A 118,280-nucleotide genomic window follows, 5' to 3' on the forward strand; every position below is an offset into this window, starting at 1 on the left:
CATAAATAAAGAGTAAAAGTGGAATCGGGGCTGCCGTTATTTTCCTAATATTAAAATCATATTTTACTGTTCAGTCAGCACAACTCAGATTAGAGTTCAGCCAGAGCTCCTCTGAAAACGGTGCTTGTCGTATGACAGACTCTTATTGACTACCAATTATGTCCTCTTTCATTCTGAGGAAGAGTCCTGGTGCAGTATTTCCTCTCTGACGTCTCTGACATTCAGCAAACTGTGACAGAACTAAAGTTGACCTCTGCTGTCAGCTTGACTGCTGTCTTATCATTCCAGTCCTGCTAAGAACCTGAGATTTGATAAGCAGGTGTTTATCAGCCCACACTGATCCAATACCATTGTCTGTCAAAAACCGAGACACAATCTGTTATGCACAGTGCACAGAAGGTGTGGAGGAGGAAACTGTTTCTTCTTTGCTTGGACCCCTGCTTCCCACTATTTTGAGATCCCCCAACAGATTCCTATATCTACTTCCAAAGTGTGCAACAAAACTGAATCTTCTCCATTTTATTTTGCTCCTTCCTATACATAGACTGTATCTGGACAATTCCCAAAGGCAGAGTCTGATGAACTCAGCATCCAAGTAACAAAGTTACATTTCTAGATTTGCTTCCTTGATGTTAACATTGCACAATAGCTTGCAACAGTTTAAAGGCAGCCTGCAGCAGGTTTAAAAGCTGAAAACAGTTCATGAAGTTTGTGGTTTGCAGGCCCCGGGGAGCTGGATTGTGAAGCCCTCATCTAGAGCACTGAGGGAACATTCTCCTTTAATCTTGTGCAAACAAAACAAAAGTTTCAAAATTCTTCCCAGAAAAACTCAATTTCATTACATTTCATTTCAAGAGTAACACTTCTCTGTATATAAGTAACAGAAGAAGATCACACAGTGATTTACTGAAGCATTTGAGCCAGAGTCACATTCAATCGATCTCTGTGATGGCTTTAGGACTAAGATCAATGGTAGATAAGGATGTGTCAGCCCTGGCCTCTTATCTCATATACTTCATCTTAGTTAACTTTAAAGCTAAGAACACATTGAAATATTGCAGCATTAACTCATACGTGACTATATACCACATTTATTTTTATTGTGATATCTACTTTTTAATGCATTGTAAAAGATTGCTTTTAAACAAGCTACATTAAATAGTTTATTTTTCTTCTGAAAGCCAGATGCAGGAGAAATGGCCGTGTCAATCGCCCACAGAAACCTACTCAATCTTCTGTAAAGCCAGGAGAACCAGACCACATAGACCACCTGCACCTGGCATTAAAATCCGGACTGGGACAGGAAAAGAGGAAAACAAGAACAAAGCAAAGCAGGCTAAAGACAAGCTGTGGTTTGGAATATGCTGTACATTGCAGTGTTTTACTACATCTGGAATAATGCTGAATTGATTAATAAAGGGAGCTGGTGCTCAGTGCACACTGGAGCCCTGACCAGCCAGCTATGAGTTAAAGTCCACTCCAGCACCTTGTCCTTCAGCCTTCTGTGCTAATCGAGAACCACATATCAATACAGTATCTATAAAGATCTATATATCAAAACAGTATGAATAAAGATCTATATATCTATACCATATCTATAAAGATCTATATATAAAATACAGTGTCAATAAAGATCTATGTATACAGTATCTATAAAGATCTATGTGTACAGTATCTATAAAGATCTATATATCTATACAGTATCCATAAAGAGGTCATGCTGGACCTCTGTAAACGCCCCCTGATTGTTACAGTCAGACCCACCGTTTGAACACAAACCTGCTCTGAAGACCATGGCAGGATCAGGGTCTTGTACTATGAGCGTCCCTCAGGGGAAGTCATTATGGGCTTCGTCCCCAGGGCTGTCCCCAGCCTGTGAGGGACTTACAGCACTACAGAACGTCCAGTGCTCCTTCCTCAGGAAAGCTGTTTCTCGGAACTGATTAATTTCACATTCTGTAGATTGCCGTGCTTTTCAGCGCCTCAGTGCAGCTATTATATGTCAGGGCTACAGCAAGTGGAAACAGTTATTCTCCCCCAATCTCTAAATCTAGAAACACAGCTATGGATTTCATACACACAAAAACAGCCTTGATGTGCGTGAAAGCACCGTGGCGACGCTTTTCCACTGCAATTTAAACACAGCACCAGACGGGTATTACAGTCAAAATCAATGGCTGTGTCAGTCATGTAAATGGAAACTGCTTTTACAGAGAAGTATCGCTTCTCATTACTCTCATTCCGTTCCGCGGTTACCTTTGTCCGGTAGGACTGCCAGAGGCTTACTGTCCACTAGAATAGAACCCTCTCTCCCATGACAGAGGACCAAAGGTATTTTTAATAAAGATTTTGTTAAAGATCAACTGGCTGCCTTATAAGAAATATTACATTTCTTACTGTTCCTGGGCAAGCTATGAGGGCTATGACTGCAAAGTATTAAGTGTTCTGTGCTGCAGTTCTAAAAGACTTAAAAAGAAGCAAGTGCAACACATTTAGGAGCCTAAGATCAGGAACTTTTGCATGACATCGGCTTCTGTCTATTGTACCCGGTGTCACGATATTAGTTCCCCCTCCTTAAGGGTGCTCCAGCCCTATCACTCAAGACTTTATTCCATGCACCTGCGCCCTATTCCCTGCCCACCTTAAAAGCCAGGCGCTGACGCTCTTCCGGGCTCTGCTCTGATTTCCATATCGTGCGAGTCCGGGACCAGGAAGCGCCTGGTCCCGTTAAGGTTTTAACCCCCCTGTTCCTGTTCCTTGTCCCTGTCTGCCGGTTCCGACCCGGCCTTCGTGGTTTTTAATTCCTTCGTCGGATGGATCTCCTGGTTTTGGACTTACCCTTGCGTTTTGGATACTCTATGGATTACTCTTGGATCGTTCGCCTCGGCCACACCTCCCCCGTGCACCAGCGCACCTTGGACACGCCCCCCTGTCTTCTGCCCCGTTTTCCTGCATGACATTTCCCTAGTGTTTCCCCACTCCGTCGGACTGTGTCGTCCGCATAGGGTCCGGAAAGAACTGTTCGTTACACCCGGAGCTCCTCTATAAATGCTTCACTGACCGACTTCAGTAGCAAGCCATTGTTGAGCAACAGACACAGCACTCGTTTCAGAAGAAGGAACAGCTCAATGTTCAAACACGTCTGGAGGAAGGCCTCACTGCATCATGCTCTCAGAGAGAAAAAAAAAACGATTTTCTTGGTTGATAAAAATAAAAGACAAGGTTTCTCTTTGTTTTTTTCCCTCCTATTGGGAAGACAGTTAAGAAACCCCTGCATTATTTAACATCCAACAGAACAGATGTCATTACTCAAAATAAAGCATTCCCTGTTTATTTTGCTTATTGCTGTTGTTGGTCCTGCTGTTATCTAAGGTTCTTCAATCACCCGTTCTTAGATTCTGCACATGAAGCGTACAGCAGACAACAGATTGCAGTCTCTCTGCAGCCAAGCTAACTGGCTCCTAAATTCTCTCTCCACTGGGAGTATTTCTAGTGAGTAGAAAACTAAGTTCCTCCATACAGATTATTTCACACAGTGGCAGAGTCATTTGTACTCCTCCCAAGAGGAAACCGACTCTTTCTGTGAGTCTGTGGGGCAGCCCCAACACAGAGATGGGTTGCTTATTATCCCAGTGTGAAGCCTCACTTTCTGAAGCAGTTACAGTGCACACAGATCACACAGGTGAGAAGTAAAAAAAAAAGTCCTTGAAAAATGGTTCTAAAGGCACAACTGGTGTAACTTTGAATTGTGTTTGTTGTCTTTTGAGAACATACAGCAGGGATCTCCAGCCCTGGTCCTGGAGAACCCCAATCCAGAGGGTTTCAATCATCCATTTCCAAAGACTCGGGACAGTTGAAGTCTAAACAATTCGGCAGGTAACTTTGTAAATTAATAAATTCAGACACCATCCATCTACAGTATTTTCAATAAGTACCAATAGAGGGTAGCAGTGAGACAGATCCTGACCCATCAGACACTGGGAACACTGGCTTGGGGTGTTCCGTGGGCAGGACACCAGTCCATTGCAAGGTACACACACACATAAGCACACACACGCACACACACGCACATGCACAAACATATGCACACACACAAACACATGCACACACACACATGCACACACATGCATGCACACACACACATGCAAACACATGTGCACACACACACACGCACACACATACTGTACATGCATGCATGCACACATACACACATGCATGTGCACACAGGGAACAATTTACAGATGCCAGTTCATCTAAACAGCATGTTCTTGCCTGTGGGAGCACAACAGAGAGAACCCGTATGGACAGTGTGAGCCCTGAGAGCCCTGTGACAGCAGTGCTAAAGTCTCTAGCCCTGTGCTGCCATTGACAGGTAAGCTAGAACACAAATGAGAATAGCCTTAACCCTCATTTTCTAGAGTTGCCTTAACTAAACAAATCATTTGCTGAATTTATCAGTATCTGGTGCGTGTTCTAATGTGTCTTATAAGGCGATTTAGGTGATCTACAGGTATAAAACAACCTGGACTGCGGTGCTCTGGGGCTGAGCTTGGGCCCCCCTGGACTATAGCAGCTGCTTGAGAATAATTCTTTCTCGTGTTAGCTAATGTTTCTGTCTTTAAGAACCAAAAATACACAAAAATGTGAAACTGCTTTCATTAACTCCTCCAAGAGAAATGGATAGATTAACTTGGCCTCTAGCTGTGATAAATTAGAAGAAAATGCAGATGAATATTCCAATGACAGCTTGAGAGGTTTCTCACCACCATCCCTGCAATGCAGAAGTCACACGTTTCACTCACAGTGGGATTACTTTAATGTCATTTTAATAAAAGAAATTGCTGAAATTACCATTGTTACATCATTATTTATTTTGCATAATAGGAGTTCTGTTAAACCTGCAGTATAAATACCACGTTAGTGAGCACAATCCACCTCTTTATTAGTGTGTATAGAATAAAAATTAAGGTGTTCGTTTCAGCAACACTCAGACAAAATTGAAAACTGATTTAATGAATTAGTGATAAATCACCTGTACAAAACACCTACAGGCTAATGACACTGGAACTGCAGCTGCTTTTATAATTATTTTATACGTGAAAATGATTTGAATGTTAATAAAATGAGCGAACAGAGCAAGGCTGGTGCAGGCAGCATGTTTGGGATGTGAGCCCGACTCTCAGTCTGTAGGTCTAATGACACAAAGGGACCGTCTGAAATTCAGATCCGTCTGAAGAGTTACAGCAGCTGATGTCCTTTAATGTAATAGCAAAGCCTGAAATGTGGCAAATTCCAAAACAATCGGGCAAAACAAGTATGTGTTACCTGTGCTGCACACCTTTAAGCTGTTCATGAGTAACCGTAGATGAAACACCAAAGTCTCCCGGAGGGAGGGGATTAAATTAGTACAGAGGGTCACACAATACTAGACCACAGAGGCAAAATGGTCCCTACAAAAATAATTCTGTTTGTCAAAGGGAAAATCCACAATCCGAGGGTAACCCAGACACAGGATTGCAAGTTTCTTGAGCGTAGATGTCGCTCGTCAATTGCCTGACATTTCACACAGCTTTCCACACTTTTCACATTTGGTGTAAGGAAACCTAAGCTAATAACAGACGTAAACGTTTGTGGTACTGTATACACACCTTCAGTTACGTGAAATTCATATTCATTACCTGAACAATCTTACGCGTGAAGCATAGCTTCTATATGGAGTAGCTTAGTAAGAGGGCCTGTACTGCTTCACTGATCTCACAGATGGAATGTCACATCAGAGTGAGTTTTCACATTAAATCTCATTCCACAGTTTTCTTTTCCACCCCTTCACTACTTCACAGACCACTTACACTAGGGCTTGGAAATCACTGCTGTAGACCAAAGAATACTGAGTCCCTTCCAAACACAGCAGGTGGGCTTTCAACTCCAGGCAGCAGTATCTAGAGTCTAATGTGTTAAAGCTCACTGAAGGTAATTACTGAGTCAAAGTGGCCATGACTTGTACCCCGTGTTTCACAAAAAGTGCTCACATCATCAGAATTCTGCTGCCACAGCTGGGAAGGTGCAAGGCACGGGGTGCTGTAAGATCGGGGTACACCACATCCGGGCCTCAGGACCCCGCATGTCTCCTGCTTTTGTTTCAGGTGAGCTCTTGGCTTCTTAGTTAATCTACCAATGTCCTTAACAGGACTCTGCATTGCATCTGGTTGCTCGGGATTGTTTATACTGTCGGCGCCTCTAAATTCCCAACAGTTTCAGACATAGAAGCAATCAGAAAAGTCCATTTAGCTAATGAACAGTTTGATTAAGGGTTGACTTCCGCCTTTCTGAGCTCTGCCAGGAGGGCCTGTGTCACATGGAGGACCTCCTCCTGGGTTCTGACTGAGTGAGTGGATCAGGGGAGCGACTGGGCACATGAGCCCAGGGGCAGGGGACTTCTGGAGCCTGTGCAGCCGTGGACACACAGAGTACCACTCCCTTCAGGGGCACCACTGGACTGCAGCTTCTCACAACACTGCAAAAGGTTCCTGATGCATTTCCACTGCGGATGCACCCTTGAGCAGCCTGTAAGTGCGTGCAGCTGCACAAGCCTCCCTTTCCTGGGTTTCCCTGAGTGCCGTTCCCCCGCCGCCCCCCCCCCCTGGGGAGCGCTCTCGGAGCCCCACCGTCGCGCTGCTCCCCTGAAGAGGCGCTGAGCCTGGCAGAGCCACCTGCCTGGGGCTCGCAGGCGTTGAGCGTGAGCCGCACACGTCTTCACCCCCCTTCACATTGGTCTGTTTCCTTCCTTGCTCTGTGCCTCGCTCTTCCACTATGGCCTCCCCACTCACTGCGCGCCTGGGCTCCGCGGGGCCCCCTCCCCCTCAGCACAACGAGGGAAGAAGAGCCGGTGAGTCTCTTGTCCAGTTCACCGCGTCTTCACTTGACAGACGTGTCGGCACTGATTTCCTGACAGAACATTTCTCATTTCCAGTTTGTCCGCTCAAGCTTTTAAACCTTTTTATAGGTTGGACTCACGAAATGCCATTGGTAACAGCTGTCAGTGTAATTTTATCTCTCGCCACAGACAGCATTGATCTGGGTTCATATCTCTAGATTGGAGTTTAAGATTTATCCGGGCTTAGCGATTAAGGGATCATCTGTGTGTGCCCCCGGGAAAGGTCATGTCCATAACACCTTGCATTTATGCTTTGTGCTATCCACACTGCCTGAATTAAACACTGGGCTTAACAAACTAATTGAGATGGAAGTGGAGCAGCTTGCTTGTTCCGCTTTAAGAGATCTTGTAACTAGGTAAATAAAATCCTTCAGAAGAGAGAAAATTAATTTGAGATTAATCCGCACACAGCTAACTTCTCTCTTAGAGACCACTTGGAACAACAACAGTAAGAGAAGTATTCTTCATAAATAAGAGGCTCAAAGTCACTCTGGCATTTAATAAACAGAATTCAAAATTCCATCAGTAATAAATGTTTGCTTCCAAAATCTTGAGATAAAGTTAAATAGAGATAAGCAGTATGCATCTCCCCTTTACAATAGATTTAAAATTGCTACAATGATTTAAAACATTGAGTGCCAAACAAATCTATCGAATATGTTTTTCTCTCCTTAACATGGTGGATGCTGCACATTGGTAGTGGTGGAGGGGAGTCCCCACTACCTGTAAAGCACTTTGAGTGGAGTGTCCAGAAAAGCACTATATATAAGTGTCAGCAATTATTATTATTATTATTATTATTATTATTATTATTATTATTATTATTATTATTATTATTAACATGGAAATATGAGATTATGTCCATTTCTACACCCCATCTGCCAACACACTGCAATGTTTATGATCTCACATAACCTTACATTTATTAATATAAATGAATACTTTATTAATTAAATGCATCATTTTCAGACACACTATACAATGCACATTTGTAAGAATTTAAAAACAGTTTTTCCAACTGAAGATAACATGCAGCTAATTTTGTTAGGAGAGTCTTCAGCCTTCTGAGGATGAACCAGTTACTGAAAATGGATGCATTAGAAAATGGTATTAGTTTTAGTACAGAGCCCTGACATATTAAAAACATTCGAAAATGTCCTAGCAGTGTCAATAAAGAACATACTATACCAATGTGCAACACGGCTGTCTGCACTAGACCCTGTAGTCTAGTGCAAGACCAAGCTACCAGATGCTACTTTGTTAGCTTCCACTCTATTTTGTGCCCAGTATTGTGCAGAAAATGAATTATCTCTGTGTCAAGCCTGCATATTCTTCTATCACCAGGCGGAAGAGTGAGCCACGCACTGCTTCTCCTACAGCTGCTCCCAGCCACACTTCAGGGATGCAGACACAATGAAAAAGTCTGGTTTTACTGAACTCCTTCAGGCATCCAGCAGTGGGAATGAGGCAGTGCCCCTGCCCGTGTTTTCCTTGTTAGAACTGGGGACAGTTCTTCATCACCACACCTTCAATTAACTTATGTCTACAACTAGGCACAATGTCAAGGGCTAATTAATCATGTGTGAGATTTTGCACATGGCTACTGACATTCTGTGAAATCATGACTAGATTAAAGAACAAATTTGGAGCTGCAAATTAGGGAATATGTCTCACCTGTTAGACATATTTGCCTTCCTGTTAGACATATTAAGGTGCTATTTTAATAGAACAGGACAGGAGACTTAAACCCCCCCCCCAGAGCTTGGAATCTCGTTTTTTTTAGCACTCCAAACTTGAGAAGCATGTTCTCAACATTTATGAGTTTTCATTATTTCTGCATTATAATGAAACGTGTGTTCAATTTCATATTTGATATTGCATCTGCATAATTAAATTTGCAGTGTGCTGTATATGTTCACATTTCTGTGATCCCTGAATCACCCTTTAAAGTTATTCGTGCTATTTTTATCTTTATGTGAACCTCTTTCAGATGGTTTGGGTAATGATTTTCTGAGAATTCTACGTCACTGATGTGTGAATGAAGTACAGATCTGTCCTTTTGGAGTGCTCTACTATTTGAATGTACTGTCTGTAGTCAGGCATTAATCCATTGTGTGTTCCTGGAATCGCAGGGCTCAAGAGAGGACTACCCTCTGGACGTGAGGTCAGGCCACCAGCGGGCATGCTCACAATCCCAATTCGGAGACGTCAGTTAACCTGCTCAGCACGTCCTTGGAAATCCGGAGGAAGAACAGAATCACCTGGGAAAAAACCCAGGTGGACATGAGGGGAACATGCACAGTCCTGGGACCTGAAGGCTATGCAACACTGACCACAACACCACCTGATGCACCTGTTGGTATGCAATAAGCCGAGACTTGATCCATAATGTATTTTTTCATCCTACCTGTTGTTAACACCTCCACTGAGCAAACACTAGATAAAAAATTCCATCACCGGTCACCTTCTTCTGCCACCATATAGCAATCCCTTTTTTTATCTTTTTCATCCATTTTAGATTTTCTTTTCCGGACTATCACCTGCGTATCTCCGCAGGAGCCCAGCAGAATCCTATCTATCCAACATATTATTTCATGAATTATGGATGAATTAATGAACCAGTGAACATATGGGATTTACATTTATACAGCTACTGTACTTCATGAGCACTTTATAAACCATTCAAAGGGAGACACTGGAATAAAGGCAATTTACAGCACATCAAAGCCTGGAAACTGTTCGCACCATTATCTCCAACCTCTAAGCTGACTTTAATATACGTATGATTGTGCGATGCTTTCTGAGAGCCATTACCTCTGTTGATCTCACATACTCCGTGGGTATGAAGCTTTCCTCCAGAACAGCAATTAGATAGTTTCACCATTCTACAGTAATACTGCCTGAGCTATGTCAGAAAGCGAGTTAAAGGTGAAATGTATAAAATACACTGTTAAGCAATACATCAACTTCTATGCATCAAAGTCAACTGAGTAATAGTAATTGCTTACACTTCTATAGTGCTTTTCTGGACACTCCACTCAAAGCTCTTTACAGGTAATGGGGATCCCCTCCACCCCCACCAGTGTGTAGCCCCACCTGGATGATGTGACAGCAGTCAGAGTGCACCAGCACACTCCCCACACACCAGCTATTAGTGGGTAGGAAAGCAGAGTGATGAAGCCAGTTCAGAGATGGTGATTATTGGGAGGCCAGGATTGGTAAAGGCCAATGGGAAATTTGGCCAGGATGCTGGGGTAACACCCCTACTCTTGTAAAGAAACGACCTGGGATTTTTAATGACTTCAGAGAGTCAGGACCTCAGTTTTTATGTCTCTGTTTTAGGTCTTATGTCTCTTACAATTGACAATTGCCATTATGCAACACTTCACTTTGATTTAGTCGGGGCTCAGGTTGATTTTGCATCAATTTAATTTCTTGATTTTATTTTTGGTGAGAGCCCAGCACACATTCTCTTACTTCAGTCCCCTTAATGTCTAGAACCCTGAGAAAGCCATAAAGCCAGAGTGGGAAGAACAAAAACTGGTGTTATACCAAGCAAATCCTTTTTTACCTGTTTGTTCTTATTTTCAATTATTTTTCCTGGTGGTATCAGATCCTTTTCTGCATTTTGTCATGTACAGATTTTCCCAGAAAAAAAGTTTCCACATTTACTGTAAAACTGGGACAGAAAACCAGGATCAGAGGTAGGATTGTAAATCAGAAAATAGCTCTAGTTGATAAGGGCTGACATCTCATAACACTGTACAATTGACACCAGTGACAAATGAGCTGTAGCTGAGACACCTGAGGCTGCGATATGATTCACATTGTTACACTTCATTCACAACACGCTGTCTATATGCCGATAGCAGGAAAACAGTGCCATGAATTTCAAAAATAAAAAAGAGAAAGGTGTTAAAATGCTGTGCTTAGAATGGAAAAATGGTGTTGCGTTATCACACACAAATGCACACACTGAGGCTCCAATGTCTAAGACCTTTCTGCTGATTTCAGTGTACAGAAATCACTAGCTGTTACCTACTGTAACAGGTGATCAGCGCTGCGATGCTGAGGAATGAAGAAAGCTGGGCTCTAGTGCCCCTCGTTTACAAGCACGGGGACTGAGGTCACCTTGCCAGGACTCAGAACCTCAACGGATTTTCAAGAAGAGTCCAGCTAAGCTGCTGCACCACAGAGCTTTCACAGAGCACGCGAGTCACATCACCGTCGTCTCCTTTTCTGAGAGACGGCAAATGAACCACTGCTCAACACACATTTATTCCGCCCATCATTTAAAAATATAACCCCTCTCCCAAAAAAGCATTGCTTAATTTTATCAGAGTATTCTAACGCTTGTAGCATGAACATCAGCCTTCTCCAAAGCCTTCTACAAAATCATCTTGCTGCTTGTCAGGGACAAATCACCTGATAGCATGTTAATGTGTGCCAGTCTACACCATTGTTAAGACCGCTCTTTATATGACAGCATGAATACATATGCAGTATATCTACAGAGCCCAGGATGAAAGGAAACACAGCTAAAATGAAACTAGAAAAATGTTCATTTCTTCATTCAGCCCTTCTGTTGTGAGCAAATAGGTTACGTTCCGAGGGTGAGCATTCATTCAACCAACGAAGAAATGGTGTTCAAGTTATCTTTAATGAAAGCATCTGATGAAACACTGCAGGATTTTGAAATTGTTTTCTTGGCTGCAGATGGGATCCTGCACATTTCATTTGCTGGCCAGGTGGCAGAAAGCCTCCGTGCGGGAACACCAGGATAAACCTGCACAAGGAGAGCCACTCAGGGAAGAACAGCTGTAGTCGGAGTCTGTTCCTCCATCGTCCTCCACAGGAAACCTGCGGCATGTGAAAGCAATCTTTTTAGTGCTCTCTGTTTTTCTAAAAGCTTGGACCAAATAGATAAGCCCAAAACCAATATCTCTATACTGTATATTTCAGATGTCAACCCCTCAGGAGACCAGCTGGTAGATAAAACTCCAATAAAGTTACTGACCTGATAAGATGATTTTTTTTTACTAAATCCTTTGATGTATTTCACAGTTTCAGAGATGTTGAATGCTGTTGTGAATTGAAGAATTGTACTTTCCTGTTGTGCGGAGGCTGTGCCAACTGATTGGAAAAGCTGAATGAAATACTCATTCATCAAAGAAGGAAATAAACAAGCCAGCAAATTACACCATGTTATCTGTAGAGTTATGGAAAAAAATATAAAAAAAACAAATAAGAATCGCATCTAAATTAAAAACATGATTTAGGGGATATTTGTACATATGGGAAACAACACCAGTAGAGAATTTTCAGGCATATGACTTAATAGATCTGGATTTTCATGTTCCACTTGAAGAGCAGATCGTCACACTGAATGCTCCAGGAATCAGATGTATCACATGGCACGTGCACAATGACTTAGTTAATGTGAATGAAAGAGATAACAGGAGTTTCCTCCGGCTGGAATGAGATCATTAGTTCCACAGTGTGAGCCCTGCTTTCCCTAATTTAGATCAATCATTTAGACTCTGGTATACCTTGTAAACGTATCAACTTTGCAGTTGATTCAGAAGTTGGAAGAGCTGCAAGTACTGTCTCAGGAGTTAAGCAATTCAGGAGGGCTTAGATGACATGAGAGCTGGGAAGAGTGCCATCTGAGTGCAGACCAGTGTCAGGCATTAAAAAAGCTTTGAAGAACATACTAAGTCAGAACCTAATACTGGTCACAAACAAGACGTGGCCATTCAGCCTGTTTGATCCCAAGATCTCCTCCAGCTGTTTCTTGAAAGAAACCTGGATATCATCTTGAACACTATGGCTGGGTAGCTTGTTCTACACCCCCAAATCAAGAAAATCATTCCAAACCCCCATTCATCATCTAGGCAGCGCCAGGAAGCGAGAAACCCCGGTTTCACCTCATGTGTGCTGCTGTGCTTTAGTTTTGGAGCAGCTTTGGAGTCAGTGCAAACACACGCAGCAGGAGTGGCTCCTGGCCAGGAGGGAAACCATACTCACACAGCTTCATGGAAGCAAGAGGGGTCTTGAAGGTTCAGGAGGGGGAGGACCCCAGCCTCAGCCACCTCCACTCACCTGTGGACAGGTACAGTAGACTCTCAGCGTCATGAACTAGTGGGGGGTTAAGGGATATCTGTGGTGCTGAATGTGTGTTAAATCATGAACAACTGGCTTTTTTTTTCAGTCCAAAAACATACTAGTATATGAGAAAAATGTACATCTATGTATACGCTTGCTGAACGTTTTGACTTTTCTCTTATAACTTCTGTTGTAATCTATTATAATGGACACAGTCTATGAACATTCACTCTGTGTCATCTGAACTGCAACAGGGAATGTACATATATTTGGATTTGATTCGGATTTTAACACCACAAGTTTACAATTAGAAATCTGCACATAAAGTTCGCACGGAGTTCAGAGTCTGTAATTGGGTAATAGTTCTTGATGCAAAACATCTTCAAGCGCCGCTTTGAAATCTCGAAATCGGATAAAAAAGAGTGTGTTTCAGCACACAAAGATGCACACAAGAGCAGAGAATATTAAAGCTATCAACTTCTTTCAAAGAACTGGATTAGATGCCAGTAGTTTTTTTGAGCACGTTTAGTTCCAGAATGTAGCGTGTTGACGCACATTCTCCAAAGAGCCCCATCTCACGACGCCAAGCTGTTTGTATTTGCAATGTATATTCATGAATGCATGTGTATAAATAATACAGGAAGCACGTACCCTATTTCTCCGATATCTAGTTCGCACTCTGCCACATCAAATCCCAGACATCATTTTACTGCCGAGGATGGGCTGGGAATTGGAGAAACACTTACACTATGTTCATTGCCGGAAGCGTTAATTTGGATTTACATGACAATGTGAGAACTCTAACAACTTTATCTCCGTTTGTTCAAAATATAATTGTGACAAAAGACGCATAACGCACCAGATGTCCGCTTTGTTTTTCGTGTTTATTCTGTTGAGCTGATGGCTAGCTCTCTCGTGTTTTTCACTCTCGTTCGGAAAACAGAATTAATCTGACGGTCTCGTTTCCCTCCTTTGTCGCTGCAGCTGCAAATGGAATAATTCAGATGGCGGAGGCTAATTCCTTTCCAAAATAAAATACGGAATGGGCTCCCAAAGACGAGGGGTAGCAGAGCTGTCTGCCAAACGGCTTTGCCTTCCCGTGTTTAGCACCACCAGGCGCGTCTCTTTCATCACTTTCTCAGCCTGCACTTGAGTTAAAAAGCAGCTCTTTACCACCTGGCCGTCTGGCCGTCGTAGATATGTTGTTAAACCGGTATTCATGTCTACAGCTGTAATTTGAGATTGTATACTAATTCTAACGTGCGCTTTGGCGGGTGATAATACTGTAGGTGACTACAAGCCGTGTTTCCTGAAACGGTTCCACGTAAAAATCGCTGGGCTTTTTTACCCTTCATTGTTTGAATCCACCACTACTATATGCGGATTCCGCTACAGCTGTAGCGATTTTTACGTGGAACCGTTTCAGGTATCTTAAAGTCTTCTGACACCTGAAGCGATTTCACAGCCTAAATGTTGTGTTTTTCTTTCTCATTTTCAGCGAGGAAATTACTTCTACTCATCCCTGTCCTGCTCAGTCACTTCTTCTTAGAGTTCAGGAGTACAGTACACGCGTTCCATGGGTAAGACCAATTTAAATGTCAGATGCCTGGAGAAGATGCTTACGGGACACTTCTACATTTCAAAACGACTCCCCCTCTCTCTATATCCACAGAGCACAAGCATCTGATCTGCAGCCTGTGTCAAATAACAATGACAACAGTGAAAACAGCTTGGAAAACCCAGCTGCCTTCAAAGTTACTGACAGCACTTTCCTAACTGCATCTGGTAAAAAATGCAGAACAGGTATGTTCAAACGGAAAAGACTGTCAGACGGGAGTTGGGTGGTTGTGCTATGGTGGAGAGCTCTAATTTCCCAATAAGCACCAGTGTAAAAAAAAAAGGTGAGGGATCACTTGTGAAAAATTGAAAATGAACTTGAAATATTATGAGCATCTACAGTAAATCAAGGTTCTGTCAAAACAAGCACAGCAAAAGTACCCAGAGACTGATTCATAACCTCGACATAGTCGTGGTCAAAACTCTGGATAACTACAGGGTGGTGGTGGAAATCGTGGGGGCAGAGTTCTGCTGTTTCTCCCCAGATCCAGGCCCTTCACTCAGGCTGCTCCAGTAAAATACCAGCCCCAGAAACGGGCACCAATGTCAGTCACGTTGGATACAAGTCTCAGCCCCCCAAAAAAGTTCATCAGAAGAGATCTGTATCAGGTCCTCCTGGGGAAAACTCCAGGGGCATGGCCACAGACCTGGGCTCACTAAGCTATGGTCGCTTTTTGGCAGATTGTTCTGGAGGCAACTGTGAGAGCTAAACAGTGAAAGGCTTGCTTGGGACATGAAGCTGATGTAGACAATAGTGCAGCACCTTGCTCACTTGAGATGTGGCCAACAAGGTAGACAAGACAGATTCTATGTAAGAAAACAAAAAGCGTAGTCAGACACAGCAGCACAGCAACCATGAAAACAGAGACAATGTACTGTAGCAAACAAAGGATTGAGAAAGGGAATGCACAACTAGGGCATTATGACTTAATCACTATTCTGACACCTCGGTCCAAGGCAGTTGGCACTCAAGTTAGTGAACCGTGGAACTGCAGGCAGGCTAAGTGCTATACAAAGCTGACATGTCTAATGGAAATTTTAGGACTCATTGTAATGCATATCCATTACAAAACAATACACAGGCATTCTTACAGTGAGCTGACAGATTGCAGTACAAGAATAAACGTGAAAGGGGATTGAAGAGCAAAAAGAAAAGATGTCAGATTCTTTTTTGGTCCACAGTGGGTACCGTCAAATGGTGTTCAACTAGAGAGAAATGAGGGATGACTATCGGAGTAGCAGAGTCAACCCAATGGGCTTCTTTACAGTCAGCAGTGAAACACCAGCCAGAGGACACGTGCGAAAGCTGCAGGTTGTGCATTTACAACTCGGAACAGAGGGCACTGCTTTACACAAAGGGTTGTGAGGTTCTGGAACAAGTTGACCATTCCTGTTGGATTCTTTCGTTGTTGTTTCTTTGAAAGGATCCCTGTATCAATTACGTGCTAGCAACCTAACGAGCTAGATGGGCCACGCAGCCCCCACTCTCATTTGTCAGCTGTCTCATCTTCTTGTGCTCATGGCCGTGAAACACTTCCAAGAGCCCACAGGAAAGGAGGTGGGCAAACTCTTCAGAGCTCTGCCTGAGCCACTGTTTCAGCAATTCAGTAAAGGGATACGAAGTAGAAGAACTGCCTGTGTAAATAATCGAATTCATGATCACATTAAACTCACTGTTTTGTCCGTGTGCACTGGGGTATTAAACTGAGACTCGGAGTCGGCGGTGTTTTATGAAGGGAATGCCTGTTAGCTGTAACTGAAGGATCTGTGAGGTCACGAGGCCTCGGGTGCAGGGTTTAAACACAAAGTGTGCCAGACAGAAGTCACTGGGTATTACAGCGAAGCCCCTCTGGAGAATTGAAGCCAGGCTGATCTCCGCAAGAAATGGAGCAGTTAATTGTAGGCGTGCAGAAGCCGAGCATGGCAGAATAATTTGATACCATTAAGATATCATTTGTTTCAAGACGTTTTAAAAGGATTTCTGGTTATCTCGTTTCTTGTTGTAGCTTTGGCAGGATACAGAAATGCTGCATAAATGGTGTTCGCCTGTGCTGAGATTTGCAGCCAGTGCTTCAGCTGGCACTTTGTTCAATGGAGGGGTGTGAATGTCTGAGTGATAGGTACAGTACAAAACACACAGGCACTGCCATTATCAAACAAGGCTTGCAGGGACGCGTGGGGTCATAATCCGCGCCACTAACCAACAGTGCCACCCTGCAAGTACATTGGAGAACGTGTAAGTATAGGAATCCCAGCCTAGCCCGACCTTAAAACTGCACTAATATTTATACTTCAGTACACCCAGTGCACAGAGTCCATCTACATCACAAGCTTTACTGAAAGCACAGCTAGAATCCTGGGCATGACAAAGGAATGAGGGATGAAAGCTATTATTGTGCAGGTAGAAAAAAATTAACAGGGATCAGGCGTTTTTTTTTTCAAGTACTTTGCAGTACTTTATAAATACAAATCCCCAGCACAGTGAAACAGCCAGGGCTAATTAACATTCATGGCCAGCGTTCATAGCAACTACATGGTCTTAAAAATGACACCACAGCCCTGCAGTGTATTTCTTGTGAAGTGCATATACAGTATATAAACGCTGTAACAGCTGCTGTGTATACTTGTATACTTCTGTGCAAAACCATGCACACTGGCCAAAATATTAGGAACCCCACTCCATAACTTGCTCGATCCCTGTGAGTCCCAGAAGCATGCTGGCCTTCCTCTGAGGCGAGGATGAGGGTGATGTACAGTGGGATTGAGCTGCCCTGCTTCTACCAGCATCCAGTCGGATTGAGATCCGGGAATTTTCTTGACTGGGGAGAGGAGAGATGCCCGTCTCGTGCTCCTGAAACTCAGTATTCATTTGACTGAAGTTCTCATATTTAATCCAGTGAGTGTACACCTGTGTACACACACAACTACTCCGTATTATAAACACCCACAGCCGAAACGTTGTTTCTTTTCTTCTCTTTTCAGCAGGGAATAAACCTGTACTTGTTACTCTTTTACATTGCAAAATAGTTACTGGGACAGGAAGAAATATGTAAACATTTTTACATTGATAATATCTTCTAGATTTATTTTATATGTATTCTACTGCGCATGTATCTAAATCGATGGCCGTCGAGTAACGTTACATTGAGGAGCTATTTAAAAAAAACACAATTTAATAGGAATATTACAATTGTTTTACATTTATTCGATAACAAAAAGTATTTTTAAAATATGAAATTGTGCATCCCCAAGCACTGAACAAGCGACACCTTGTGGGGCAGCGCAGGAAATGTTCTTGAACTCTGCCGCTGAGCTGTAGTCAGGAAACCCAGGACGCGAAAACCAACTTGTGTAAGAATGTAATCGTGCTGTGGACAGATTGAACTCTCCAGGAGGCCACATTAACCAACACCGTGAAATGTATGTGACCTACACTTTGAACCCCTCTGTCCCCAGTCAGAGGTCAGTTGTTATTTCAGCTGAAGGTTGTTGGGGTTTTTTTTCCCCCGGCAGGGGAGGTCTTCACTCGGAGGACCTAAAAAGTACAGGAAAGGTTTATTTCATTCGTTTTACTGGCCATACGTTACATAATAATAATAATAATAATAATAATAATACAAGTTTAGTCGGGAAGATTCACCATGTATTCATACTTAAGTGTTTTTCGTAACACAGTACATCTTTATCCTTGAACCTTGCGTCAATCGCTAGGTTTTTCCCCCCTTTCTATCATACGAATGCATGTCAAACCCGGTGTAGAACAGCAGGAAGTACAGGGTGTTTTAGCAAAGAAGAGCCCCGGACACGGCGTGTGAACACGCCACGCGTGCGCCGAGCTCCACGCCGGTGTCGGACACGGGCGCCCGGCGGTAACCTGTAACCGCGAGCGAGCAACTTTGTCAAAGGCGACCGGTTCCATTCGGCGGCTCGTCTGCAGGGGGCTTTTCCAGGAGCGCGGCGTCGCCCTGCCGCGGGTCACGGCGGCAACGCGGCCCCAGCCCGTCGCGCTGTGGCACTGCGACGCACGACCGACAAGAGGAGCCCCCGTGGTGGGAGAGGGGGGGGGTGGGTTAAAATCAGCAATGTGCGTTTCGCCGTCCCTGCCGGGGAGGCAGGGTTACCCTGGAACTCCCCCGGCGCGGACAGTGGTTCGCTCCCCCTAGCGGAAGTGCCCGCAGATAGATCAGCTGTGCCTCGGAGAGAAAGTTGTCTGTACCTGGACCGAGTCCGCAGGAGCGCCGTCGGAGCCCGTCGCCCTCCCCCCTTTACCCAGCAGCTGGAAGAGAAGATGAGACGGAAGGAGAAGAGGTTGCTCAAGTTCGCCGGGCTGCTGTTGGCGGCTCTGCTGTTCCTGCCGAACGTGGGCTTGTGGTCCCTGTACCGGGACCGGGTGTTGGAGAGCTCGCCGGAGATCGCGGAGAGAGCGGCGGGTCTGCCCGCTGTCCAGGTGAGAAGCCGTGCTTGTCTCACTCCCTGGCCGTGTTGCCCTGCCGCGCTGAGCTCCTTGCGGGCTCCGAGCCGGAGCCGGAGCCGGCGGAGGCTGGCTGCTCCCCCTCGCCTTGTGAGTGCGGGCTTCTCGGAGGCTGCCCGCCGCTCGGAAGGCGCTTCTTGCGACTTTTGTTCCACCGACTCGACCCCACCACCCGCACCCCGGTTGCCCCGTGTGGCTGTGCGGGTGGTGTCCGGGCGCAGGCTGCGCTCAGATGCGCGGCGAGGCTGTGCAGGGCTGTGCGGGGCTCAAGACGTGTCTTTTTTGTCGGCGAAGGACAGGCCACGTATTCGAACGAGGAAACGGTTCGAATGCAGTGCGATACAAGTTTCAGGAAATCCGGGAAGAAAACTTTCCAGAACCAAGTGAAAGGTTCAAACATCATCATCATCATCATCACTATCATCATGCGGTTGTGCACCGTGGCATTGAAACAGGACTCAAGAGCACCGTGTAAGCAGGCGATGCAGGTTTGTTTCTCAACGGGCAAGCAAACGTGTGGAAGACGACGTGCTGCTGACTTTGTGAGCGCAGTCTTTTTTTTTTGTTGTTGTTTTGCAAGTAGTCCGACTCGAGCTTAACATCTACGTTTGACTGAATCGCAGTCCGGTTTAAAAACGTGCAGTTCTGAGAGCTAGTGAAGTTACGAAAGCGCTGTCTAGATTTTCGAGGTGTGCCTTTTTGTTGTTGTTTTACTTCGTCAGCCGGTTTGAAATTGATATTAAAATGCAAAATCAAGCACGGTGCCTTAATGGTGAAATACTTTTTTTTTTCCGCGTAGCTACAGAATATGTGACGCTAGCTGTCCGTAGAAACGTGCGCTTCCCTGTCTGTGAGGGCAGGAGAAGTGGGCGAAAGCTGTGTCGGGGGCAAAACTTCACACCTCTGACCTGTTGTAGGTCAGAGCCAGGAGCGCCGCTCCCCTGAGCTACAGCCGCTGCGAGTTCGAACCACAAGGAGCTGCAGTTCGTTTAGGACGTCTGGAAGGAAAGACCCCGTGTTGTGTGTGTGACAATATACGACAGCGTAGCAGTGCCGACAACAAGAACGCAATCTACCTGTAAAACGCGCTAGGCAAATATACAAAATCTCGGTCTTCGCCTCTCCGCCGCTGCGCCTCGGGGGAGCCCAGCCCGACCGGAGCTGCCGGTGAAGGTTCAGCTGTGTGGATGCGCTCGCTGTGATCAAGATCCGAGTCGTCGCCCAGTCGAGTCTGCAGCCGGCTGAGCTGTTCAACACGGTCAGCATGAAGGTCTTCGTTGGTTGTGGGTTGAAAACGCAGCAGCATACCAGTTGTATACATTTTAAATCCCGTAGTGTCGGGGGTATGTATTGCTAAGTAGGGTGACACCTTTATACTTGATTTCGATGTGTTAAGCGTTTGAGAACCAGTGTTTTTATGGATTTCCGAAATGTCTGGATGAGGCAAGGCCAGTGTCTTTTTTTCCTCGTAGCAAAGGTTCCTGAAACTAGCATCGTTTCTAAACATTCATTTTCAGGAGAATGTGAAAGCGTGTCCTTGGCTGTCCTTGCCTAAACACCCCTTACAGTTGCCCTGATACCCTCCGAGCTCCCAGTCTGTCCAGTGATCGGCTGCCGCGTACCTCACTTTTCCCTACTTGCAGCATAGAACGTGAATCTCTGATTTCCCCCTGCATGTTGGGGGACCTGACGCAGATCTCTCCAGTCCTCAAAACCGAGAAAGGGAGTCGCTTCTTTACCCAGAGGGTGGTGGGAGCGTGGAACAAGCTTCCCAGACACATTATGGGATGTGTCGATACCCTGGCTACCGCGTAGAAGCCTGGGATCAATTAACACCCGAATGAGATGCGGGGATCAATTAACTGTTAATTACTGAACGGGCACGATGGGCCGTAGAGCGCTTCTCCTTTGTCACCTCTCTCTTGTGCCTCTGTGTTTTCCGAAACAAGAGGACGACAGACCATTGAGCTTTCGGCTGGCTCAGTGTCTTGGCAGCATTGCAGCTAAAGCTGGGATTTCCTGAACTGTGAAGTGAGGGAGAGAGCTGTTAACAAAACACCTGATTTACAAATCAGTTTATTGTTCAAGAAGCCTTGGTAATTATGTGATCTGCTCATACAGTACCAGGGTTGAGAAACCCAGGCTCACCCCATTGTGTCATGTGATGCAATGTCATATTTTGAGCTGCCTTTTTTTTCCCTAAGCAAATGATCTGCTGATTATGACACCCGGCAGCCTCAGAACACTGTAGCCTTCACAGCTGCTATATTATGATGAAGCAAGGACAGGCTATCTGCAAAGAAAGGAATGGGACCTCGTGCTGGTGCAGGTTCATGCAGGGGGAATTGCAGGGAGGCCCAGCAGCTCTGTGTGTGCTGAGCTGTGATTATTGGCACCACAGGCTCTTCCCGCTGTCCGTCCCTTCGGATCACGGGGGGCCCGAGCCGGTGTGTTCTCCGTGCCCGCGGAGCGTGGCCGTGTTTGCGTCTGTCCGAGGCCCCCCCACTCCTCCCTCCATCCGGAAATGCAGCCTGAGCAGACGTCAGCGCAGGAGTTCACGTGGGTCATGACATCGACCTGCTGTTCGCAAGACTCCGTTTTTTGGATTTCTAGCCCATACGTCTGTAACACTCTTATAACATCAGAAATACAGGTCCAGTGAGTCTAGACTGGAGTGGCTGTGTAATTTGTTTTCACTTATCGACAGCTTTTGTTCATAAATTCAGAGAGTTCCGGATTATTTCAATGAATGTTTTATCGGAAACGGGAGGCTTTAAAGCAAGCAAGCAAGCAAGCAAGCAAGAAAGGAAGGAAAAGTGCGACTCGGCCTTGTCACCATTAAGGAACCAAGCGTAGGTGTGCACATTGGGTGTCACTTGGCTTTCTGTGCCTCTTGTTAATCTGTCACTCGGGCTACGGTCTGTCGTGGCGAAGGACCTCGGAGTGTTGAAAAGGACACAACAGGGGTGTTGTTGTTGTGGCCCGTGCTGTGATTTTCCCATCTGGACTCTGCGCCTGGTGTTGGAGTGCAGGCTGCTCTGTATGCTGGTCAGGCCGACGCTCTGTGCTGCAGGGGACCGTGTTGTTCAGCTGGAAGCAGGTGCTCTGACCCCCTCGTGCTGAGTGTTTCATCACGCATCCCTTTACTAGTGGTACTAGTGGAACAGTACCTATAGAGTACGCATAGCGCTTAATACTGCACATCAAACATCTGGAACTGAAGTGGATGTTCGTAGATGCATGTGTGTCTGCAGTTTCTAGCAGTGTTTGCCTCCGGCATGGTGTCTATTAGTCGAGGGCAGTTTCTGACAATAAGCGCCACGTGTGACGGATCATGGCTTTCCCACGTTTTGCAAGGCTGCTCTTCGGTTTTCCCTGTCAAGTTTTATCGAGGCCAGCAGAATGTTCTGTGCTTCTTGGAGTGTGCACATCTTGCCCTCCGAGCCAAAGAAAGGGATTTAAGGGGCTCAGAGCCACCGTTGCAGTAAGTGTGCTGTTTTTTTTTTTCCCCCAAGCTGGTGTTTGTTGAGCGGTACAGCGCGGCGTCCTGATGGATTGAAGGTCTGGCCGTGACCGAGCATCTGAAATCTTGCTTAAAACGTTCGGAGTGTGGGGAAAAATTGTGTGACCGCTGTGGCGAGGAAAGAAAACCGCTGAGCTTCAAATTAAGTAGTAAGAGAGGTCTAAAATGTATTGCAGCAGGGTTGGGTCCTTGGCTGAAAAGGATGCCAATACGTCCCAAGCAGTTCCTGATACATGCAGTCAAAGGCGTTTTCATTAAGGCTGTTGATACTGCATTCATCATCGGTAAGATGTGTGTGAGCATACAACCACAACTGAGAGCTGCTTACGTCAGCACGTTCTCAGACCTGCTCTGCTGGAAAGGGTGGAGTACGCACACACTTTGTTGTACTTGGCATTAAAAAGCACCTGTTTCACGAATTACAAAGTCTCAATATTGACTGATTCAGAGCAGGACAGTCAAGTTTAAAGTAGACAATAGCCTGAGAAATAGGTGAGGGTGAGTCCTTCGTTGTTGCTCTTAGATTATTGACAAGCTGCCTGAATATTTCTCCCATATGCTACAAGCCTGTGTACCACAGGTGCTGATTGGGTTAATTGGATTCCCAGGGTAATTGCAAGATCTGTGGATTGGAAACACACCTAGGACTGTCCTTAACAATTCTTTGTCCAGTACAGGCCTGACATCCCTTCAGATCATGAGCTGTCAGTAATCAGCTCAAACATCTGGCATCAACAGAGAGTCAGAAGTTCACTTATATGCTGCTATACAGTATATCCAGGTGTACCAGATGTCCACTGTTCAACCCAATGAACTTTGGGTGGAGCAGTATTATTCTGTTAATTGAAGGGGATCATTCCTTTGGGTGGGGTGTAAATCCTGGAGGACAATCTGTCTTGGTTTTCCATGTCTGCAGAAATGGTTGACTGTACTTGATAGGATCTGAAGTACAGCTGATTCCAGTGAGAGTCACAAAGCCATACTTTACTGTGGGCCACTTAGTTTGTAGACATGTCTGAATCCAGAAAATCAGAGGTGTACAGTCCTGCTTTACAGGCCAAGAGACATTATGAAAATCACTTTGATTGTCATTGTTGAGTTGGGAGTGTCACCGTTTTGGTTTTGTCAAAATCACAGATGTACAGACTGTGCACTTTAAGGGGCACTTGTTTATTTCCCCATGCTTGTATTAAAGAGAAGGGTGTTTAAAACCGAGAATATAAGGCACTTTCTTACAATAACGGTTGTTTGGACTGGAAGAAGATGACCAGCCTTGTGACCGAAACTGATACCCTGGCTTTTTTCCAGAAACAGCTGGATGAGCTCCTTGGATCCTTTACCTGCTGACATTACTAATGGCCAAGTGATTCGCCAAGTAGCCCCCTCTCGTTTGTTACCTTCCTTCTGTTCTTATCTACAACTGCAGCAGTGGACCAAAATGATTGACGATTGGTTCCAGATGGAGATGAAAATCGAAAAATCACTGGATATTCTGTAGGTCATGTAAAAAGTTTCCTTTGTGTGAAAGCAATACAGAAGAAGGAAAAATAAATATTTAAGGGTTTGTCTTGAAATCAGGCCATTGCATCTACAGAGACCCAGGTTAAATAATTTAGGCATCATAAGTTATTATTATATCTGTATTCCTTTGTCATCACTAATAAGCTGCGTTTTGAAGCTGAACTGCTAAACTTGACTGTTAATAATATCATTTTTTTTAATGTATATTTCCACAAACAAAATTGGATGGAGCTGTAGTTGTGACATGCAGCTTAACTGTCCTTTGATATTGGAGCAGGTGTGACGGGGAATCGAACTCTCGTCACCGGGGTCTAAGGAAAGTGCTGCCTCTTTTGCCACAAGTTCCAGTTCTGCTGGCAAGGTGAGATGACAACCTCCCCCAGCCTTAGGACTGCACCCATCCGCATCTTCAGCTCCGTAACGGAGCGACTGGTGTGTGAACAGTCTGGGCCTGTGCCGCTGTCTGGAGGAGAGGGCAGTCTGCTGGAGGGTTGTGGACTCCTGCAGTCAACACCTTGCTGTATAAAAGGGTTAGCTTCCAGGTCAGTGTTGTAAATGGGCATTTGTTCTTAGTTCACCTTTGTGGTTAAGTAAAGGATTAAATGAACGCTGGTCATAACGTTTTCCTCTTATCTGAGCATGCACACCTCGCCCGATGCAATTCTTTAACTTGCGCAAAAGGTGTGAGACCTGGCTTCCGCTACGTTGATGGTCCTGTCGTTCACATATGCTTCATCGCGGTCTCTGTTTTTCTAATTGGGTTTTGTCATTTCCTTCACCTGTGGCACAGGGTGCTCTTGCAGAGCCCCAGTGGGTGAGGTGGAGATCGGCTGCAGTGTGCTGCAGGGCCCTGTTGTCCTGTTGGTGAGGTGCTTCCTGCAGACCTCTGCCAGGGCCTTGTGTGTTCTTGCTGTCCACATTTATTTCACCTGAGGGGACGGCAGGACTGAACAGAGTGAGCTGGAGGATGGGCAGAAGGATAAACGTCATCTGGATTTTTATTTATTTATTGATCCCAGCTGGACCTGCATAATCCCTCCTCAACAGTACAGTGAGGTTGGAATCTCTCACTGGTTTTTCTGTTTCTTTTCCATTTCCAAGTCTATTATCAGCTCCTATTTCCATTCCCTTTAAGGCAGATCCAGCCTCTCTCTATCACTGTCTGAAGGCCCTTGTTGGACTCGGAATGGAAGTTTATCACCAAGAAGTGAATCCACTTTGAGATTTTAAATGATCCTGACTTGGACAGCAATATCTTTTTAAAGGATTGTAAAACGATCATTTTAAGTTCTTCAGAACTGTTCCCATGGAGAAAAAAAAGAATCGAATCATGATAAGATCATTAATTACCCACACAAAATTCTGTATTTTCTCTAACATCTATTATGCATGTCCTGTAACCATGCAAAATTCTTTTTCTCAATATAAATAAAACCAAAATGAGAACTTTTATCCTGGTACCCTATGCTCTGTTGGAATAATTGTGTGTGGATTCCAAGAACATTTTATCTACTTGTTTTGCTTGGAATTTTTCTACTCGTTTGGTTTAGTTTGGACTGTGTTTTTCATCATAACCTAGTTTGAACAGAGCATTTGTTGCAAAAGTGCCCTCAAGTGCTGTAGCCAAGAGTTAGCTGCTCTGCTGTGTGCTTTGAACAGTGTTCCTTCTTGTTCAGAGTGCATGACAAGCAAACCACCCTCAGCCTTTAACAACTGATCCATCACAGAGCAATTCTGCCTTGGTGATGATGAGTCAGGCTGGAATTACATCAAGAAAATGTTGGGAAACTTGATTGTTCAACTGATTTCAGCCAGAGTTCTTTTTGCAGCACCATTGTAAACATACAGTGTTAAAATACTCAAATACTGAATTTAAAATGTTAGTGCAAGGTTGAAATTGTTAGAGTAAAAACTTGCCAATACAGGTTTGCAGGCAGCAAAAAAGAAAGAACCTGTAAATATTGCACTTGGAGGCTCTGAATTCACATGGATCCAAAATGAGGATCGCTTACAAGTCAACATGCTCCTGAGGAATTTTATTAGGCCAGGATTGTGCTCTGCTGAAGGACATGTGATTGCACAGTTAACATCAGCCGTTTTGCGAAGGGCTTCATTGCTGCAGATCCCTCTCTTCTCTCAGACCTGACGAGGGCTGTGAAAGGTTGAGGATTGAAATAGTGCCTGCCTTTCTTCACTTCGGATGAGAGTGGCAGAGCGCCCAACAATGTGTGAATCTGGCTGGCAGGATGTGGCTTTCTGCATTGTAGGAGCGGGCTGACAATTCAGCGATCTACAGTCTGATCTGTGTTTTACTTTAGAGCTGCACAAGAACTGAGGGGAAAAAATCTGAAGCACAGTCCTTAGCCGTCAAAAGCGTTTCCATCCTCTTTCTTTGAGCCTCGTTGTGATTTTGTCACAGGCCTGCGTACGTCGTCGTAGCGTTCATCTTGCACGCTCAGCCAGTCTAGAACATGTCCTGTAGTGCTGGTCCTTACGTTGATATAAAAAGAAAACCTTTGTTTATATGGTGCCACGAATTATAAGCACTTTGTGAATATATCTGAGATTTCATTGTGTTTGTCTTTGTTGTATCTGACGCTGCTGAGTCTGAAAGCCTGCTCCCTGCACGCTCTCCAGCATATCGTTTATAAATGGAGCAGGTGGAGAGCCCTGCTGCTGTTTCAGACTGGGTTGACTGGGACAGAACATCTGGACTGTGGCACTGGTAGGGAATGACCGCAGAACATGTTTAACGGTTACCTTGGTTCAGCTTGGTTAATCTGGATTTAAACCTGTTCCCCCACCCCCTGTGTATGACTTCTAAAAGGGCGGCTTGTTCAAGCTACTGTGCATGAAATAATTCAGCGGTTGAATTGTACTGTATTCATATAGCTTTCTCTTCTCATTTCAATGAAGAACTTGCATTGTCTCAAAATGTGCGAAAAGGCCGACTGAAAAATAAAAAGCGCACACTGAGGATGAAGAGCTCTGAACAGAGAGAGGTCTGGCCTTCACTGCTTTAAAACTGGAGTTACCAGCCACGGTCTCAGAGGACCACACACCTGCAGTCCCAGTCGAGCTCTGTTACCTTATTGAGCATTGAATTGACTCAATAATGTGCTATTTGACGGTTATCTGCCACTAAACGTGTTGGGGGTCACCTTTTAACTGTTGCGTTTCGTAAGTCAAATAAAATCCCAAACTTTTGAGTAGGGAAAAAAAAAAACTTGCAAATGTTGCAGTCAAGCAACTTATGAGTTCAATTAAGTAATTAACCTGTGCTGGTTAAACGAGCAGGTGTGTGGACCTCCAGGGTCAGAAGTGGCCTGCTGCCGTCTGTGGGCTGTGTGATGGAGCATGTGGGAGACTGGGTAATCGTTACTGGGCCTGCAGGTTCTCTTTCCCACCATGTTATTACGGTCCCAGTAGAGTCAGTGGTTAAGCTGCAGGAGAGGTCAGTTCCATACTGTGAAGAGTTAACTATAGATGTTGTTAAGAGTGCACAGCGGTATAACAGCTAGTGCAAATATCTCAGAAGAGTCAGCCCAGCAGGAAGGTGATTGTATCGATTAAAGCAGATCTATGTGGACCCTTCAGTCGACCTCACTCTTCTCATTTCTGTTTCTTTTGCCTCCGCCTGTAGAAAATCAGGAGCATGATGTCTGCGGTGCGCTGAGTTTTGCCGGCAGGTTACGTTGTGTCTCGCAGGTTGCGGGAAGTGAGAGAGGCAGCTGCAGCACCGTCTATGCGGTATGGTTGGCCTTCGTGAGGCAAGGCGTTGGGCCACTGGAAGCTCTTTACTTCCTGAGCACACCTAGGCCCTGTGTCGCCTGTCAGCTACAAAATGAATGTGCCAGGATTCTCCACCCGCATTCCCTTCCTTTCTCGTTAGAGCGAAAAGGATTGACGTCCTCAGGTATGTACACGTTTGTGTGCTTCACACTGTCGACAGGCGGTGGATTTCCACTCAAAGCCTTCGTGAGCTTTTCTAAGCTTGAGGTGCTGTCAAATGCAAGTGCAGGGAGCCACACCTGCCACCGTGATTGAAACGTCCTCCGCAAACAGGACTGGCACAGCGGCGGGCAGCTCTGGGGTCCTGGGTTCGATCTCAAGCTGGAGGTGCCTTCTGTACGGAGTCTGCTCAGCCCTCCGGAGTCTGTGTAGATTTCCTCCGGGTGCTCTGCATTCCTCCCGCCTCCTAACAGGCCCACAGAGCTTGCCTCTGGAACTGGCGCCCCCTCCAGGGCGAGAGCAGTCGTGTGCTTCCAGGTTGGGCTCCAGGCTGCCACGAACCTCACCGGGACACCTCTGATACTAGATGGGTCCTTTGCAAGCTTGAACTTCCAGTTCAAGTTCATTTGTTTTGCTGGATTAATGCGCTTTAAGAACTGTTATTACTTCCCATAAAAGAAGGCTTTATTCTCTGCAGAGCAGCTGCAGATATACAGTATGCACTTGAATGAGAGCACTGTGCGCAGACACTTGTATGCAATCCAATTATTTTCAATCCCCGAGCTGCTCCGCAAGTGCTGTCAATGGAAGTCTTCCTGGACATTCACATGGCTGTGCAGGATGCACTAATTATTTATGATTTTCCTCTTCTCCCATGCCTTTTGTAAGCGATTCGGCAGCCAGCGAATCTCACCCTTACCAGGCATTCACAGAGCTCTTATTCTGCTCTTGGAACAGCTGTTCAATAAAACGCCAGGCAAGTGAAGCAGGCAGTGGAAAAAGGAATACAAGCAGAGCTGAAAGAAAGATATTATATTTGTAAATATTAAATATTTGTAAATTCTAGCTTTAAATAAAGCTTTTTTAGCTTTATTTTCAAATCCAGCTTTCCAGAGCATTTTCTTTGCTTTTGTGTTTTGTCCTCGTCGTGCTATGAGTAAGGTAGGAGGAACCACGTGTCTCTCGTTAGGGAGTTAAATTATACATAACAAATAAAGCATTTTAGGTTCACTTATGTAACTGCTAGTTGAGCATGCACAACGCATTACAGAACCCTTCACATGGCAATAAATGATCTAAATGGCAACATAGAATTCCTTGATGCATGCCACATTTAGCAAGAATAAAGACGGTCGATGTCTTTGCGAGAGAAATGCGTTTGTGATTAAGAAAGTGTATTGTGAGGAAGCCGCAGTGCAGGCTCCAGCTGTCGTGCTTCAGGGCCATAATCCCCCGTGAGCAGTGCAGGTAGGGCCAAGGGGAGGAGGATGAGGAGGAAATGGAAGAAGGGGAGAACACGAACGACACCTTCGGCACTGCGTTTGACTTCCTGTTTAGATGGACATTCACCTTTCTCCTTATGAATGGTTTTAGCAGTAGTAAAGGCACTGTCAATGTAAATTCAGATTTTAAAGACCTTCAATCCCTTGGTCTTTTATGAGCTAAATGCTTCCTCTCTTCGGCATCATTAACTCAGGGCAAGGCCTGCGTTGGACTTTCCCATTGCTTTGGGATGTAGTCCTGCAGTTCTCCAGCTTCTCCAGGAACCAGTGGTCTTCAGATCACTTTAATTGCCATATACAATTTCTTGTGTTAGGAATTTCTTTCATATACAAGCAGTTGGGGTTAAGGGGCCCAACGGAGTAGGATTCCTCTGCCGGCTGCGGGATACGAACCGGCAGCCTTCCAGCCACTGGCGCAGAGCCTGAGCCACAGAGTCACCACACCGCCCCCTACAGAATCCCTTACCAGTACTTGATTAACCCAGTACTGCCCAGTGCAAGGGCCCTCTGTCATAGAGGTCAGACTCTGTTCGGAAGCTCATCATGCTGGTCGAGCTGGTTTGTATGTTTTGGATTGCCGGTTCTGTAAGAGAGGGACTGCAGGTGGAATTCAGTAAATTCTCAAGCTCTCGTTCCTGCTTCCCCCGAAAATGCTTGGAGAACAGCGACCCAGAAGACGCCGCTCTGCTGAACTATGTTTTCTGCCTGGAAGGGGTTGAGACGGGGCACAGCAGGAGCCTTTTCATAATGACTACAACTGGGAGCTGGTGGGGCTGTATAATATGCATGGAAGGATGAAAGAGGAAGGAAAGTTCCCGAGCTGAGGGCTCACTAACGCTGTGTTCAGTGACTGTTCTGCTCTGCCTGTGCAACACGGTACTTTGCTGATGACTGCAGCAGTGCTCTCTGATACTATCTACTGGGTCAGCTCTGGCCATAGTTTAATTCTGTTTGATGTGCATGAACTTTTCTCACAGTATTGCAATTGGCTCTATATAGCTGTGTTCTGTACCTTCAGGCAGAAGGCAGAAAAGAGCACTGTTTACCCAATTCCAGACCAGATTTGAAGCTCTTCTGATGGCCTTTTTCACCCTTTCGTACTTGTGAATGGAATGGGTCATTAATTCATTCATTCCTTCCCTGTCGACAAACCCTTTCTGGTTAAAGGCCTGATATTCAATACTAAAACATTTGATTCTCATTCAGCGTGAAATGAACAGGTCAACAGCTTTGTGGAAAGTGTTGAGTAAATTACTGTGCAGCGATGGCAGAGTGCACATTCTTCCTGCTGATAATTTCATGTTATTCCAAGATTTAGCTATGGGTATCGGTGTCAATGACAGTAAATGTTCATGCTGGAGCAGTTCCCTTTCTGAACCAAGTGAATTCACTGTTTCACTGCTACAGTTCCAGCAGTTTAAGCAACAGCCCTTGTTTTGTCATTTTATTGAAAAGTACCTTGTGTTGTCCTGAATGGTTCTGGGTGCAATTAAGAGTATTTAAAAAATTAGCCAGAAAAGTTGCGTCTTCTGCACTTTGTGTACATTGTACCGCAGATTGTAGGCTGACAGAATGCAGCAGAGTACCGTGAATACGTTATGACAAGCGCATTAGTCCATTAATGCTGTAACCGGCTCTTTGTATGTTATACATTCAATCTGATCTCTGTGGATCCATTGTAAATATGAGGCTTAGGTCTATTCTTGGTGTTGCATGTTAGTTTGATGACATCTGGGCAGATTTCTAAAGGCTGCTACTACTCTTTCCATGCTTGGTCTGAGTTCTTTAAAGTAGCTTTATGGAGCGCCAAGCTCGGTAGCATGTATTGACATCCCAACATGAGAGCAGTGATGTGCTTAATTCCGTAAGTAAGCTCTGGTGATTATGTGGAATGACACCGTTCACATGCAAAGTGGCTGTACACGCAACATTTATAATGATCTTGAACCCTTCAGGTTCAGGTTTTCAGGCCGTTGAAATAAAAGGGGAGTGCAGTTAATCTCCACTATTTGCGAGATTAAATGTCAACGAGAAAGCATATCTGATAGAAGATTTCAAAATCAAATGTACTAGGAGCCTGATTGTAATCTGTTTTCAACAGCTGTCACACCCTCCTGTTTAGAAACAGCTGGGCTCATAGGGATCTGCTTTGCATCATTCATACAGATATGCATTTCACATCATTTTCTGTATTGTCTCACTAGACATTAAGCAGAGCTGTTAAAAGCTGTGTCGCAGGCACGAACTGTTCTATAATAGGCCCTTTCAGCATAACAGTTTTGCTACCAGCAGGCGTTAAAAGAACAGACCATTACAGGGGCACATTAGTGTTGATTAAAAATTGCTCAGCCAGGTAAAATGTGATATTTTTGTTGTTTTTTTTTGTTTTGCTTCCTGCTGTCGGTCGAACTCAAGCTTGAATGCTGATGCTGTGCAGAAACACATTTAAAACTTCAAAGTGCCCGAAAGCAGGCGACTGTTCCTGTTTGGGACTACTCTATTAGGATGTTTGTACCGTGGCCTGAATACTGATGAAATCATCTGCCTGCCAGCAGAACATCAAACCTGCGCCATTATAGGAGAGGTTAATATGTGCGTTCGCTGTTACAGCTCTGGCTTTTCATCTCGCACCCTGGAGTTCATTCCTGGCGGATCGAGGGTTGTCAGCCCAGAAGGGCCGCGTTCCTGCATCCCTGCATCCCTGCTGTGTCGCTGGCTTCCACCGGTTGTGAATGTTTTTCCCCCAAGTCTTTGATTGGGGTTGTTCAGCATTAATGGCGCGACTCTCCTCACCCAGCTTGGCAGCTGGTGTGTATAAAGACCGGTTAGCTCGTCCCTCGCCCGTCTCTTTTCCCAGACGTTGTCATCAAGGAGGTACAGCTGTTTATAAAGAAAAGCTGGGATCAGGGGTCACCAGTCAAAAAAGACCTACAGCTAGCTGAGCAGTGGCCAGGTGCAGTTCTGAGGTGCCACCCCAAAATGCAAAGGTCCTGGATCTCCGCTAGTGCCTGCAGCTCAGGGGACAGGGCTGCTTCGACAGAACTAGGGGAAAAAAATCTTTTTCTGACTTTTGGGATACGTAGTTCGAAGTGTCGTTGCCCATTGCAGGTCCTGTGTGGGTCACCTTGTTATAACCAATAGCTCTTCTCGCGTAAAATCTTTACAGTTCCTACAAATCTTGGAGACCATCAGGGGACCCACAGTGATTCGTTTCTTGTGTTTTGCATCGGCGTCTTGTCTGTCCTTCAGGATCCTGGTGCTTCTCGGGTTACAGCCGAGAGGAGGCCATTCATCTCGGAAGAAGCCAGGGTAATGGGTTCACCGACATGGCTGAGTGGCTAGTTCTAGACTCCCACAACCCTCTGTGTAAAGAAGTGTCTCCTGTTCTCCATTTTAAATATGCTTTCCCTCTGTTTTCATCCGTGTTCTCGAGTTCTCATATGGAAAAAGCAATAAGGTGCCAGTTCAGGAATTCCAAGGAGAAATGAGCTGGTCTCCATTGCTCTACTCTTTTAATTGAAGGATGTAGAACAGCATTGCTTCAGTGTGATTTATTTTTCTTACTGTGCAAACCTGAAGCAAATTACTCATAATCCACTTTCTTGTTCTCACTTTAGTACAGTGAAAGCTATAGAAATGTTTTTTTCAATGAAGGGAAGTATTCCCTTTTTATTTAGAATGATTAGGGTACATGTTATAAAATGTTACACTAGGGCTGTATGTCTGATGGTGGGGGGGAGTTGGAGAGACTTTATGATGCCCTGACTCAGTAAAAGGATTTGTGAGCTCCTGTTAACCACAAACCCCAGTGGAATACCACCACGTTCTGTGTTGAAATTTTAATCAAAGGGAAATGGGACAGTCGCATCTCTGCGCCTCTTAACAGTCTTCAAGTGAATCTTTGGTGCTGGACTTTTTTTTTAGCTTTCTGCTTTAGGGAAGCTGTCTTTCATAGTGGCATTTTGAGAACAGCTCTCCTGAACTCAGTTTTGATCTTTGCGCTTCAGACAGGATCTGCAATATAAAGAGTTTTCCTGAATAATAAGGTTACCTGTCAGTCAGCTCTTCTCCTTGTGGCACGGATAAGAATAAATTAAATACTGTCCTAAACAGCATATGTAATGTTGTTCAAGGAGTGGAGGAGTGGCATGGAATGCCGAATTAATACAGTACAGTGTTACTAAACGTAACTGTGAAGCAACATCTTTCAAATCCTGCTGTGTCCATTTTATGTGGATGCATTTCTGTGTTTCTTAATGACTATGTAGTTATGTTTAGTGCTTTAGGGTCCATTAAGCAAAGTGTTAGCAGCGTATAGGTCTCGAGAGAATTCCCATGTGATGCAGATTGGAGACCCGTGGTAGGTGTGACCTGTAGAGCTTGCTGGGTGCAGGATCACTACAGAGCAAAAGGCTTCTTCTGCGAGCCCAGTGCCTTTCTGAACATGTGCAGAATGCTGTGCAGTCCATCCAGGTCCAAGATGGCCTCACAAGCCATAGAATACAGAACCACGTTGGAGAGAAAGGAAAGTGTTGTGGAACCAATGCTTCCTGCAAATAAAAGCACTGAAAATTGATCTTGAAGGGACTTCGGAACGTCTTGGGCTTTTCTATCCCGGCATCATGTGCTGCACTGTGGCTGCCTTTCTTTCTAACCAGCTGGAGGGCGTTTGTTCCCTGAAATGTCCTGAAACATTTTTTTAACATCCTTCCATCCATATTCCAGCTGCTTTTTTTTTTGTACCGGCACTGGGGCCTGTAGAATGAGGACCTGTGCACAGAGACTTGGACACGCCCGCCTGTCAGGGTCTACCCAGGGGGCTTCTGCACAATCCACAGTGAAACGCGAGCCGGAGTGGAAACTATGTTGAATTTAAATGCAAAATTTGTGGAATTAAAGCCAAGAACCAGGAGGCACTCCTTATGCTAAGAAGTACTTGATGTTATGGACACAGATGGTGGTCATGGAGTGCCCTCTGGTGTGTACAGCCATTGCCCGTGGCAGGGCGTGTCCCATGGTCCCATTCCTGTCTTCCCAGTGTCACTGCTCCGCGATACAGCTATAGGAATCGGCCGCGAAGTCCCCTCCAGGCTGTGTCCCGCCTGGTACCTGTTGCTTGCTGGGATAGGCTTTGGCCTGCGACCCAGTACTGGATAGAGTACTGCTCTCCCCCACGAGTCCCAGGGGTTCGTGAGTCCTGCTGGGACGATCGATCCAAGAGCTGAGGCTTAAAGAAAAGTCAGGGCGCTCCTTCATTACAATCCTAACCTCGGCTTCGTCCTGCGCGCTCGGCACGGAAATCTCGAGCTGCATGCGAACCTCCCAGGTAGGAAAGCAGCCGCCTGTGAGGCATGAAGACGTGTGTTTGGAATAGAAGGGATGAATATGAATAGATGCATAAAGCATGGGGGTTGTGCCGTGTCTTAGGCCAGGATATTCAGATTCTTCCGATTTAAATTAATGAGGATACAGTAAACCTAATCACCTAAAGTCGGTTCCAGGCCACGGTGAGTCTGTTTCAGCCAGTGCTTAGTTATCAAAGGGATCTGTATCAGTTGGACAGTTATAGGTTCACAACCATTGTTCTAGAGCTCTAACATACAGGGAGCATTCAGAGATAGAAGTTAATCTGAGACGGATTCCTACAGTACATCTCTGCGTGATTCACGCCATTTATACGTGAACCAGTCATTTTAATTTTTCCTGATTCTTTAAAGCCCGCTTTTTTTTTTTGTATCCGATTAGTACCTCCAGAACCTGAAAAATTCTTGCTGGTAACAAGCAAGAACATTACATTCCTTTTTTTTCTTCCTTTAATGAAAATAGACTGTGTACAGAGTGATCTGTTGCTCCCGGGGAGCGCCAGTGATTCGGTACTAGCGGGGCGTGATCCTGATTTACGGGAGAGATGCCCCTCATTGTGCAACAGGCTGGAGGTGCAGCAGCTGGTGGAGCTGTGTGAATAAAAGGGGCTGTCAGAATATTTTTGCCCCTCGGGAATTGGTGTTACAGTCGGCAGTGGCGGACAGAATTAAACTGCTAATCCCGGAGATTTATTCTGTACAGCTGCTGTTTTCACACCCTGCCTTTACTTGTCACCCCAGGATGTTCATCCTTGCCGTCGTCGCACAGTGAGAGTGGGCGGGCGAAGGTGTGAGGTGAAGGTGTACTGCCCCAGAAACGGAACTGTGATTCTTCTTAGGTTCGGAGTCTTATTCTTCACAGTCAAAATTGGCTGGGGAAATTGATGCGGAGGCGGTTTTTTGCAGTGTATGGATTATGTAAGAGTACTTCAGGAAGACCTGGGATTTCAGCCTTGTAACGGCGAAACATGCTTCACGGTAATTTTGTTTTCCTTGCCAATTACATATGTTAATAGTTTTAATAATGGCAATTAATTCTGTGTAAGCAAGCCCGCTCATTTGCATAATAAGGTTTACTAATTTATCTATAATCAACTCATTATGCATTATTTTGTGTTGTAATAAAAATGTGATTTTCTTTACTGACGATGTTGATATGGCTGGTTTGGAAATGATGAATGTATTCCTTCCTGGCTCTATGGATTCATTTGGCAACATTTTATTTCTGTTTATTCCTGGTGTTGGGGGCAGAGTTGATGTTGAGTCAGCAGGAGAGCTCTTAAATCTGAGTGGGTAACTTAATATGGGTGAGGGCAAGTCTGCTGCACTGTGCTGCCGCATGCTTTTTCAAGTGTTTTCTTCCAACCTTCAGTGGACATGGCTGCACCTCGTCTGTCGTGTAGGTTTAGTGCCCGAGGCCGTCCCACAGTGTAGAGGCTTCAGCAGAGGGAGGTCCTGCAGCTCTCCTCCCTGCCTCGGGGATCAGAGCGCGATCATGGTGGAGCCCAGCCAGCGGCCGCCGGCTCAGCCCTGCTGGTGACACCGCCGTTTTGCCAGGATTGTTTTCCCCACCCGCTGCATGCCCCTTGTTTTCTTTCTTCCCTTTAAAATGTTTTTCAAGCATGTCCCGTGCGTCCTGCAGCGCCCGGGTGGAAGTGTGGTCTGTGGCCTTTAGGGCCGGGGGCGCTGTCTGCGGGCTGTTTATTCCCGGCGAGCGCAGCTGTAGGAGACCCACGGCTCCGGCTGTGAGGCGCCCCCGCCGCGAGACGGCACCCCGGGGTGAGCTCAGCGGAGGAGGAGAGAGCGTCCGTTTCCTCAAAGGAAAGACGAGCACAAGAGCTGAACAGGGGATCAATGAGAGGGTGGTCACGCTGCAGCTCGTGTTCGGGACCTTCATTTAATATGCTGGAGTGGAGGGGAAACGCCCTCCGGTTCATCTGGGTTGAATGGTCGGCCATTTTGCTGCCTTTGTTATCCAAGACCTTTTATGTCGGCTCTACGCACTTGAGAGCTGGCCACCTCTTCTCCAGGTGGAAGCAGGTAGTCTCTCGGGGGTGGTACGGTCTGACACTTCTGCACCCAGCCTCCTCCGAGCCTCTGCATCTGACCTGACATGAACGCCATGGTGTTTCCGACCCAGGCCACTGCATTTTATGGACCCTTCTGTTGTCCTGCAGCTCTCAAAGCTTTACTCCTGCTTTAAGTGTGCAGCCTGTTTCTTCATCTGAAACACTCCAGATGTGCAGTGCTCGGCTTCGACAGCGGCGGCTTGCTTGCAACAGTTTGTTGCAGTAGTTCCAGTCGGGAGCTGCGTCAGCATGCGTAGGCTGCAAAGGAACAAGTAAAGGTTTATTCCTGCAGAAAAGAGAAGGGAAGCACCTTTACATGTTCCTTTGCGACTTTTATGTTGGTCTTTACTTGCTCCACCTTCCACCTGTGGCAAAAATAATCTAAATTACTGCACACAGAGCCTTTATTCACTTATTTCCACCAGTTACCATCAGTACACAACTTTATTAAATTACTCTTCTGAAAGTGTGATTTGACACTTCTGAAAGTGTACGAGGGACACCTCCGCTTCTGTGAAACTGTGAAGCTGGTGTCTGCTTGTCACGGGCAGGTTGAACTTGCTCATCGACAGGCGTCATCATCCTGACACCTTTCCACACTGCAGGCTCGTTTCGGAAAGCAAAGTGTGAAAGAGACGCTTTCCAGGGAAATCCTCCTGTGAAAGCAGCACCTCAAATCTGCAGAAATATTGTATAATTACAATATGCAAGTTGAAAAATCAGTCTCTAACTGTTCCGCAAGGAAAGCTCTCTTTATAAAATGAGCATGAAACTTACATTTTCCATTTGCTTCCCTAGACATCTGGACAGAAAATTACGTGACATAAATATGTTGGAGTACATTTTTTCTGATGAGCTGCTCCACTGCAAGGTGTTAAAGACCTTTCACATTAGTCTCAAGAAAATCAATAAACTAAGTGTTTTCCCTTTTCATTTCTGTCCTACAAAATAGAGGGATTTTAAACAAAATTACTGCGATAATCCTATAGTTTGTGTTACTGATTTATGTGACATGCCCCATACAGACTTAAGTGCACATTAAAGGTCCCCTTTTTTATCCCTGCCTTTTTATCGGCTGGCATGTTTTTTTAGGTGTTTTGTATCCACACCTGATGGGCCTGGGCAGGGGCAGATTCTGCTCTGAAGCGCCTGAGTTTGAACAGTTTTCTTCTTGAGCGAGGGACTTGTCCTTCCGTCTACTGTTAGTGCCGTCTGAAGCTGAGGGTCCGAAGGTCTGTTCTGCAGTTCTCCTCAAGTGCCAGTGGTAGCAAGTCACGTGTCGACGTTTTTTCCCCCGGTAATAGTTTCCTGGTTGTAGGAGCTCGTTAATCTGTGCATCTTGTCCAAACGCTTCTTAAAAGTACCTGGAGCATCAACAGCACGACAGTGCAGCCCGTTCTCTACCGCCGAAGCTCTCCGCGTGAGAGTGCCTCCTGTTCCGAGCTTCAAATCCGCTTCTCGTTCGTTTCCTCTCGTGTCCTTTGATTATTCCTCTGGGCTTCTTCGGGATCGAGCCGGATGGTTCCCCCCCATCTCTAGTGACACAGCAGTGAGTTGGCTCCTGTCAAAGTACGCCCCGCATCTTGAGAGAGCGTGCTCCAGCGCGGCGGGCGAGCCGGTGTTGTTCGCGGGGCAGCTCCGCGGTTCAGAGCCGCCAGCCACAGCCGGTTCCCGAGGCGGCCTGGCTCTCCTCCCGCCGGCTGCAGGCTTTTCCGGCGTCTCACCGGCCCCCTTCCTGGTGTCCCCAGGGCGCGAACGTCCGGCCCAAGAGGGATGGCGAGCCGGGCCAGGGCGGGGCGAAGAGGCGAGACTGGCACGACTACGAGGCGATCCGCCGAGACGCGGCCAGGGCAGGTGAGTGCGGGCGGGATGGCGCTCCGCGGGGGGGTTGTCCCGGGTGACGGGCGCGGTGGGGGGTGGGGAGGGGTGCTCCTCTGTCTGCCACCCCGGCTCGCACTCCGCCTGCCGACCCATCTGTGGTGTTGTGGTCTTGAAGGGAACGGCGAGCAGGGCAAGGCCTTCCCGCTGACGGACGCCGACCGCGTGGATCAGGCCTACAGAGAGAATGGGTTCAACATCTACGTGAGCGACCGGATCTCGCTGAACCGCTCGCTGACGGACATCAGGCATCCCAAGTAGGTGGTTCTGCTTTTCTTTCTTCTGAGGCGTTTCTAGCGATGCTGTGGCTTTTGGTTATTTTTTAACAGCCCATGACTGTAGCCTCGTACCACGCTCTTCTGAGCACGGCTTTGAATAGCAATTGCCCGGTGTCAATTCTGTGGATGCTAACGCTGCTCATATCATAAAGCTGCCATCTGTAAGTGAAGTAGAAGATTAATTGAGTAAAGTTGTGCAATCACACACTAATAATTTTATTCATGTTTTTTCAGGATGTATGTAATCTTTTATCATCATCAGCTGGAGGAGAACTATTCCATTAGGCATTTTATCACAGATTACCACGGAGTAGTATTAAACGACTGCCATAGATTACCATAATCGTAAATCACTGCTGTATTTTGAATATTTTATTAGAGGTGATTTAAAATGCAAATCCAGCCCTTGTGTTTCGTGTGCTATAACTCCTACAGTACAGATGTTCATTTAACTCCTGGTTCATATATTCAAAGATGTTCTTGAGAATGTTAAGCATTTCATCTGCTCTATCTGAAATCTAATTATTTTCAAAATCTGTGTTGTATTCGGGCTGGTTGCTTTTTCCTTAAAGTAAACACCAGGCAGCTTGTTCAATCACATTGAAAGCCGTGGTACACCGGCTGGCTGATGCGATTCAAAAGCCTTCCCATTGTGTAGCATCTTTCCCTAGATAACCTAAAGAGAATGAATTAAGACTGCTTTCAAACGCAAAACCTTTATCTGAGTAACTTAAATCATTCTCAATTGATTTCGATCTGATTTAACCTATTTTACTGGGAGGGGTAAACCAGTGTCAGGTGGAATCGGTTGATGTTAAATAACTCCAGTAGATATCTTCTGAAATGTAATTTGAACTATGATTGAACATCGATTAGTTTTGTTTTGAACCTGCATGTTTTTTTGAGTGGGCAACAATGAAAGAGCGCTGTGGCAGAGGGTATCTGCTGCTGACGGCGATCGCCAAGTTTTAAAAGTGATTCACTGCTGCAAAGAGGGCTTCTTCACCTGTGAAGTGTTTGCCGTTCTGTAATGGTGTCCTTGACTTAATGCTTGACAAATAGAGATGGTTTGCGAGCTATATGGCTTGTAGCTCTTTCTTTTAAATTTCTAAGGAAAGGCAAGATTATTTTTTCAATACTGTTGCAGCAGAAGGTAAAAAAAAAAACTGCTTTCAGCCTTGCGAGATTTGTTTTGTGCCAAGAGCTGTCTCGCTAAAGGTTTTTCAAAGAGTGTCCCAAAGGGCCGGACATTATACAAGTATCCTGCTGCTTCTTAGCAATTAATTGATGTTCAGGCTTGCAAGGAAATCACAGGTCTAAAATGCAAAGCCTTTAGGGTGCTTGTAATCTTGCCATTTGTGCAGTATTTAATTACGTGTAATGAAGCTCTAGGCCAAATCTGTGTCGCTTTGCGATATCTTGCCTCTGCTGTTCTTTCAAGTCTCTGAAGCCTGAGAATGATATCAAATGCAGCATGTTGTCACTGCTGGGAGTATCTTCTGTTCAGAAATTAAGAATTAAAATCTTTCATTTCGCGTGTAAATTGGTAAGTTTCCATAAACTGGAAACTTTTTTTGTTATCCTGCTGCAAACAAGTGTGCCTGTGTGAAGGCAGCTGACGCGTGCATGGTCCGTTTGGACCCATTCCCACTGGCAGGACGGAGGGGGAGGATTCCTCTGAACCTCGAGCTGAAATGAAGGGAATGCTGAGAATCCAGGGGTTGCAAATCAGGCTTTATTTCAGGAGATCAGGCTTTATTTCTTTTAAAGGAAACTTAACATGCTAGAATCAAGACAATATACTGTGCTTTCTGGAATTTACCGCAGTATTACTAGTTGGCTGGGGAGTGTTGTGGGCTTAACTGCCCTGGAGGTTCAGAGATCTGTAAAGCAGTGACTGGGATAGCTGTCAGTGCTGCTGTCGCATGTATAGTGTCCCAGACTTTAATGCACTTTAAGGGCCTGTCTGTATGCTTCAGATACAGCATAGAGAAACAACAAAATGCCGATGACAAGTCTGCTGCATTTTATTAGGAGAAGGGCTAAGAAACGTGCGGCGCTATGCAAACGTCCATCACTGGAGCTACTGCTCACTCTTGCACCCACCTGAATTTCTTCTCCCACAGGGCACTGGTGAGGCCCCAGTCAAAGGAACTGTGTCTAGTCACTGATTGGCATTGCTTTGAGCTTTGATGCGTCACGGGGCTCAGTGCTCTGAGTTTGTTGCAAAAGGGCCATCACGTCCCTGAAACCCAGACGGAGCAGGATTCTGCCGCGGCAGAGAACGTCACCTTTTGCCGAAGCGGCTTCCGCTGTATCCACTCTGCGGCCCGGAGGGGCCGGAATCCAACCCCAGCAGGGCCAGAGCAGAGCCAGATGTGTGACATATATGGCATACGGTAGAAGCTGCATCAAGCACACATTTGTGCGTTTATCTGCATGAAGAAAAACATCTGGAAGATGAGGTCTGGCCCTCTAACAGGTGCATATCTATACTGTATATATGTGGCAGGATATACAGTAGATGATTAACATACAACCATAAATCCACTTGAGAGAAATTTCATGTACCTTTGTACTTAGTTCAAGGTGTGATCAGCCAGCTGAAGTACAGGCTCTGTTTAAATATGGTAATTGGTAAACGCAGAAGTCACCCGATCAGATTTTCTTTTTGTTGCACGTTCCCTGGAGATCGCGGTCACCCAGCAGAGCTTTCATCCAGGACTGTCTCGGTAGTAACCGCCAAAGAATAAAAGATGTTACCTGAGTAGCACCTTGGTCTGCTGTTGCTGTGCTCCAAGCATGAGAGGGAAGGGTCTCTAAGTCTGTGACGGTGAAGGAGCAGCAAACGTGCAGTTGCACCCAGCCCTGTCAGTTCTGACACGGTCTTAAATGAGTTAAAAACACTGGAGCAGCTTGACTGTCCCCTGGAGAGGGCCAGGTCTCCAATAACTATTCAGTAAACTTGTAAGTACTATCATTGACACACGAGCAATTGAACAAACAATGTGCACTTCACAATAAATGAGTAAATAATGGCAGTACTGGCATGGAGCACCAATGTTTCAATGCACAACACAAATGGCATAAAGCCAAAATAAGTCATAAGGGTGGTCATTTTTTTTTTTTTAGTTTGATTCATTACCATGTTTCAGGGGTGATCTCTTTCTGTTTTTGTGGTTCTAACCTCCCAAATACAGAAAGCCATCCCTGGTGCTGTGCAGAGTTTCTTTCTTTTGAAACATGAAGCCGTACATGTGCGGTATTTAGCTATTCATGGAAAATGTGTCCAGACTGATTGAGGTACACCTGCCTCAGGGTCACCCTCATGGAGTGCTTTGCCCTGAGGCCTAAATGCTTTCATCGGTGAATGTTCCTGGTGATAATCTGTGCTTTGCACGTGAAACTGTGCATTTCTGTATAGTGGGAAGGCTTTTGGAGAGACTGCCATACACCCTTAGGTGTCTAAAAATAGTCTGAGCAGACAACTACGACTGGAGCAGAACAGCATTCATTTAGAAAGGAGAGTGAGGAACGGAATGGATTTAATGGTATTGACAGGAGGCGACAGCTATTCAAAACGAGACATTTCCAGACCGCCACGATAATGAAGGCCGCCGCATTGCATCTGTAATGCCTCCCAGCGGAAAACGACACGGTTAATTCTGTGAATATCGGCTTCTCATTATCTTGCCCCTCCGGTGCATTTCACGGTTGGGCTTTGCAAAAATCAGCTTTTTAATTGTTCAGTGAAAATGCAGTAACGGCCAGCTGAATCATTACCTGAATCAAGAGCCTCCTGCGTTGCCACACCCCGTGTGGTCGTCTGAATCCATCTGGAAAGAGTGAGATCAGGTGACGCGCGTTGAACACGAGCCGGCCTTTGAAGACGGGCTTCTCTAGACGAGTGTTTCTGTGTTCTAGCTGCAAGCAGAAGCTGTACTTGGAGAAGCTGCCAAACACCAGCATTATCATCCCCTTCCACAACGAGGGCTGGTCGTCCCTGCTGCGCACTGTGCACAGCGTGCTGAACCGCTCCCCCCCGCAGCTGGTGGCCGAGGTCATACTGGTGGACGACTTCAGCGACAAAGGTAAGAGCGGGCAGAGCCGGGCAGGGAGAGCAGGCTCCAGGCTCCACGCTTTGGCGCTCTCAGAATCGGTCAGGAAGTAACAACAACAACAACAAGGTGTTCTCTTCATCTAACTTTGCTCCTCTCTTCTTAATAAGCACAAATACGCATCCAGGGTTCTACAATATAGCTGTTTCACTGCTGAGTGTGTAGACTTTGCAGGCTGGGGGTACTTGTCTTCTCGAGCTCCAGGCTGCGGCTGACTGATTGCCAGACTTGGCTCTCGGTAGCTGGAGTCCGTAGACCTGGCGCGAGGGGAGAGGCGCGGCCGGGGTGAGGCGAGGGTGGCGCGGAAGCCGCAGCAGCAGGCCGCCCATTGCGAACCAACGGAGAAGAGGAAATACGTTGGAGACGTTCCTGCAGAGGGGCCGATACTGCCATTACTTCAGGACCCGGGTTCACACCCCTGGGCCTGGACACCCGCTGGCCCGCTGCTGTCCGTCCCGGCTGGGCTGTCGGTTCCGTGATTGGGCCCATAATTGACCCCGTAACTGGTCTACAGACTGTAAACGTTCTGGAGCGCTGCCATTTCATCGCCGCTTCGCAGGTCAACAAAGGTCTGCAGTCCGGCAGCTTTGTGAATGGAAGAACAGTGCTTGCAAAGTTGCCACTTCAGCACCTTCTTGGCTGTGTTGGATCTTTAACAAAGCAAAGAGTTGACTGGAACAAGACCCAGCAGGCCTGGGGGTCCCCAAAGCGAGGTGTGGGGGTGGGACCCCTAATTCAGGACAGGGGTGTCCACATCTTGTGCTGGAGAGCTCAGGGGATCCTCTAGGCCCGTGTTAAATTCAGTTAACTTGCTTCCTTGCCTTGTGATTTGATCAGTCTGTGTGATCTCCCCCTCTTCCCATGGGTTTCCTCTGGGTGCTCTGGTTTCCTCCCACAGTTCAAGGACATACAGCCAGTTTGTGTGGCTTCTAGGAAAACTGGACCTGGTGTGTGTGTGTGTGTGTGTGTGTGTGTGCCCGCCCGCCCGCCCGCCCTGCGGTGGACTTGCATTGCTGCTCCCCCACAGTCTTAACAGATGAGTGCAGGAAACCCAAGAGCCAGATCTCCGCAAACACAACAGTGAGTGCTGTTGGGGCAGTTCCTTCAGCTGAGGCTCCCAGGGCCGAGCACGGAGGTCTCTTTTTAACGACGCTGAAGCACGAGCCGTCCAGAGCCCGAGAGCGTCGTGTTTCTAGCTCCCACCTGATTCTGCTGCAGTGAACCTTGAAGATACAGCCCAGCCTTGATGTTCCAGCTAATCAAAGCATCTAGCTGTTGGGCTGTTAATAAAGACCCCACTAGGCAGCGGCACAAAAGTTTGCAGCCTGTATGCTGAATGAACAGAAACTGTTTAATTGGGATAGAGCTGGGTTGTGCTCATTACTTCTGTTAACAGGGAAGTCTTAACATAGTGGTATATTGTCTGTGAAGCCAAAATGTTATGCATTCAGTTTGTCTAGTGTGCCCAACCTGTTTATTTTGCTTTCCTTGGGGACATTTACACAGGCGCTTCAATCATAGAATTCTGCAGCGTCTCACAGGTCCTTCAGTATTTACGGTTTTCGAGGAAAACAGCAGGTTTTCTCCATTTGAATATTGTCGTTTAGTGCTGGTACTATCCCTGCTGTGTTATTCCTGTATCGCCAGCATAAAAACTCTGTCTCCGGATTCGGCTAGAACTGCTCCAGGAGACCAGCAGAATGTGGAACTATCAGCTCAAAGGAGAGGTTCAGGATGTAACAACTGGCCTGTCCTGTTCTGTGTTGACACCTCTTCTGCTAGTGTGGCGTATCTGCCTGGCTCCCCCGTCTCTCACTCAGGGCAGTGGGCTTTGTGCAGCGTGCTATTAGAATGGGGTGGGTGGAAGCTTAGATTAGACTTACTGCTAAAATTTAGCTGATGGGCAGTTAGCCCACAGTGCAGATGCTGTCATCTTTGTTGACTGAGGCTGGGTGACTGTTTGTTCTAATAATTAAGACAAGGATTTACATACTAGGAAATCCTGGCATTAAGACCTCCTCTGTTGACTCCAACGAGTTGCACAATATCCTAAGAACCAGGATAGACGAGGTGTCATTTCCTGTTTGTGAGGCCCTCCTTAATCGACACATCCTGGCGTCAATGAAAAAGAGAGCCCTTGCAAATGAAAGCACAAGAGTTTAATGTTGGCAAAGAGCAGTAGGCCATGATCTAGCTCAGGGTCCCCAGTTCTGGTCCTGGAGGTCAGTGTGTCTGCAGCAATGTGTCCAGTCCTGCTCCTGGAGGGGTCAGTGTGTCTGCAGCAGGGCTGTGTAGTCCTGGTCCTGGAGGGGTCAGTGTGTCTGCAGCAGGGCTGTCCAGTCCTGGTCCTGGAGGGGTCAGTCAGTGTGTCTGCAGCAGGGCTGTCCAGTCCTGGTCCTGGAGGGGTCAGTCAGTGTGTCTGCATCAAGTGTCCCCAGTCCTGGTCCAGGGGAGGTCAGTGTGACTGCAGCAGTGTGTCCAGTCTTGGTCCTACAGGGGTTAGTCAGTGTGTCTGCAGCAGGGCTGTCCAGTCCTGGTCCTGGATGGGGCGCTGCAACTGATGATTTTCAAGGTCTTTAAAGCTGCAGCACCTGTGAGCTGGCAGGAGCTGTTTGACCGGTCTGATTAAATCCATATAGAGGTGATTCAGGTTATTAAGAGTCTAGCTGGGTGGAAACCCGTAGAGACGTAAGGAACTGGGGACATTAGAGGATACAAAGTTACCAGTTAGGTTTCATTATCTGAGATGATGCTGAATTCCTTTCAAGCTGTTGTAGAATGTGTGTTTGCTTCTTTCTTCCAAGCTGTTTCAATTACAGATGAGGACAGTGCCTTATCTACTGTGAGACATGAAGTCAAACAAAATTTTTTATGAAGGGCAAAACCTTGTTTTTTTTTACCATTAAACTGTCAGTCTTCGTTATATCAAAGATACCTGTGGCTTTGCCATCCTGCCTCTTTCTTTGCGATCTAATTAGGCCATTGAGTCAGAAAGGCCACTTGCACCGTTACCTTATTTACGAGAGAACATGCATGCCTGGTTAAATACTTGGCAGATGTTTTTTTTCAGATGGCTGCGTCTATCACCTCAGCTGACCATCGTACAACAGATGCTTGAACTGGTTGAGTTGGAATAAAAATACTCACTATTTCTGAATAATAAATGATAATGGGCTCGATTGATTATAGATAATCCTGACTGTTCTGCTTCAGGGACCAGACATCAATTTCACCCTGCTTGCTTGTATAATATATTCAGCCTGTTATCACGGGCTTTTTCCTCAATGTGCTTTTCACTATTATTAAGGTTTTTGTAACTTTACAGTGTCCTGTGAATCTTTTAAAATTTGAGGGTGAAGTTGCCAAATAAAAGATAAAAACAGTGCAGTGTAAATACAATAATTACTCATTTTCATCTTGGTCTAGAAGATATAATCTTCTTCTTTCACTTCATTCCCCCAGAACAAGCTTCATTAGCCTGCCATGATTGCATTAATGGATCATAATGCTCCAGATACTGCACAGACTTCATGCTAATCGGATGGGACTAAAACTTACAAATCACTCTTTTTTTCCACATTTCTAGCGCCTGTCATAATGGACACAGAGCAGTTGCTGCCAGAACAATAGGACTGATTTTCACGCCGAACAATCTAACAGCATCCAGAAGGGAAACTAATTGTCCTGTGCTCTAAGTATCCCAACAGACAAGAAAGACAGTTTCCAAGATGCGGCGCACTCACTGTTGCTGTCAAGAATCATGAATTTCATCCATAATGAATTTAGGACAAATATCTTGTGTTAAAGGAACACACTCCCCTCCTCTCTCTGGTCTTCTTCACTTCTACTCTGTTTCCTTGCTCCTAAACTTTTCGATCAAAGATACTTGCTAGGGAATCAGACGGGTCACATTGGAATCAGGGAATTCAAACATGACATGACGCAAGTCCCTCTTCTGACCTTTAAAATCGGGGTCTGTATGGAGCCAGGCAGGAGCGGCCGTGCCCCATGGCGTGGCGTCTCGTGGGGAGCGCAGCAGCAGCAGCGCCAGTGGCAGCGAGAGCCCTGCTGACGTGAACGGGGAGCAGACTAGCAGAAACACCGAGCACGAAGCAGAGCAGCCACAAACACATCCGTGGGCGGTCAGGCCGAGACCACCGGCATGGAGACGCAGTTGGGCAGCTGGGGGTCAGCACTCATTTTTAGTCGTGGCAGGGTGGAAAGGAGCGTGCAGCTTCCTCTTTCTTTTTCTTCTCGGCGTCTGGTCTGCTCAGGCAGCGTGGCTGTGTTTGAAATCGCTGTCGTCGGCGCCTGAGCGACTGATGTAGTGGGGCTCCGCAGCGCGCCTGCTGACCCGGCCCACGTCGGGGGGCCCCCAGGAGCAGAGTTCAGCCCCACGATGCTCCACGATCAGTGCGATGTGCAACGACCCCCCCCCTCGCCTCCGAACAGACCTGAATAACCTTTAAATACCCTCCGCCTCACCTTTGCAACGTGACAGGAGCTGGTTTACCGGTTCGTATTTTTGTGTGCTTACGGAAAACAGCGCCAGTCTTTACATACAGTCTATCCAGAAGTACTGATAGCTCCTCGCACAGAAAACCCCCGCTCATAACTTGCAGTGGGGAAAAAAAAAAGATTTTTAAAGCTTTGATTACTCACGGGGTGAGGCCCCCGGGGGGGTGGTGTAGTGGTGATCTGTTTAATAGGCGGGTCGAGGCAAAACGCACACAGTCTCAGCCGTAAGGTACTCAACTAGTGCTCTTTATTCACAGTGCAAGAAAATAATCAAAATCCCATCACAAAACGGAAACCTAAGCTCTTTGGGTTTCTAACTAGACCGGTGCAGTTCCTCCCTGAACACTGAGCAGTTAAGCCGATTACTGGGATCTGAACACAGTCTCTCCACAAGACCAAAGTTTCAAAATAATCCAAAATAATTTCCAAAACCAACCAACTCTACAGAACTGTGGTGCATGCCTGGGCACTACCTTCTCCCTCCTTGCTCTGATGGGATCGCACAACAGAGGGTCTGCCCTCTGTCTCCGAATGACACAGGTTGACCAGCCTGGCTGCCTCAGTTTCCTGGTTATTGTCACCATTATCTGACCAGTTGTCTTCTCCCAGTTGGCCAGGTGACTGAGGGTGGCAGCTCGTTCCCCACAGCATTCTTGGGAATGTAGTTCAGACAAGGATCTTGAATGAGATTGAACTGGTCCACAAGGGAGCCTACAGGATGTTTCTTTAAGGAGACTCTATAGCACAGTGGAAATTGTTGGAAAAATGTACCAAAAAGATCCAAACACATGTGGAATGGAAAGTTGGGTGCATCTAATATCTTTTAAGTATCTATCATAATTTTGACAGTTCCCTGCATTGATGAGTTGATGGGTTGATGGATCAGTGTCAGAAATGGTTAACAATGCTCTTACAGGAATTTCTCTTTGGTTTCATCTTGCAGAGAGGAATGCACTCACCGTGACGCATTTCATTGGATCACGTGTCTTTTAAAATATTTCTTGGTTGAAAGTCCTGGAATTGTGTGTGATTTGCAGCTTTGTGCTGAGTGCGTGTTGTCTGCTGTTCAGTTCACACATCACACAGGTGCAGTTCCCAGAGCGATCCAAGTTAAAGCTCTCTTTTCTTGTTTGATGTGCAGTGCATTCTTTCCTCGACAGAAGTAGAGGACTCGTGGTTATTTCATGAGAGTGCTGGCTTTTTCCATTCTGTAACCTAATCAAAGGCTTTTGAAGACTGAGCAGAGGGAGGCTTTGCAGAGACTCATTGAATTAGTTTTTTCTCATGTGGTGTGATACCTATGAGATAGAGTGTGATGTACTGTACATGCTCAATAAAAGGTGCACGACTGAATAACACTACTAAACACAGGTGAGGATTTCGGATTATAATCACCTTCTTTCTGGAAGCTGTTGTTGTACCTTTATTTGGAAAGCCGAGGGGCTGAGTGGGTATTGCATAAGGAAATCTGAGGATGAAGTGTTCAGTCTTTAATCAGCTGCTCACTAAAGTCAGCATCTTTCATCACACCCGGCTCAATCCACTTCCTACATGCCAAGCAAGCTTTATTCCACATCCAAAGCCCTACCTGCAAATAACAGCAGGAGAACAAATCTGTTTGTATAACCTATTAAGGAGTGCAGAGTGGAAAAGGCTTCTTACTGGCAAAATAGATACTATAATGTAGAGACTTCACTTAAAATATCATTAACTGACATAATTATGCCTTGCGAGATAAAGTAAGCACATTTAAAAAGGTGCAAGATCATAATTATGTAAACTTAGGAAGGGTTTTCACAGTAGGTCTTCAGTAGCCTTCATGTTCCTGTGCTGCCTGACTTACAGTACTTTCCTCTCCTCTCGTGCGAACAGACTGTGCAGGGAGGTGTGGACACTGCCTGTTGTGCAGGGAGGCTGGTCTCTTATTGCCTTCATTAGAGAAGATGGCAATTCTCTGAAACATCTTGGCACACATGCACATACATGTACACCGTGCATATGCATCATCGTGTACCTGCTTTTAATAAAAATAACAGTGTGACTTAATCTTTTTAAAAATACCATAAATTTACTTTGTTTGGTATCTTCCTCCTATGTCCCAACATTTGTATCTTCCGGTTTCATTTTGAGAAGCATTTACATGCTTGATTTCGATCACGTGTGTATCATTGACCATACGCATGGTTGTGAAATTCTTCAGCACCACAGGCGTCCTGGTATCCATAGTCATCTCAACCACTCAGCCCCTCCCCTTAAATCACGTCGGGTATCGGCGTCGCCAGTGGAAACCGGAAGGAGATGCCTGAGCGCAAAGCTAGGTGTGTGTGCGGGGGAACGGCGTCATTCCAGCTGCTCTCCTCGGACGAGGCCTGCTTCAGGGCAGGTTTAACCTGGAGGTGTGGGAACAGACAGCAGCCCTCTGAGTTCCGTGTGAAGGCCTGTCCTTGTCATTAGCATATTTTCGAAGTGCATCGGGACAGACCCTGTGGATGTGTGTGGCGATGGAGGAGAGATGCCCTGGTGCCTGCCGGGCTTGGAGTGATTTTACCGCAACACCGTGCGTGAGGATCACAGACGTCGGCAGCAGGCGGCGTATTGAGCTGAGTGGTGCAGGATGGGTCGCCTCGCTCTGCCGCTGCGACGGGCTGTGCAGCAACACGCTTGCTTGACTTGAACTCAGCCCTGGCTTTTATGGCCACCTGATCAACCCTGTGCATCTGAGCTGTAGTAATACACGCAAACACACTCCCGCACTCACACACACACACAAACACACCCCCGCACTCACACACACACACAAACACACCCCCGCACTCACACACACACAAACACACCCCCGCACTCTCACACACACACAAACACACCCCCGCACTCTCACACACACACAAACACACCCCTGCACTCTCACACACGCAAACACACCCCCGCACTCACACACACACACAAACACACCCCCGCACTCTCACACACACGCAAACACACCCCCGCACTCTCACACACACGCAAACACACCCCCGCACTCTCACACACACGCAAACACACCCCCGCACTCTTACACACACGCAAACACACCCCCACACTCACACACACACACACACACACCCCCGCACTCTCACACACACAAACACACCCCCACACTCACACACACACGCAAACACACCCCCACACTCACACACACACGCAAACACACCCCCGCACTCTCACACACACGCAAACACACCCCCGCACTCTCACACACACGCAAACACACCCCCGCACTCTCACACACACGCAAACACACCCCTGCACTCTCACACACACAAACACACCCCCGCACTCTCACACACACACAAACACACCCCCGCACTCTCACACACACGCAAACACACCCCCGCACTCTCAAACACACACAAACACACCCCCGCACTCTCACACACACACAAACACACCCCCGCACTCACACACACACAAACACACCCCCGCACTCTCACACACACACAAACACACCCCCGCACTCACACACACACAAACACACCCCCACACTCTCACACACACACACAAACACACCCCCGCACTCTCACACACACACAAACACACCCCCGCACTCACACACACACACAAACACACCCCCGCACTCACACACACACACAAACACACCCCCGCACTCACACACACACACACAAACACACCCCCGCACTCTCACACACACACACAAACACACCCCCGCACTCTCACACACACGCAAACACACCCCCGCACTCACACACACACACACAAACACACCCCCGCACTCACACACACACACAAACACACCCCCGCACTCTCACACACACGCAAACACACCCCCACACTCACACACACACACACAAACACACCCCCGCACTCACACACACACACAAACACACCCCCACACTCACACACACACACGCAAACACACCCCCACACTCACACACACACACAAACACACCCCCGCACTCTCACACACACAAACACACCCCCGCACTCACACACACACACACAAACACACCCCCGCACTCTCACACACACACACAAACACACCCCCGCACTCTCACACACACGCAAACACACCCCCACACTCACACACACACACACAAACACACCCCCGCACTCACACACACACACAAACACACCCCCGCACTCTCACACACACAAACACACCCCCGCACTCTCACACACACGCAAACACACCCCCGCACTCTCACACACACAAACACACCCCCACACTCTCACACACACGCAAACACACCCCCGCACTCTTACACACACACACAAACACACCCCCGCACTCACACACACACACAAACACACCCCCGCACTCTCACACACACACACAAACACACCCCCGCACTCTCACACACACACACAAACACACCCCCGCACTCTCACACACACGCAAACACACCCCCGCACTCACACACACACACACAAACACACCCCCGCACTCTCACACACACAAACACACCCCCGCACTCTCACACACACAAACACACCCCCGCACTCTCACACACACGCAAACACACCCCCGCACTCACACACACACAAACACACCCCCACACTCTCACACACACGCAAACACACCCCCACACTCTCACACACACAAACACACCCCCACACTCTCACACACACAAACACACCCCCGCACTCTCACACACACAAACACACCCCCGCACTCTCACACACACGCAAACACACCCCCGCATTCTCACACACACGCAAACACACCCCCGCACTCTCACACACACACAAACACACCCCCGCACTCTCACACACACACAAACACACCCCCGCACTCTCACACACACAAACACACCCCCGCACTCACACACACACACAAACACACCCCCGCACTCTCACACACACAAACACACCCCCGCACTCTCACACACACGCAAACACACCCCCGCACTCTCACACACACACAAACACACCCCCACACTCTCACACACACGCAAACACACCCCCACACTCTCACACACACGCAAACACACCCCCGCACTCACACACACGCAAACACACCCCCGCACTCACACACACACGCAAACACACCCCCGCACTCACACACACACAAACACACCCCCACACTCTCACACACACAAACACACCCCCGCACTCTCACACACACGCAAACACACCCCCACACTCACACACACACAAACACACCCCCGCACTCACACACACACGCAAACACACCCCCGCACTCTCACACACACAAACACACCCCCGCACTCTCACACACACAAACACACCCCCGCACTCTCACACACACGCAAACACACCCCCACACTCACACACACACAAACACACCCCCGCACTCACACACACACGCAAACACACCCCCGCACTCTCACACACACGCAAACACACCCCCGCACTCTCACACACACGCAAACACACCCCCACACTCACACACACACAAACACACCCCCGCACTCTCACACACACACACAAACACACCCCCGCACTCTCACACACACGCAAACACACCCCCACACTCACACACACGCAAACACACCCCCGCACTCACACACACACGCAAACACACCCCCGCACTCACACACACACAAACACACCCCCGCACTCTCACACACACAAACACACCCCCGCACTCTCACACACACAAACACACCCCCGCACTCTCACACACACGCAAACACACCCCCACACTCACACACACGCAAACACACCCCCGCACTCACACACACACGCAAACACACCCCCGCACTCACACACACGCAAACACACCCCCGCACTCACACACACGCAAACACACCCCCGCACTCTCACACACACAAACACACCCCCACACTCTCACACACACAAACACACCCCCGCACTCACACACACACAAACACACCCCCGCACTCTCACACACACACAAACACACCCCCGCACTCACACACACACAAACACACCCCCGCACTCTCACACACACACAAACACACCCCCGCACTCACACACACACAAACACACCCCCGCACTCTCACACACACACAAACACACCCCCGCACTCTCACACACACACAAACACACCCCCGCACTCTCACACACACGCAAACACACCCCCGCACTCTCACACACACGCAAACACACCCCCGCACTCTCACACACACAAACACACCCCCGCACTCTCACACACACAAACACACCCCCACACTCTCACACACACGCAAACACACCCCCACACTCTCACACACACGCAAACACACCCCCGCACTCTCACACACACGCAAACACACCCCCGCACTCTCACACACACACAAACACACCCCCGCACTCTCACACACACAAACACACCCCCGCACTCACACACACAAACACACCCCCGCACTCTCACACACACAAACACACCCCCGCACTCTCACACACACGCAAACACACCCCCGCACTCTTACACACACAAACACACCCCCGCACTCTCACACACGCAAACACACCCCCACACTCAAGAAGCCAAGAAGATGAAAAGTCTCGGGCAACTACGTAAGAACGCTAATCCGAGTCCCTAAAATTAATTTACGTATATCCTTTCCTTTTTTAACTTTTTTTTTTTCCTTTTGCAAAAGTGAGGTGGGAAGATCAATGCAATAAAACGCATTTCTCAACACTGCCTACTGTCTCTCTCACATGTTCTCTGGCATCATGCACACACCTGCGAGCTCCTAGCTTCCCGATAGTAGCGTTGCCTCTAATGCCAGGTATGGAGATGATGCACAGCACTGACAAGGAAGGATACTTTCATCTTACATGGAGATAGAAGTATTTCACCGGATGTCATTAAAACTGCAAGAAAGGTTAAAAAACTCAATCCCCTCTAGTTCATTTGGAAGTTACTGTAGTTAATCCAAGCACCTTAGGGTTCCTAGGATCATCAGTGTTGAATATCTGTATTTATATCATTACTAAGAACAGTAATCCATGTTGTTTTCTGGTCGGTTGTGTACACTTTGGAGGCAGTAATCCCCCCGTTGTGTATCAGCACATTTATAATGGTGGGCTATGAGAGTTGTAATGGTTTGCTGTTATCCGTGCAGCATCGTTTCCGCGTGCAGGGAAGGCACGTGGCGAAGTGGAGGTACCCCGAGGATGGAGGGACTTGCGGAATTGGCTGACTAATTCTGGCCCCAGGCCCCAGGTGACTGCGCAGCTCTAGAAATGATGCAGTTTCCATTATAAATCTTAGTTAAGGAAGTCTCTTGGTTAAGGAAGGTTTTTTTTTTTGCCTTTCATAAAGGGAAGTATATTTTTAGCAATAAATTATAACTGTAGAATTCTAGCCTTGAAAGTTGCAAACATTTAATTATAGTAGCTTGCAGATAAACACCGACACGTTCACTCAGAATTATCACCTAGCACTCAGAAGTTCCTAGCAAAGCCTTAAAACATACTGCACCTGAGTGTGTGTGAAACAGAAACATACTGTTAAGTTTTCACACACGTTTTAGGATTTCTGACACCTTGATGTTTTCGACATTACCATTTTTCTGTAGCCTTGCTTACAGTCAGTACAAAATTGCTTTAATTTGACACTTCGGGAATACTCATGAATCCACAAAAAGTCCCTTTTTAGAGGTGCCGTGAGCTGGGATAAGACTTCGTTTTGCCCTGCTGCTCCGTACGAGAGGAGCCGCAGGTCAGACGTGGTGACCGGTCTGTGCTTGTCCGAGGAGCCAGTGGTGCGCGGCTTTTTTTTTTAGCTCATCCTGCCTTAGGAGCTTTTTCTTGTATGACTGGGTTTTTGCTGTTGGCTGGGGTCTGCTTCCTGCGATGGGGAGCTTTGACATTTATAGTCTCATCTCAGAAAACCTTTCCTGGCAAAGTGACTCTCCATCATCTTGTTGTCTCCTTTCTTTGAGCTCTGATATCCTCTTCAGCTGTGTCTTCTCCCAGAGTTTTCACACAGATGTGACAACTGTAGAGATTCGGTCGGAATATGCAAGCCGTTGCTTGGAAGTTAGATACACAAGAAAAGATACACAGATAAAAATGATTTCTTTTTCCTTATAAAACAGTAATCACTGCAATGGATAGGCATCCTGTCCTGAACTGAATTGAAGGAAGCAGGTAGAAAATAAATGGATAAAACAGTATTCGTTAACGTTGTACATACAGTAGGAAAAAAGTAATTTAGGATCGTCGCGTGCTACAGCTATGATAACGCTTGGGAACATTTCGGGTTAAAGACCTTCTTCATTTTTCAAGAGGAAGCCCTTGTCAATGCAGACCATGTCACTCAAATTGTTGCTTAAACTTAATCTTTCGACAGATCTTGACAGCAGAGCTCAGAGCTACAGTGGAGTTTTTCTGTGGACTGCATTGTGCTTCACTGTCCCTGGGAAGTTAATGCCTTTAGCTTCATCTGGAGAAGATCTTAAGAATTATTTTGTACTGTAAAATATACTTCAGCATTCTGCTTCTGCTGCTATCTCTGCTCTCCTATCCTTAATAAAGAGTAATGGGTTTGCATAAGAAAGCAGAGAACTGTTCATTTCTGTGATTAATTGCTTCCAGTTCCAGTAAACTGGATTACTGGTAGAATTGATTGAAGTGAAATTAACAGTGTAGAGGGATCCATTAACCTCAGTGAAAGTCTTTTTGTACATTTGCATGAGCGAAGAGAAATGCAGGAGGTGATATTAAATTTCTGTCAAAGTATGTCTATTCTGCAGGATTAATCTACTTGTTAATCCTTTGCCAGCATAATTCATTGCCTGCACTTGGTAATCTTTCTTTTTCTCCATCTTGACATGAAAAACACAGCTCACACAGTTGTTTTTGATTGGCGAGCTGAGCGTGTCTCTGCATTCAGGCTAATTACATACCCTTGAGGAAGCCTGGTCAGACTTAGTTACTGATGCAGCCCAGATTCCAACCCGAGTCTCCAAGCAGGAGCCTGCACAGGCAGAGCCACGTCAGAGCCTGGTTTTGCGATTTTCAAACAGTTCTTGTGTGCAATTGAAGATTATTGTAATGAAGGCTACAGTAATCACTGCAGCAACTTTCCATTGTATTTGCTGTCTTGGAGAATTTTTTCCACTTCCCCTTTTAAGACAGTTAAAAGACGTTTTTATTTCATGCGCATGGGAGCAAAACACACAGAGATGCTCGGTGTATTTTTCTCAAAGTGAAGTTAACTCAGAATAGCTCTTAAATATTTTTCTGTTGTCTATCTTGCTTCCCTGTGCTTATCTGATGGGCAGCATTCCAGGATCACACTCATCTTCCTATATTTCTATATTTGCCAAAGATAACATCTTTTAACACACTTGGTTACATACTGTATATGTTATTACAGAACACAGGAAGCCCTTGTGTCCAGCATTCTTCCGTTCAAGGCAGTTCTGTGTGTCCACCTTATAAAATGCTGCAGTGTCAGCAAGAAAAGAATGTACAAGGTTCACCGAGAGCCTCTCAACAGCTGGTTTGTATGAGTGTAATTCTTCTGATGATGGGTTAGTAACAGATCTAACCTAGTTATGTCACTGCTTTCAGAAGGCTAGATTTGTATGTCCTCGAGCGGAGTGTTAAGAGCAAGTTAACCTCTCCTCTCTGCACCGTGTCCGTCACAAGCAGCGCCCCTCCGAGAAGCACTCAGATGCCTGCTTCAGCACTCAGCTAAGACACGGCTGCAGTTTGTATGAAAAAGGGCCACACGTTTTCCAGCAGCTTTGCAAGAAATGTTTCTGACAGGCTTGAGTCTGCCAGTCATACCCTAAAATAAGATTATCCTCTCCCTGGCTCAAAGAAATATTCTATTCTCACAGGATAAAAGAATGAATCTTTTCACTCTTGCACAAAGAAGGCTATGGGGGGACCCAAGTCAAGTATTCAGAATCATCAAAGACATCGATAGATTGAACCTAAGGTCTTTGTATTTCAGATATTTTGGTTTCCTCTTCATGCCTGATGCCACTTAGCTCATTTGCGACAGAATAAGACATTTATTTATGCAAGTTTATGTAGTTTGCACAATCATAATTGCAATTCTTCTCAGTCAGTGCAAACACAATTAGGTCGTCGGCATGCCAGAGAAAACTTCATTAGGCTCACTTGACCTTATTTTTTTTTAGTTTATTGAACAGGGACAGAGCACAGCTCTTAAGCTGCATCAGACTTAGCTAAAAACTCAATGTACATCTGTATTCCCTGGGCAGGAGACAGCCAACAAAATACAAGACACAGACACAACATAAAAAATACAAAAACAGCACAGCTGCAGGTGTAACTGCCCTTGTACAGTATTCACACAGCACTTCCTGCTTGGGCATCTAACAGTCTGGGAATACAGCTGCAGCTGCTACACTAGAGAGTAGAGAGGTACTGTATGTGTTACAACCGGTTTGAAGGTTATATGATGCTGGTATTCAGAAGTTTAGAAATTAAAGCTAAACCTATTGGATATTTGTGAAATAGGATTTGGTAGCGAATAGACACCACTCCAATTATTCCATGTAGCGCTGGTGGTGACTGCAGAATTTGAAAGCATTCGAGCGTTGCCCTTGGAGCAGTATAGATAATACCTCTATAGGTTTTCTCTGGGGGGAAAATATTCTAATTTGTGGGAGCATTTGGCAATTAAGTCAGAAATAAAGTCCTAAAACTCACAAAGGAGTGTGGCTAGAATTCTTTAAGAGCGGAGGTGATTGTGGATGTTCTGAGCGCAGGGTCCAGAGCCATTAGTTATCCATTGTGATGCCTAAGACTCAGCTTTTTTCGGCCATGGGCTTAGAATTTCAAATATATTATTTACATTATAGCTCTTCTGTCTCTTCAGGTCTCTTCCGTTTTAACGATCACTAGATGTACATATGGAAGTGCAGACATCAAAAGCTATTTAAGTCTGTTTCAATCCTTCGATGTAATGTTTGCACACCACAGAGGCCCCACCAGAGACTCCTCCCGTTACCCTTCAGAATAAGAGTGTCTAGTCTGCAGTAAATAACTCCATGGACTTCAGGTTGTTTCTGTCAGAAGCAATAGTTCTTTCATTTGCAGATCTCTTGCATAATGAACGTGAAGAAGGTACCGCACATCACACAATTGCCTGGAAGCATCAGTAATTGGCTTGATGGAAGTCATATGAAAATCAGATAGATTGCATTTAAAGAAGGCTGGAAATATTTTATGTGCAATTTTGTTGGGAGCCTCTGAACAATTGTGTTTGGGGAGCAGCTGTTTATAGTCAGAATCCATTCTCTTAAAGGGACAGACTTCATACTAAGTAATTTGAAGGGACTGTGCTTGCCTATGGTTTTAAAGTCATTGGATAAATCTAATACTGCATTTATGTATTCCATGCCGCAAACTGTCGTGAAATTCACATATAACCACTTCCTCCCCTCCACTGTACCATCATATCATGTTCTACAGTATATAGTATGTATGGTTAAAAGACCTAAGTAACCCACTCTTATATGATAAAGTACTAATGCATTGGCTGCAAGTTTAAATAACCATAGGGTAAAATAAAACTTAGTTATTGGCAAAAATAAGCAACGTGAATCCCTCCTGTGTGTCCATTGGATACCTGCACTTTCTCTCTCTGCCCCACTGTAATCAAAACTGTACAGTCCTCTCCAGCCTGTCACTCCCCACCCTGCTGACACAGAACCTGGAGCTTTTGTTACGATACACAAACTCGAGACCACGTTGAGATGCGGGGTCTGGGTAGTGAGCACTTCTGCAGGGGGCAGGGAGAGACTTGCTCATTAGCTTGATTCATCTCACAGTCCTAGTCTGCTGTGCTCGGTTTCATCCCAATCTGTTTGTCTTACATACAAAACCCAGTCTGCCAGGCGGAAGTGCAAATAAGCGAATGTTAAATTCGCAGATGTCAAGACCCTACTGTTCTTGTTACCTGCTGGCAGTTTAACAAACAGGTGAAGCATGTGGCCTGTAGGTCTGAAGTCGAAGGGGGCTTCCTGCAGATCTTCATTTGTTGATCTCTTTTGCTTTACCTCATAAGCCAGGGCAGTAAGGTGGATTGGATGCTTTTGCACTTGAGTTTGCAGCTTTTAAATCAACAGGAGGCTCCAGACGCAGCAGAGCACTTTTCTCACAAATACACTCACCTAGTGTACCCTAGCAACCGTGGTATGTGAACACAAAGGAAGTGGAGTTAGTGGAGCTGTGGAAGGAATGCTGATGGAGAGCTGACACTCTGAGGGTGTCGGCTCCAGCAGGGCGTCCATCATTCTCACACTGCTGCGAATCGGGAGAAAAGATCTTGCATGTCCCTGACTTTAATGGTGTTTGTAAATTGGCTTGTCAGGAAACGGCCGAGACTGGCCAAGAAAATTTATCAGCTCGATGAAGGCAAATTGATTTCTTTTTTTCCTGGAGAAGAATGACCTTCCCGATGGGTTGTGTTGAAAATGTGTTGGTGTGGCACAGTGTGCCGTTTTTTCCTCTCCTGGTCCTGCAGTGTGCCCAGCCTCAGTGCTCACCCACAGCTCCCACTGAGCAAATCTGAGGGGCATTTACAGTGCTGGAGCAGACAGCTCGTGAGTGATACATGACAGTGGCCGTGTGTTGTTTATATGTAAATGAAATGTTACTACAGGACTTGTTGACTAGTGATTTGGACTGGATTCAGGAGTGTTTTCAAAGTGCTGTTTTTTTTTTCCAAATGGCTGTTTTTTTCTGAACTAAAGCGGGTTTGTTCATTTGCACAAATCACCTTTTCTCTTTTCTTTAAACTTTTCCCTGAACAGTTTTGTATATGAGGAGTTTTGTATTAGACAAGGTGTCTTAATAGCATTTAGAAATCCTCTGTGATATCCTTTGCCATATTTTGTTTAAAATGGTATCAAAAATGGGAGTGGTATTCATTGTCAGTTTCAATTTGCCTTAGGTCTGTGCTAATTGGCAAATATATGCACAGCTTCACAGGTAAAGCCTTAATCTCCACACGCCTTGAGGCTGTTTCCTGGTGAGCGGTGTCTTTTCCAAGGTGGGATCAGATTTCCGAAGTGCCTGCTGACTCATGGTAAACTCATGTGCCTCAGCTTGTCTCTGAGGCAGTGCAAGCCAGTTACGGGGAGCTCTCCCGAGTCTGAGCGACTCCAGACGGGTGTTCAAATGAAAAAGGGGAAGGGTGCCCTTTGGTAATGTCGTGCTGTTGCTGAGAAAAAGGGTGCTGATGGGCCGGGGGGAGACAAGAGGGGCGCAGCGATGGAGAAATTCTTATTTCAGCGCATCAAGTCCCAGGTGCTTTGCTCTGCGGCTGAGCCTTTTCCTCCCCCTTCCTTTTTTAATCAGAGCACCTGAAGGCCTCTCTGGAGGAGTACATGGTGCGTTTGCCGAAGGTGAGAATCCTGCGGACGAAGAAGAGGGAGGGTCTGATACGGACGCGGCTCCTGGGAGCGACAGCGGCCAAAGGAGAGGTCATCACCTTCCTGGACTCGCACTGCGAGGCCAACGTGAACTGGCTGCCCCCTCTGCTCGGTCAGTGGAGCGCCCGCCCTGTGCTGAACACACACTGAACAGTGTTTTTATATCCCCCCTTGCCTTTCACCAGTTAGCGCCGAGGTCATGGTGAGACACACGGCGCATCTGTTCTTCTGCAGTTAGACATCAGACGCTTCCAACACGCAACGACGATGAGAGAGATCAGTCTGGATTATGACACGAGTAGGAGAGTAGCACTGCGGTTAAGAAATAAAGTGATATACATACTCCAAAAGTAGTGGGAACGCAAGTTCAGAACTGTTGTTTTTGCTTCACAGTCATTCCATTTGTATTTGTGTCCGCTACAAACATGCAAGTGCACACCTTTCCCCTCTGTCACCGTGGTGACCGACTCCGCCTTTCCCCTCCGCTGCCACGGTGACCAACTCCGCTTTTCCCCTCAGTCACCGCGGTGACCGACTCCGCCTTTCCCTTCTGTCGCCGCAGTGACTGACTCCGCCTTTCCCCTCCATTGCCGTGGTGACCGACTCCGCCTTTCCCCTCTGTCGCCATCGTGACTGACTCCGCCTTCCCCCTCTGTCGCCACGGTGACCGACTCTGCCTTTCCCCTCCGCTGCCGCGGTGACCGACTGCATGGCCGTCCTCAGCAGATGTGGACACGTGTAAAGGAGGGAGACCTGTCTCTCGGGGACATTGGGCAGCTTAGGAATGTAACATCTGGCAAGGCCCTGCGGTCACGGCCATGCCCCCCCCAGGTTCCTCCAGTGTTTTTTATCACAAGACCAATGAGCACACAATGATGTACAAGTGTGTGTCCTAGTACTTTCATGCATGCATCTGAGTTGCATGCATTGGGTTGTGTATCCCCTTTCAGGCAGTAACTGCACAAAGTCTGCATCCCACTGAGCTCACCACTCTGTGTAGCTAAGGGATGCTTTGCCAACCCTTTGCGTGACACTTGCAGTTCTTGCCTGTTCTTGGCATGTTCTAATTTCCTTTATTTCTTCAGCAAGTAGAATGCATATTCAGTTGGATGTAATGTAAGGTTTCATTGACCGTATTTTTAGGTCATTGTTATGCTGCCCGGTGAAACACCGCACAATAACTCAGCCTGCAGAAGATGACAAATTGTTTCTGTAAAATTCGGAATTGGTTCTGCTGCTGCCATCACATTTTTACATTACATACGTCCGTGACATTGTTAGTTTCAGTAGACAGCAAGATTTATCGTGGTCTCATCTGTCCGTAAAGCCTTGTTCAAAGCTCTCCTGGCTCATGCTGGCATTTCGAGCAAATTCTGAAACTTTGGGGAGGCACCCCCATGCCGAGAGCTGCCCACAGATCGGATGTATATTATATTGCATTTGTCATTCGTATGAATCTCGAGGTCATTAATACTAATTGCTTAACTGTGAAGTGAAAATATCAGTTTTGACTTTGCTGTCCCAGTACTTCTGGAGGCTGTTATCTTTAGTGATTCATTTTTTAAATCGGAGTAAAGTTCGGATTTCTATTAAGGTTTAGTTGTGTGTGTGTGTGTGAATACGTTACGTACTGGATATTTTCTCTTCTGCAAATCTGTTGTGAAATGTTTATTACTCACTTAAAAGGAGGTGTGACAGATATAAATATGGAAGAATTTAAGGAGGGCAAAATTGAGTTCACATGTGAGGTATGTTGATACCTTTTGTTGATTATAATTCTTGGAACTTATAGCTCGAAGGTGATGTGTGTGTGTATGATATAGGTTCTGTTTCATCTCTATAGATGCTATTTTTGCTCCCAGCATGTTAACTAGTTAACATGGACAGAAAATGTTTTGTTACCATTATAGGAAAAAATTATACTACATGTGGGGAGATAATTACTTTGGTTTTGAAGGCTTATGTGGAGGTATATTCCATGAGTCTCACTTCTGGAGTCTGATATATTACTGATCTCACTATTTAAACCAAACATTTATTCTTGTAATGTTTGACAATGAAATATCAGTTTTACCTGTTTGCTGAATTTAAATAGGTAACAATCGATAAGACTCTTTGAAAAGTAATTGTTCTGAGGACAGAGGAAAGGTTCCAAGTGAGAGGAGACCATTAGGTCTGTCTGGCTTGTCTTGATTTCTACTAGCTAATGGATCTGCAAGCCCACAAGGGCTTTCGTTACAAGATAATTACAGTAAGCAGCGTTTAAAAAAAACGCTCATTGAGAGAGGCACAAGCAGGACGCGCAGTAACTTGCTAAGGACCCACTCAGCTTGAAGTTAACACCAGAAGCCCTGGGCGTGCGGTGTGGAGGAGTGACTGGAACGTTGTGGGTTCGAGTCATTTCACTCACATTGCTCTCGTATGATGCCCAGCTGTATAGGTGGGAGCAAGTATGAGTCACTGTGATATTAATTAGTGATAACAGAGGTCCTAAACACTCCAGAACAGCACTCCTCTCTCTTGACCCCATAGAGCCACAAGGTCTTCTGGTTGTCATTCAGCCTGAGCTCAGCTAATGGTTATTGACTTAATCACGGTCTCGTCATCGCTAGGCTGGAGCTGCAGTAGGATGGCCTGCTGTGCTCCGGCCTGCCCCCACACAGTTTTCCCAGCTTTCAGTTCCAGAGGAGAGTTTTCTGTTGCATTAACATGGAAAGGAGGGATCTTCTCCCGCTCAGACATCCTTTGGAAATGCTCGGTACTGCCGGGGAGCTGAGCTTCCAGAGACGCTCCCCCTGCTAGGGTTTCGAATGGGGTAGAGACGTTTCAACCAGCGTGACGTTATCTTTCGCCACCGCCTCGCCGGTGCGGTCCGGTGCCGGCCCTAACCCCGCTGTGTCTCCGGCCCTCGGTTCCAGACCGGATCGCTCAGAACCGCAAGACCATCGTGTGCCCCATGATCGACGTGATCGACCACGACAACTTCGGCTACGAGACACAGGCGGGCGACGCCATGCGGGGGGCCTTCGACTGGGAGATGTACTACAAGCGCATCCCCATCCCCCCGGAGCTGCAGAGAGCGGACCCCAGCGAGCCCTTTGAGTGAGTGGCGTCTGGGGCGGGGGGCGGGGGGGTTGGGTTTTATGTGCTCGGGGCTCCATCAGCGCTCGCTCGCTTCAGAGGTCAGTACAGTCGACTCGCGGAGGCGATTTGCAACTCTAGGTTGAAAACTAGATTGCGAGTCCGAATATTCATGGACGATTAAACTAGGCTCTGATTCCGGTGGAGCCGTCTGGGGCTGCAGAATGTAAATCAGACAAAAGGGAGCTGCCTGAAGTCAGAGCAGACGTTGCGGGGAATCTCCGCCCCACCTGTAGCTGCCCTCGTCCTCTGCGGGCCCAGCACTTCGGCCCGTGTGCTCAAGCATCTCCCTGCACCGCCTGCCCTGTAGCTGCTCGCACTTCTGCGTTTGACCCAGGTTTCTTTCGGGCCTGTTAGCGCGGCAGCATTTATCCTTTCCAAAGCCCTGATTGTTGTGACGGGCTCGCTGCCGGCTGACAGGGTGCGCGACCGCTCGCTCGGCGGGCGGGTGTCAAGGAGAAGAGAGCGTGTCACCGTCCAGAGCGTGTCACCGTCCAGAGCGTGTCACATTGTCCAGAGCGTGTCACCGTCCAGAGCGTGTCACCGTCCAGAGCGTGTCACATTGTCCAGAGCGTGCCACCGTCCAGAGCGTGCCACCGTCCAGAGCGTGTCACATTATCCAGAGCGTGTCACCGTCCAGAGCGTGCCACATTGTCCAGAGCGTGTCACCGTCCAGAGCGCGTCACATTGTCCAGAGCGTGTCACCGTCCAGAGCGTGCCACATTATCCAGAGCGTGTCACCGTCCAGAGCGTGTCACCGTCCAGAGCGTGTCACATTGTCCAGAGCGCGTCACATTGTCCAGAGCTTGTCACCATCCAGAGCGTGTCACATTGTCCAGAGCGTGTCACCGTCCAGAGCGTGTCACATTGTCCAGAGCGTGTCACCGTCCAGAGTGCGTCACATTGTCCAGAGCGTGTCACCGTCCAGAGCGTGTCACATTGTCCAGAGCGTGTCACCGTCCAGAGCGCGTCACATTGTCCAGAGCGCGTCACATTGTCCAGAGCGCGTCACCGTCCAGAGCGTGTCACATTGTCCAGAGCGCGTCACATTGTCCAGAGCGTGCCACCAGCCAGAGTGCCAGCACTTCTGCCGGCTTTTTTCTTCCCGCTCTCCCACACCCTGAGCTCGCTGGTGCCGTTACCGTGACGACGGAGGTGGAACTGTGATGCTGGCTCGCTCAGCAGCCCATTAAAACCAGGTGGTGGCACACTGGTGACGACCTCATTAGAGTTCTCAGCCCGGCTAATTGTTTTTCATTGTTCTTCGGACGGCAAATCCTGTCAGAGGGGGGTCTGCGATGAGATGAAAATGGCTTTAGTGCCGTATACTGTGCATCTTCTCTTAGTCGTCCCTGGACTAAACAGATCCAGATCTAACCTGTGGCATACAGTATACAAGGGACCTCCGCCAGTGTCCAATTAAAATGACTACTTTCTATATCATTGCTTTTATTCACTTTTTTATTTGAATACAGCTTGTTGAGTAGATTTCAGTCCACTGTAGAGTGTAATTTGTATTCCTCTGATCATAAAAAATAAATGCTCTGTTAATGACTCATAATTAACAGTTCTACTTAATACCTGCTTAGTTTGCGTTTACTCATGAAAGTCCTAGAGCTTCAGATTTTATAGTGAAAGCGTGTGACCTTATTGATGTGGATGAGGCCCTCGCAAACCGGTTCTTAGTTGAAGAGGGGAAAAGAATTTGAGGTAGGTAGGTTTATAAATATAAATATGGGTTTATTAATCCCATGAGGGAAACTCAAGTGCTACAGCAGCCAGGCACAATAAACACAGTACAGTTCAAATGTAGTAATACAATATAATAAATACATTTTTTTAAACAGAATAAAGAATTACAAACAAAACAGAAAAGGCACACACAAAAAAAGATGCAATACACAGTATAGATATTGCACACTCCCAAGCATGTTGCACAGAGTAGGTAACTGTTGCACAGTTGTGGATAATAAATAAATTGCCCATTACACTTCCACGTATTGGAAGTGGAACAAATAAAAGGTTGTATCTGAGAGAAGATGAGCAGGTCGCATCAGTACCTTCTTAAAAAGGAGGTTTAGCAAGTTACTTAAGCTTGCTGAGCTATCTAACGTGCCAAAATAATTTGCTTAATGTGTCTAATTTTCAGCATCTTACATGATTCATTTACTGAAGAACGGTTCTCAGGAACTCACAGACAACTTCTCACTACAAATGTGGCTCCAGAATTCATTTACTGTATTAAAATGTTTGCTTCTTACAAATGGCCCATAAATATAACAATAAAATTTGAACTGTGCATAAACAATAAAGTACTTTGAAGTTTATAGGCTTTGATATACGTGGGACTCTAAATTAGTTTTATTTCACGTGTTGGCAGCAATCTAGTGCAATTTGCTTTGCTTGGCACTTTAATTACTAATAAAGTTATTTATTAGTGCTCTTGTGTTTTGTTTATATAGCAGCTTTCATACAAAGGTACCCAGGATCATTACAAACTAAGGAAGAAAATCAGGATAAAATAAAAATGTAATAAAAAGCTGTAAATATAAATTTTTTTTACTTGAAAAAAAATGTGAAATTAAAAAAAAACATGAAAGAGACTGCAGCAGCTGAGACTCGTGGGACACAGATATATGTATCCATCCATAATCAGGTTGTTCCTGGTCAGGAGCACACTGGGCCAGGGCAGGGTACATCCCAGACAGGACACCAGTCCATCACAGGGCAGACACACAGTCAAACACACACACTCTCACACCTAGGGTGTCATGGCAGTTTATGTGGGTAGAAGGTCCTTTCTGCATCCTGGTGCCGTGCCATGCCATTCCAAACTTCATCAGTGATGAGTGTCTTTTAAAAGTCTCTGGCAGCTGGTGCAGCGGGGCCAGCACAGAGGTTGCTGTTTTCCTAGCTCAGCTGAGAAGCTCTGCAGGCTTGCATGAGCTGGAGGCGCTGTCCCTTCCTGTCTCCCCGAGCCAGCCTGAGCTTTGTGGTGTCTCCTAGGTCTCCTGTCATGGCTGGGGGGCTCTTCGCCGTGGAGAGAAAGTGGTTCTGGGAGCTTGGAGGCTACGACACCGGCCTGGAAATCTGGGGAGGAGAACAGTATGAAATTTCCTTCAAGGTAGGATATTTCACAGCTCAGTAGCAAAGGCATGATGAGGGCCATATCTTTCCCTGAGAGTCAGCAGGAGACGGCAGGCGCTGCAGGCGTTTGGGACTGAGTTTGAAGACCTCGCTCCACAGGGGAGCTGGCAGCAGGATTTGTGAAGAGGAAGAAAGCCCTTTTAAATGAGCTCGATGTCGTACAGAACACACACACGCTTCGCAATAACACAGACGCGCACACTCATACACACCCAAAAACCAGTGCTTACTGTGAATCTGTGTGCTTGTATTTTTTTTTTTACAGCTTATTATTTTCAAAGGGAAAACCTGCCATGTTAAAGTCTACCAATTGGTGTAAAGGAAATAAGCAGTATTACACTATTGGGGAATCACTATTTTATCATTGGGTATTCAAATTCAAAACACTTTCCAATAAACAGAATTGTTCTAAATCCAGTTTCCTGTGAAGATACTGAGTGCACACCCTGGAAAATAACAGATATTTGACATCAGTGCATCAGTGGGCAGTAAACAGTCCCTTGTTGTTCTTGAGCTGGTGTGAGAATAAACCATGTTAATCAGCAACTAGTCATCAAAACAAACAATTTTAAATAAATTGGAACACTTCCCTTTTTAAATAGCTTTTACTGTTTTCAACATGCTTTCTTTTTTCGCTGGGTTGAAGATTGAACTCTTCCTCTCTTTCACCAACCTGTTCTTTCCTGCAGTGGTTTGATCCAATGTTGTTTACAAACGAGTCGTCCCAAACGTGTTTCATTATGTGCATTGGACTAGAGTGAAAAAATGCAAAAACCCCACTCCAGGCCTGCGCAGTCTCTTTATTCAGTATAGTTAAATATTTAAGTGGTAATGAAAAATTGAACAGCAGTGAAGGGTGTAAAAGTGCTTCACACAGAGAATTTCAGGACTAGTACAAGGCAAAGTCAGGCAGCATGTTTATTCAATTTTTCCAGGCCCTGCAGTTTCTCATTAAGCAGTTAACAGCGTTATAAAGGTCTAAACGGCCCTGACACTTGCCCACCAAATTGTCTGTTCCGTGAGCAGCCCGAATGCAGGCTTGTGGCATTTAACAGACTTGGATAGAGCTTATCCTCTTAATTGAAAGTGACTGTATTCCATATATAATGTTGTGATCAAGGGAAAAGATAATCAGTGTGGCATGAGTGATTCTTATATCAGATTTCAGTTTTCATTGCAAAGTCTCCTCCCTCTGAATTTAATCGACGTAATAAAAGGAGCGTAATAATAACAGCTTTTGGCTGGGTCATGCTATCAGACTCATCGTTAAACTGATTACATTTGAAAAAGCCATTTTTGCAGACTTTATTTTTAAATTGCCGTACCGTGGGAGGAGCTCAAGTGAGCTGTTGGTTTGGACTGAAGACCCGGCAGGTCTGGCTCTCTGCGTCTTTAAAAGGAATTATTTACCTGTGTTGCACATATTTTAAAACATTCAGTGCTACTGCAGGTAAGGAACTCACCAAACCAGGGGAAAAGCACTGTATGCTATTTATCCTTCTTCATTTTGTACAGTACCAAGGATATTGGTTATAATCTGGGGGAAAAAATTGCATATATGGGAAAAATGTTTCTAATCCTCTGTGAAGGTTTAAAGAACTCGTAAAGTGCAACAGATCTCCCTCTGAAGTGCTCTTCTCTGTACCCTCGCTATAAGCTCCTTACATTCCTTAACCAATTGGTATTTCCTTCCCTTTACTGTGAATGTTTTAATTTCCCATGAAGTCCATGCTGCACAAACGAGTGTCATTTTTTATGCATCTTCTTCCCAGCCTACTGGATCCTAATATCCAGTCCTGTCTCAGCAGCGTGTGGTCGCTCAGGCACAGTCGCTCTGGCGCTGGGATCACTCGTGCGGTTGGATTGCTTTATCTGTCTGTTTTGTTTAGGTTGAATAAAATCTGTGGCTTTTATGGGAGAAACATTCATTTTCTACAGTGGTCTTCGACGAGATTTCTTTCTTAACGGGCCGACTAAATGAACTGGGAGAAAATATTTTTTCCGTGAAACAACACAGAAAAGGGCTGTCGTCCTGCTTTCGACCACAGACCATTACTGCGCGTGCCAGCGGGATTTCGACCATGTGAACACATAAAGAATTTAGGACGATTTCCTTCCAACGTGCAAACAAAGTAGCCATGCTAGAAAAGGGCTCTGAAATCCCCAGTCTGTTTCCCAATTGTGTTGACTGCATTGTTAGGTCCTGTGTGCAGAGGTTAAAGAAAGTAACTGTCCAGTACCAGGAAATTGCCTCTGTAAATATGCCAACAAGTCCATGCTGGAAGTTTGGTTTCCCAGGATACCAAAGGCAATGCCGTACTGCTGCCTAGAGGAAACAGGAGTATGAGGTGTTTAATATTTTAAGAAGAGAACGGCCTACAGTCCTGTCCCTGCTGGCAGGCAGGTCCTTCTCTAACGAGCGTGGGTTAATGAAGGGCTCACGGAGATGAACCGCACAGTGTGACAGCGCTGCGGCAGATGGACATCTCTTGGTGCAGAGCCCCTCGGCGCTCGCCTGCTGCAGCAGGGCCTGGGCTGCCAAGAGCTGTAAACATCCATTGATACACAGAAGCCGTTACCTTTCTGTCTGTTATTGATCTTTCATTAGCTGCTCATGCAGCTGCGCGAGCTGTGATCTGAATTATATATATGCTGTATAAGTGAGTTGTAGTTATTGTGGAGAAACCTTCTGCAGTAGAAGCGGAAGCTTAAGAGTTCTCTTTCACCCAGTCTCTTCTCAGGAGCTGGTCTCCACTGGAGTGGTGAAGAGTGCAATTAATGCCCAATCCTCCTTGCCAGATGTTAAACGTTTTGCATGAGGAGAATCTCCTGAACATTGCCAGCATGCCTGGCTTGGGTTATTCACGGCACACGTGGGACAAAACCCTTATTTACCAGCCCGCACTGACAACCCAGCACATGTTACCTCACTTGCAATTTCACCCTGTGAAATGGGAATTTAAAATGGGAGTTGGGGCTTTACAGACGGAAAGTTCCCATTAGCAGAAAATACCTAGTCGGAGACAAAATGTTGTGTCAGAATACCAGTGTATTTGTTCTTCAACGTTGTTCCAACACACTTCGCTGACTTTCGCCGGCAGACAGTAGATTCAGTTTCTGATGAAGGGGGCGCTTCAGTCACAGCTGTCATGTAGTCTGCAGTTTTGTCTTTTTCTTGTCTTGCGGGCAGAAAGAGTATCAAATTAATTGCAGCAGCTGCTGCTGGCTGTGGCTCTAGAGGACCAGCCAGTGAGACCCTGGGGCCAGACCAGAACCTGCTATTATATCAAATACAGCAGCGAGCAGATGCATCAGCCCCTTCCATTTCCACGGTCGGTTTGGATATGTTGTGCACATGAATTCACACCATGGCAGGACGTGTCTGAATGAGATCCTGACATCAATTTAAACGGTTAGTTACCTCTCACAGGTCACCTGTCGTATGTTCTGAGAAGTATCCTGGCAGGTTCCAGAGGGTCTGATTATATCTGCTGGTTGGCGAGTCCACAAGCGCTCCAGGCAGAGGGGGCACAGCTGCAGGGAGTAAACTACCTGAGACTTCTCAGACGCTGTTGAAGAGGACAGATTTCCAGTGCCCAGTCTGGACAGCAGCATTACACGCCCTCTCGGTCTGAGCTGTGCTCCTGTCTTTTGAACCTGTTTCTTTTTTTAGGTGTCAGAGACTGATTTGCTGATTTGTTCAGTGGACGAATGTTTTCAGTGTGTGTTTGGCGGAGCAGAATAATGGACAGCAGTGTTCTGTTAAAAATGCACAAACTGCAGTTTCTGTACTCAGTCATCTGTTTCCTCTGCCCCTCGGAGCACCACCAGCACTGGAGCTGGGAACAGTTTGTCTTGCCAGGTTCTCCAGCTGCGGAGCACGATTTGCCTGCTGGTGGAGTGATCTGTACAGTACAGTCGTGCACAGCCTGTGTTTAACTCTTCATGCGCTGATGTCACCAGGTGTGGATGTGTGGTGGCAGAATGGAAGACATACCATGCTCCAGAGTGGGACATATCTACAGGAAGTACGTTCCATACAAGGTGCCTGGTGGAGTCAGTCTGGCTAGGGTAAGTAAAATATTAATGCTGTTTGTCCCCATGGGCTTTTAACATGCATGGGAGTATTTCATGTTGAGTAAACCTGACTGGCAGAATGAATGTTTTATTCCTCGATGTGAAAGTGATAATGTGCTATCCCATGAATCCTTCGGAAATCTGTTTCATGTCGGTACCTGTACTGCAGTGCAGAGCTCCATGTCAAGAGCATGAAAATGAATGAATGAACGAGACAGATTTTAAGTAATTCTCAATTAATTCGCTACCATGCTCTCGTTGGTCACCCTCAGATCTCTGGTGTTAACCTGGTGTGATGTCACAAATAAGGACAGGAAATCTTAAGGAGATGAATAGCCCTGTGTGGGGGGCCCTGTGTCGAGCCTCTGTGTCGGGCCTCTGTGTCGGGGCCCCTGTGTGGGGGGCCCTGTGTCGGACCCCTGTGCCGGGGGCCCTGTGTCGGGCCTCTGTGTCGGGGACCCTGTCTCGGGGCCCTGTGTGGGGGGCCCTGTGTTGGGCCCCTGTGTCAGGCCTCTGTGTTGGGCCCCTGTGTCAGCCCTGTGTTCAGCCCGAAGATAGTGTCTGGTCTGAAGTGTGGGAGGCCCCTTGCCCGAACCCCGTCCTGGTGACAACATCCCAGCGTGACACACATCGTTCCTTCGTTAGCCAACAGGTTAGAACAGCAGAAGGGGGTTTGTCAAACACTCACAGCCTACACACCCAGGGACAGTGGAGCTCCACACGGCTCTGTCAGACAGACACCCCCGCACGAGGCAGGCAGACGGGGAGGGCCGGGTCAGGCAGGTCAATATCTGAATAATTCCCTGTGCTCACAGAGGCTTGGCAACTCCGAGGAAGTCTGTGTGTGTGAGGGTGTTTCCAGCGGCCCTTCCCCTGTGAACAACCAGTTACCAGGACAGATCAATATCTCCTCTGCCAGTAGCCTATCTGGGCTAAAACATTCTCTGTGTATTTCTTTAGTCTGAGAAGGACAAATGGACATCTTGCTGCTTTCTTGTTAATCTAGCCAGTGCGCCAGACATGTCTGCTGGGCATTGAGATTCAAGGCTGAAGAACATATTAACAAAGTTTGAAAAGGTTCATCTATGATTCTTCCTGTTTTTCCAACAAAGGTTTCTAGTTCTTGCATTCTTTGCAACTAGCAGTGTATTGATTTGGTCATTTGAAAGCTTACTGGATAAGTGACCTTGATGAGGAATTCGCAGTATTGATCCTAACATTAGGTCAAATCCTCACTCCAGCATAACCTGTATAAATTGGGCTTTCGATTCTTGCCTAGTAAAGTGAAATCTGAATGCAATGATTATCTTCAATGCCTTGAAGTGCTTTTTTTATATAGACTTGTTCATATTTGACTGAAGAGCAGACAAGAATATTTTAGTGGGTAAGTGCATTATTTTAAGAAATTAAGCCTCCAGAGCTGCCTGCCAAAAACTGACTGTATAGAATGCACCACATTTTAACAAATGTATCTCAAAATTGAATTTTAAGGTTTTTTGAAGAACATACATCAGCCTTGCTACTGCATGCTTTTTGCTTTTTATTTTTTGTAAAAATTCCTAGTTTTACTTTATTCTGGAGCTGTGCAAGGTCAAGAGTTCTACAGTGAACAACAGAACTGTCCTTTTCTTATTTTGAATAAACTTTTAGGATTAACTCAGTGCTTCTCATGTGTATTCATTTTTGGCCACTGGCTTTTGGGATCATGAACATTTTTTTAAAGTGATCTCACTGGGCTGGACAGAAAGACTTAAAAACCAGCTCTCTTTCCATTGTGCTTATGCTTGCTTTTCTTCCAAGGCAAAAAAAATGCATTTCATTGCCAAAATGTTTAGGCTGACACTCTGCTCAGGTGCCTTCACTGCAGAAAATAAATAATTCCTTGAGCACTAACGGCCAGTGAATATCTGTTGCTGAAGCCCTGTTGTTAGATGTTAACTCTCTGGAATGCTTTGAGGAATGACTATGAGGCTTTAGGATCAGTATAAGGGGCGGAGTGGGCCCGTTTCTAACCGTCCTGTCTGTGAACGTGCTCTCCTGCAGAACCTGAAGCGAGTGGCGGAGGTGTGGATGGACGAGTACGCGGAGTACATCTACCAGCGCAGGCCTGAGTACAGGCACCTCTCCGCTGGGGACATGACCGTCCAGAAGGAGCTGAGGAACAGCCTGAACTGTAAAAACTTCAAGTGGTTCATGACTGATGTGGCCTGGGATCTGCCGAAACACTACCCCCCTGTGGAGCCACCGGCCGCCGCCTGGGGAGAGGTACGGTCCACACTGCGTCATGATGGGGGAGGTACAGTCCACACTGCGTCCACACTGTGTCATGATGGGGGAGGTACAGTCCACACTGTGTCATGATGGGGGAGGTACAGTCCACACTGCGTCCACACTGCGTCATGATGGGGGAGGTACAGTCCACACTGCGTCATGATGGGGGAGGTACAGTCCACACTGCGTCATGATGGGGGAGGTACAGTCCACACTGCGTCCACACTGCGTCATGATGGGGGAGGTACAGTCCACACTGCGTCATGATGGGGGAGGTACAGTCCACACTGCGTCATGATGGGGGAGATACAGTCCACACTGCGTCATGATGGGGGAGGTACAGTCCACACTGCGTCCACACTGCGTCATGATGGGGAGGTACAGTCCACACTGCGTCCACACTGCGTCATGATGGGGGAGGTACAGTCCACACTGCATCCACACTGTATTCACTGAAACAGACAACCTGTCTTCTTCCTGTCCACCGGTGTAAATGGCAGGGTCCTTCTTGCTGGAGAAGCGGGACATGGGAGCAAGATGTGCTCATGCTCTGCCCTTGGCCAGGCCTTGGGCTTGGGTCCGAGTCTCGCGGTGTGAGAAACAGCGGGTGGCCGTGCCTGTGGACGTTTCAGAGGAGACTGCGCACGTGTCCTCATACCCCTGTCCCAGGACAGTGCAGCCGTGAGCTGAGCTGAGCTGAGCTGACTGCTGGTGACTGCTGCTGTCCGTGTCACCCATGTGCTCTTTAACTGGTTACATACAATAAAGGAAACGCAAGTCAGAAGCCTTCAGCCCTGTGGGAACGGAATTTGACGTTTTTCTGCTACATCGTTTGTCACGGTTTAATCTTTATAAACTAAAAACTGCACTTTGGCACTCGTACTAATTACTCTGTTTTCAGAAGATGACAAACACAAAAATCAGTTTTTAGCTTTTTTTAATAAAATAATGCTTTTGTTTTCTTTACTTTGAGTGAGTGCCTTGTGTACTGCGAATATGTTTAACTGGACAGTGCTGCAGTACGTACAGTATGTACAGGGAGGAGTCCTGAGAAATGTGCGCAGAAATGTTTTCAGTGCACAGACCTGCCGTATGTTCACACGCAGGCCCGCGACCCAGCTAGAGGTGGTTTTCTAAAGGGGGCACCGCCGCCTTGGTCGGAACATGTGGGCGTTAAACACTTTGGGGGCGCATCTTCAACAGCTCGCTTACAGTAACCAGGGCGGGGCGCAGTTTGGGGTTCCCTTCCCTGAGTGTCTGTGTGTGTCTGTTCCAGCTGCGGAACGCGGGCAGCGGCTTGTGTGCAGAGAGCAAGCACAGCGCCTCTGGCTCCCCCATCAGGCTGGAGGTCTGCGCGGCGGGCCGAGGGGAGACGGGCTGGAGTCACGGCCAGGTGAGTGGCACAGGCCTGGCCTTTGGAGGCGTCATCTTGATTCCATCATAAAATAATGACAATAATCATAATAATAATAATTGCTTACACTTATACAGCGCTTTTCTGGACACTCCACTCAAAGCGCTTTACAGGTAATGGGGATCCCCTCCACCACCACCAATGTGCAGCCCCACCTGGATGATGCGACGGAAGCCACAGTGCGCCAGAACGCTCACCACACACCAGCTATCAGTGGGGAGGAGAGCAGAGTAATGTAGCCAATTCATAGAGGGGGATTATTAGGAGGCCATGATTTGTAAGGGCCAATGGGAAATTTGGCCAGGACGCCGGGGTTACACCCCTACTCTTTCCGAGAAACGCCCTGGGATTTTTAATGACCACAGAGAGTCAGGACCTCGGTTTTACGTCTCATCCGAAGGACGGCGCCTGTTTACAGTAAAGTGTCCCCGTCACTATACTGGGGCATTAGGACCCACATGGACTGCAGGGTGAGCGCCCCCTGCTGGCCCCACTAACACCTCTTCCAGCAGCAACCTTACAGTAGTTTTTCCCAGGAGGTCTCCCATCCAGGTACTGACTGGATGTGTTAAGATGATAAGAGTGTTAAGATAATAATATCTTAACACTAGTACGGGGCTTTTCTGGACGCTCCACTCAAAGCGCCTTACAGGTCCTGGGGATCCCCTCCACCAGCACCAGTGTGCAGCCCCACCTGGATGATGCACCAGTCCGCTCCCCACACCCCCAGCTCTCAGTGGGGAGGAGAGCAGAGTGATGGAGCCAGTTCAGAGAGGGGGGTTATTAGGAGGCCATGATGGGTAAAGACCAGGGGGAGATTTGGCCAGGACACCAGGGTTACACCCTTGGACCATAGAGAGTCACCTTTACCCTTTGGGCAAAGTGCATTTCCATGTCGTTTCCATATGCGACACTTGAAGTCCACTGGGTTGATTTTCACAGTGTTGAAGATTTTGAATGTTTGTATCAAATTCTCTTTCTGTCTGCTCCTTAAGCCTGTCCATGTCAGCTGCTAAGACCCAAAATGCATCTGTTTGCTCTTCTCTGGACTGATTCCAGAGCAGCAGTATGGTCATTTCGTTATTACTGACCTGAACATTCTGATCAGAAAGCACTGCCAAAATGTGACATTTGTCAAAATGAGGTAGACCACATTCCTTTTGGGTTAAACTCAAAACACATACCCTCAGACTGAGCCAGGACTGCTACGTCTGACCATCTTGACTCATGCCAAGTGTAAGGACAAAAAAAAAGAGAAAATGATGTATGAAAAACCTTTGAATGTTTGTTGGCGTAAACTTTACCATGCTGAATTTGTGCAATAAATTTGAACTACATTTTGTTTTCCTTGTTCAGTTGCTATGCATTTGAATTGCTTAATCTGTTTTCTGTATTTTTCTTGCAACTGTGATAGCAATCTTTTTTCTAAATATGTTTTTGGAAACTTTGCTGTGCTTATACAGTCGTCTGAGACTGCAGGAGACCTTTGGAAAGGGCGTGATCATGAACTGGGGTTTAGAAGCAATTTCGCCAAATCATGTCAGTTTTTAATGACAGTGACAGAAAGCAATTTAAGCACACTGGAGCACATCAGAGAGAGTTTGTATTTAACATTAAAAAAGTAAAAAAACATCACCCTGGATTTTGAAGCTGTGACACTTCGGTTAATGGAAGAATGTTACCAATTAATCTTGTGCCTGACAGGCAAAATAGGCAAATTTAAAAAAATGGAAGAAGCTCATTGCAGCACTGAGAACAGACCTGAATACATGAACAAAGCTGTCAAATGATTAAATTGGAGGCTGCTACTGCTGCCATATAAACCTGCTACTGTAATTACTGCAAACATTTCTGAAACAGGTTTGCAAAACAGCAAAACAAACTCAGCTCTGAAAACCCCCAGGATTCTCCTCTGGGAGTGCGCTCCCCTCCTGTGTCACTCTCTTCTGGCAGTGCACCCAACTCCTGTGTCACTCTCCTATCGGAGTGCACACTCCTGTGTCACTCTCCTCTGGGAGTGTGCTCCTGTGTCACTCTCCTCCTGGAGTGCGCCCCCCTCCTGTGTCACTCTCCTCTGGGAGTGAACCTTCCTCCTGTGTCACTCTCCTCTGGGAGTTCGCTCCTGTGTCACTCTCCTCTGGGAGTGCGCTCCTGTGTCACTCTGCTCTGGGTGTGTGCACTCCTGTGTCTCTCTCCTCTGGGAGTTCGCTCCTGTGTCACTCTCCTCTGGGAGTGCACTCCTGTGTCACTCTGCTCTGGGAGTGCGCACTCCTGTGTCACTCTCCTCTGGGAGTGCACTCCTGTGTCACTCTGCTCTGGGAGTACGCACTCCTGTGTCACTCTCCTCTGGGAGTGCACTCCTGCGTCACTCTGCTCTGGGGGTGCGCACTCCTGTGTCACTCTGCTCTGGGATCGCGCACTCCTGTGTCACTCTGCTCTGGGAGTGCGCACTGCTGTGTCAGTCTGCTCTGGGAGTGCGCACTCCTGTGTCTCTCTCCTCTGGGAGTGCACTCCTGTGTCACTCTGCTCTGGGAGTGCGCACTCCTGTGTCAGTCTGCTCTGGGAGTGCGCACTCCTGTGTCTCTCTCCTCTGGGAGTTCGCTCCTGTGTCACTCTCCTCTGGGAGTGCACTCCTGTGTCACTCTGCTCTGGGAGTGCGCACTCCTGTGTCACTCTCCTCTGGGAGTGCACTCCTGTGTCAGTCTGCTCTGGGGGTGCGCACTCCTGTGTCACTCTGCTCTGGGAGTGCGCACTCCTGTGTCACTCTGCTCTGGGAGTGCGCACTCCTGTGTCACTCTGCTCTGGGAGTGCGCACTCCTGTGTCACTCTGCTCTGGGAGTGCGCACTCCTGTGTCTCTCTCCTCTGGGAGTTCGCTCCTGTGTCACTCTCCTCTGGGAGTGCACTCCTGTGTCACTCTGCTCTGGGAGTGCGCACTCCTGTGTCACTCTCCTCTGGGAGTGCACTCCTGTGTCACTCTGCTCTGGGAGTGCGCACTCCTGTGTCACTCTCCTCTGGGAGTGCACTCCTGTGTCAGTCTGCTCTGGGGGTGCGCACTCCTGTGTCATTCTGCTCTGGGAGTGCACACTCTCCTCTGGGAGTGCACTCCTGTGTCAGTCTGCTCTGGGGGTGCGCACTCCTGTGTAACTCTGCTCTGGGAGTGCACACTCTCCTCTGGGAGTGCGCACTCCTGTGTCACTCTGCTCTGGGAGTGCGCACTCCTGTGTCACTCTGCTCTGGGAGTGCACACTCTGCTCTGGGAGTGCGCACTCCTGTGTCACTCTGCTCTGGGAGTGCACACTCTCCTCTGGGAGTGCGCACTCCTGTGTCACTCTGCTCTGGGAGTGTGCACTCCTGTGTCACTCTGCTCTGGGAGTGCGCACTCCTGCGTCAGCCCCAGCTCTCAGGAAGGGGAAGGCAGGGTGCAGAGCCCTGCTGCTGGAGCTGGGTGATAACGGGTAGAAACTCCTGTTTGACTTGCAGGTCTTCACGTTCGGCTGGAGGGAAGACATCCGCGTGGGCGATCCCCTGCACACGAAGAAGGTGTGTTTTGATGCTATTTCACACAACAGCCCTGTCACGTTATACGACTGCCATGGCATGAAAGGGAATCAGCTATGGAGATATAGAAAGGTAAGAACAGCCTGTAATCTTGATCATTTTACACCTTAGATACAAAAAGGCTGAGCTGCTGTACATCTGTGCTGCTCTTTTATTTTTCTTTTCTTTTCAGTGGGAGCTGTATGAAGTAATTATCTGATTACTGGGCAGGAATTCCCTGGAAGGGGTTTGATAGACTGAATTGAATCATGAAAGCTGATTCCAGAGTCTGTATTGATTAGTTATTAGTCTTCAGTGCTTCGCCTGAATCTGGAAGGAAAAAAAAATCTTACATTCCTCTAGATTTTAGTTATTGTTGCAATATTGGTTTTAATTAAAATCATTTTGACTGGGATAATGAATTTCAATTGCCCGGCATCTAGTGTACAAGGTTAATTGAATAGACCCTGTTTGCCTCAGTCTTTTTTTCACTGCTACTAGTAAACTGGATCAGAATAATCATTTCATCTAGCTCAAGTATAAAATATCAATTTGACACATTGCCATGAAGTAAAAGATTTCACTGACAGACCATCACTCTCGTGTTTCCTCGGCCTAAGGCATGTCGACACTTTCTTCTTCATTAATCACCCGGGTGAAGTATTCATTTAAGGTTTTAATTTAACTTATCAAAACCATAGTCCCTCACGATAGTGTCTGTCGGATGTCTCTCAGATAAATCTAAAGGGGTCCCTAAATTTCCCCCTGCGGTGCTCTGACTCGTTTGCTCGGGCTGGTCTGCCTCTGGTGCAGTGAGTGACGCCCTGGCTTCTCTCACGGAGTGACTGAACTACCAAACGGGCAGGATGGGGCAGATGGTCTGTGACAAAATACCTGTTGTCTCTTTCTTCAGGACAAAAGTATCTACCACCCCATCAGTAACAGCTGCGTGGATGCCAGCCCAGCAGAGAAAAAGGTCTTCATGAACAGCTGTGACTCCTCCTCCAAAACACAGCAGTGGGTGTTTGAGAAAACAAACTCCACCGTCTTGGAACTGTTCAACAGAAACAACTGAAACACCAACTCCAAGGTCTGGAGTGTATTTTCCTAAGGAGCCGGGTATGTGGATATTCTGGGGGAATTTAGAAAGAACATTGGGGACAAGGGATGTTTCTCGGGATTGGTAAAATTGTGATGGGCAAGCCAGTCTGCATGTGCGCGCTGTAGGAATGCAGACAGCCTGGCCGTCAAATTATGCTGGGATAAAGTCTGAAATGGCCAGGGCAGTAGGGTTTTATCTTATTTTGGGACTGATTTACCTACAAGGGTTTTTTTTTGCAGTAGCTTCCAGGTGGTGCAACTGATAGTTATGCATCTCCTTTGTCCCTTGAAGCCTGTCTTGTGGACGCCGGCAGCTTTGCTCCAAGCACAGCGACCCTCGGCCACCCTTAGGCCTCACAACACATGGCACCAGCCTGAGACATCCCTGCCACTCCAGCGGACCAGTCAGCGCGCAGAAAGGGCTGCTCTTAGCTCCCTGTCTGGGGATCAATAACATTTCAGTCCTGCACTGCCACTGTGCATTTGAATGTTAATTTAACAACTAAATGCACTGCATGTCTTGAAACACCCAGCACACAGAAGCAGATAAATTAGCCATTAGTAATAAGTTAGACAACATTAATAAGATGGCAACTAGTTTGTGACAGAAGTCCATGTAATACAATTATGTCTAAAACTTTCTTGAACCCCAGCTCTTTGTTTTCAAAAGCTTAGAATCCATTAAAGCATCACAAAGTATGTTGTCTAAAGGCTTTTAATGCTTAATGGTGGCAGTAGGATCTGGAAAGCAGCTATTTAGACACTAACAGCAGATGTAATCGGTGCACCTTTTTACATCTGAAGAGGAAGTGTTTTGAAATATTAAACTGAGATAAAGAATCAAACAATTTTTTTTTTTTGTTGGGGGAAAAACTGGATAGTGATATTTATGAAAACTCTGTTTAGCAGTAATATGAATCAGATCCGTCTGGGGGCTGACGTGATCATGCCAGTCTGGTTTGCCCAGGTCGCAGCTGTAGGAGGGGCTCACACGGTCGAACCTGAGGTGGCAGACTTGAACGAAATCTCAGTGCCTTGCTGGACAAGGGCCGACGCATCCCAGCTCTGGGCCAAGGAGCCTTTTTTAAAGCATTGTTGTGTGTGTGCGCCCAGCACGTTAGCTTGTAAAGCATTTCTAATGAATGTTAACTTTCTGTGTTTTTCAACTGTAGTATTTGTTCGCTTGGGAAAAGAGAGTGACACAGTTTCAGATAACGGTATGTTTTAGGTTTGAAAGGGAACTCCAATTAGAACAACACATTTAAACATATGCAACAGTTGGATAAACGCATACAAAAGCCCCAACAGCTGTTTGAGTGATTCTGTATGTGGAGAGTTATTTCTCTCCAGGAAGCTCGACTGTGTTCAAAGCCCCAGCTCTCTTGCACTGACTGCACTTGCCTTCGTCTCTCTCTGGGGAATCCCCGACCAGAGCCGGGCCTCCGACGACCTCTTGTGGTTGACCCCTGTGTGCTTCAGTCCGAGAGGCTGTACGTCTCTGAAGCAGGTTTTTAGGTTTACTTTTGATGGCTGTCTCTTCTCACCACAAGACCACCTCTAAGCCTGCTCTCAGAGCCTCCTCCTGACAAATTGTTCTTCGTCAGTCCTGGGGTGGGACACTTCTAAGGCCAACAGGCAGGTGGCGCTCTTCCTTCCAGATCCCAGAAGTCCCAGCCAGTCCACCACTGTGGTGACAGACGGAGCTGTCAATCAGATTAGATGCTACACCTGCCTCCTGGCTGGCGCGGTCATTTATCTGTTTGCAAGAGTGCAGGACCTGTGCCCGGGGCCCTGTTTGCATTTGACACTGCTTAGCGGTGTTTTGCAATTAGATGTTTAGTTTATTGTTATTAGCAGTACAGCAGAAGTAGGATATTTCAATGTCACTGTTTTTATTTCAAACGGGCTGTTGGGCTGGAGTTCCCTATTAGGACAGTAAGGTCGTGAGAGAGGGTGGTGTCACTGTCTATTCTATCAATGTGCTGCAATATCCTAGAGGGGTTAGAAATAATACTGGAGGCTTTTTGGAGTGACAACTTAGCAACCTTTAATTAATTATAATGCTCTTTTTAATTATGTGCCCATTTATGTTTTTTTTCTGCTTCAAGCAGGGTTCATTTTCACTAATAAGCCATTTCTTAATTCTGCCCTGTGTCCTGCAGTTGAGTTGCAGGCAGGCTGTGATGCAGGTGGGGAAGAACGTTGCTCTGCTATCAGCTCACAGTCTGCTGAACTCACCCCAGGAGCTCACTCGTGGTTGAAATTACAGACCCAATTTTCAGAACACAAAACAATCCAAAACCCACTGGATTCAATCATTGGGAACATGTGGCCTTTTGAATTCATAATTGTGATGCGTGCAAAGCACAGTGGACTAAGTGAAAACCGTCAAAGAGAATCGTGATGGAAGTTAGAGAATGAAATTGCTGCAATACGGATCCTTTAAACTAGCAGCTACCCAGTCACCTCAGAGACCTTCTGGATCCATGCTCAAATAGTGTCGGTTCTCTCTCGGTTTAAACATGGAGTTGGTTTCTCTGAATTATCCCACTCAAAAGGGAGAACCTTAGTTCTTCAGGTTTCATTATGATTTCTGTAGTACTTTGATAGTCCTAAAGATTTATTTTTAATCATTGCTATAATGATTGGATTCCTTTTTCCTTTTGGTTGTTTATTTCAGATGTCAAGTAGCACATTATCACACATTAGCACAAACCTTTCACTTGAATAATTGGATGCTTTTAGCTTCTCTTATCATACTTTCAGAAAATGTGCTCTCTTATCAGGCTTGGTCTGGACAGGTGCTGAAACGTGAATTTCCAATGCTGGACTTTTCAGCCTAAAATAAAACATAAAACACACATAGGAATGCGGCAGTGGACTTTCTCCAGATCTTCTTGTATAAATATGATTATTGGATCTGAGACTTCAAAAATGTTTTACTGTTTAAATCAGCTCTGTCTTCTGCAATGCCCTTTTTGAGAATGATTTTAACACTTTTAAAGAAAAGGGTCTGTCGTACAGTGTTTGGCACTTTAAATTAATGCAAACGAACCTGCAAAACTGAATGCTTCCAGCATGTCAATTTAGGGTAGAAAAAGTTTCTAGATTTGGAATATACTTTAATTTTAACTGGATGTTTTATAGGAGGAATTTTGTAGAATTCTGTCTTACTTGTGGGCATTATCTTATGTTTTCAATGCTGTAATTTTGTGAACTCGGAATTGTTATATTTAAAGACTTCATGAAATATATTTGGGCTTAGATGAGCTGAATGGTTTCCTCTCGTTTGTAACCTTTCTAACATCCTGGAGGTGAATCAGAGAGCTTGTGTGGCTTCGCAGTGGAGGTTCTAGAACCCGTGTGCTTGTTTCAGCTGGGTGGTTCAGGGGATCTCGAAACAATTTGATTTTATTCTAATATGAGATATATTTTGGGGGGGTGCTAATTCAATTAATATTTTTATAAAGAGGAAAAACTACATCTTTTATACAGTTGAAATTTGATAATTTCCTATTTGAAATACTGTTCAGCTAAAGTGGAAGAAATGTTTGCAGTGTTGCTTTTAATTCACAATATACTGCGTATACTTGGTGTGGAATTATGTTTAGGGAATTAAAGTGCACATTTTGTATCTCATAAATATCCAATATTTTTTTCTACTGACTTTTAGACACAATGACTGTAAAAAATGTATTTAGATATTTAACAAACTACAACTAAACTGGAATTGTATAATATTTTTGCTGAAATGTACAATAAAATGTTTATATATTTGAATTTCTTACTGCCTCCTGTTTGTTTTCCTTTTTGGCTTAAAGAATATTTACTGTTCTCAAAGTTTTGGTGCCCTACCATTATAACAGAGTGCAGTTATAATGCACTCTGGAGAGACCAGTGGTACCCTACGTGTTCATGCCCTGCAGCAACCAGGTTCTCATCCCTAGGTGCTCCACATGTAGAAAGGGACTCATTTCATTCCCCAGTGAAGCTCAGCTCCTCCTGGACCAGCTGCCCCACTGCACAGCAGATCAGGGGGACGAGAGAGAAGCTGCCCCAGCCCTGGTTGCATTAAGGCCAGGACTGCTCAAGCCCAGAGTGAGGTGGTGGTCTTTTTGAAATGCAGAGTATTTTCATTGTCTTACATCAGCCTGGAAGGAACTGAATCTCCTGAGCAGGATTTCTGAGCTCTGAGTGTGTTGCATCATTGGTACATTATCTCTGCTAAGGGCCAGATTAATTAGGCCTTCCCAGACCTTTTCATCTCCTAAAAGTCCCATTTCAAATTGGGATCTTGAAATGTATTACGTAAAAAATCAATCTGAAAGGTCTTTAAAAGGAAAGCTTGTAGAGAGAGCTACATGAGGCCAAGTGAGCATTTGGGAGTTGAAACTGAAAAGATTCCTCAGATACATGATTAGTATTGGACTGCTTGAAAACTCAAATTTGACTTTAATTAATCTCATTTCCCCCTTAATAAAAAAAATCCAGTCTAGTTCCACTTTGTTTGTTCCAATGTATATATTAAAACAGATCAGATCAACAGAACTAATCTTCCTTGCTGCCAAATGCATGACTTACTGTTCCAGGGCTGGCAGTCCTGCTTGTGGAGGGCCTGTGTGTCTGCAGGTTATTTCAGCTCGGCTCTTGACTGAAATCAGCTCATTATTGTCCTAACGAGGGCAGTTTAGCAGCTCCTCCCAAGCTCCTCAGGGGGTGACCACCTGCAGTCACAGCGCCCCCTCCAGGACCAGGAATTCCCCCCCTGCTTGTAGACACCACACAGGTGCAGCACGTTGGATCGTGACTCTAAGGAAAAAACAAAGAGGAAGTATTCATGTTTCAGTAAGTGTAGTGTTCAGCGTTTTTACATCATGCAGCACGGACCCCAGTCCGTAGCGGAATAGCTGGTCAGCTGAGGCAGACAGGAGAAACTGGGAGAGAAGCTTCATCGTTTCCAGATCCTCGGCTCATTGCTTCCTTAATGGCCTTCACCAGGCTGTACTGGTGCAGTCCGAGACTATCAAGGGAAACGGCAACAGCTCATCTCCAGGAAGCTGGTTTGTCTGGCCGATCTGCTGCCCTGGGAACTGCGCTGAGGTGAGGGAAACAGAGAGAAAGTCCCCAGTGCCAGCGGAGAGCGAGCTCAGGGTCGGGGAGGCTCATCCTGAAGACACAGCGCCCTGGAAACGCCAGGCCCCCGGAGTCCCAGCGCGGTCTTGCATGGTCCTGCAGTTCGGCGGACGATGTTTCCAAGGCTGCGGTACTGGGCTCCATCAGGATGTGGTTCTATCCCGCAGGTCCACGCCGTCCCCGACGCTCTCCGCCATCCGAGGTGGTCCCACCGTGACACCTGCTCCGCTGAGGGCCCCCGGCCCCCGGCCCCCAGCCTCCAGACGCCCCTGCCTCACAATTACTTCTTCTCCGAGGCCACCAGATCTTTGCCACGTTCCTGCTGGTGAGTTTTACACCACAGAGTGACCGAATCCTTGGATTTCACTGAAAAAAAACTGCACATCGCTGCACCAACAAGGGATGGTTTCAGTTCAGGTCAGTGAGCACACCGTGAGCTCCGAAACTGACACGGTGGCGCCCATCCTCCATTTGGCCAAAGCAACAGAATTATTCTGCTAGCCCTCTGCCTGTAGAGAGAGACACGTGTGAAGGACTGGGCTTTCTCGTCTGAGCAGCGATTGTCTAGATTGAGTTGTGCGTGTGGCGATGTGGCGTCAGAGCAGTCCTACAAGTTAGCCCGCTGTTCCATATTTGCAACAAACAAATCGGAGATGGCATTGAAAAAAACATTTTATCTGCGAACTCAAGAGAGCAAATCCTGGAGTCTTTCGTCACACAGAAAAAAAGGTGGGAAACCCAACATGTCGATGCCGTGAAAACAGCTTTTCCAAAGCGAAATGAGCAGAAAAAAGCCCCTTCCTTTCCCCTGCTGTTCTGGAGGGAACTGTGCGTGATTTCTTCAGGTTCGCGCCGACGCTTGGCGGCTTTCTGCGCTGTACAGTGCTGCCAACTGAAAACGCATCGAAACTGTTATATACTGTAATAACATGCTGCTTTATTCCCTGTAAACAGAAAAATATATGGAACTCGGATGTGTGGATTAAAAAGCTGTTTTCAAATGTTAATGTTGTGTAACGCAACGGGGGCTCGGGCGGGCGCCCTTGCCGCATCTGGTCGGCCCCTGCACCCTCGGGGGCTCGAACCCGGGACTTCCGCGTCTCTCTGCAGCGACCTAGCCCCGTGAGCTAAAGAGAGATCTCTCCACAGCCCAGTAGCTGTGGTCCTGCTATCACAGGGAAGGGCGGTGACGTCACCCGCTCTGGTACGCCGGCTCTTACACAGCGCCCTGTCGGCCGTAAGCGTTACACTCTCCCCCGCTTAAATCGCCGTCCCCGGCGAAGGGCTATCCCACCCCGCTTCTGACACCAATGTAACGCAACGGGGGCTCGGGCGGGCGCCCTTGCCGCATCTGGTCGGCCCCTGCACCCTCGACTGGAGGCTCGAACCCGGGACTTCCGCGTCTCTCTGCAGTGACCTAGCCCCGTGAGCTAAAGAGAGATCTCTTCACAGCCCAGTAGCTGTGGTCCTGCTATCACAGGGAAGGGCGGTGACGTCACCCGCTCTGGTACGCCGGCTCTTACACAGCGCCCTGTCGGCCGTAAGCGTTACAGTTGTATTCATTTTTAGAGGACAGGGACTGTGGTCTATGCATTTTCTAACTTCTAATACTGTACCTTAACACAGACTTCTGCTGGTGAAAGAAAAAAAAAACATTGACCGTTTTCCGGAAGGAAGCAAGTTCGCCAAGCCAACCGGCGGGATGTGGCGCCCTCTGGTGGTCACAGTCAAGTACAGCTGATCGATCGTGACTGACGAAGAAGACAGGGTATAAGATCACTTTATTGGCCATATACAATTTTTCTTGTACGAGGAATTTGTCTTTTCGCAGACCCCCAACTTGCTCTCCATGAGACACACAGACAGAAAGAGAAGCTTTCAGTTCAGTTCCTTCAGCTGGTCAGTATAGGACACCCCCTATCAGTGTAGCACTGCTGAAGCAGTTTAGGACCCTGGCGTTGGCCCGGTGGTGCCTTATAGAGTAGAAGCTGTTTTTACTGCAGTGCCTCTCGTGATCCAGGGGCAGCATGCTGGCCAGGTTTTCAGCTCTGCTCCAGGTCCCTGAGAAGAGGCCGGGTGCCGGGGGAGATCTGTCTGTAGGGGTGATAAAACACAGACCGTTCCCTCAGGTTTCGTCTCGTTGAGGTTTTGTTTTCCTCGCCAGCTCGAACGCTAGTCCTTCCGAAGGCACGCCCGCCCTGGGAAACTACAAGAACCGGGGGCTTTTTCTTAAGATGGCTACAGAATTGCTTCTTCTTGTGTCTTTTGGTCTGGGTTTCACTGTTCGCTTTGAAGAAATCCGCTGACTTTGTTAGTTCCTAATAGGATCCTGAATGCTTATATCAGGTCCCTTCATAACATTGTCTTTTCAAAATTGGCAAGGTTCAGTTCTTTCAGCTTGTTAGTGTGGGACACTCCCTTCAGACTGAAGAGACTCAGTTCCCCCAGCCTATCAGTGCAGGACACTCCCTCCAGACTAAAGAGACTCAGTTCCTCCAGCTTGCGGGACGCTCCTTTGAACCCCAGAATGTGTCAGCATGTTCTGAATGCAGGCTTGTGGAAACTGCAGCAGCTGCATCAGCAGGGCTGTGCTGTGAAAGTCACAGGTGAGAGGAGTGTGTGGCCAGTGAGGAAGCCATATACTGTAGGCTGCCCACCTGCGAGTGCTGCCACAGGGGTAGGTTGCATGTCAATGCTTTTGTCTTGTGGAGCTCTGCCCCATTCCTTGTAGAGACTGGTCAAGTGTGCACAGTACACTGGTCTGTGAGCCCTACTGAAGACAGCATTACTTCCAATTGAGTGTGTAAACTGAAGGCACGCCCTCATAAGAATTTTTTCTAAAGCTCAAAAGCCAACCTGGACCGTTGACAGTAATGTGTTGTCAGTTAAGGTTTGATGACGTCAAGCTTTTTAAACATCCACTTATTCACACTGCATCCCCAAAGGGAGTTCTTGTGGTCGTTTAAATAGATCGAAACAGATCATATACGAGTTATTTAGGGTGTCTGACTTTTTTCATGTAGAATCACATGCTGTTTGTTCATTACTCTGTTTTGAGTCTGTTTTACACTGGCAAGGGTTTTAAAATCAAATCCGAAACTGAGTTTTAAACACTAGATTATGATTGCCATCATCACTATTCATCATTATTATGCTGTAGCAATTAGAAACAAACGCAGTATTTCGAAACAAACGCAGTACTGTCCGGTCGGTGTACCGGAGCAATCGTGCACTGCGCCTCACGCAGTTGGGGAGACAGCCGAAATCATTTGAAAACCAAGCAACTGACAAACTGGTGAAACATGAGGGGATTTCCTTTGTTACTGCAGTTTCGTTTGCGCTGTTTTTTGGTCCCTTTTGTTATATTTAAAAGGGTGGAACTTGACCGAAAACAGGGTGAGCTCAGATTCGGTAACGGATCTGCAAAGGAGCTAAGAGGGGGAAAGACGGACGGTGCGCAGTCAAAAATAACAGAATATCGTACACGCAACTGTCAGATGTCCGAAAAGCTTTTTTTTTTTTCCAATCGTCCTGCGCTGGCATAATGTGATCGACGGCAATGTAATGTCATGATTAGTGATTGGAGTTGTTGTCGAACAAACACACACCGATTGCTCTGGCGATGGGATCGCAAGCGCTCCATGACAACATGCCTGCGCGAGCCCATTGTGGCCGCTTCCTGCGCGAGCCAGCCAGGCACCGACCCTCCTTTCAAAAAAAACAAATACGACCCGGAATCAAGGAAGTAAGACGTCTTGCGGGAGTGACGGGCCCGCCGACCAACCGGGGCGCAGCGTGCGAGCGCCGGCGCCCGCCCCCCCCGCCCCGCGACCAATCGCCGCTCGGGGGGGCGGCACTTCCGCTGCCAGGATAGGACATGTTTTATTGTGCGATCAGTTTCACTGAAGACTCCTGCAGTTGTTTCTAAGTCCGTGAAATTCGGGTTTCGGTAGGGCAGATCGGCGGTTTTGAAGGAGGACGGGCACGTAGAGACTCGAAATACCCGGTTCGCCCGCAGGCTTGTCGGCGGAGCCTCGATACGTTGGCGCAGGGGTCCGTGTGCTGGCATTTAATCGGTACAGCCAGCTCAGCCGGCGGCGCAGAAGTGGAGTCGGGTAGAGTACTGCACTCAGCCCTTTTCCCTCCCGATTCTCCTGTCACCTCGGCTGCGAACAGCCGCCGCTGCAGGAACTTCGGCCGCTTCTCGTTTTTCGGGGTCTGGCCGTGCGGCGCCGGTTTCGCCGGGTTCCCGGGCGCGGAGGTGTGGGCATGCCCCAGCGGGCCTGCGGTCAGCGGCAGACGCGGTGGAGAGTGAGGTTGTAACTGCTGCAGCCAGCGAGAGATCCCCCTCGCTCTGCGTTTTGCACTTGAATGTAGTCTGGCCTCGTACTTTTTTTACCTCGGTCCCTGTTTTTGGCTTGGTCTAGAAAGCTGTATCCGAACCAGCAAGTCGCTGTGTGATCACTGAAGAGCTTTTCGACTTTTTTTTTCCAATCGGAGAACAGCTTAGGCGTTATTTTTTCCACCTCAATCGTAGCCTTTTTTTTTCCTCCCCAGACTTCATCTAGTCGCGTATCCTTAATCCTCTCTATCTGATATTCGCCCGGAGTTGTGTGTGTGTGTTGGTTTTGTTTTTTGCTGCTCCTGCCCTTTTTTTTGTGATTGCGTTTCGCACGGCCGCCCTCTTCCAGCGCTCTGGTCTCCTCGTGAAAGAGTGCATGCTCGCTTGACTGAGGGAAAAAAAAAGAAGAAAGGAAGAGGAGACGAAGAGGAGGAGGCCGGAACCGGACTGTGTGTGTGCGTGTGGTGTGTGTGTGTGTGTCTCTCTCTCGTCCCCCTCACCCGAGTCCGAGACAAAAGCAGCATGAACGGGTTCAGCACGGAGGAGGACAGCCACGACGGGCCGCCGGCGCCGCCGTTTTACGGCCAGAGCTGCTGCCTCATCGAGGACGGAGAGCGCTGCAGCCGCTCCGCCGGCAACGCCTCCTTCAGCAAGCGCATCCAGAAGAGCATCTCGCAGAAGAAGCTCAAGCTGGACATCGACAAGAGCGTAGGTGGACCCGCCGGCACGCCGCACGCTGGCCCCACGCCTCTTCCGCTTAGTCCGGGCTGGGGCACCCGGGGTGGTGGGGTGGGTGACGCCGAGGCTGACCCGATGTGCGCCTGGCGGCCTTTTCGCTTTTAAATGCCAAATCGCTGCGCACGGGTCGCCGCTGTAGTTCGGTCCGGCTCGGCTTGGAGCCCGCAGAGCTGACTCTCCCGGCTGGGGTCCCGCAGCGCCTGAGATCTGGTGCGGGCTAGTCCACGGCTCCTCCTCCTCCCCCCTCCCTCTCTCCTTCAAACATGGCTGTTGCTAAGGAAGCCCCCCGGGTTGTCCGCGGCCGGGCCGGGAATGCCGATCCCGGGAATGCCGATCCCGGCGCCGAGAGGCAGAGGCGGAGCGAGTCGCGCTGCGGGTATCTGTCCCGCAGCGGATCGGGGGGAAATACTGACGGCGTGTTTTGCGCTGGGCCTGAGTCCTGTGCTGTGCGTCTGCTTGCTCCTAGGTCAGGCATCTGTACATCTGCGACTTCCACAAGAACTTCATCCAGAGCGTCCGGAACAAGAGGAAGAGGAAGACGAGCGACGACGGGGGCGAGTCTCCTGACCACGACGTCGAAGTGCCAGAGGTACTGGGGCGGGATGGTGCAGGCGTATTCAGATGAAGCCGCAGATTAAAGCGAGCACTGGTGACAGACTGATAGGATGCGCGCAGGGCCTGACGTAGATGCTCAAGTGCAGCCGATGTCCGAGTTCGGCAGTGGAAGGGCTTGTCGCCCGTGGACGGCGCTCCTGCCAAAGTCACAGGTCTGATCGATGGGCTGGTGTACCCCAAAGGCGGGGACATTGGCAAGAAGCATGTGTCGAGTTTGACACAGTCCCTGAGGTGCTGCAGCAAGTGTGAGCAGCCTGTCTGGGTATAATACCCTGCCCATGGCCTGCAGAGTGGGCGCAGCAGGGCTCTCTGCAAGCCAGTCAGGGGTCAGATGAGAAGAGGCCAGCCTCCCCATCTTACTGCAGCTAACAGTGTCTCACTGGCCCAGGACAGCTGGCCGCGCAGTTTGTTTCAGACATCCGCCTCCCGCTCCAGAAAGAAAGCTGCGTGTCGGCCGTGCTCGAGCCGTTCGTGCTCAGATGTGCTTTGCCCTTCCAGCTGTGTGTCTTTCTCTTCAGCTCGCGGTTCCCGGCGCGGGCTGAAGCACCGAGCACCAGCGGGGGGCGGGGTAGCCGGGGGAGGGGTCTTGTTCCGGGGCTCTCGGGTGCTCGGCGCGGCTCGCTGTCCTGCTTCAGTGTTTGTCAGTGGTACAGAACATGGCCTGAAGCCAAGGGGAGCACGGAGACTGTGTGAAACTCGAGAAGTGCCGGTCGCAGAACTGCGCTGTGTGCCGAAGGAAGCCCTGATCCCCGAGTCCTCGGACACGAGTCCAGGGCAGGTGTGGACGTTAGGCGTCCCCACGTCCTTCTAGCAGTGCTGCGGCTCAGTAGGAAAGATTTGGGAATTAATCTGGAAGCCACTTTAGACCTGCTTTTCTCCTTCAGAAATCTGCTGTGATTGAGGATTTTGAACACCTGTATCAGGTTTCGCCGATGGACAGCTGTGCCAAAGGGACAGCCCTGTGTGGGGTCTCAGCAGCTGTGTCTTCATGTGATCGGCACAGCCCTGTCTTCCAGGCTGGAATTAACTGCGTTCTTGGTGAATTTCCTGCGAAACAACTAACCTCAAACCAATTGATAATTAAGCATAATGTTTTTGTATTTCAATTAGTTTTTGCTAAAAAAAACATTTTTACTTCAGAGCCAGATTTGGATATACCCCCTATTGTTAAATAAGGCAAATCTGGCGAATGTGTGCTGCGCTGCGCTGCGTCCACGTGCTTGAAAAGTAACCAGTGCAGAAGCTGACACATCTTAATGAGGCCGCTGGCGCTCGATGGCGGCCTGCAGTATTCCATGGAAGACCACAGTTTGAGCTGTTTCAGCAGCAGTGCTAATGGATTGAAAGTCTTGACTGCTCTCTTTTGTGTTGTTTTGTAGGTTGACTTGTTTCAGCTTCAGGTGAACACACTAAGACGCTACAAGCGGCATTACAAGTTACAGACCCGGCCAGGCCTCAACAAAGCTCAGCTGGCAGAGGTAATGTGTATTTCTGAGTGCACACGCTGTCCGTCGATAGAGTCTGTAAGTCTTTGCTTCAGTTTCTAGACTGTCGTTTCTTTCTGAAAGCAGTGGCTTTTGCTCTGTAAAGCCTGGTTTTGGCCTGTGCGTTAGTTTCCATCTCGAAACTGAGATCTGGTGATAAAGTTTCTCCGCGAAGTTTGTTCCACAACAGACACAAATCTACAAATCGCCACAGCTTTCCATCATTATTGAATTCGACAGAAGTTTAAAAACTGCAACATAAAAGTTTGTCTCCAAAATAAATGGAGTTCGTCTCCATAGCAATAAAAATCATTCCAGCCATGTCTGTAATAACCACGTACAGCCAAAACAATTCAGTTATCATGGTTTATTGCTTCAGATGAACCCATTCGAGTTCTGCTGTGTAACCCTTGCATATCCTCGAAGTCGAGTCTTCCTTTTCCACACAAGGGAATGCCTGGCATTTTCTCGGACTTATTGCAGCAGTAAATATTGTTGTGCCCCGTGAACAGGGGGCTTCGGCATGTCCTGAACGAAAGGCAGAAAGTTCAGAAGCTTTTCATTCTTCCCTGAGGTCCACACTGGCTCGTTCACCCCTTTGGGAACTTATGATCATAATAATGCATTTGGAGCCCCCTCTGCAAAACATCTGTTTCCTGCTCCCCAAAGGTAATCTGGCAGCTGTGACTTCAAATCATTCTGGCTGAGGGCCAGTCGTCCATTAGAGAGAAAATTGTTCAGAACCTTCTTGTACAAACTTGTTTCTTGAAAAAATAAGCTTATTCCAATTAACTTTGCGGCGTATGCTGCTTTGCATCAGTACTCCCAGATGACAAACCGTTCGTGCTTTGTTGTCATAAGGACAGTTAACAGGCATTTTAAAAATATCAAACATGGACTCCCATCGCATGCAAGTCCCTAAGACTGGATTGCATTCCTTTAGCTTTAACGTTCACATTATAATTGTGTGTGACTCGACTACTGAAATGAGAAACAAAAGAAAATGATTTCCATCAACTGCTCAGAGCTCTGTGGCTTGAAAACGGATAATGACATCAGTTGGCTGTGTCAGTGATATAAAAAGCACCAGATCTTCTGGCCAATTATAAACCTTAAACCTTGCAAAGAAGACTATCTTTGCTTTTAAGTGCGAGTGCCAGAAACAGTAACCGTTTCAGACAAAGGCCATACGAAGCCGGTAGAAGAGGTGCTTTTCCTTTTCTTCCAAAAAGCAAGATGCGCTTTCTTTCTTTTTTTTTTCCTGACAAGAAAATCGAATGCGTTGCACTGTGTTTCGCTACAGGCAAGGTCTTCTGACATCTTGGTTAAATGACAAACCTTCCCAGCCTCCCCTGGGCCGCTGTGCATTGCGGTGTGAAGACAGGCGTGGGGAAGGAGCTCGTTAGGACACAGCTTGTGGCCTAAATAAAAGGCCTCGTAGGGGGAAAAGGGAGATTCCTGTTCATACACATTTTAATGCTGAAAGGGTCATGCAGAACTCTTTTATGCCAATGCCAGTTTGTCATGAAAATGCTAAATCCTCAACAGCACCGTGGTCTCTCAAATAGACGGATCTACAGATCCCTCACATGTACCATCTCCGCTTTTTAACCATGGTAACTGAAACTACCTTGGCTGCACAGCCTCATTATATCCAATTTAGCTGTTATATAAACAGGCTCAGTCAGAAGTTTGGATGTAGGCTGTACAGAGAGACTGGGGGAGAGAACAATATCATTCTTTCTTCTTCTCTCTAATCCCTCGATTCACGAGTACTCCAGAGTGTATGAGTATTCCCCAAACACAGATAACCTGTGGCTGGCCAAAAAAAGTGCAGCTAAGCATTATTACAAAATTATCATCAAAGGACCATCTTGTTTAAGACAACCGGTGCCAAATTCTGTTACTGCATACGCTGTCAGGCACAAGGACTATAAGATTTTGCAGGAGTGCAGGGATCCGCAGTAGTTCTGGTGCTGGCTGGAGTTTTTTTTTTCTTGCACGCAAGTATCCCAGTACGTTACTTTGCGCTGGTTTGAAATGTACAGTGGGGTGAAGCTGTTGAAATCGAACCCGGTGTTGCTCAGTCAGGGGTTTCCCTCGTCGTTCTGGGAGTCGGCACGATGCACGCCACCCCCCCAGGAATCGAGCAGTAAACCGCACTGCCTTTCAGACCCTGTGTGAAGTTACTGCTGCGACACTGGCTTGGCGTACTTGAAAACAGCACATTATCTACTGCGGTCTGGCTGGCGCTGGGGGCGGGCCCGGGCGCTAGTGTCTGTGCCCAAGGAACATTGAAAAGGCCTGCCAAGTAGTCACTCCAGCCATAAAAGTCTCACAAAAGAATCTCCCTGCAGCAGTCTCGTTTGGATAAAGTGTGTCATTGATTTGTTTGAAAGGCCTGTTGGCCACTGTCTTTTCTGGGCAGCGTTAAAGAAATAAGACTCCCTGTACAGGGCAGTTCTTCAGATTGTCCCGATGAAGCAGAAGTGGCGCCTCTGTCTGAAGGTGAATGTGTTCTAGGATCAGGAAGGGCCAGAATTCCTACAAGCACCTGCGGGTCAGTAGACTGGAGATGTTCTGTCTCCAGCCTGTCCTCAGGCCAGCTCAGCCCTCAGCGAGGACGTCTCGTGCTCGTGTGAGGTTTCCCGATATCTGCTTGGACAGGGACTAAAGATCGCGAACTTGACCTGAACTTGTGCAGAAGGAGAAGCTGCAGTTCTCCTTGGAGAAAGGCGGTGTCTTCACTTAACGTTTTAAAGACAGAATTTTAACCTATCCTCCCTACAGAAAGCATTAACAATATCTCTTCTTTGTTTTAGACTGTTAGTCGTCACTTCAGGAATATTCCTGTGAATGAGAAGGACACACTGACCTATTTTATTTATATGGTGAAGAGCAACAAAAGCCGTCTTGATCAGAAATCAGAAGGCAGCAAACAGCTGGAGTAAGGTCACTGGGTTGTAAAGTACCCGAGGCGGACGGACATGTCAGAAACGAAGAAGCTCTTGTTAAGCCAAACATTAAGACTGTTCTGGTCGAAAAGGGTATAGCTTATAATGTGAATATATATGTACAAAAAATAAACTTTTAACTGAACGTGGCAGAAGAAAAAGATGTAGTGTTGCTGCAGTAAGAGTGTGTTTTTATTTTTGCTGCCGGGGTGTCGGCCCGCGGTGCTGCACTCGCAGGCCGGCGCGGCGATCAGCAGTCGGGTTGGCTGGGGGAGGAGAGCTGGGTGCCGGCGGGGGGGTCCGCTCACACCCTGCTCGAGCAGCCGTGGGGATGGGGGTATCTGAGCGCCCGCAGCTTCCCAGCAAGTGACCTGCACTCCCCCACTCTCACAGGTGTGTCTCGCAGCGATGACCTCGGCTCCTGTTGATCATGTCTGTTGATTTTGCTGTCGGTCGTTGAACTGGAAATCATGAAATGCTGACTAAAACAAGAGCCACCTTTTTCTTAAACGCCACACAAGCCCGTTCCTTCCTTTTATTTATTTTTTTATGTGAGACTGGATGATGGAAGAGGCAGAATTTGATTTTGGGAGGGGGTTGTTACCGTCATCTAATCCAGCCCAGCTCTGAAGGGAGACCTGTGTCTCCAGTTGGTATGAGATGACGCTGGGCCCACTGCTGTTGGTCTGGAACTTGAGAAGAGTAAAGCTGCCCTTTACTCGTTCAGCAAATGCTCTTTGGACCTGCCAAGGCTAGAAAGGTTTCCACAATGCAGAACATGAGATTTTGCAGTCTCGTAGACAGATACTGCTTTTAAAGCTTTGCACAGTGTGGGGGTATCTTCTTCCCAGGTATGGTTTTACACGGCGTTTTGGAAAATTAAGTATGAAAGAATACACTTCCGACCAGCTGATGTTTTTAAGATGTACATTGTGTAAATGACGGAGGTTGGTGCTGTATCACTTCACCATTTGTGATTTTCCTTAATTAACCCAGTTCTGAATAGACAGGCGTGACAATCGCGAGGGGTTGATCAGAAGAATTACCTTGTTTTCAAAGTAAAATACTTTTCATCACTTAGTGGAAATATTACAGCATGTGAAACAATGAAACTCTTATTTTTATTTCCGTTTATGGTTTAAGCTCCGTGGAGCATGTGTAATATCGAATTCCTGGTTGTGTTGCTTTCATTTTTTTACTAGGTTATTTCAAATGTGTTGCCTACACATGTACAGTTAGTAATTTTAGCAGCACAAACTTTAGTTTTTCTTCCTGGTGGTGTTGGGTCAGGAACTGTGGAAGTGTGGTGGCGCTTGCCCAAGGACAGGCCTTTCCGGACTGCAGGAATGGCTCTTCTGCTGCGCTTCGTCCGAGCACATGGCGAAAGGTCCGGGTGGGAATGCACAGCGATGAAAGGACTGTAGAGCACAAGACTGTTCTTAGAATCCTCTCGCAGCGCAGGTTAATGGGCTGAACCACTAGCTACACTGTGGGCTGAAGAGCATCATCTCCTTTCCTCCTGGGCTGGAACTCAGCTTTGTTTAAAAGCTGTGGTGTTCCTGGGTTCAGTGAGGTTATTTTTCCTCTGGCGTGATGTTGGCTCAGAAGACCCTGCGGGAGAATCGCACCGGTCCCGGTTTTTGATGAAAGGGTGGATCGAAGGAGCCTGTTCCAATTCGACGGCTGAGTACGCGATCAAGTGGCCTCTTGTTCAGTTGGTACTCAATGGGATTTTTTACAGAACACAAAAGCAAATGTAATAGAAAAATGGGTCTGGTAGCAATTTCCATTTCAATCCATGCCTTTATTTGAGTATATTTTATTAATCTGGAAAGAGATCAACCATGCATATACGCTGCATATATTGGACACAAAGTGGTTCTTACCATGTGATGAACAAGATGTTGTTCCAACAAAGGGGCTGGACATGCTTAGCAGGCCTCAGTCCAAGATGTAATGCCTTAGTATGGGGTTTTGTTAGCTTCATTATATTGGAGGCTTTGTATTTAAGACTGTATGTACGAAGTGAAAGAGCTTTTGTCCCCACAACACTTGCTGTATCTTGATGAAGTGTTGATACCTGTTACAGCTGTGCTAGTACACATTAGTGCTGTATACGTTTTGCTGTTTTCTTTTGTTTAAAGGTTTTGTAAGATGTAAACACACTGGCTGTGCTGTCCTACAATTTGCTGTACTAAACTAGATTGAGGTAGACACCGCTTTCTGCTTTTAATAAATGTTCTGTGTATAGTAAACCGGTGGTGTTGTGTCATTGCTGCTGATGGGTCCTGTGCCAGTGTTGTGTTGCCCACAGTGTGGCCAGGGCAGTGTTGTACCCCCGCTGTCCTGGTTTGGGGGTTCAGTGGTGCTCTCTCGGCTGCTCAGATCCCCAGTGCGGGGGGCTGGACCAGCTCGGGGCTCTGGGGTCCGTTACCCTGGAGACCAGAAGAGCCAGGCCGTCTGGGAACAGCTCCTCAGGAGCAGCATGGGGTCAGTATTTCTTGACTGTTTTATCCATTTTCTCCCGATCTCAGGTTTGTAATGTGAATTCTTGCTGTGTGTTTGGTTTTTTTGAGTCTCTCAATATCGTATGCAGTTTTTTGTTTCTTAATTTCTTCACTCACTGTGTATTATTGATATTTTCCCATACAAGACTCTTTTATTAATTTCTGCAAAGGCATCTTCTAAATGCTAGGATGTATATGTAATTATAAATGTTTTTTTGTCAAAGCCTTTTCAGTTTCCTCCCTGTGACTTCGAATGTTACACGTCTCTTAACGCGCGTCCTTTGTTTTTTAAACTGCTGGGTTCTGTTTCTCAAGTATTAAGTACATGCAGCGCGCCTGCTGCAGTGGTTTTTATTCAGCTGTTTGTCTTTCAGTGTAAACCAGTGTTCCAACCATCAGCAGTGCACCTGCAGTCGAGTATCAGACGTGCGCTTGCTCTCCCGTGAACCTGTTGCCCGCACTCCGGCAAAACAGCGGTCCGCCTCTATAGCGCATCACTGATGCGGCCACACGGGGGCAGCATTGTGCCCACGAGTGAATTCCCTCTGCCTCGCATCCGCCTGATCATGCATGCACTAGCGGCGGTGAAGTGGCACCGCCGTTGTAATGTAGTTGTTTGCTGGATACTGTTGCACAATTGTGCGTTTATATTATATCGATGCCCTCGATGGGCCGCCAGTAAATTGCCTTGCAGAGTCGCACGCCGATATGAAGGGGCGTGCCTGCAGCGCCGCAGACGGGGTCCAGTCCGGGACAAAGTCCGCTGCGGTCTTCAGCACAAATACTCACACCGCCGCTGTTTGAAACGCTGTGAGTGCAGAGCTCGCTTTACTACAGCTGACCGCTTCAGTGAGGAGCAGCCTGTCGTGAAGTCTCGGACTTGAGCGTGTTCAGAGTACTACATCCAGGTGGGGCTGCACATTGGTGGTGGAGGGGAGTCCCCATTACCTGTAAAGCGCTTTGAGTGGAGCGTCCAGAAAAGCGCTATATAAGTGTAGGCAATTATTATTATTACAAGCACAGCTGTGTCTTGAGCTGGGCAGGTAATCTTATTTTACCCAGTTCTTATTAGGAACAGATCACACTGTAAGGGACTAAACTTTCATTTCGCCGCCTCTGTATTTCCCGCACCTTAAAGGTGGTCGCCGAATAAGCACGTTTGCTACAGTCTCGTGTTAATCGGGGACGAGCCCAGCCCGGCCCGGCAGAGCTCGGCATCAGAATTAGCACGGGAATACCGCGGCTGGGTCGTTTCAAACAGTCAACTATGCTAGCAGGCATGCAGGTACAAATAGCATTTCCTTGGGTTTAAACTTTCTGAAAGGTGCCTGTTAGGGCGTGCCTCAGTATACTGTCCATTCCGAGCGCAAATAGATATACACCTACAGTACGCTGCTGCGTCAGAGCTTTGCATTGCTGCTGTGGGCTGGTTTTACTGTTTTTTTATGCGCAAACACAGTTCACTAGCCGTCTAATCCACGGCAGTGGGCTTTAAACCGCTCTTCCTGTCGGATGTGTATTTTTGGTGCGGAAATCTTGTCTTTCTGGAGGTGCAGCGAGGAGAAGGAGCATCAGCCCGTGGCAGTGAGGCAGTCGGAGGTGATTGGTGGGTGTGACCGATGGGCTGCTACAGCACTCCAGGCTGGCTGTTCATATACAGTTGAATTTGATGCGTTGTGATCAAGTCTTTAAACACGCTGGTCCGTGTGACGTGAAGATGCTTAAAAACCCGTCTCGATCGTTTCTCGCCAAAGCTCGTCCGTGTCAATAACAAAGCTGTTACAATAGTAGAAACCACACGGGGGGGCTTAAATACACAGTTCACAACATATATATATACTGTGATTGCTGAATGTGTCTAAGGCGTCTTGAGAATTGCGCACAAGAGCCAATATATCACTTAGACCAAAGCTACATAGGAGCGCTGTTGATTGTCAGTTTACATGCAGGTAGACCGAGTGACACATGTATTCCGCCATTAACACCTTTAGTCGTTTAGATTTATTATTGTTAATACTAAGGAGACAGTGTTATGGAAGTTGTTATTGCAGAACAACGCCAGATTATTGCTTGTGTGAAGTTAAAGTGGTACACACTAGTTTAGACAACGTATCGTGTCGTTGCCGATTTTTACAAACCTACTGTAAGTGTTTGCAGTCAGGGGCTTGCGCCCATGGACCACAATCGTGGTATCGTTTTCGATTCGCCTGCCTTCCCAGCACGGAAATGTGCGGAAACTGGCGGTGAGGAGGTCGCCCTTCAGGCTGTGGTTTCGGGTCCGGCCTGTGTGACTGTTCGGTGCCCATTCAGGTACACCCCGGAGAGACGCGGCGGCGGGGTTATGAACAGGGCTGGGCCTGGTAGTTCGATATGTTCCGTCTCCTAGCGACATTATTCGCCTGCCCTGCCCTGGGCAGTATGAACCGCTGACCTGGCGGACAGGTGCCCGAGGTGCGAGGGAAGGCGGTGATGTTTCTGATGGCTCGGGTCATGCCAGACGGCGGCTTATTTGCGTGGTTTACACGCAGGAAAGAGCCCTGCTTGCACCCCCGGGCTATAAAGTTCACTGATGTACAGTTACTAGATTGCTGGTAGTAAAACTACACAGTTATTATTAAGGTGTTATTTTTGGACTTGTAAGTAATAACCAAGCGAATTAAGACCGATGACCCCAATGCCATCCATCGACCCTCGTAAATTACATAAAAGGCTTAATCTGGCTGGTTCGTACTAACGTGATGAGAACAAAGGAAAATAACTATAAAATACAACTTCCCACATGACAACAGGCCCTAAATCAAAACCTTTCAGTGTATAAGGACATGTATATTAATACGGTTTGTTGTTTGCACTATTTTTTTTTCTAAGAGAAGCATTTAATAAAGTTCAGCTAAAGGTTGATATCACGTGGGTATCCTCGTGCAGTCTTAAATAGGGGTCAAGTTTGCTTTTTTCCTGTCGTTTCCAGTGTCTAACGATGAAGTGTATTTAATGGTAGCGTTTCACAGCTGAAGCTCCCGGGACGCGACGCAAAGCCGAGGATGGGACTGAGCCCCGCCGCGGGTCCCGTGTTCTCACAGCGAGAGCGGAGCTCGGGTTACAAAGCAGTAGGGAGACCTTGCCGGGGCGAGCCTGATCGATCTTTGCCTGATCGATGAAGGCCGGGTGAGAAAGTCCCGGCGATCAGCCCTCCCGCAGGCCCGGGGGCTGTGCAGCACAGTCTGCTGCTAATGAGGACCCCCGCGGGGTCAGACAAGCCCCAGCCCCCTGGCTGCCCCGAGCGCTCATCACGCAGGGGGAAGCACACTGGGCCGCTCTCCGTGGCCGCCCTCCCCTCAGGACCGTCGCACCCGGGGGCTGCGAGCTGCGTGGCTTTAGTTCACGACTGCAGTCCTATTTCACTCGCATTTCCCAAAGCTGGGACGTTGCTTCGAACATCTTTTCACATAACAGGCTCAAATATCGGATTTTGTGTTCTCGTGTTTATTGACTTGATCTGTTGGCAGAAATGAAGCGAGTTCTGCATGGCATTGTGGCCAAAGTCCCATTATTTTTATTTTATATTATTATTATTATTATTATTATTATTATTATTATTATTATTATTATTATTATTATTATTATTATTATTATTATTGCTACTATGTGGGGCATTTTTGTTCCGTTTTTCTATCTAGTTTCAGATCGAGCCTCTTTAATTTTTACCTTTTTCTTTTCTTTTAACTTTGCGGCATTGATTGGTAGATCATCTAAACTCGTGTTTCCTGGGGTCTTCACACCGGTTTTCACGTGCATTGATTGATACTGTTTTGCAGTTTTACGTTTTGTCTGGTTAGAGATTTAAGTGAAATGCTGATGTCGTTAGTAACTCTATAACGCATATATACCCCTACAGTTAATACGACAGTGGCCCTCCGGATGGACCGAATCGAGCATTCTCTCGTTTGAAACATTTGGTCTTGGCGAGTAAATTAAACCGCTCCCACCCTGTCCGTAAGGCTGCCGGTTCGCTCAGCACAGTTACCATTTTTTTAACTTCCATCTACCGATTTGAACTTCTATCGATCGGCTCTGAAACCCACATGGTGGTAATTTAGTCGTTCAAGTTCCAGCACGATGTGATTTCGCGATTTCTGAAGGAAACGATAACCGATGTAAAATCCTACCATAAAACACAATCAAGCCGATGATATTTTGCCCATAAATTAAAGATGAGTCGTACGGCGTTTCTCACAAAACATGTTTTGTTTCGGTTCCTTTGTACAGTATGTGACCACTTTCCACCCAAATGACTCTGGACGATATATTCGCTGGCTCTTAGAACAAGTGCAAGAGTCTGAAACCGCGCTCGGCGCAGGGCGGTGAAAAGGGCCGGAAACTGGGACGGTGCGTGTTCTGGTGACACCGGTTGTAACGTGTCGGGTGCTCCGTCAGCGGTCCAGATGGGGGCTGTCACGGGTACCCCCGTCCTGGGCGAGTCTGATGTCACCCAGGAATCCCGCGCGGCTCCGCGGAGTCTCATCAGCAGCGCGCTGGAGATAAAGAGGCCGTCGCACGGAGGGTAAATAAACAGGGGTGGGGAGGAGGAGGGGGCAGTTATCGGCCACAGCGGGCTGGCCAATGGATCTCAGTTCGGCCAGTTCTGAAGGACCTGGGTGTGCGGGGCGGGTCGCCTAATCATCAGGCTGCTCTCACAAATCTAGGCCTAATAATGCCGGAATCTCACGTTCTGAAACTTGCTTGTTAGCTGTCACCTACACATATATGTGTGTTATATATGCGACACACTGTGGTGACGCGGAGCTTCAGTAAGTTTGAGCAGACCGACATCTATTGTAATAGTATTGGGCAAAACACGATGACATTAAAACAGCTATAACTACAGTATAGTGTGATGATGCCGATGAAAATTGCAATTATTAGCAGTAGATGTTGTAAGAAGATATTCCGCATTAGGGGACATAGTTGGCGCAGCTTTTTCTCACTAATAATCAGCGAGTACGACACCTGGCCGGTAGCGCGACGCTAGAAATGTTGCGCAAAAACAGCGCTTCTCCTTTGCTCATTTCTTCTGTCCGCACCGGCTTTCGACAAACACAAAATTAAATGTCAAAGGGATCTCTGCGAACGTGTCAAACGGCTTCAGAATGTCAGAATATTACACCTTTAATAATCATGACAGCATGCCCGCCGGTACACGGTGAAAGTGTAGGATTAAAGTTAGTAACTCATTTTGACCCTGTGCTTTGAAAAGCTCGCATAATAATAATAATCAATTCGCAGTGATGCCATAGGCTCTCCATGTTATAATAGATACAGATAAATCTCAGCTGTTTGTTTCAAATAATAAATTATGACGCTCTAGGTTAAATAATAATTTAAGAGATGGTGCAAACATGAAATAAATGGGTGTTTCGACATGAGTAATTAATGGGTAATCCGTGCAATGCGTTTAGATGTATCGTGAATTTCATTTTTCTATTTATTTCACTAGAAACAAGAATACGGAGAGACACACTGGAGGTAGATTGAGACATTCGAATACCACGGATACAGCGTGCGGCTCGTCCGCAGCCGAGCGCGGCCCGGACTGGCCCACGATCCGGACCTCCCGAAACCCACCCGTGCACACGCCTGAAATGTTCTCGCCGGCCACGGTGCGGGCGCAGTCGTATCTGCGGTCCTTGTGACTGGGCCTGCATCTCGGCAAGAGAAGAAGTTCAGGTTAGCCGGGAGCGGGGTGTCCGCCGGAGAGGAGCGCTCGGTTTGCCTCCCGAGACGGGCCCGCTGCTCCCTGCGGGCTGAAACCTGCCTCTTGACCGCAAAGTCGCCCGCTCCGGGAGTCCAAGTGGTTGTATTCCAAGTCTCTGGCGCCTGTATACCGAGTCTTTCTGCGGGGGGGCCGCTCCGCCAGGTACTTTCACTGGTTGAGCTCCAGAGCCCAGACCTGCTGGGGCCAGCCTGTGCGACCTTTCAGTCTCTTCTCGCCGGCCAGAGAGCCCGGAACACCTTCGTTCTGTGGGGAAGAAGAGACGCGCTTCAGAAACCTCGAACAGCCTCCCGGGCAGAGCCGTCTCCGCCGCATTGCAACCGTTTGAGCGAGGCACCCCAAACAAGGGACGTCACTTTTTAAATGCTCCTTACATTTATAGATTTTGCTTTTTATTTCACCTTTTGGCCATGCTGAGGTCCGAGTCAAAATAATTTGGCCGATAACATTAAAAAAAATATATACTGAAAAACAGGATATAATATAATTCCCAATATACTACTGATTAAATTAAATAAACCTAATTGTATTAACCTTAAACGAATTAAATTTGTTTTCGTTTTTTCACAAATATTTTCTTAAATAACAATTTCGTAAATCAGTTTTACAACGCAATATTGAACACTGACACAAATTAAAATATTTTTTTTTAGTTTTTAAAGTCTCATTCAGCTTTATTCCTTGTTTTCGTTCACGTATCTTTTTTCTGTGTTCTGAAATGTTTTAATCTGAAACTAGTAAGCGACTAATCGAGGTTTTGAAATATAACCTCGCTTTTGTCGATTTCGAGGTAACGTTTTCTTAATGCGCACTTGAAAATACAGAACTTAACGGGAAAATAAATTTGTAATTGAATCAAATATGTCTTCATACATCAACACTAGGCACAAAATAATGTAAAAACCGTTTTTAATAATACTGGTACTACGCCTTGGGTGAGACACAGATGAAGTCAGTTTTATCTCCGAGCCCATTAGCAGTATTAATAACATGTTGAAGTCGCTTTTTCTCACACGAACAGTACGATTTTGTCGTAGGCACAGGAAACACATCTGAAAAACATTGCTAGAAAAACGTTATTATTTGTTGAATTTAATCAATAAATTTAAGAGAGATTTATTTTCACTTCAAATTACTAAGAACACATGCACACGCGTATACAGGCCTGGGTGACATACTGGAAACTTCAGCGGCGCTCAGACAGGGACAAGAGTATTGGAAGAGTAACAGTAGGGTAACACTCCGGGCCGGTTTTACCTCAAATTGATCAGATTACCTCAGTTGATCACAGCCTTGAAGTGCGCATATACAGTATCACGTGTGCTAATACGGGTTTTATCATTTAAAAATAATTTTAAAAAAAACTTTTTAAAAATGCCTCACCGCTTCTCGTTTTCTTTTCAGGTCTCTGTTGTCGAATTTCTTGATTTCAGCCTTAAACCCCTCCGTTTCCCCAGCGTCTTTCGCCAGCACGTCCATCAGGTACGCGATGTAGCTGGTCGCCAGTCTCAGGGTTTTGATTTTGGACAGCTTCGTGTCCGCGGGGACGTTCGGGATGCACTCTCTCAGCTCGGCAAAGGCGCTGTTGATGCTCTCCGTCCGGCGTCGCTCCTTCTTGGGCGCGGAGACCCGTCTTCTGCCCATCCGCCCGTCCAGCGCCTCCAGCTGACCCTGCTCCGGCGCCGGGCCCGGGACCACGAACTCCGAGCCGTATGAAGGCTGGAGGTGCAGCTCTGGAGTGACCTCGCCATGATTGACCACCCAGCTCTGAAAGTAAGGGTTATCCTGGTGGCACCGGGACACAAACGGGAAAGGTTCGCGCATCAGGTGGTGGTGCTGGTAGCTCCCGATCAAATTCATGTCGGCAGCTGGCTGGGGAAACAGAGTCCGGACGATCCCCGCCTGAAGCCGAGTGTCTTCTCCCCTCTCGCAGCTCGGACCTCGCCTTTACAGGGTCTCCATGGGCGAACCCGAAGGGGGTGGCGAATTCTCAAACTCGGGGGTGCAGCAGGATCACGAACTCGTCGCGGCGTGTTAGAAAATAGCCTGAGAGCATTTTCACAAAGCAGCCCTTTTCCGCGTGTCGCCTGTGTTGAAATTATAAACCGGCACTGACATACTGTCAGTGTGAGAGAAATAAAGGATATATGAGTGTGTGTGAGTGAGAGAGAGAGATTCCGATCTGCTGTGCGGCAAAGTTCCTTGTTCTGCTCAATCGCGAGGTTGCAAATTTAACCCTTCTGAAGGTGAGGAGGCCCACGCTTATATGGTGTAGAAACAGGGCGCTGTGCAGCTGACCAATGGAGAGGGCGACAGGGGATGAGGGAGGAGATCTGACGGCCCTGACAGACCCGCAAGGCTAACGGTACAGCCCGCAGACCGCTGCGCGCCGACGCACAAGGCAGCAGTGAAACCTTTAAACTGCGGACGGTGACACAGGCGACGATGCCTCATATATCCCCAAAACGCAACTTGCTGGACAAGTGTCGCACTGTTTGGTTTTGTTTGGTTTTTTTTTTTTCCCGTGACTTTATAGTTATTTTTTCCTTTTTATCTAAAAGACCTGGTGTTAAAAAAAAAAACCTTTCACCTTTGTGCTGAGAACGCAATATGAATTTATTCGCATGTCGAGATGCCCCTGGTTTGAATAATAAAAGCCTTTGCCAGCAGACACGGCTCCTCGAGCGCGTGACGGGTCCTGTGCTGGGAGGCCAACGGAATGACCAGCCGGTCCGGCCGCAGCGGCAGCGGGGCTCGGAGAGGCCGGACTTCAGAACCACAGGGCAAGGCGGCGAGATACAGCCACAGAGCGTCTTCAAGCGCCCCCAGCATAAAATAACAACAACAACAACCACAACAACAAGAAGAAGAATATTATAATTATTATTATTGTTGTTGTTGCTGTTGTCTGATTATAATAATTACATAGTAATAATATTTATATATAATAATAATAACGAGGTTCATATTATTAACAACCCTGAAAATTATTATCCCCATAACCTTATCAATATAAATATAATCGTATTATATAAAGTATCCTGATACTTTTCAAAGGCTTTTCTTCAGTTATTAGGATCGAAGACTGTCGGAAAATGTCTGTTTTTTGTTTTTTTTTTAAATTGGAGATCCTGACCAAACGGACTCGAGGAAGCCGAACGGCGCCCTCTCCTTTTTCACGTTTATTTTCTTACGTTCAACAAAACACGAAATGTCGTTAATTGCTACTGAAAAGATGGGGATTATTGTATATAAAATTCCCAGTCAGTGTTTTCTGTGACGAGCCGAACACCGGCGGAGTTGTGTCACGGCCCCGAGGTCGTTTCCCAGCTGTTTTCCCAGTTTCCGGGGGGTTTCGGACACTCGGGATGCACGAACACGTGGGTCGAAACCTCTGTACGAGGAGATCTGTTGCGTCGGGAGAAAAGTTCCTGAATTTTACCGAAAGCCCGAGTTTGAGTGTAGTCTTCAGTCCCTCATCTAATATCCGAAGACAACACGCACTTGCAGAGACACGGCTCGGGTTCCAACAGTCCACTCGAACTTCCTAACCTGTCTGTTAAATGTGAACGACTTAAAAAAAAAACTTTGATTTTAATTCCGTTGTCTGTGGGGTTGTTTTTTTTTTTTTTTTTTGTTGTTGCATTTTTAAAAAACTAAATTGTATGAACGGGTTCTAATAAATTATAGATACAATCATTTGACGTTAAAAAAATAATTTGGTGTCGTTTTTACTTAACTAAAGAAATACATTGCGAATTCGCTATTCAAATTGAGAATTTAATACCAATGCCATGGTGACAGACTCTTAAGGGTATGAAATCCATGATATAATCCCCCCGATTTCATTCCAGGTCAGTTTAGCCAATACGCCTGGACTCGGGTTCGAGTACTGTGTACAGTATGTTCTCTTTCCACGGGTCACAGGCGCGCAGATCCGCGCGGCTCGCGGGCGGTGCCTCTCTGTCATCTGTTCGCATTTTCCCCAGATTAGGCGAGTCCAGCAGCCAGGCCTGAGTGACACCTCGCTTGCCGGCCGCCGGGCCAAACTGACCCACGCGTTTCTCTTGCGTGAGAAAGAACGATCAGACCTTATGAAACAAAGCAATAAACGAAAAGCAGCAAAGCCCCTTCGCTCTGTTGCCCGAGAGGCCCGTATCGATGCATCAGCTGCACGGCTCAGAGCCGGCCTGAGCTGCAAGCGGGTCCCCCACTGCACGTCACGCGGTGCCCGCTGTGGGAGCTGGGCGCGCGTGCGAACCCACCGGCTGAAGGGGGGCGCGCGGGTTATCGCTCCCGCCGCGCGAGACCTGTCCCCCCTCGGCCCGACATTCCTCCACCGCGCGCGCCGCGCACGGCTGGCTTATCTGCAGGAGACGAAAACATTATCCCATTACATTACATGACCTTGACGCTATTTAGAAACCATTTACTGCATTTCTTATCTAAATATAGCTATAAATCAGCGCTCCCCGGTTCCAGTTAAACAGATATTCCGTGAAAAGCGGCTCTGCACAGCCACTGTTTATATTACAGAGAAGGTACAGATTTTGACTGTCTTCTCTCCTCTCATGTCAGCGGACGGCATCAAATAAGTATCCGGTCTTTCGACGACTGCAAATTTCACGATTCAGTTTTAATGACAACGGCAATAATGCAAGCGACGTCTGTCGTGATTCTCTCCGGTGGACCAGACAGAAATCAGGAGTCCCGTCGTCAGTGTCGCCCGGGTGTCTTGGCGATAACTTTGTCAAGACAAAGCTTTCTGACAAAACGACCCTACAAAATGATGCAGAATTCCATATTGGGATCTTGCTAATTATCCCTTCACAACAGACATTATTGTACAATGTCAATGTCTTGTATATGTATACAAAGTATTGTATAATGTCAATTATAATGTATAATTGTATAAACCCTCACACATGAAGAAGGCTCCACGACCGAAACGTTGTGTTTTCTTTCTTCCTCTTTTTTTCAGCAGGAATAAGCCTATTACTTGTTCCTTGCAGCCTACGCAGGCTGACGCAGCTACCCATCTGAATTATTGTATATTCGAGTTGAACAATAAAAATGGAAGATTGCAGAGGCCGCGGTAGGGCATTAAATCACTTATAAATTAAGAGGTTATTGTTCTGAAACAGACATTGCACACTGTATTTTATAGCGGTCTCTTAAACAATTTTTTAAAAATAAAATCTAATACAAATCTGCTAATAACATAAACATGGCCACATAACTAATTCGTTTGCTAAGCAGTAATGACAGCCGCGAGAAACACAGAGCACGCATCTGTTCATTCATTTTAACCAAAGGCCATTTCTGCGCACGTACAGTGTGTTTAAAATCCGGAGTGTTTCAGATCGATTCTAGGATATTTCTACATTGGCGTGTTTGTGTGTACCGTCGTAAAGAAAGGTGTTCATACTTACAGTGTCACTAACAGGCAGTTTTAATGTTGTGGGCGGCGCAAGTCGCCCGTGCTTTGCTGGGGAGGTCGTTTGATTTCGCGTTGAAATGTCAAACTTGCACTGTTCCGCACATGACCTGTTGAGGATGGTGTCTTGGCTTCCTAACCCGTGTCATACGTACTAACTTATAAACTGGAAGGCCAAGTTAGATAAAGAAAATGATTTCCAGTTGTTGATAGAATGCTATGCTGCTCTTCACATTCAGTTTTTCCGATCCCGAAAAAAAAATGTATATACCTAGATTCATAATTTTCTTACTTTTTCATCTAGTATTCTTCTGGCCATGTTTTGTTAGAAAACAGACGCAACCCTTCAGTCGAAAAAGGAAAAAGCACAAATCGTGACATTCTCAATTAAGACATTTACTAACCAGATCCGAGAGGCAATACCAATCCCCACAGTTCTCTGCGGCCGACACCTCCCGGAGCCCGGAGTATCGTAGGTTTCCCCGACTCCGAAGGCTTTGTTTTTGCACAAATGCGTGAGACGGGGTTTTATTAACGACTGCACGTATTCTGGCGGAAAAGTTACCGTTTCCTTTTCAGTTTCATATGACAAGCATCCACGTAACAGCCATCCCGAAAGAACAAGAACATCTGTGAGCGCCTGTTCTGTCATCGAGAATTCGGTTTCTCCGCTGTGGGTGATTTTGTACAGTTCATAATCCCGGAAGTGCTGCAGAACTTTGATTTGGTTATTAATGCCTTTTTTTTTATTCCTTGCGTTATGCCAGCCAGAGTTTTAATGCATTTTTATGCAAAGGACATATGAAAAGTTTTCATTTTAGATTTTTAAACGGAATTGAAAACTTAAAACGTTCAGCCTGTAGCGCAATATATCCCACAGGAATCATTGAATAAACAGCATATTTTCTGCTAGTGTTTTTCGTTTTTATCTTGGTATTTGCTTTTCTAAAACACCGCCGCTTCACTTTAACCAATAAAGATAAGTGTTTCAAAGGAATGCAGAAAAAGTGGCTGTTTTCAGACAGTTTCCGTGCAAAGGCTACTTTTTGTTTACAGCTGTGATGTGACAATGCGAGGCCTTGGCGCCCTTTGCCCTGATTTATGCTGTGTATACCGGACAGAAGCTTACCTTGATACGCCAAGACCTCTGGTTGGATTTAGCTCAGATCTTTTTCTTAACCACTCCTTACTGCCAGACCACCAACAGCAGCCAAATAATTTTTCTACAACAATTCAGTCAAAGATTCCCCTGTTTGACAATATTTGGCTACTCAGGTCTTTTGGAACATACCAGATCATTTTTCCCTCTTGCTAAAAGGTTTGATTTGATATTCTGAAACACTCCAGATCAATGGCTGTGGGTCTGTGTGCTGGACCTCAATGTTGCTTACATTCTGATCCATACGAAATTGGACAGCAGCCTTATGGGGGTACAGGGTAGCCAGAAGCAAGAATAAAAAGCCTGCAAACCCGTGCAGGAATCAGACACATTCACGATATACCACCACTTCGAAATGTAGTTCCTTGCAATTCTTTATTGCAAATGAGTTTAGTCACATGAAACAACTCACATGTCTAAAAAGAAGATTTTCTGCTGGTTCTACAAGGGCTCGACTCTTCAGTCTGAAAGACTGCTGAATACATTACTGAAAGCTCACCCTGGCATTTACCCATCATGGCCTCCTAATAATCCCCATCTCTGAACTGGCTTCATCACTCTGCTCTCCTCCCCACTGAGAGCTGGTGTGTGGGGAGCGGAGCATCATCCAGGTGGGGCTGCACACTGGTGGGGTGGAAAGGATCCCCATTACCTGTACAGCACTTTGAGTGGAGTGTCCAGAAAAGCGCTATATTAATTATTAAAGCAACTCAGTTGGGAAGCACGTGCAAATGGAAAGCACAAGCATGGGAATAAATATTAAAAATATAAAACTTGCTATCATCTGCAGCTTTGTTCCTCTGTAGCTGTTTGCGACATGGGCTTGGAAGAGTTAAAAGAGAGCAGGTCCATGCTTGTTCCTCTCCGTAGGAATCCCCTGCTCATTAACAGCAATAAATGGAATTTCGATACGAGAATACCCCTACTTTACTGGTACAGGACATTACAAGCAGTTAGATTGGATGCAGGTGATGTTAATCTAATAGCATAATGAAGCTACACTCATAAACCAGGGGTTGCTTTTATGCTGGGAGGGAAGAAGCTGTAGGAGTGCCTTCTGGGGCTGTGCTTTAGTTCAGGTTCGGACATAGAGCTCTAATCGCCATCTTTAACACCAGGTTTTATTCATGAGTCCACTTTTCATCACCCTAATCAGTTACTTCAGCAGCATGCATGAAAATATTGAAAAGGATTCATCAGATGAAATACATTGACCACAGAATGACTTGATACTAGTGGGATAATCCACACAACAGTATCCCACATTCACAGCGTGGCAGTGTCTCTCCAGGGGCTGATGGTCCAGTTCATTACCTTGTCCGTCACGCGGGAGGTTTGCGTGCTGTGGAGCACAAGGAACAGTATCTCTTATGTGAACGGGGACGAAGTCGCAGTGTTTGGGCTCAGCTGGTAAATCTAGATACAGTCAGTCTGAAAAAACCCAAAGGACACATCAGAAACCAGGACAGGCCCTCTTGGAGTACCGAGGGGCAGGTCTTTAACTTCATCACAGACATACAATGAATGAAATGTACAAATGTTTCAGATCCAGCATGAGTGAATTGTCTTTTCCTCATATCTTCTTCTACAGGACACTGAACAAAAGCTATGTGCAAGCAGAGGTTGGCTGTCGTACGTAAAATAACTGATGTGTGTTTTGTTGTTGTCTGAGAAAAGAGCTTTGGATGTTTCGGGGAAACAACAGGGAAGTGTGTTGTACTCCAGGTACTTTGAATTATCAGAAAAAAGTTGAAAATTGTTTCAGCACCCCAGAGCTGCCTCCAGACACTCAGGGTGCCTGGTGGGACCACACCCTGGGTTTCCCTCCAGTCCACCTCTGGTCACAATCAACCCAGCCAGCAGCTCTGGGGGAAGCAGGAGAGAAAGCAAGCAGCAGGAGAACATCCTTGTGAGCACACAGAGCATGCAGACTCCACACAGAAGGGTCACCAGTCTGTTGAATCCGGGACCCAAGAGCTGTGAGGCAGCAGTGCTTGAACACCACACCATTGTATTAACCTACAAAAATAAAAAGGAAAAAGTCCAATTAAATTCCATGTTTTTAGTGGTAATTTTAAAGATGACATTTATACACAAGACAAAGTTACAAAGAACAGGTGTGAGATAATATAAATACACTTTCTTGTTTTCAGTAGAATTAAAGAATTACTGTCTGGTCTGCGAGGCATTTAAAGTCTTGCCTGAATGGAAAAGTACTTGTTCCATCTAAAGTAAGAGGATACTACTCTAATGGTCTCAACTGTTGTTCAAGTAAAGAGGAACAAACCCCTTAAAATGTGTGGAATAACTCTCTTATTTTTACACTGTAGAGAGTCAAAGAAGAGATTTAAAACTCTTTATGAAAAGTACAGAAGCTCTGCTGTCAGAAGTTCTCCTTTAAAGTTTTGCAAGTAAAGCTTCAGGCCCACGGAACGGACTGTATCGTATGACTCTAAAATCTGCAAAATTATTTTCCATACCTTTTTCCACAGGGAGCTCTGGGCGAGTCTGGGGAAAGTGTATCGTGGACATTGGTATTTTAGGAACATTCAGAACCAAACCAGATTTAAAAAACGTTAGAATCCAGGAAAGAACAGTGGACTGAAAGGCCGTCTCTCATACCGGGCCTCTCTTGTTTTTGTATCGTTAGCAAAAATAACTCTGGCCTTTTCCTTTTAAAAACATTTTTCTTTGGGTAGAATAAGATTTGTTTTTTTATACTAATCGTATGATTATTCTTTGCCGTTTCTTTTCACTCTTCTTTTTTTTAAAGATTTATCATAACCTTAATCCAACATCTAATGTCTGCTAACATTCTGTCTTTCTTGGGGTTTCTTGATTTGGGTAAATCACAACATAGGTTCCAATATTGGCTATCAGGAACATTGTACCAAATCTTTAATATAATGTTATGAACTGTTGATTTTTTTCAGGGTTTTTCTTTTTGACACCATCTAAATAAGTCTTCGACTTTTTATTGACTGATCCTTTGACCAAGTAACATTAAAATTGTGGAATTCCTATGAATTAAATTAAAATCAGTCGCTAGAGAAAGTTTGTAGGAAGACCTGAGAGTCACACAGTTCTATGCTGGCTAATCGATGTATTGTAAAGTCAGACCAGTGTACTCTTGACAGATCAGTCCTAAATCATTCCGGGAGACGTGTGTTCTGTTTAAAAAAAACACGTTGTAAAAATGTGTGCGCTAACATCTTTTCCTGCAGAAGCAGAGGACCGATTTTGTTTCGGTCCCAGCTTTCCTCGGGCAGCGCCGTGTGCCCCTCATGCTTGGTGCTAGCCCAGCAGGTCCGCGCCGGCGCCGGCGCCCAGGGGACCAGGAGAGCTGCCGACCCGCCCAGCACCACCCGGGGGGCGAGGGGGAATTCTGCCGGCTCTCGGCCGCTGTCTGGACGGCTCTGCGAGGCCGGGCCCTGAGAAAAAGCAGACGCGGGCGCCGGGGCCTTTTTTCCTCCTTCCCTTTTCCTCGCAGATTTTTTATGGCAGCTCTGCTGACACATGACCTTTGTGATGCATTAGGCAGCGAGCGCATGATCACACAGGAGAACAGCAGCTATGTACCTGCGGATAGAGGGCTTGTGCTCTCCTGGGAAAACTCCCTGAGTGATAACAAACCAAACGTTTGAATTTATATCCCTTACATACCTCCATGCTCTAATCCAATCAAACTACATCTCTTAGCTCTCTGTGGGACTCATAGAAACCACAGGCTGTGTGGAGATATGAAGTATCCAGCCTGCCCCCGGAGCGGGGCTGTGGAGTTCCTGAAGCTGTTCCCATCCTCTCCACTTTTCCCACTGAGCTCACTGAGCGTTTGTGCGAGCTCTCCCATCTCACCCCAGCGGAGGATGGAACTGATTAAGGGGTAGGTGTTCTTACTGCCTTGTCCTCACTGTAGTCTGAGTTCAAGGCATGGAAGTGTGTCCTGTATTTTGGAAGGAATCTGATGACATCTGTGGAAGGGAAAAATTGATTTATTAGTAGTAGTAGTATATTATTAATGCTTTGTAGCATCTGAGTATGCTTTCAATTTTCTAAACACAACAAACAGGTGAGCTTGATTAAGAGCAAACTTTCCAAAAATAGAGGAGGGTTTGAGCCTTTTCATAATGTCCGAAAAGAAATGAAGTCATATATAACTGATCACTGATATAAATGGTCTGGAATTTTAACCAGGATTTATTCGAGGTTTAAATAAATGGAGAAAATACTATACTGGAGCAAAAAAAAAGGTTCGAAAGTGCAGTATGTCAGTACAATGTGTGTCTACTTTGGGTCTTGCATACAGAATATAAACTGCGGCCGAAGTCTTTTCCTCCACAAGGTGGTGTACTGGCCTGGATGAGAAAATCATCTGTGCTGTCTGATACTTGTATTTCTGATCAAAGAAACCATTGCTTATTTGTGACCATTTTCAAAAAGCCAGTTGGTTCCTTACCATTTGTGTTCACATTCATGGAGTACAATGAAAGCACAGGCCTAATTTTAATGGGACGCCAGCATTAAGCTCAGACTGTAATTGGTGCATGATTTGTAAGTACAGAAGCAATTAAAGCTCACTGCAGCAACGGGACCGATGTTCAAGGCAGGCAAGGTAGCAGGAAAAGGTCTGGCTCTGTCTTCCTGGAGAGCAGGCATTTAAACATGACCCTCCACACTCTTTCTACAGTAACAAGTAAAGGGCCATTCTACGCTGAAAAGCAGAAATTAGAAACAATGTTTTGGCTGTTGGGTTCAGCCTTCTGAAGAAGGCTCACGCCTGAAGGAGGCACAGTAGTCAAGAGGCTGAGTTTCTCATTTCCAGTTTTCAGAGTGGAATGAGCCCATACCTGTTCCTCTGCAAACAACACACACTGCAAGTGTGATATCCATTATCTCAGCATCACTGCGTCTGGTTATGCTCGGTATTCTTCTCACAAGTGACATAACATGCACGCCTTACATAGAAAAGCCCCACTACAGAATTCTTACGGCTTCAAGTAATTGCCTCTTAAAAGTCATATATAATGTTTCGTTTATTTGGAGAGAAGACTGTAAGTTCTCTCAAAATCTTCCATCCTTCAATAACATAAATAAGGGTTTTTAAAACTTTAAACATGCCTCTTCAAATCTATGGTCTGTCATTTTGCAATCTGTAAACCAAAGGGAACTGCAGTTCATTCACTAAGAAGGAGATGCAGGCATTGTTAAGCGGCGCGCTTGGCCTAGCGGGACCGGGCCGGAGTCCTGTTTTACGGCTTGCTTATACATTCCTGCGGGAAGATAGTTTACATACCAAGGCAGCGATCTCCAGTAAATCAGCCGGCAGGTTGAGACAGCTGGGAAAAGGTGGAAATCCTGTCATCGGCCTGCTTGGTGCTGAATTAATGAACGAAAAATGGAGATAATAACATTGCGGCCTGACCCAGACCGCAACATTACACCACGTTTAGGGAAATTTAATTTTAAGTTCTAGTCATCACCGTCTCCACATTCAGGTCCCGTGGCTCTCATTCTGCACACGAGCACCGAGACTCCGGCCTTTCCGTTCAGGGAACCGCAGGTTTGAAAAGGGGGAGATCCGGTATATTCCGAACGTTTCTTGTCTCTGGGGCCTACGACAAGAGCTTTGACCCGCACAGTTACCCCCACACTTATGGTTTCCGCAGCAGAACAAAACACTTCAGTTCATTAAAAGGTCTGATGTCTGTTAGTAAACGCCATTTGCTCTTGCTGTTTTCAAGCAACCAAATAACGTGCACGCTTGGAAGTCTCCTGCTAGATTGCAGACATTTATGTCTATTAAAGTTAAATAAAAATAGCCTGCATCTTGATAAAGTGACCGCAATGCACCCTGGAAATAACTTCGTAATTCAGTACCACCTTCCGCAAGAGACCTGCAGAAGTGCATGACATTGATTCAGCTGTCATCCTTTTCAATCGACAAATCCCGAATTCCCTCCGCCAGTGTGCTGTAAAAAAGCAGACTACGCTTTCAGAAACAATAAATGCATTATTGCAGTTTAAAGCGTTTTTCCCCCCCTCCTAAACTACTGTTTCCCGTTTCTTCACATGTGGTAGAAAAATATGCTTAAAACTATACGAGTGAAAAGGATGTTACCTCATTAAAGAAAAAGCCATAAATCTGTCTCTCCGTTCACGCGCACCTTACCACATCTGGTGCCTTTTTAACCCGCTATTGTTCCACAGCGACCCGCTCCAGCATCGCTTTATATTTTAGTTTACCGATGTTAAACATCGTTTAACGTCACTTCTTACTCGCGATTTCATGTCATGATTCATGAATTGGTCTTTTTTCTCTCTCTCTCTCTCTCCTGTCGCTGCTCTTGTCGGGTCTTTCACATGTGCCAGGAACGAGCTGCAAAATACAAATCCATCTTTGTTTGTGGACCGCCGAGGCATGACGTGACCCAAAATAACGATAAGATCCGAAAATAAAATGGGGGAGTTCGGACTCTGCAGGCAAGGTGACAAGTTGCCTGATTATCTAATATTGATCTCATTGAGTCTATTACTGCTTTTTTACTTTCCGATTGTTGGATTAGCTGTAGTATAAAAGAACTAAAGGAGGTGAAAAGTTCCGCAACATGCAAGGCAAGAGGTAGTTTGTAACTCCTATCCACTTTTCATCCCTGGATTGAACGATAGAATCGAATTGAAAGCCAGCTAGTATCTAAATAATTTTGAATATGCAATATGACTATTTTTCTCTGAAAATATTTCCCTTTATTTTAGAGGGAAGCATATTATCCTCATTTAAAGCGGTAAGGTAAAATGAATAAATTAAGTCCCATGAAGCCCCAGCGCTAAACGGACATAATTCTGTCCGTTTTCTTTTTATTTGTCTCCACTTAAAGCTAGTTGGCTAGTAGAATTAACGCCTTAAAACATTAATGTAAAAAAAAACATTCACTTAATACTGAATTAATCGACTAAAAGATGGATCGATTTACAAAGGGAATCGCAGTGGCTGCTGTGTCCGCCTCCTCTCTTGTTCAATACCTTTCTGGTAACCAGACGTCATTAATTCAAGGGGTTTCTCAGGTCACCTCTTTGTGTGAAGACCCAGTTTTTATAATCCACAGAAGTCCATTTTACCCTTAACGTATCACAATGGATCAAAATAGTACCGTTAATTAATGCTTTTAATTGTATTACAGTACACCAGTCAGTCTGAAATTTCGATCAACGAATACAAACACCGCCACGCTGGGGTACTATAAATCCTAATTAAAACGATCAGGGGTGATTGTATTTTCCCAGACTCCGCAGTCGTTTAATTTTTATATTTTCTATTTCTCTGGGAAAACAGAAATACAATTCGCAAATACCAGGAAAGAAAACAAAAAAAAAAAACATGAAACATGCTTTTCGGGAAGTACGAAATCTTTGTATTCTGGAAGTTAGCTACTATTTTTTTAAGCCCTTTTTAAGCCCTGGCGTAGCACATATCTAAACGCTGTCTGTAAATCAGTGTACGAATAATTCCCTATGTGTAGACAGAAGCACTAAGGCCGTTATATAACAGGTCTTAACATGCGCTTTTAATTATGTTTCCAAATTACACTGAGGACCGAACGGAACCTTAGAAGCAAAATATATAATTGTCCCCGAAGCATTCCACTAATCATCTGGGGTTTCCTTTTGGAAACACTCTTATAAATGTGTCTTACTTATACCACCTTAATATTACTCGAGTGCGCCATACAATAGTGTTTTGTTTTGTTTTTGTTTTGTTAAATGAGATTTTTCGTTCGCTAAACTCGCTCGTATGGTTTATTCGTTCGCTAGGCAAGTTAGCCTGCGCAAACGTGTGTTCCCCGGATGTACTGAAATATACTGTACAGTTGAACATTGTTTTAGAATTGTGTTAAATAAGTTTCTTGCAAATGTGTTTTTAAATAAATATTCCCGTAAGCGAGTGTTATTTTTCCAGCATTTCCTTTCCTTCCTCTGCCTGTCCTGTGTTCAGTCTTTTCTGTAACGCCGGAGACGCCGACCTTAAGCAGTGTCATGTTATTAAAAAAAACTCCGTAACATCAGACTGTAATCTGTTTCAATCAGATGATTTGACTTTATATGCACAACAGAAGAAACCTGAAGAAGCCATGGGCTAATAATAAACGGCGCACTGTTACTGCATTGTTTCATCGTATTTTAGTGACCACTCTCTTCCAATTAAAACCAAATTAAAAACATTAAATGTAAAACTAAGAACGGCTAGAAACACCAGGAGGCCGTTCAGCCCAGCCAGAGAGCAGAAAAGACAAGTTTCGACTTCCTCCGGGGTGACACTGAAGCTTGTAGATCTAACCGCAAAACCAAATCCCCTTTTTTGCAACATCAAAAAAAAAATATGAAACGGGGGAAAAAAGTTTTAATTTTTCTTTTCCTTTCAGCATATTGAGAGAAGCTCATGCTGTGGTGCAAAGTTTTCCGAAACGTTTCCTTGCTCTGAGCGGCATCTTCTGCAC

General features: G+C 46.6%; 3 protein-coding genes and 4 long non-coding RNA genes across 8 annotated transcripts; 3 read left to right on the plus strand and 4 right to left on the minus strand.

Annotated features, from left to right (window-relative positions):
* Nucleotides 1-11,625: 11,625 nt before the first annotated feature.
* On the minus strand, nucleotides 11,626-13,803 carry LOC148650728 (uncharacterized). Its single transcript, XR_015926214.1, has 3 exons — nucleotides 13,691-13,803; nucleotides 11,952-13,036; nucleotides 11,626-11,794 (listed from the first exon to the last, which is right to left on the minus strand). It is a non-coding gene; the product is annotated as an uncharacterized LOC148650728 (long non-coding RNA).
* Nucleotides 13,712-17,803, plus strand: LOC148650729 (uncharacterized). Its single transcript, XR_015926213.1, has 3 exons — nucleotides 13,712-13,830; nucleotides 14,538-14,619; nucleotides 14,712-17,803. It is a non-coding gene; the product is annotated as an uncharacterized LOC148650729 (long non-coding RNA).
* Nucleotides 17,804-17,840: 37 nt separating this feature from the next.
* On the minus strand, nucleotides 17,841-19,011 carry LOC148650730 (uncharacterized). Its single transcript, XR_015926212.1, has 2 exons — nucleotides 18,873-19,011; nucleotides 17,841-18,191 (listed from the first exon to the last, which is right to left on the minus strand). It is a non-coding gene; the product is annotated as an uncharacterized LOC148650730 (long non-coding RNA).
* galnt10 (UDP-N-acetyl-alpha-D-galactosamine:polypeptide N-acetylgalactosaminyltransferase 10 (GalNAc-T10)) lies at nucleotides 18,945-83,433 on the plus strand. Its single transcript, XM_088604826.1, has 12 exons — nucleotides 18,945-19,103; nucleotides 38,586-38,691; nucleotides 38,834-38,972; nucleotides 42,918-43,084; nucleotides 60,887-61,072; nucleotides 63,879-64,062; nucleotides 67,108-67,225; nucleotides 71,212-71,319; nucleotides 73,369-73,590; nucleotides 74,873-74,989; nucleotides 78,492-78,641; nucleotides 79,462-83,433. The coding sequence occupies exons 1-12, from the start codon at nucleotides 18,945-18,947 to the stop codon at nucleotides 79,621-79,623; spliced, it is 1,818 nt and encodes a 605-aa protein (XP_088460952.1). The 3' UTR covers nucleotides 79,624-83,433.
* Nucleotides 83,434-88,626: 5,193 nt separating this feature from the next.
* Nucleotides 88,627-97,170, plus strand: sap30l (sap30-like). Its single transcript, XM_088604830.1, has 4 exons — nucleotides 88,627-89,832; nucleotides 90,329-90,451; nucleotides 91,857-91,955; nucleotides 94,784-97,170. Exons 1-4 carry the CDS (start codon nucleotides 89,647-89,649, stop codon nucleotides 94,910-94,912), a joined length of 537 nt encoding a protein of 178 aa, XP_088460956.1. The 5' UTR covers nucleotides 88,627-89,646; the 3' UTR covers nucleotides 94,913-97,170.
* A 5,716-nt stretch (nucleotides 97,171-102,886) lies between these two features.
* On the minus strand, nucleotides 102,887-109,168 carry LOC148650733 (heart- and neural crest derivatives-expressed protein 1-like). 2 transcript variants are annotated; one of them, XM_088604829.1, is made up of 3 exons: nucleotides 109,034-109,168; nucleotides 104,576-107,559; nucleotides 102,887-103,438 (listed from the first exon to the last, which is right to left on the minus strand). In XM_088604829.1, exons 2-3 carry the CDS (start codon nucleotides 105,050-105,052, stop codon nucleotides 103,343-103,345), a joined length of 573 nt encoding a protein of 190 aa, XP_088460955.1. In that variant the 5' UTR covers nucleotides 105,053-107,559; nucleotides 109,034-109,168; the 3' UTR covers nucleotides 102,887-103,342. The 2 variants fall into 2 exon arrangements, with proteins under 2 accessions (XP_088460955.1, XP_088460954.1); XM_088604828.1 differs by lacking the exon at nucleotides 109,034-109,168 and having other exon boundaries at nucleotides 104,576-108,990.
* A 978-nt stretch (nucleotides 109,169-110,146) lies between these two features.
* Nucleotides 110,147-116,453, minus strand: LOC148650734 (uncharacterized). Its single transcript, XR_015926215.1, has 4 exons — nucleotides 115,907-116,453; nucleotides 115,082-115,164; nucleotides 113,452-113,759; nucleotides 110,147-111,807 (listed from the first exon to the last, which is right to left on the minus strand). It is a non-coding gene; the product is annotated as an uncharacterized LOC148650734 (long non-coding RNA).
* Nucleotides 116,454-118,280: the final 1,827 nt, after the last annotated feature.

Source organism: Lepisosteus platostomus, chromosome 13, assembly GCF_059453375.1.
Source record: "Lepisosteus platostomus isolate fLepPlt1 chromosome 13, fLepPlt1.hap1, whole genome shotgun sequence".
Classification (NCBI taxonomy): domain Eukaryota; kingdom Metazoa; phylum Chordata; class Actinopteri; order Semionotiformes; family Lepisosteidae; genus Lepisosteus; species Lepisosteus platostomus.

Coding starts and splice junctions, on each gene's coding strand:
- galnt10 (XM_088604826.1), top strand. CDS start 18,945: ATGAGACGGAAGGAGAAGAGGTTGCTCAAGTTCGCCGGGCTGCTGTTG. Junction 61,073..63,878: donor CTGGCTGCCCCCTCTGCTCG/GTCAGTGGAGCG, acceptor CCTCGGTTCCAG/ACCGGATCGCTCAGAACCGC. Junction 74,990..78,491: donor CGGGCTGGAGTCACGGCCAG/GTGAGTGGCACA, acceptor TTTGACTTGCAG/GTCTTCACGTTCGGCTGGAG.
- sap30l (XM_088604830.1), top strand. CDS start 89,647: ATGAACGGGTTCAGCACGGAGGAGGACAGCCACGACGGGCCGCCGGCG. Junction 89,833..90,328: donor AGCTGGACATCGACAAGAGC/GTAGGTGGACCC, acceptor GCTTGCTCCTAG/GTCAGGCATCTGTACATCTG. Junction 90,452..91,856: donor ACGACGTCGAAGTGCCAGAG/GTACTGGGGCGG, acceptor GTTGTTTTGTAG/GTTGACTTGTTTCAGCTTCA.
- LOC148650733 (XM_088604829.1), bottom strand. CDS start 105,052: ATGAATTTGATCGGGAGCTACCAGCACCACCACCTGATGCGCGAACCT. Junction 103,439..104,575: donor TGAAAAGAAAACGAGAAGCG/GTGAGGCATTTT, acceptor TCTTCCCCACAG/AACGAAGGTGTTCCGGGCTC.